The 116950-nt window shown below is 40.4% G+C and overlaps 6 protein-coding genes across 6 annotated transcripts; 1 reads left to right on the forward strand and 5 right to left on the reverse strand.

Annotated features, from left to right (window-relative positions):
• Window positions 1-4722: 4722 nt before the first annotated feature.
• On the reverse strand, window positions 4723-50043 carry pex14 (peroxisomal biogenesis factor 14). Its single transcript, XM_080897945.1, has 9 exons — window positions 49940-50043; window positions 47951-48001; window positions 31142-31226; window positions 24621-24743; window positions 21670-21755; window positions 19801-19903; window positions 15988-16085; window positions 10502-10593; window positions 4723-6900 (listed from the first exon to the last, which is right to left on the reverse strand). The coding sequence occupies exons 1-9, from the start codon at window positions 49973-49975 to the stop codon at window positions 6417-6419; spliced, it is 1158 nt and encodes a 385-aa protein (XP_080754071.1). The 5' UTR covers window positions 49976-50043; the 3' UTR covers window positions 4723-6416.
• A 1813-nt stretch (window positions 50044-51856) lies between these two features.
• dffa (DNA fragmentation factor, alpha polypeptide) lies at window positions 51857-58489 on the forward strand. The gene is made up of 6 exons (XM_080899036.1): window positions 51857-52072; window positions 53326-53484; window positions 53593-53747; window positions 53851-54055; window positions 57170-57297; window positions 57820-58489. Exons 1-6 carry the CDS (start codon window positions 51982-51984, stop codon window positions 58042-58044), a joined length of 963 nt encoding a protein of 320 aa, XP_080755162.1. The 5' UTR covers window positions 51857-51981; the 3' UTR covers window positions 58045-58489.
• Window positions 58490-61094: 2605 nt separating this feature from the next.
• Window positions 61095-64571, reverse strand: masp2 (MBL associated serine protease 2; the record flags this gene model as incomplete). Its single annotated transcript, XM_080897675.1, has 6 exons — window positions 61095-61274; window positions 61507-61703; window positions 62884-63015; window positions 64001-64178; window positions 64271-64493; window positions 64564-64571. The coding sequence occupies 6 exons, from the start codon at window positions 64569-64571 to the stop codon at window positions 61095-61097; spliced, it is 918 nt and encodes a 305-aa protein (XP_080753801.1).
• Window positions 64572-85211: 20640 nt separating this feature from the next.
• On the reverse strand, window positions 85212-88627 carry sst6.1 (somatostatin family member 6.1). The gene is made up of 2 exons (XM_080898431.1): window positions 86306-88627; window positions 85212-85929 (listed from the first exon to the last, which is right to left on the reverse strand). Exons 1-2 carry the CDS (start codon window positions 86408-86410, stop codon window positions 85702-85704), a joined length of 333 nt encoding a protein of 110 aa, XP_080754557.1. The 5' UTR covers window positions 86411-88627; the 3' UTR covers window positions 85212-85701.
• A 347-nt stretch (window positions 88628-88974) lies between these two features.
• Window positions 88975-91945, reverse strand: srm (spermidine synthase). The gene is made up of 8 exons (XM_080898430.1): window positions 91753-91945; window positions 91317-91437; window positions 91148-91240; window positions 90907-91060; window positions 90703-90786; window positions 90357-90502; window positions 90080-90202; window positions 88975-89975 (listed from the first exon to the last, which is right to left on the reverse strand). The coding sequence occupies exons 1-8, from the start codon at window positions 91881-91883 to the stop codon at window positions 89958-89960; spliced, it is 870 nt and encodes a 289-aa protein (XP_080754556.1). The 5' UTR covers window positions 91884-91945; the 3' UTR covers window positions 88975-89957.
• A 9701-nt stretch (window positions 91946-101646) lies between these two features.
• exosc10 (exosome component 10) lies at window positions 101647-113851 on the reverse strand. Its single transcript, XM_080898429.1, has 25 exons — window positions 113665-113851; window positions 112974-113110; window positions 110476-110599; window positions 110284-110388; window positions 109936-110095; window positions 109518-109626; window positions 109349-109424; window positions 109149-109259; window positions 108879-109022; window positions 107313-107503; window positions 107046-107202; window positions 106716-106864; window positions 106500-106550; window positions 106243-106354; window positions 106047-106094; window positions 105894-105969; window positions 105694-105794; window positions 105514-105606; window positions 105353-105421; window positions 105037-105142; window positions 104877-104950; window positions 102314-102494; window positions 102127-102191; window positions 101963-102039; window positions 101647-101870 (listed from the first exon to the last, which is right to left on the reverse strand). The coding sequence occupies exons 1-25, from the start codon at window positions 113788-113790 to the stop codon at window positions 101840-101842; spliced, it is 2673 nt and encodes an 890-aa protein (XP_080754555.1). The 5' UTR covers window positions 113791-113851; the 3' UTR covers window positions 101647-101839.
• Window positions 113852-116950: the final 3099 nt, after the last annotated feature.

Genomic DNA, 116950 nt, shown 5'->3' on the forward strand with positions numbered 1-116950 from the left:
AGTACCCACCTCCCTGTTCTTTTAACAGCTTGCTGCTGTTTTCCCTCATTGCTCCTTACCAGCACCTTCCTTTACCTGTCAGTGAAGTGACTAAAGCTTTCCTTCAGGTTCAAAAGAGGCCCCACAGCCTTATACATGACAGCCCTCCAGTATCCACGTACTCCATTTGGATTTGAAACAGCGCCAGGAGAAAATCAAGTGACACGGGCCACACAAAGTGGGAGGGTGGGAGGCAGGGAATGTGATCCCACTTGATTGTTGAGAGTTTATATAGCGAGTGATGACAAAGTGCTTTATGACTTTGCGGTGTTCGCTGGGCTCTGCGTTTGAAGCCTTATACAGGCAAAGCCCCCTGGTGACCTTGGCTTGTCAAATGTTCTCATTTTCACCAGGAAGGAGCCAGTGTTCAGCGGCCGCTCAGAGCTGGTAGGCTGCTTTTAGAGGGGCAGCCACAGAAAGCTTTTGGAGGTGACCTATGCTTCCTCACATTTATTGCTGAAGCACGTTTGAGGAATTGTATCATTCATAGAAAAACCACTAACCTATAAGCAAATGTATATTATAAAATACAAACAGTACAGCCCAGCAGCTCAGAGAATCTGAACTTACTCCAGAGCTTTGAGGTGAATGCTAACATGCTCACACTGGTAAAGTTTTATCATGTTTCCTTTTTAGTTTAGCACAGTAGCATGTGATCCCTCATGAACAGGCAATAAACATAATGCATGATGATGATGGGAATCTGGAAAAGTTGCCACATGTATTTGTTGAAACAGCAACTACTACGCAAGTAGACTTTTTTAAACCAATGCCGCCTTACAGGAAAAGTCCGAACATCATTGAAGTCCAGTTTGTAATGAGGGGGAACATGAACGTACGTACCACATCTTATGTTAATCCACTGAACAGGTTTTAAGACCAATCCCTATTATAGAATATTATCTAATGTTTATAGAAGCTTGAATCTGACACTTCATTCTGATATAATTTGAAATTTTAAATGTAGAGATACCTACTGTCACTTGAAATTTCAAGTTATGAAGTCCAAGTTTTAGAGATACATAACTAACCCAAGTATTTGACTTACGGATGGCAAACAGTTAAAAAAAAATCATCAGGGTTCATTTGCATGATCAACAGTGCTTCAACATGCAGATCAAAGGAGCCAGGGATCAAACCACCAACCTTCTGATAGGTAGAAAATACAAGTCTAATATACTCCATTTATATTTTGTGTGTATATATGAAGATATCTAAATAATGTTCTCCTTACAAATTGGTATAGAGCTTGAAAGTCCAGTCTGAGCCCATTCCAAATTTGGACTTCAGTCTGGGTCAAAGCACTAGACCAATCAGACAGATCAATTTGATGAACTTTGATGAAAACATCTTGAAATAATTAGGAGAGAAACATGGATTTCCGTGGAGAAAATGGACATTTCCAGGTGATAAGTGATAAGTCAACCAGTTTTGTTTTCAAAGGTCTGATAACGCATCACGTACTGCTGTAGATTGCTCCCAGATACATACAGCGTCCACGCTATCTGACAGGGAAGAGGAACTGTCAGGTTTTCATCCTCTTCGGGAATTGTCCGTGACCTTTCCTATGCAAATCACAGAATGCTTCCCGTTGGAGGCAGATGTTTGGAAACTGGGTGGAGCTTGATGCTTGAAGAACTGGATCTGTGTTGCTAGGATGTAAATTACCCCAAATCACTGTGATGCAAAAACAAAAACTGAGCCAGGATCAACACTCAGGTTGTCAAAGAGTTTTAAATGAGTGGAGATGATGTGCGCACGTGTGTGTGTGCGATGCTGACAGAGCCACGGTAGCCCTCTGCTGCTGCAATGGGCTAACAGCCCTTGCATTGATCCAAGGAGACACTCAGCCCTCTAACCTGCTGAGTGCTCAGTTCCAGTGAACAATGGAGTTCAGAGCACGTCGATACACTATCCTATTGAGTGCTCTCCGTTTAGCAGCAAGATTGATGAGGTTAAGGCTCCCAACCGGGGAGCCAAATGGTGTCAAAACCAAGGTGTTGCTTTGGACAACCAATCCTTCACAGCTCTACCACACCGAGAGGCTCTGGTTAGTGGCTAATATGCTATCCCTAACCAGGGAATACATTTAAACAGTCACAAGGTTTCTGAAAGGGAATGCAAATTGTTTCGGATGTTGTTGAAGCTATTAAAATGCAGATGAGAATATGAGGGTAGGATAGATGGCGCTTTCTTGCCTGGAATGCACTGTAAAATCCCCAAGACACAAAATGATGTACAAGCGGATTTATTACTGTAGGTCCCTATAAATCTAAGGTTGGCCTGAACTCCAGGGAGAGGTTAATGGATTACAAAGGGATGTGGTATCAAGCCTCAGAGAAGTTTATACACCTCATCAATATGTGAAATGCTATTGATCATTTAGACTATGATAAATTAAATTCATACACTCGATAACGTATGGCAATAAGAATGCCTTGTGTAGGTGGAAAAATGCTTTTTTTTTGAGCCCATCCACAGAAAACTACACATTGAGAAAATAAACTGTGGCAGTGATTTGATCTGTGATGTCAGCGCTTAGAAGGCCACATATTCATCAGCAGCCTGAGCTGTACATTTAAAGGAAATGAAGGTTCACTGAATTGTTTCCAAAGATTGCCTAAAAGTTTACTACAGATAGATATGACAATAAGCTAAAATGACTTTAGGAAACACAACAACTCAACTCAACAACTGACATTCATACACAGCTAAAAAAAAAAAAAACAAATGCTGTAAAATCCAGTCCGGCTTCATCCGTTTGAAATATGGCGCCAAGTAGAAGCAGTGAGTCCAATACTTTTCTGCTGTGAAAGTGATAAATATCGGATTGCCTTCAATTAAAGGGGAACTCCACGAAAGTCTGTAAAGGAGTACTTCTGCAAATGTGCAAGAAAGGAAGGAAAGGTTTTATAAAATCTTTGAAGCTCCAGAGGAAGCAGCATGAAATGTGATGATAGCACAGCAAGTCAAGTCTACATTAGCCACTACTTACACACTCTTAATGCCAGCTATGGTGTCTGCTGATGATTTGCAGTGTAGGTAATGTAGGCACCAGGTTTTGACAAGGAATAACAACATATGGAAAACCTCTTGGTTTAATCTGACAGCGTAAAGCTGAGCGCGCAGATCTGCTAAAATAAACCTTTATGGTTTTAGATAACAGAACTCGCCTCCTCCGGTGTTACCTCAGGTCATCCCTGGCATTTTGTGGCCCGTTTTTGCTCTGATCTTGAAATCCTCTCAAGACTTACTGTGTGGTAACAAACTCTGCGGTCATCATGCAGCAACCTCCAGGACTGAAAAAAAGGGCCAAAATCTGCAGTTCCTTGAGTCTGGCTCCAAAAGTGAGTCAAGCCATGTGTTAAAATGCCCAACTTAACAGCGAAAATAAAACTGCTTGCATCCAGATCCAAAAATATTTTCTCTACAGCAAATTTCCTCCATCATGACAACTGTACATGGGGTCATTTTTCATAATAAGTTTTAAAGTTACAGGCGTGGCCACTTTGACTGACACGCGGATGGACTTTCACTGCTGCAGACTAATAAAAAACAAAAACAAAAAAAGGGGGGCTTTAAAAAACAATGAGCATCATCACAGTGGGTTTTTCCATCTTTCACATACAGCCTAGTCTCGGAAAAGGAAATTAGACTTTTTGTAGAACACCCAGACCATTAAGAATAATCAAAATTTACTGTTATCAATATATTGCCAAACTGGTTGCAATATTAGTTTATATTGTTAGAAAGGGGATTCTGAAACCCTTGACCTCCAGGTGGGGGGACATGCCATACCACCCACAATGGAGGGCTGGTTTTGGCCAGTAGTGGTGGTGAACTCAATCGACCCCTCTGAACTGGGCTCTGAACTTTTCTGCACCGTTTGATGTCAACGAGATTGGGCAAGTATCAATATAGGTGGTTGGAGTGCTTTGCTGTTTGTTTTTACAATGTGTATAATAAGTTAAAGGATTTTCTGCTTTTTATATTTATTGGCTGTGTGTTTGGTAAGTAAGTAAATAAAGTTTTTGACTAAAAAATGATAGCAAAATAAAAGTGTCATATTCACTGAATTGAAAACTGAGTAATAAACCAGGGCACACAATACTGAAAACCATAGGAAAGGCACTAATGACTCATCTGTAGAAATAAACAAACCTTCACCTATTTAATGTATAGCCGCGTCCACTCATTTCTGGAGAGAAAGCTGAAAAAAAAAGTCCCTGCTATGTCATGCTTTCTGAAAATTAACTAGAGTAGAGGAATATGTACTTACAGTATACATGCTTGACTGGTGCTGGAGTTACAAACAGATTACAGCTGGTTATGAAAGGAAACCACACCCCAAAAGAAAAAAAAGAAAGTCTAAAAAACTGATATACAGAGATTCTGGTGTGGCTAAAAGTCTCAAAATATTTCAAATCAAACAGAAAAAAAATCATGGATATAAGAAAAACATACAAAAATAATTGCTACCTGATCTGCAACTGAACATATTAATCCATTTAATCTCCCAGACTATTAAAAGCAGCAAAAATTGAAGACCTAAAGGGCAAGTTCTGTGTAACTTGAGCTTGATAACAATTTTGCAATAAGTATAATCTATAATTGTACAGTTGCTTTTTAATACTAAAGTGCAGCGAAGTGTGTTCTGCGTGCACTGATGGTTTTAAAATAAATATAGGAGATTCTTGTTGAGATAAATCAAATTTATTACAGTTAGAACTGCAGTGAAGACAGTGTTTATTCAGTAAGTTACAGGGAAAGGACCCGTCACTGAAACTACAGTGGTTCTGAGGCATACTGAGTACACGTACACACAAAAGGAAACAAAACAAAACAACCTTAACTGCAATGTTTCCTGTTAAGGTTAAGCTTAATGTCAATTCAAATCACTAAACATACAATCTGCAGGCCAGGACAGGATCTCAGAAATGTGCAGTGTCCCCTCCACCTTTTCTGTGTCCCAATGGAGGCCATGTGTTGGAAGTGGAAATGGCACAAGCTGATATCCCTTCTTCTCACTCATGGACTCTTCTTGTTAGCTAGAGACGGAGTGAGTAATTCAATAAGTCAAGTATTCATTTATTACTTTCCTTTTCAATCATGGGGCAATTTTCTTTTACTTCCCCCATCCACCTCCACACTGAGAAAGAAAAAGCGATACGAGTTCTGCAACTTCCATCTGTGGCAGCGCTCGTTGTCTTACTGCAGCTTAATTACAAAATATTGGTGCCGTTTTCTGTAAAGATTACTCACTGTAGGAGGCCCTACATAATTTGGACCGGAGGGTTTGTCACAGAAAATAATACAATGCAACTGGGCTTTCTGTATTAGATTTCCGCTTTTAGCCTCCTTGACATTTCAAGCTGCATGAACTAATACATCTGTTATTTGTTGATCATTTGATTATTAACATACTTCACAAACCAAATCAGCGGCCCTGCTGGAGACACAGATACAGCTCAGCAGACAGCCTTCGGTTTTTCTCCCGCAAACACGGCTCGCAAAGATGCACAATTCAGCCCACAGTGAAAAACGAAAGTGGGGGGAGAGAGAGAGAGAGGGAGAGAGAAAAAAAACATTTATCTTCCCCTCCTTTGAGCGTATGAGCACTCTGACACCGGCATGGAACAAAGCCCGTCATCACATTCTAATCTCGAATTTCAGGGGTTTTATTTCACCCAAATGCCACCCTGCTGGCCTTGTAAATTATTGACAGACTGACACCAATGCGAAAGGACACATAAAAGAGGCTAAAAGCTCCGGCCCTGGAAGAGCTTGTCCTCTCCTATTCCCATCAACAGTGAGACAAACTCTGCTAATGCTCCACTGGAACCTCACGGTAACACCGAGACTCAAGCACCACCTTATGATTCCTGACCCGCAGATGCGCTGTACAGCAGACATATTGTGTGCGGCGCTGCCTCTTTGGTCTGAGTCTTAGTACAATCACAAGGACACCGAGGCAAAGCTGAGGATTATCTGATCAAATCATGGAAATTAAAGGCAGTAAGTCACACATGGTTAGTACTGCACAAAGGCTGATAAAAGTCATTCTGATTTGACTGCTGCTTGTCACTTGTCCTTTCAAAGAAACATCACAACATAGTGCTTGGCTCGGGATACAGTCATTTAGTTTGAAGAAAAGTAAAATGTGGTAACCTGTGTGTCATCACACAGGTCTGGCTCTTCTTATACTTGCACTCCTACTCCTCCTTCTGCTCAACGTTATGATGTGACAAAAGCAAGTGGAAACTCACAAAAAAAAGAAAGAAAGCAAGAAAAACCTGTATGTGAGAGCAGCGAGAAACAAAGCTATCAGCAGGGATGAGAGGTGGTCTTCTGAAGTGTTTTTGTACTCTTATGTTGGTCTAATCGACTTCGCTCTCGTTGCTGGCACCTTCGGGCCGCCTCAGTTTGTCTACCTGTTCATTAATCTGTCCGTCCCCACCTCGCCGGTCCTCTGTCTGCATGCTTAGACCACCCTCCTCCTCCTCCTCTTCTTCTTCTTCTTCTTCTTCTACATGGCTGACATCATCTTCATCTTCATCTTTCCTCTCCTCCTCTCCCTGCACCTCCATGCGAACCTGGTCGAGGGGCAGCGCTGTGCCCAGGCCCACGGTGCAAATATCTCCATTGATACCATGGGCTCCATCGGGCCCTCCCAGTGCATCCTGGGGGCTGTGGAGTCCATTTTTGACGGGGGAGGAGGTGGTGGACTCGTTGCTGAGAGGGGAGATGTCACTGCTGCTGTTGGTGTGGTTAATGGACGGTGTGCTAGATGCTGCAGGTGGCTTCAGGGGGATCTGCCATGAGGGGATCTTAGGAACAGAGGGAGTGGAGGGGAACTGTTTCCTGTAAAGGGTGACAGACAACAGTGTTGAACAGAATTAGGCCTGATTGCAACTTCATCACAAACCTCGCTGTGATCAAAAGACGTGAAAAGAGCTTTCCCACGATGTAAACAACCATATTTGGACATAATATGACCACAAAACCATGTATAACTTTCCAACCAAGCTCACGTCTCAACACTTTTTTGCATTTTAGCATGCAGCCGCACACTAACCACCCTATGTAATTCTCATAATTACAACAGAGAAAATGTTTTTTTCTCTTCCCCCCGAAACAGCCAGATGTTCATCACACCTGGTAAAGATGCTCTAAGATTTTTTAATTACACCCACTGCAGCTTTTAAGATCAAAAAGACAATGTTGAATGGGTTTCAGCACTTCTTGGTGCTTAAAAAAACAGTTTGGAGACGTTTTGGATCATTTGAACAGGAAAGGAACAAGTTTGGAGACAGATGGTGATACGGAGCCTTTATTTTGTAATTCAATCCTTTGCCAGAAAACTCATTGTGACAGTCAGGATGAAGTCAAGAAAGCAAATGACAAAGGGATTATTACTGATTAGAATGTATGAGGGGAAGAAAACAAGCTCAACTACACAGTACTGAGGCAATTTTCGTCCTCGCAGGTTTTCTGATGTACACTCTTACTTCAGGCTTCATTATAGACACTAATACATAATCATGCATGCTAATGGGCCTGACTGAGCTGGGCTGCGGCTGACTAGATTGCGGAACAAAGCTGAAAAGAAAGAGGGGACGTCTATCACCACGCTCACAGAAAAGGCCTTGCACATTTTTTTATTATTAACCATCACACTATAGGTACATCTAGACTTTGCAGTTAAGTAATTTTCAAAGTTTATAGCATTGCACAGTCTGTCCAACAGAGTAGCTCCAAGTCTATTGTTTATAATGCTGTCAGTGCTGAATGCAGCAGAGTGACATCACAGCTGACAAGACTGCGCTGCAGAGTGAAGCAACATCCTCTCAGTACTGGTAGCCGACTAGTTTTCAAATGACCTTGCTAAAGCATTATAATCATCAACTCTTTTCACAAAAAAGCAATATGAGCCATCGTATCGATATTATCAGAATGGTTTTACTCTGTATCAGTATAAATGTTGGCCTAAAAAGTCGGGTTCCATCTGGATTAGGAGATTTTCTCAGTTTTTACAATCTTATTTACTTTGTAAAAAATGAATATGATTTTTTTTATGAAGCTGCATCAGATCAACTGGAGTATATTAATGGTCACCTTTGTTACTAACACCAGTTGATGCCTGATGTATGTTAACTGGCCCACCCAAGTCACGAAATGTTATAATAAAGACTGATGTGATTATCGTGTGTTCTCTTGTTTTCTTATGTATTAGTACACAAACCTTCAGGTAATCTAAAGTAGTTTAGAACAAAGGTGTGAGTTCCAATTTTTTGTCTTAAAGAAAACAAACAAAAAAAATACTGCACAAGCCCATCAGGTTAGAACGCCACCTTGAAGCAGGCTCTCCAGTTTTTCTGTCACTGAACTGTGAAATCATCCCCTAGGGTCAGTCTGTCAGGGGTCTAATACAAGGTCATGAAGTGTCTGGGGGAGCACGCCTGGCGTGTTGTTCTGGCATAGAAACACAGATCTTGCATGTATCCCAAATGTGCAGCAGCGTTTGGGAGCAGTCAACTGCTGCTCAACGTGACAAACTTGTAGTAGATATCAGCTAAATTTACACCAGGCAGGTTTTAAAATTAAAAAGGTGTTAAAATTTTAGTTTTGGTAAGAGCTTTTGATGAGTGTGCAATGATTGCAAAAGAGCTTTATAGTTGCACGCTTTCTGAGAGTGTAAACTCAGACCTCCAGGGACAAAATATGGACTTTGAGTTTCGGTCCACTAACATTAACAACCGTATCTCTCAGCAAACAGGCTTTAGTGATGTGATGACAACAGATCACTGTTCACTGAATGTAAATTTGTCAAGGTATGTTTAATAGTCACCAAATAACTGTCACGCTCAAAGTTAATGTACAACATCTGCAAATATGATACAATTGCTGCTAGGTGTTGCATTAGAAATACACATTTAAAAATATATATTATAATGTGTCAGTAGCTTCTATTAACTCTACACAAACCAAAACAAGTTTCAATGAAATGAAATAACCAGGTACAGGTGTAAACTTAAGGTGTTGGATAGGCAGTTTAAATTTGATTTAATGTGTGGTGTAAAAGACGCCATCTAGGGCTGGGTATCGTCACTGATTTCTAGAATCGATTCGATTCCGATTCACAAGGTCCCGAAACGATTCGATTCAATTCGATTTGTATCTGGGAAATTTTGCCTCAGACAGTCAGAAATATTCTAATTAAGATCAGTACATTTACATATTTTTGTATCTATAAAAAGGAAGCTGACACTCGCAAGACTTTATAAAAGGTGTGAGCATCACAGCAGAAGCCTTTGTGTCAAAGTAGCTGAAGATAAAACACAGAAAAACATGAAGGTGATTTTCCTGGCCTGGGATTTTATAAAAATACTCTGCAGTACATCAAAAACGAAAGAAAACCATTAATCAACATATGAACATTACCTCTGAAGTTACAGCGGTTTTAGTAGAGACACGGCGTTTTGCATTTTGCATAATTTTAAAAAGTTTCAATTTGTTCAGTAGCCCATTGAACAGCAGAAATTAGGTTTTCTTTTTGGAAGTAAGTAAAAGGGAAAAAAAACAGCGGCCGACAGCGCTGCAAATAACGGTAGATTTGAGTGTAACAAGCAAGCGAATAATACAGAAAACAGATTTTTAGACAGGAAACTGTTCTTGAAGTACAGAGAGAGCAAGAGAGAGAGAGCTGTGCATGACGTGTGATTTTATCATGTTGGAAGCAAAACAGCAAAAGTCAGAGGGAATCCATGACGATGTTTATGTGAAGCGTAGTTTGGATCTTCTTTTGCTGCTGGTTCGGTCAATATTGTTTGGAGAGAGATCAAACTAACAGCTTTAGAATCAGCGCAAAAAGGGCGTAAACACAAAGCGCGGACCCGCCGAAACATCAGAATCAGCGAGCTGTCGGCTTTCAGCCCCAACCGTGAGAAAGGCGACATCTCACTGATTCTGATCCGTCGGTGGGTCCGAGCTTTGTGTTTACATTTATGTGCAGAATCCGTGTTCCTGCTCTTATTCACTGTTTTAGCTGTTTGGTGGTTGTTGAAATTTTGTGAGGTTTCACCTGAGATTCTGGCATTTAGGGCAAAATAAATTTATATTAAAAAATCGATTCAGGATTTTAATGAATCGATATCACGTTATCTGAGCCAGAATCGATTTTAATCGATAAATTGATCATCAAAACCCACCCCTAGTGCTGTCAAAAATCACATCTGAATAAGAGCTACCACATGCTAACAAATGAGTTGTTTTATGAATCAAATTGCATATCATGCTGATGGTGCTTTGTCCCAGTTTTACACTGTCACACAGTTCAAATGGACTGCATTAAGGAACTCAAATGTGCAAAAAAACACCAAGTCCTAAGCCTTTCAATGCACACACACACACACGCGCACACCTGGCCTGTTTCATGTGACAGGGGTCGGGATAACTTTGTTACCTGCTGAGCAGTAAGCCCTTCAAAGAGATGATCTCAGCCTTCAGCTCTCCTACTGTTTGGCTGTCCAGGATGCGGCTCGTTGAGGACGAGGCCTGTAGGAAAAATACAAGTGAAACACGCACAACTGTCAAAAACACACACACGAGCACTGTTCAGGGTTTCAGCACAATTGAGCTTTCTGTAGGACTTTCAACAGCTCCTCTATGATTGATTTCAACGATATGAGTTAATAAAAAAGGTTCTTTAAAAAAAAAAAAAAAAAAAAAAAAAAAGGCCGGCTGGTAAACAAACATGGTAGATGCAAATGCTAAAAGCCACATGTTTGTGTGTAGTCAGGTCATCCGTCACCATAACAACCTCACAACTGCCTACTGCCGGCGATGACAAAAAAGGACAAACAATCTCACTGTATCCACCTTTATGGCGTCAGAAAGTCCAGTGAGTGTGAATCATGCTGTTTTTACATAATTTTCCATACTATCTAGAAAAGATTAGGCCAGTGTGTTGTGTTTTGGATAATGACTATCTTGAACAATAGCCACATTCATGGAGGCAGACCAAAGCTTAGCAGTTTGTTTTGTCCTTTTTGTCTTTTATCAAAGGCGTGTGTAGCCATACACGGGCATTGGTGCAGCATGAAATGTTAAAGGGTATAATGGAAAAGTATTTGAATGGCAAATTGCTGCTGAAAATCTGTCTCTGCAGCAATTTTTTTTAAGGAACAAGCTGGACTTTGACTGAGACAGCTGTAAAATAGGGAGTTTTGATAAAGGCCTGGAATGATAAAACTACTAACTGAACAACAAACATGGAAATGAGGAAGAACCTGCAGGCCCTGCCTGCTTGCACCTGAAACCGATGTTTTCAGTGGGTTATGCATGTTAAAAAAAAGAAAAAAGGAAAAAAAGTGAGTCTTCAGAAGGCATCAAATAATGATTTACAAGGCAGGAGCGGGAAAACAAAACAAAAACATTTGTTACACAGAAGTCCATAAATTTTTACACTGCCCTTCAAAACTATTCAAATAAAGCTACCTGAAAAGGAAATGTCATTCTTTGGAAGAACTGCGCACAGATGTACGTAGCCTGCGGCGAGACTCGATTATCTAACCATGAAAATGTTTTGCAAGGTGTTAAGTAGATAACTGCTAACCATTCTTAGTCTAGTCCTGCACACAAAATACAAACATGCGTGAGGATAAACTGGCAAGACCAGAGGGAGTAGAAGGAGCAGACAAGGGAAAAAGTGGGATAAAAGAAAAGTAAAAACTGTAATTAAGACTCTCCTGACTCACCAGAGGAAGCTTGTTAGGAAGCGTGGACCCCCTATCGAGGGGAGAGGGATAACTTGGACTCTTTCGCTTGTAATTAAATCTAAGAGAAATTAATTGAATCACATCTGAAAGGGATCAGACTCATTTACAGTGGATGGAAGGAGGCAGAGGAGGAGAAGTGAAGGGAGACAGAAAAGGAGGCGAGTGGGAAAGAGGGTTTTTTTTTGGGGGGGGGGCTCTTATCGCTCCTAAACCTTGCTGATAAGGAGTCATGTTTTAGAGGTGGTGCATTGGAGGCCTGCTGAAGACACTCTTATTACAGCCGTCACCTCATTAGAACCATCTTAATCCCTCGCCTCCCCAAGGCACCCGTATAATAAGGCTGAATTCTGCTTCTCTCTCATTTTATGATGGGAAAAAAATTAATTGCTGTGTAGGCTGAGCTAAAAGATTTCCAAGGCGCAGAATCAACTGAAGAAAAAGGGCCGATTACTCCGAATAAGTGAATTGTAATGATTTCTATATACTTATGTCACATAACATTAGAAAAGAAGGCTTTAGAGCAGACTTGTTAACCACCAGCTACATACATAATATGCATTATCTACAGAGCAGCGCCATATAATATCTCACATCAAGGCTTGTCACACAACACTAACTCTGACATATGTCTTATTAAGTCTGAAGAAACCTAATTAAATGTTGGGCCAGGGCTGGATTTCAGCTCTGAGATACATTATGTCAGTATATATATATATACACACACACACATTGTGTAAGAATCGTGTGTTAAGTGCACTGGGTGTTTGGATGGAGGCTGAGTGGTGGGGGTATCAGTGACTGCAGAGAATTGAAGTACGCCTCGCTTTAAAAGCCCCACCTGAAGTGCTGACACATGTCCAATAGACCGCACGACTGTGTCAGTTGTGATGTTTTAACAAACTGCTGATCAAAATATTTAACCGCTGCAATTTCTCAGCAGCTTTGATTACAAAAGCATCTTTTAAGAGACACTTCCAGCTCTTTCCAGCCATTACAGCGCAGAATCCGACCTGTGCGCTATTATACACCACGGCAGCCGTGGGTTTTTTTGCCTATGTTATTCATTTTTAAATGTACTTTGATATATGTTGCTTTTGTTGAAATGCTTTTCTTATGCAAATGCATGCGTCCTTGTGTTTTGTTTTGAACTGTATACACTTATATACCATATTTACATATATATTTTGAGATTCGGATACTGACTCCTCTGTCACTATAAAGAGATGCATCCAAAATTAGATTTTGGTTCCTAGTATGGGGACATGGATTGGATACCTCTAGGTAAATAATTCATATTTTTAATTTTTTTTCAGTTCACTTCATCAACACAAATACATGATTTGCTAAACTACTACCATAGCCTTGTATTCAGAGCTCCATTTCTAGAGTTTTGCTTTGTATGCTAAAACAAATCTTCAGAGCTATGCCTGTGCATCCCCTCCCCCCTCATGTTTGACTTTTACTGCACTTCCTGGTGTACAGGTGCAGGGCTCTGTGTGGCCTAAGGACTGGAGAACATAATTCTCCACTTGGCTCTTTAAATCGCAAAGAGCATTATGCATAAAAACAAACAACCAAAAAACAAATAAACCCAGCAACCAAAACCCAAATAACGCAAAGTCAATCTAGCAGGGAGGTGCCACCTATTAAATTATCAACCGCCTCTGTGCTGGATGGATGCGGTTTCTTTTACTGTGTAAATACTGCTCAAAGTAAAGATTTCCTCTAACTGGTTTAAAAGCCGTGTAACTAATGTGTCTCGGGTGGATGCGTGCGTGTGATGGGGTCTGCTGGTTAACTAAGTGCTTCAGGAAAAAGAGGGGGAAAAAAGAAAAATATATATTACAAGCAAAGAAAAAAAAAAGACCAAATCTAGCAGCACCCAAGGATGGCAGCGCATCTGGCTAAATGAAGATAAATGCCTGTGGACCATTAGCAACAAGATAAGATCTTTAACAAGCCTTGTTTAAGAGTGTCTGAAGGCAAATTAATTCACAGTTATTCCGCCGGCAGACAGTGTGTTTTCTTGTAACACATGTATATTTATGATGGAATTAGCTTCAAAAGGAACTCCCCAGAGGAGTGTTTTTGAGTGGAAACACTGGTACAGTGCAATTGATTTCACTCTATTTATGCACTTTCCTACTGGCAGTTCGTCTTACGCAAGCCAAAGAGACGGTTTCTAATCTTCTATGTAGTATCCACTAATAAAGAGAGCCATCAGTGAGTTGAGACAGCAGGGCAAACACAGTTAACAGGCAGATTTGTAATGATAATAGAGCAGAAATAGACTTGGCTGTTTAACATCAGGGATGAATCATCCTGAGGCAAATCTATGCTTAACAGCAGAAGTAGAATAGAACAGCATGTCTTTACAGGATCATTTTAACGGAGAGAAAAGTGAAAAAGAGGGAAACTGTCCCAGGCTTTCAAGCCTGGAAATGTGCAGAATCAGCCTATGTTGTGTGTGTGTGTGTGTGCGAGAGTATTTAAACTCACTTCCATAATGAGGTCCCCAGTTTAGGGACAGTAGACGCGCTCCGCAATTGAGCGGTTTCAGACTACGAGAAATGTTTACTTAGCAGCTGAGGAAACAGAAGTCTCCATGTGTTTTGGGTTAAAGGCACATTTCCGCGTTGAGAGGTATAATTGCTAAGCGTGGCGCGCTTTGAGCAGTGTGGTGAAGCAAACCCTGAAAGCCACAAACGTTGAATGATAAGTAGCTCCCCAGCTCCAACATGTGTTTCTCATCAAAAATGCCGGACCTGAAAACAATTTTCCAATTTCCCCCCGCGGCCTGAGACAACAGAGGGGCCTCGTGCCGACTCGCAGGGAAAATTTAAGATCAACACTATAACTATAAAGCAGAGTTTATGATTTGTTTAATGGGTGTTTTGATGGGAAATATACTTTTTATACACTACTGCTGTCCAACAAGGCACTCATAGCAAATGAAGGGGACACTTTTTAATCCAATCTGTGATTTAGAGATAAATAAAATAAATAACACTGCTTTGTGCCGGAAGAAACTCATTGTTTAAACGGGGCCTCCTGTACGCTATCTTAGATAGTTCTGTTTCAGCTCAGCGTGGGATCAAATCAGATCACAGGTCCCATCATACATGCTGATTTAGTCCATCAATGTGTTCGTTCTACGCTACACAGAGACAATGTGCAGCTCAGATCCTGAAAGAACAAAAAAGAGCTCTGAGTCTTCAGTTTTTGATGAACCCCGTCCAGGGAAGTTATCCATATTTTTCCTCCTTGTTTGTGCCGAAGCAGATGTGTCCACATATGTTTTCCTGCCATATCCAGATGCTTCAGTTACACACCCATGTGCTTAACAAGCTGTGGACATAAAACATTGTCTAAGATTGTCTCTTCCAAGGCAATTTTTAGAGCCCAGAGATCATAAAGCAATTTATGAGCGCCGTTATAAAAAGCAAGCAACATTTCATCCCTGCACATAAGTTTTAGAACAATCACTCAGTCCGATTCTCCTAAACACTTACAATTCTGAGGAGATTATGGACAGCGACTATAAAAATCAAGGCAAAGAGGAACGATATGGTTAAAGATTATGGTCCCATGATGAGCTGCACCTTATTTTTTTGTAGCTTGTGTTCTGATGATATACAGTATAATAAGGCTGTCTGTCTTGGGTAGTTATGACTCAAAGATTTTAGTACACAGAGGCCTCGAGAAAACCTCCTCCCTCTCCTCATCAATCTGGAGATTTTGAGCTGCAACCTCACGTTTACCGAGCTCTTCTGCAATTCCAAAGTTACTGCCCGTCTAGCTTTCCTCAAAAACATCAATCACAAAATAACGGACCTTTAAAAAGGTGTCCAAACTGCAGCGTGGCCTCGCTTACTGTCAGCACCGCAAAGTTGTTTCATTACACCGATGTTAGTCCACAATAAACATGTAATGAATAAAAACTTTCATGCTTTAATGAATGGACAGATTAAGATTTAACTTAGTTTAATTCTAAACTGGCCACAGCTTTATGTAGTACGTGTTCTAAAAGCTGACCAGTAAAACCGGCAAAAGAGGAACACGACGCTATCAGGTACAACGCCAGATTTCTACCTCAGTATTGGTGGTCTTCTAACAAATTGCTGGGGCTGTCAAGTGAAGGATACAGAGTTCCTGATAAACTGCTACCCACCTGTGAAGCAGCTAGTTCCTGGGAGAGGTCCTGGATTTTCTGCTGCTGCTGGACCAGCACCTCCTGGATAGAGAGCAGGGTCTGCTGCAGCTGGCTGACTGTGAAGAACAAGCAGAGTAAGAGATGACAAAGTGATTCAAGTTAGTCTTTTAAAAAAGAAAGAAAGAAAAAAAAAGACGCGCAGCTTTATGTTTTATGATGAAGTTATTTAATTGATACAAAACAACTGTTTTCTTTCCACAATGACAGAACCGATGAGACTCGAGTCACTGATCAAAGCGGCCCTCTGAGAATTGTAATCAAAGCTAATACCGGGTAACTTTAGTCGCAGCTTTTTGGTCCGAGGCGTCGGGGGTAGATAGTGGGAAGGAGGGGGCACATAGGATGGAGGTATTAATCTCTAGTGTCTGAACTTAAATCAAATAACAGTCTCTAACCTTCCATTATCCACCCAGACACTGCCTTCTAATGCATCTTTAAATCCTCAAACGATCAACAAAGGAAAAAAACAAGGCTCTCATTTGGGAGGAGGCTGCCAGACAAAATGTCCCCCCTAATCCTAATAAATATTGTTCTTTTTCCATTGACTTTGAAGATTGAATTAGTTCAAGTGTTGGTGTTGGAGGAAGGTGTATGATTTCAAATAACACCAGGCACAGTTTGTTGCCCCTGCTTCCAGTCACGCGTGTATTACCAAACAATGCATTAAGTTTCCCCGAGCTGATTATATTACAGAAAACCAATAAACATTCATATAAATCATGGGCGTGTAAAGTGTTAAATCAAGCCTAATAGGATTAACATCAACAGATATTGTGGCGGTCCACTGCTGAGGTTGTCAGGCCAATGGTTAAAAGCCTGTGCTGCAGCCGGCTGGACGGGATGTAAAGAACCCCTGCTCTCACATTAACCCAGGCCAGGACAAAAGACAGAGCGCCTAGCTTTGGAGCTGGGCTTCTTTTGAAAAACCAGCACAGACAAAATATTTGATCTTTCAAAGACACTAATATCTTGCAGTGACACCTGTGTTTAAATGGGTGGAGTTGTATCAATATAGGTGGGGTGCTTAAACGTTTGATCTTTTCAAGCTTTCTACAGAATACGAGTTCGAGCAGGACTGCCGGTTGGGGCTGGAGACTTTTGTGCAAACAGTTTCAGTTTTTCAGTGAGTTTTGTAATCCAGAGTGCGACCAACCTTTCTAAAGACGGCAATAAAATTAAATGGTATGGCAACCCGTGCTTAAAAAGGTGTTACTATGACGGGGTGTGCACTTTAAACCGAGAGCTGCCCTATTAGTCTGCGATTCCACCTTACCACAAAACAGCTTATCCAGATGTGTGGGTCACTCTGCCAGCCTGTAATGCTGCGCCTCCCGAATTACCAACGCCACTGCATTTTCAGCCGTCCGCAGCTAAACTCTTTTTAATGTCTCTCCAGAAAGTTGACTCTTTTGTACGGCTTAGACTCGTATTCCCAGTTATCACAGATATGAAGCCAGGAATATTAATAAAGTCAATGACTTTGGCCAGGCATGAATCAGAAGGAGGCTGTAGCTGCGATGTGTGCGTGTGTGCATGCATTTGTGTTAGAGAGAATCAGAGGCAAGATGATGTGTGGTGCTTGCAGCTGCTGTGAGAGGGATGCACATTGTGCATTCAGTAAATTATTCAGTAAATACCTCAATATAATGTACACTACATATGTCCAGGCCTGTCTCTGTCTTTAATGGCCAGCTGGTCACCAATATGGCTCCCACCAACAAAGAGTGCCCAAACAGCCGCACAATTCCATTACAGCCTGGGCGCGCTGAAGTAGTTCCAAGATCCATTCAGTAATTGTCTGTGTGAAGTTGTAGGCAAATCATAATGGGAGTCAAGGCCCTTACTCTTGAGCTGAGGCTGGCGAGAGAGACTAATGTAGTCCCCATTCAAAAGGATACATCACCTCATTGCGCCTGGCACTAGAGAAACACATGAACTTTAACAAAAGGGGGTTCGAGCAATTGGCAGCGGCGAGGCAGTCGGTCGCTATTACTCAGTGCAGAGAGGAGCGAGAGGGAGAGGAAGACAAAGAGAAAGCAGGGGGAGAAAACTCTCAGTGTAATTGCAACCCCTCTCCCCAACTGTTAACTACAACAGTCATTAACTACAATAGCAGTGTGGCTACTGCAGTCATAGCAAATTAGTTCCCTCTATTGACTGAAGAAAAGACCTGTGTTTTTTTTCTCTCCCTTTAGAGTCTCACCTTCACACTGGGAGAGGGGAAAAAAAAAACTTCTACTGAGAAATCCTGTCTTTGGTAGCAAACAAAACAGGGTTTGCAAGTTGGCAAATCTCCAATCAGTGATAAGTAGAGCAAGAATGGGCAGTGAAGTAGCCAGAGGAAATGTGTTTGCATAGTTGGGAGAAAATGACCATAAAAGAACATATATTTGTTAATCAGATTCAGGGCGGCACACCTTGCACGCGATCCTACACAATTGCAGCCCTCCACCTACCTTTGCCAGCCAGAAAACAATAGCATGGGTGTGACTGGATAAAATGATAACAGCCATATTTTCATCTGCACTACGTTGGTCCGTGACAGAAGCCATAAACTCAGATTCTCGATTTGTTTTCATTTGGAGATGACGGGAAAATCAAACAAAGGATGTCTGTATTTAAAATAATCAGATCGTATTTATAATCAAGTTCAGCCCCTCTTTGTCTCTCAGGCTAAAAAAAAAAAAAATCTACATAAACACAGGTCTCTCACTATAGAGCCTGAAAAACAAGTGAGAGACGTAAACAATTTACTAATAGATTAATAATATAAGGTTTACACCTGTTTTACAAATGAAATATGAATTTTAAAAAATTCATTAAGGCCTACCAAATAACATTTGAGACAAAGCTTACCTAAACAGTGCGACTTTCTTTTAAGAAGTGGCATTAATGTTTCATTTAATACCCTATAACCTTGCATGTTTTAGAACTCCGGAACATTTGGTTTAATTTAAAGAATCTGAAAAGGCACCTTGGAAATAAAATGCCTTTTAATTATTATCATTAACACAAAACAAACAATACGGTGTGCCAGAGCCACCTGTCTGAAATGGGGATTGGTAGCTTTCCGGTGAAAAACACACTCTAGTTTAACACTACTGCTAACGAGACCAAAGTTTCTCAGAGTGCCTCTCTCATTTACGCCTCCCTGGATTTTTAATTATACTGACGAAGAGCACGGAAAGCATCTCTCTCCCCGCTTCTTTCTCTCCCTCCACGTCTGACAGCCAGGTTGAGATTCCTCACCTGTCCAACATGGGAGCCGCACCTGTCACCATGCACTTAATCACACCAGGCCCAGCGCTGAGCCCAGACGCCACACAGTGCCACTGCGACTCGTGCACATCATGCACACAAACACAAACAGACACATACACGCGCGCACAAAATTAAAATGAACTTTATGCCCACCTATGGGGAAGAGGGTGGATGATGATGATGGTGGCGATGGAGGTTTGGATGGGGGTGAGGTTGGTGCAGGGCGGAAGGGTGGGGGAGAGATGGATGGAAGGGGGGAGTGAGACGGGATGGGTGGGGTGGAAGAAAAGTTGTCATTTCCCAACTCCTCATTAATATTCCGAGGTTAAGAGCTTTTCAGCGAAACGTAATTAATTGAGCCCGAGCCTGACAGTAAACAAGCAATTTCAAATTAAAGCGAAATGACAGCGGCGTCATTTGTTAAAAACGCGCAGGGCCCCCGATTTTGGCGACAGATAAATGAGGGAAAATGTTAAGGAGGGAGAAAGTGATGAAGATATTAATCTTCACCTGTCTGTGTCAGCGTGCCACTCATTGCCGCAATGTTGCTTTCCATCCTCTGCAGATGCTCCTTGTCCTCTCGGCTTCCCATAATGAGGGGAAGGATGTATTTCTGCAATTAAAAGCATGGCACAATATTACACTTCTCTCTAGTGGATAGGGGGAGAAAGATGAGGAAAAGACAGGGCCACCTAGACGTGGCAGTCCAGGGTCAATGGCATTGTTTTATTGGACTTGTGCGTCACTGTCTAAAGTGCATGATTAGGTGAAAAGATTTCTAGAGCGGATGATAAAATAGGTGTGTACACACGTTCGTATTGAAACCATTAGTGGGTAAGAAAATCAACAACTGTGATAACAGATTAGTCATTTTAAATATAGAGCAGAAAAGTCAAAAACCTGCTGCTTTTCTAAGCAAAAAGCTGCAAACCCAAAAGCATATTTTCAACATTATAAAAAGAATGAAACTGTGAAAAGGACAGTAAAAGCAAGAGACCAGCCTACAGGGAAAAACATGGTGGTGAACACTGAAAATAGTCTTCCAAAACCAAAAACAATGTCACTCTGTTTATCATCTCTGCCACTAAATAAACAAAACTCTACCAAATGATATGTATATCTGACAGCCAAATGAGGATGTTTGCTGCCCAGTGAGAGGGTTACCCAGACGAGCAGTTTGTGAGCATCTCGCTCAGTCCTTTTCATGTATGTTTCATATAAAGCTAATGTCCGCACATACATTTAGGGAACCACTGAACTGCCTTAAAATTATCTGTATATCTGTGTTTGTTTATTTGCTCTTAAGGCTGAGTAACTGCCAGTTTCCAGCTCTCTGCCGGGTTTTCTCTCCAGCTCAGGTGGCAGGCAGCCACACCAGTGCAAGTAATAAACACTTTTTAGAGAAAAAGATTAAATGGGTGTCAACACGAGGTAATTAATAAGTGGGTTGCTGAGAGTGTGGTGTTTACAAGGTGCACCATAACATAAATAAAGTATGGGCACAAGCCTGGACATATGGTGCGACTGGCGCTACACTAGTGACATGACAGCAACCTGTGCCGTCCCACCAGGGAATCCCACCTCCCAGGTGACCGGTGGCTGGCCAACACTGCAGCATGTGGGAAACAGTGGACTGGTACAGTCTGTGAATGTGCATGTGCAGCTTTATGAAAAGCTCTGTAATGAAAAAGGAAATAATAGGACATAACAGCACTAAAGGAAAGCAAGTGCATCTGACATGGTCAGCAGGGCAATATGTACATACATGATACCTGCTCCCCTTCTCTCTCCTCCATACACAAAGGAGAATGGGCTGTCACCTAGTCCAAGAGCTACTGCTAAAGCTCCTGTCCTCCTTTAAAACAAGAGTAATGGCTTCCACATGCCACTCAGACTACTACTAACAACTACTATGGGATTAATGTCAGCAGGGACAAGGGGCCTCCTGAGCTCTTGTTCAAGGGCTGCTAAGCCTGATAAAAAATAAAATAAAATAAAAAGAACGGTGAATACTTTTAGACTGTAGAATGTCAAAAAAATAAATGAAAAAAGTAGTTGTGTGTGGTGTCAGCAGATGTTTTTAAAGCAAAAAAATATCTGTTTGAGGGGAGGAGAAAATGTGCTCAGATGACATCATGCTTTGACGTAAAGCAGGGTAGCTTTAATAACAAGACCAAAGTGCTGTTACATAGTGCAGAGGCGTCTTCTATTCTAGCACCGTAGTTCATCATAAACTAACGCTAACCAATTTTAATGTGATATAAGGGAGAGGCAGTGCAGACAGATGTCAGGATGTGGCATATTAACAGCACAACAATTGGTCACATTAAAACAAATAAATCAGTGATGAAACAGACAAAATGAGGTCGTGTAACTTGCCTTGTAAAGCTGATAAAAACAGAATGTGATACCCCCCATAATGATGGCAAGGGCACCATAGTCCCTCCACCTGCAGCCCGTTGGACCTGGACATAGAAGAAAGATTAAACATTAAGCTTTTGACATTAATATGCATATGCACTACTTTGCATGAGAGTGCTAGTTCAACTTATTTATATAGCCCCAAATCACAGCAACAGTGTCCTCAAGGTGCTTTATACTGTTGTAAGGTAAAGATCCTATAATAATAATAATAATAATAATAATAATAATAATAATACAGAGAAAACCCCAAACGACCCCCTATGAGCAAGCACTCTTGGTGACAGTGGGAAAGAAAAACTCCCTTTTAGCAGGAAGAAACCTCGGGCAAAGCCAGACTCAGGGAGTGGCAGCCACCCGCCGTGACTGGCTGGGAGTGAGGGGAGGAAGTCGGGATACAAGACAAGACTCTTTGTGTAACTCGTGCTGCACTAAAACTTGAAATGCAGCATTAAAAGTATTGCATAATTTCTTTTAAGAATGCTGACTGACCTTTGCACGATTAAACATTTAATATAACTCAACTAGCACTTCTTTCCATTAACAACCCCTGTGGTAAGTCTAGAGCACTTGCCTGTCATTGCAAATAACACATTGTCCTTGGCGTTGTTTTAGCGGGACAGCCACAGCAGCTCTGATTAGTGGTACTACAGCTTATTCTATAGCTCCTGATTACAGCTGAGACTGTAGTGCCACTGATTTTAAAAGGGTCATTGACCTTCCAGTATCCTTTTCTCAGAATCCCATTTTCCAGTTCTTTTCCATGTAGCGCCCTCATGAAGACACGCATATACAGGAGAAACAGCCCAGAAGTGCAAAACTAAGAAAGTCGTGGCATTCACAGGTCATTTTATGACCATGCTAACACAATTAGGTCAAATGAAAAACACTTTTTGTTCAGTAATCAAAGATTACGCAAGTTGTGTATTGGTAATCACAAGTGTGATCACTTTTGTTGCATTTCATTTTTGCTTAAAGCTTTGTATTTTGCAAAATATTTTGGTTTTGGTAAAACAGTTGACATTTAATTGATATTGAACAGGACTGTACTCACCTCTCTTGTGTGTATGACATAATAATGAACCCTGTTTAAGCAGAACATCTGAACCATAAGGGTTAAGCCTACAGAAATAAACATGCACTCTTTATTGTGCTTTTCTATTAAAGGCTACCATTGTCTTCCAATGGTAGCCTTTCAGGTGGGGGTGACAGGGGCAGATACAGTGTTTATATATAAACCTTCAAAACTAAACAGAAAGGTAAGAGAGAGTGTATTTGTGCTTTTAGAAGTCGCTGTCTTGCTGAATGACAGATAATGTGAAAGTGTGTCATTGTGCAAGCTGTCATCTGGGTAGGCCAACTGTCTGTCAAAGTGGAAATTCCCCTCTTAAGAGGAGAAGCATTCAACTGAAAATGTCACTAAACAACAAACAAGTCCTGAGGAAATATATGAGTTTTTCTTTATTTACTCTGGTGGGGCCAAAATGAATAGGAAATTATTAGAGGCTAGGCCACTGAAGCACACCATTGATATTCTATTACAGGTCTGATTTCACCTAATGGGTTATGTGGTACATGTTTACTGGCTTGAAGTAAGTAAACCAGATTGATTTTGTGCCTTAGCACTTGTGTGATTTTTACATGCAAATAAAATGAGAGACCCGCTGTCATACAGGACTACATGGTATATCTCCAAGGTGAATGCTACTTTATTCTCCATCTCAAGGGCACATTTCATTGCTTTTGCAGCACACTGCAATGATCCTGTAACCTTTCCTATCGAAAATTTTGAATCAATCTCCAACATCCATATGGTAACCACATAAATTTAGGTCTTCGTCAACATAGCTGAGATAGACTTGTCACCTATCCCAGAATACGGCGCATCTGAAAGGCCTGGAAGTCCTTGGGATAGGTGTTTGACCCTGAACAAGCCTCACTGCATCACCAGGGGTCTTCACTTTCTCTTTTCTCCTCTTTTAGGACCTTTCATTCTTTCCCCATCTCTCCTTTTTTCTATACCACTTCTACTTGTCCTTTTTTTTTTTTATTTGGTCACTTAAGCTGTGGAACTGTGGTCTCCATCCCCCGTTTTTCCAATCTCCTCTCAAATTTATTGGGTTCAGTGGAGGCCTTCCTGTCCTTCTACCGTGTGGAAATAGAGATCAGAGTATCCATTACTTCGACAGAGATGGATGCGGGTCCCTGTGCACCGTCCCCATAAGAAGGACATCACAGGGAGGTAGCCCCCTCTTTTCGGCATGACCCCCCATACAAGACTCCGCGCTCTCACCTCATTATGCAGTTCCCTTATAGCCGTTTTGATATAAAACCCTCCACTATGGACAGAGAGCTGCGAGTCTTCCTAACTACATGGCCATCCCATCAACATCACATTCATTACAAAACATGAGATGCTGGGGGAGTCAAGGACAGTGTGGTAATAAATGAGGGTGGAATACATCTGGAATCATTGTCATATGGGTTAAGCATTACGCGGACTTCATTCTGCATTGGTAAATCAGTGGACAGCACTCATAACCTCCTGAGGTAATAAAGATACAGGTTGTGGTGTGGGGTCTCGCCAGGAGGAACCCCTTGAAACAGAATGGCAAGAGACTTCATAAGCTTGTGCTCATATTTCCTGTGTCTAAATCCACAGTGCAGGAAATATATGTCGTATGCTACGTATAACCGTAATACTTGTAAAGAGCGAGGTATATGAGGAGCTACAGATAATTTAAACTAAACAGGGTTAACAAAAGCAAGAGGGAAGCTCTCTAACAACACATCTGCAAAGCACAAGGATCTCTGTTCAGTCTCAAATCTTTAAGTCTCAAACTATTTCTGTAGGGCATGCATGCATTTGCAGGTGCTAAAAAAGTTGAAAAAATGATATATGTACTCACTGAGCGGTGCAGGAGGGAGCTGAGCTGCATGGAGTGGATGTGCGGGCCCTGCAGGGACCAGAGGCAGTGCTTCTGTGGAGCCAGAACGCTGGATGGCCAACTCTACCTCTTCATCTGTCAGGCCTGTAATGAAGACACACACTTATAAGGCATTCGCAAAAACGTTCCCTTAATGGGAAAAACCAAATGGCTCTTTGGCTATCATAATGTATGCTTAAATACTTCCCAAGCCCCCCACAAATCTTTCAAGTAGAATTTAGAGAAAGTATGTCAAATCTCATTCAATTTCACAAAGACTCTTTCTCAAAAATGTATTTTCATTTCATAATTCGGAAATTCCAGCGAGAGTTTTTGATTCAGGGACATCCATCAAAGGAAGAGAGTGCGGAAAGGTTCACACAGTGAAATCTGAAACTCTGCTAGCCTATTAACTGCCACCAAAGGCAAAGAAAATAAGAGTCTGTCCACTTCTCCAGTTATATTTCCCATGTGGAGATTTCATACACCCCAGACAGTGAAAATGCATTATTTTAATTTCTTCATTGTAATGTAAATGTATTACATAATTTTGCAAATGCCAATATAATTTAATCTTCAGATCTTTTTAATGATTTTAGTGATGATTAAATTGCAAAGGGCTCCCCGATGGAGAATCAGAGGGGAGGAGGAAAAAAAATCTAATATGAACATCTCCTTTTGTGGCAAGAAAGGATTTTATTTCAGCCACCATATGCTGCCATTGCTGTGGGTCTCATCTTTTAATGAGCATCTTACTCTAAACAAAGAAAATAATTATAACTTTTGATGAAACATGCTGGGGAAAAAACAAAAACAAAAAACCACATTTATAGCAGAACAAGTAAGAGAAAGCTGAAGACAAAAAACCAAAACTGGAACATATTGTAGTTCTTAGATGGAGAAAAGCACCTTATAATGAAGACGCAACACAATTTACATTAGAATATTTTATACTTCTCCAAGATTTTAGCCATTAGTTCCTTCTGTAATTTCACTTACTTAATGATAGATAATCAGATTTGTAAAAGAGTCTTTTACTTAAACTATTCCCTCAGGATTTAGTTTCTCACACGCGCTGCCTAATGCTTCCTCCATCTTTTCAGAGATATTGAGAGAACGGAAAGTGTTCGTATGCAGTATTTCAAGTGACTGCTTCACGTTTTCATTAACAGAACAGTATCTGCACAGAGATATAACAGTTCTTCTACTGACCTCCAGAGTGGCCTATACGAGACAGCATACAATAACCTCCATGTGGATTGAAAGTTTTATGAGAAGTCAAATGTAAAGCAGAAAGTTTCAGTTCTGAAGGTGGACAAGATGTGATTTAAAACAAACAAAAAGGAAAAGAGAAACAAGTCCTCCCATTTGAATACCTGTTTAAGTGTTTAACTGTGAAGCAAATCTGAATTCACACTTGAGCATGTACCCGCAGGCCAAAAGAATAACAAATCCTGTGATAATCTAGCAGAAAGCTTATGCCAAGAGAGGTCCCTCCAGTCACCCATTTAAATGCTCAAAGGAATGGCCATGAAAATTGTTGAATAATTGAAGGCAAATATTGGCCAGCCTGTAGCAGAGCAGGTCCTGAGTGCCAGGAAGTGGTGAGCGCCATGCGCTGAGTTTGTGCAGTCAGACTGCACTGTCAAATAAGCAATAATGTGTCCCTGGACTCCTGTTTCATCTGACCGCAGCAGACTACATGGTGACAGACTATTGAGTGAGACATGCGATGATCTCAGTTTCACCAAATAAGACAAGATATATTAAAACAAAAGAAAAGAGACAAAAAAAAAAGGAAATTTCCCTTCACCTTGAAATTTAAGGTCTTTAAAAAGGAAACAAAAAACTACATTTAGGCTGCTGTTGAGACCAATATATGTACATGTTAATAACTCTTCACATCTTTGATGTTGTTTACGCAGCAAATGAAAGGTTTTTGTTTTTTACCCAACATCAAAATAAAATACCTGGAAATTCCAAAAGCTGATTTCCTGTGAAATTACAGCTTGCTAAGTTGTGTTTGAGGCTCTGATCTGTTTATTGCCGTGGGGGAAGACAACAGCAAACAAAAGAGCCCTCAGATCCCAAAGAAAAAGGAACAAGGTGAAAGTGAGTTTTACATATAAAAGGAAAAGACAAAAAAGGGATTGTGAAATTTATTATGGGTTCCAAAACCTGTGGAATGACCCCTGGACCCCCATTTCAGATCGACCTGTGGGGAGATGAATTTTTTAAGACATAAATTACACCTAATGACGACACCATAAAAAACAACAATAATGGAAAGCTATTCTGTATTTCATTATACTGTATTATTTGGTGCACCTGATACACGCAGTGCCTGTTTATGAGTCACCGTATTAGCAGATGCTCTGCCAAAGCATTTGCTTTGACCTTGCCATTCTCATTGGGGCATGAAATTACGGTGCTGGCACCTCGATATTACAGCTATAAATACTGTAAACTGCATATCTGGGCTACGTTTTCTATTGTCTTTCAACATAAACCTGATCGGTATTTATTTAAAGGAAAACCCATTGCTCGTCAGGTTATTTACAGCTCTATTTTCACTGGCTCATATTCTCTGGGTATTTTTTAAGGGCAAAGAGGCAGCAGGGCGCTAGCATTAAATCTATTTCTCCAATTCTGGCACTTCTGGACTTTATGGGTCAAGACCTAGCCTGGACAGCCAATTATAAGAATTGCTTACTAAAATATTTTGTGTGGTAAAAGGTGAATGCCTTTTTCGCTGTCCTCCAAGGCCTGAACTATGAAGTTGCCCTTGAGTGAAAATTACTTACATTTTGAATATTATGGGGAAAAAAATGCAAGCCAGGGGTCATAAATAGATGGAGGTCAATGGGTTATTAAGGAGAGGTTCAAACTGTTTCCCAAGCTATACTGCCGAGGGAGATTCTACATGTCATTTGGTTCTGTTCAACAGCTTGAACATTGCCCCTAAATAATGACCATTCTCATAGAGTATTCATTTATGTATTAAAAAAGGGGACTCTGCTCTCATTTCCCTGCTTTATCGCCTTGTAGTGATGACAAAGTGGGCAAGGCCTAGGCTAGGTGGCGCCGTGGAGTAATTTATAACCACATCAATCCCTTTACCTTCCATGCAGGCCTTGGTCATTGTCATTTTTGTCCGAGAGGTGAGTCACATAACCCCACTTACAAACAGCATCCTATTAATATCTGGGATGATGAACCTTACTCTTACCTCCATAGCAGGTATGGTAATAGACCAAAAGCCAACCCTAAGAGATTTCCCCTGACCCTCCATCAGTGGCCCACTTCTCAGGATGAAATCTCTTAGGGTTATTTATTCAACTTAATAACAACTGAGACGTTATTAAAAAATAAATAAATAAATAAAAACAGTCACGCCATCATTTATATCTCACCAACTCCGAATGCCCTGTACCCGTTTCACATGCTGAAATTACCTGTACTGCAGCAAGTATGTACACTCCCTGTGTTTACTTTCCAAAACAAATTACCTTCGGTTTGTCAAACTAGGAGCGGCTGGGTGATGTCACCTTAGGTCCCACGGTCAAAGTGACACACTGAGAACTGGAAAATGTTGTTGACTTTGTCCTGAGAATTTGATTTTTTTTGGTAATTATGTGTGTAACTGCTAATTGTCTGGGTTAAATGGTGGTGCCAAAGTGGAGGCCCAATGCTCTTTAGTTGCTGCATCTGTTAATTGAAGAAGACATAGATGGCACAATTCACTAGATGAGAGTCTAGCGCATTATATTTCACTCAAACACAATAAAATTTACTTGATCTTGGCAGTCAACGACTAAGGCAAAATTGCTTCAAGATTGCGGTATGACAGTTTAAAATGCAATTCATTTCCTCACTCCTCTGTAAAAGACAGGGAAAAAAAGCATCTCTGGGTTTAAATCTTGATTTATATTACATCAAAGTGACAAAGTTTCAATATTTCAGCCAGCTTATTCAACTTCAAAGACTCTAGAAGGGCAGCTTGAAATATTGGACTGCATAATTGCCAATTCATACCCTGAAATTGACAGTTGAAGGAAAACAGAAAATTATATTTTTCAATGAATATTGAAATAAACCACACTATTAGGCTCTCTTTGGAAAAAAACAGACATGTAACCAGAGAGGCATCCTTCAGTGCAGATTAGGGCACAAATGCGCTGGGAAATAATATGCACGACTGAGATTATTGTGTAAAGATTCTGCAACATGCAATCAAAGTGGGCCCTATTTTCCCCTTCATCAGCTGTCCAGCGTAAGTACTGGCAGCAAGAGGAAACCAATTTAAATTCCACTCTACCAGGAGATGGTATTGTTTCATTTTATGTGTGCTTTGACATTTCTGGCTGTTAATATAGAGTAAAATCCAGAAGTATTTACATAAATATGACATTAAACTGTATTAGAAATTAAGACTGACACATTTGCTGTGGTGACTGTGGGAGAAGGAGGATGATGATTGAGTTTCTTTGTCAAAAGGTTGAAAGGACAATACATGCTGGGTACAGGAGCATGCAAAAGTCTGAGCACTGGCCTGCTGCCGCCTGTATAAAAGCTTATTGTGGCTCAGCAAGCAGTCACCAATGAACAAGATTACTAATCTGATTCAGTTTACCAACGAGTTTTATGGGAGGAAAATGGAAAGTTTCAAAATCAAATTCTTGTCAGTATTGATGTCGATGCTTCTGAGAAGATGAACAAAGGCTAAAAGATATTTTGTACTGATACTTCATTTTATTTTGTTACTATGAATGTAACCCAGAAGTGCAATTCATACAATAATTTATGAATTAACACAAACACCGGCACGATAAAGTTATTTTGTTTAAATTCCCACAAAGAAATATTTCAATCAGGAAATGTGGTATACTGATGAAAAAGGTCTGACAGGTGATTCATCACTTAAAGTACACTTTACTTTTATTTTTAGCAGTCAGCTAAGATTAGTTCCTTACTAAGCGGCATTGCGGTGCAATATCTGGGTTTGATGCGCAGCTTAAAAAAGCCTTTTCCTGATATAATTTCCTGTAATATGATCAACGTCGATTTCTAAGACAAAAAAAATTACTGTACTTAAATAAAATCACAAAAACACAAAGCAACTGATTTAATAAAGCACGATAGTAACAGTAGAGCTTTTTTCCTGAAACAGGAGAAATCTTAAAGCTTGAGTATTGGATTTAAACAACTTCCAGGTTTACTGCTGTATGACTGTACAAGTCAAGAGTTATCCTAAGAATACTGCAGAGTGCAAACATACTTTGTGCTTAGTGTTTCATTGCCCATATCTCCCATCTCTCTCTGTGTAAGATCGATGTCCTTATGCAAATCCAGAGTTCTTGTTTAGATCTACAGCGGAACCGATTTTCCAAAATAAATCTGCATTAAAGCATCATACATATTTCATGGACTTAAAGTGCAGTAAGAGCAAACCGATTTGGATAGTGGAGCTCCGTGGAGTTTGCATCAAGGCTGAAAGTAAGAAGAAAATAAGGTGCAGCATGGCATCCTTTGACAATAATGAGGCCTTGTTACATTTCAATTAACCAACAGCAGACTGATAACATGCCTTAGTTGTTAATAATGAAAGAAAAAGACAAAAAAAAATACATTTCAAATGATATCAAGAGAGCCATATGAGATGAGTGTAGTAGCAGCCGGCAACCATGGATTTGGTTTCGGGTTACCTTTCCTAGTCACAGAGCTTTTAGGCTCACTTTTCACTGTTTGGCTGAATGCAAAGTCCCTAAGCGCTGTACAAGTACAGTCCCCACACACTGAACTGTCTCACTGCAAATTTAAATAAAAACACTCCCCACAAAGTGTTTATCCAAGGTAAAAGACACACACACACTGTACATACTATTACAGCTCAGCCATAGGCTGACTGTTATAAATACATGGCATAACACTGCAGCTCTACTGCTGCATTATATTGAACTGACTTAAATGAGTTCAGAGTAATAAAGCTTTTTGCAACTTTTATTGCACAAACAATATTCTACTGTGTGTTAGAAATATCTCAATGAATTGCAAAGAAAGTGAAGAGCCAGCAAACATTCCAACCTCCCCTGCTTAGAAAACCTCCTCGTGCCGTGCCTCAAATTTACGATAACTGTTAAATTAAGTAAAAGGGTTAAAATGCTGGAAGGCAATATTGATAATTCCATTGAAAATGCAGAGGGAGTTTGTCAATATTAATTTTCCTGAACCCAAAGGAGCATCCAGACTGGTGTGTCATTTATTCACAGAGCCTGAATCATGCTCTCTGAAGCTAAATCGACCCCTATTAGGCCCCCCTGAAGGCAAAGATCCATGGCCACAACCTTTGACCCCAACAGAATGATCTTACAAAAAATAGCATATGTATCTTTGCCAACCGCATTTTGTGGATTGTAATACCACAGCCATTTTCCCCCAAATTATGTATACTGTTCACAGCTTTCAGCTTTCAGCATAAATCAAGCAAATGAGAAGTCTCTCACCTTTTTTCTTCAAGAAGGTTTTTCTGAGGGCCAAGGGACTCTGATGTACTTTTGGGTTCTGTAGAAATTGTACAGCAGTGGTAATCTGGGGAGAGACAAATGTGATTTAATCCCTCGTAATGATATAACATGAGAGGAAGAAGATAAGCTTTGCAGCAAACTGATGCTTTTCACAGCACAAACAACAGTCTAGACCTTCTTTAAGAAAAAGGTTCATTATCAGTCCAACCCCACAGGAAAAAAAGAAAAACCTTAAATGGATTCCATTTGATAGTTGCTTTTACGCTCCCCCCACACCCAGCAGTGAGGAAAAAGACCACCTGACCACTTTCCAGCTAAATGTGGGGAATGACCAAATCAGCAGTTATAAAATTAGCCCATCAAGAGTGCTGGATAAATGGAGTATGGAGCTTAATTTGCTATTACCCTCTTAAAGACAAACTTCCATTCTTAAGTGCGGAGTGGAAGAAAATCTATACTTAATGCAGAGGTGATCATTTGTATCTAATAACTTGAGAATCCTAGGCTGAAAACTTCTGTAATTCTTCCAGTTAAAAACCTGCCATGATCAAATCACCCAGCCTGAATGTTGTAATGACTTGAAACGTTAATGCACTAGAACGTTAAATAGCATCAGAACACCAGTAGTTTTAAGTGCATTGCGTTCATCGATTCTATTATGTTTTCCTTCGAGATGCACCTTAATTTTCCACCCCAGTATGCATTTCCAAGAATTGGAGGGAGGGGAAAAAAAATCTTCCTCAAATGGCATTAAAACATAAATTTGAAGTGGGCGCCATGAAGTGGCGCCTCCTAAAATAGATAAATATGTAAGAACACAGAGAAAGGGGAAACACACTAGAGAGGAGGTTTCGATGACTTATTATCGCACCTGTGGTCCCCGTGATTCAATTGTAAAAGTCATCCCTCTAATAGGTTGAAAGGTTTTGATTACTCTTCTTTTCTCTTAGTGTTGAAAGATACAAAGTGATTGAGCGCCCTGCCAGTGGTAATTCATTTTGGGTAATGCATTGCATATACTAAGAACCTGTTTCAATCCAAAAGAATTGCAGTTTAAACTTGTCCAAGTGGTAGGAGTGGCAGTGAAGCTGTTTAAAAAGTGAGATTTCTGTCACAAGCACACAGTACAGTAGAGAATTATAGCGCAGGCATCTTTAAGAAACTTAGCAAACGCGGATTACAAACAAACCTAAAATGAACATCTGAATAATAATAACATTTCTTCTTTATACAACCCAGTGAACCTTTCATTAAAATGCACCATTTTGACTTCATGAGATCGCTGCCACAACTGATGTTCACACTAATCTACATTTTCACTGGGACAACACGGTGACCTTGATGTACACAAGGGTTACGCAAGAGGTGCGGAATTTCCTGGATCTCTATATATGCTGAGAGCTTTATTAAAGCCAGTCACCCGGAACCTTCATTGTGACAACCAGATTAAACCATTTGCATGGTGACCCCGTAACTGATGTTCTGGGCCAAAAGATACAGTCAAAACACAGAGAAAATATCCCTTTGATAAAAAAGACAAAAATCACTCTAGTGCTTGCAAGGCACTCACTGTCCAAGTCAGTGAGCCATTACCACAAGTCACAGCATGTGGTAATGGCGGAAACTAGAGATAATAAACACACTAAAATCTAATACTCCAATATTTATTACGGTAAATAACAGAGTTATATACAGGAGGCCCGCTGAGAGGTAATGACCTAACAGGGAAAGAATATGCTGAATGAGCAGTCCTTGTTTACATTCGCTTAAAATTTCAGTAGCACAATATTGACAAGAAAATTGTATCAGCGTTAACAGGCGTAAGTGTGACATCTTAGTAAGGACCGCAGCTAGCTCAGCGGCAAACTAATGAGGCAAATGTCCATTTGGTTAAAACTGTTGTGGTAGATCTTCAGGGAGAGGAAAAATGCACTTCTTAGCAGATGACATAGATGCTTTGCACAAGTTCCATCCAGACATCTCAATCAATTATAACCACATTGCACAGATTTCAGTCTTGTTATTGACTTATGGATCACCCCAGTTATAGTGTTGGGTAGCACACAACTGGGGCTTTTAGGAGGGCGGGGGTAAGATGGATAACAGTACAAGGCGCATTTGAGTAGACAGCATAAATAACTAAAACTGAAATTAGGTGAATTTCCTTCCTTGCAGGAAACTGGTAAATGATTTTTGGTGCGAAGAACAATTAGGCTTCTTTGTAATACCTCTTGTAAAGGTTCGACTCCTAATGCACCAGAGTGCTCCATGTTAAGAGCGATAATCTTTGCAAACCAGATAACCAATAAAGTGTCAGGTAAAGCCGAAAAAGAGGTGAAAACTCAATCACAGAAAGAGATAACATTAACCAACACACTTAAAGAGAGTGAACTTGATGAACGGACAAGATTACAGAAATGTTATTGAGTTTGAATTGGACAAGAATTTGCACTGCACTTGTCTGAAAATTACAACTGCAATACCTTGAATTGTGAGAAATGAGGCTGCAATCCAATTATGTTCGAACTGCATGGATAGACGCCTGAGGGAATCCATGTAACCAGTTGTATATTTTTGCCTCAACTAGTAACGGCACTTAACCATAATATACCGTAAGACCCACCTATGGATATTTTACAGGAATTCAAGAGCAGGTGTGAGCATCTGGGAAATTCAGACTTTCGATCATCAGACACCAGTTTGTGGTATATCTTACAATTGATCATTTGGGCTGGTTTCTGTATTTGTAGCTAGTTTCAGTTTTAAAGTAACCAGAATTTTAACCACGAGAAATTAAAAAGAAATCTGAGAAGAGAGAAAAGATTTGTGTTTTCAGTCTGAATTATTTAGGCCAACGCAAACCATTACTTATCGAGTAATTACTGTGCAATACGGTAAAAATGCAGTTTTAGGGTTGCAAACATTCTTGGAATAAACAAGAACACTTTGATAAAAGATACCATACCAGAGTTTAAAAAAAACCAAAACTCAAGATTTTCCATCCACAGTCTCGTGGTATCACATATTCTTATCTAAAACACTTCAAACAATTCAAAAAAAAAAAAAGAGAAGAAAAAGAAAAGAAAAAGACGAAAAAAAAAAAAAGAGAGTGCAACATCAACTTTTTATATTTTTGAACAGGAAATGACTGGCATGTACTGAGCAACTCTTTGCTCCTTATCTGTTCTGCAAAAATATGTACACAATTTGTCTGCAACATTGAAAAGATTTGCAGGACTTGATGGAACTAGAAGCTGGGTGGGGGTGCAATTGAGGGTCTAAAAGGAAATCATTAGCAAGTATAGAATTCGGGCTCAGTGTGAATCAATTCATTCCAAATTGCCCTGGCCTGTACATTTGTGGAGAAGTGCCCCTGATATAATAACAGACTGATAGACATGAACAAAAATTGTGTTAAGCTAGTCTCAAATTTCCCCCCCAAACACACGTTTGGAGGACCAAAAGCAGGAGAAAGTGAGAGACGGCGAAAAATGAAGCTCTATATTAATTTGGTGCTTTCATGGATGATCTGCTATCAGGGGCAGCTGTCTTAAATGACTTAACCCAATACCTTTCTGATATTAGAGCCCTGCCAGAAAGGAATTAACTTTTAATGCAATTATTGTATTTCCTTTAGTTGCCCGACTGCTTGATGTGGCCAACAGTGCTTTTTAATCTTTTTAAAAGAGCAGCTTTAAATGCCCTTCTAATTGTGACAACCTTCTTGCCTTAATGTGACCTTTAGTGGAGAAAGCAAGGCCACTTGGGAACAGCTATAGGGAATTACTGACCCTGAGAGACATCAGGAAGTGAGGTGCAGAGCTGGCCATTTAGCTAACATCCACAGTTGTTCAGACACTCCAGGAGCTTCAAGGGCCCTGCTGGAGACGAATCTTTCTAACAATGACTGTACAAAAAGAACCCTTCATTTCTCACTCATTGTTGCTTGTCCCTTCATGTGCAGTGCTTTTTCAAAGAAGTTAGAACGTTACAAAATGAAATGAGAAGCAATTACCGAAACTTGTCTTCAGCATAAGCAAAATCTGATAAAGGGTTACTGGTTAAACGTGGGCATTTCTAAACTACTTTGCATCTGTTCACACGTTGCCGGGTTGGCGTTTTGTGTGTTACACTCTGAAATGTGGTCAATCTTTATTGAATTATCCTAACTTTTGAAATTTAAAGGTCAGAGTCAACATTTCAGCAGATGAAAAAGGGTCATGGAAAACTTCATTGACATTTGCGATGCAAAGGTTTAAAAATAACATGCGCTGTATCAGTGTCAGAGCCATGGGCAAGGCTACGATCATGACATCAAAAGCATATTATGCAATTTTTGTAAAAGGGGGGGTTGGTGGACGGAAATTGAGCTTTTTTTTTTTTTTTTTTTTTTTTTCAAGACCACTGCATATAGAGAACAAACTTTCCATTCAGCAGCATTTCCCTATCAAAGTTCTGACATCACAAACATGGAAAAGTTGAGTGGTTTAGTGGTGAGAAAAACCGAGGGCCGTAGTAGACTGTATTCGACAAGGCCACTGACAAAAAGGTAAAAACGCACTTAATATGATATTGTGAATAACGCTACGCTTGTCAAAGAGAAAGAAGGGGGGGGGGGGGGGGGGGGGGGGGGGGAGGAAGCTGCATTGTTATTTTCGAAATACAAGCAATTTTTAGAAAAGTGTAAAACTTTCAAAACTGTGTTTAATTTGCTGGAAATGTTTCGCTTCCTTTAAACTTTAAGTTCAGAATTGTCGTCCCCCCCCCCCAAAAAAAAGAGAGAAAAAATGTTTTATTGGCTTCTTTTTTTACTGACTTGCAAAATAATTGAACTTCTTTCAAGAGCCGGTTGTACAGGGTAAAAAAAATATCCTCATTCTGCAGAACGAGCAGAATAAGAAAGTAGCTGAAGCTGCCACGTGTTTTAACGGAACATGAAGCAACAACAAAGTCATGCGCTTTGTTTATTCTTGCGAGATCTAAACATGAAGACAAACAGGTGGCACTCGGCCAATTCAAAACTAGCCTGACAGATACGCTATAAAGCCGAATCTGACATTTCTTAATGTGCAACTGTCAGTCGTGCTGCCTGGGGTTGCCTTTGCTAAACTAGTGAGACAGATGACTGTTTAGATAAGGACATCCCCAGTGGGGCTCCGAGAGCCCCGAGAGCCCTGATGACTAAAGACGTGCGACTCTGTGAGTGACACCTCACTTTCACTTACTTTGGGCAAAAATACTGCCTAGCCCTATACATTCCTTTTAATTCAGGTAAAAGGCCCAAACCATGAGTTTGAAGCTGCTCTCAGAGATGAGGGTCATCAGAGATTAACCCATGGCACTTTAGCAGTGGGGGTGCAAGAAGCGAGTCGCAGCGAAGCACAACAAACTACTTAGCTACCACAAAACATTCCAGCCCCTTCTCAGCTGCAATCCAGTAATGGATACTTCCTCAGCTCCTCGATTGGTCAAAATGTTTTCATACAATAATTTAATTCAGAAACACATTTACAAAGCAGGAGTAATCAATTTTAATTAGTTGATTTTTTTTTTCATTCGCATAAAATTTAATGTACTGCCATCGATCTCCTTTGTTCTTTAATGCAGTGGCTCTTTCCTGTAATTCGAAGCTTTTTCTTTTTTCTTTCTTACGCAGTCAGTGATGACATTGTGTGACAAGCAGCTCAGTGTGCTTTTCAGTGACCGTTTTCAAAACATGAAAATGCTCACAACGCAACTTTATCTACGCACAGCGTAGCAAAAAGAAAATGTGGTCATAATGTGGTCTGTAAATGCGTCGAGTATGAAAAATGTTCTGTTTAGAAATGACTCCGGTCAAATATACGAGAAAAACGTTTGAAATAGAATAAAAGACACTAAACTGTCAGAAACTTTCTGATCATTTCTTGCCGATTTAAAATGTATCATTAAAATGTTTTTGAAAAATCAAAAAGATAAACAAACAAAATAAACAAAAGCAGCAAGAGTTTCATGTATGGTTTAACAACAATAAACAGTAGAGTTTACAATGAAAACTTAGATGAATGGGAAGCAATAGAAAGTGGTTTGGCTGTTATAAAAACACAAACACTCTGTAGTGTTTTTATGGAACGTTTTAAAATAGCAAATTTCATAACAAAATCTACACTGAGGTTAACACAAAATGGCTAAACATTTATATTATGCCATATTTATATGGCATATATATAAGTTCAGTTCTTCGGTAAAGAGAAATGAGAGACGCAATTTGCTACGGTAACATAAAGAAGCACAGGGTCTTTTCTTAAACCTGCCACTGCTCTGTGTGTTGTCCTTCACATCATCAGGGCCTGCCGGCCTTTCACATTCAATTAGTTGATTGAGGCAAAATGCAAGCGGCACCAGCAGCAAACAACGTGAAGCTTGTGTCCAAGCGACACACCACAGAAGTTGTGTTGTGGTGTCAGGAGAAGAGCTGCTTCCGTCACAAGCAACTTACAGTGACAAGCCTATCCTCCTCTGTTCATCCAAAACTGCTCTGCTCACTGAGGAAGCACCCACCCATGGACACAAACTCATACACACGCATCCTGCAATGCATACAACTGAAGCACTACAATAGGCAAATAAAGCCGAGAGCTGCGGCGAAGATGCAGCGAGTTGGCATCAGTTTTGTGTGCAGTCCTGCTCGCCTGCCAAATTGACTAATAAAACTAAAATAGAGAGACCAGTGACAACAGAGAGAGAGAGGTATCCTTTTATTGATCAAATTATTCCTTCTTGGGTACACTGTGCCACTGGATGAGCCTATGCTCAGAAAGACAACTAGACAGATTGTGACATTCCAGTGACATTGTAATTGTGTGTCAACCCTTTTCCAGTCAATAGGCTGAATGCACTAATCATGTGTCTTGGATCAGCAATTTCATGGTCTTCAAAGGGGACCAGGAATTGGTGGCATGACCCTGCATACAGGGTTAGACCCCTCTTTCCTCAGTGAGTTCCACAGAGAGGAGAGGGGAAGGATGGTGTAAAGGGAGACGCGCCAAGGAAGGCACAGAGCCAGGAAAGATGAACATCGCCATCTACTGGCCAGGGCTGGCAGAAGTGGCATACGAGGGGTGGGGTTGGCAGTTTACCCTTGCGGCCTGTCTTTCACTGAGACCTGTCAGAAACATTTAGACACACTTGCCAAGACAATGGGCCACACATCTACCGTAGCAGACAAGTCAGGCTGAAATAAACATCGAACCAGGGAGGAAACTTAAGCCAGCAGGCCTTCGTTTGGTTTTGGAGAAAGAGAGCAGCGGCAAGAGTCTGCTCCTGATCACACTAAGTGACAAAGAAATGTGTTGGCTAATTCTCTTTTTTTCCAGAGGCATCCAACCACCGCTAAGAGTCTAACCTCGAGAGTAGGAAAACCATAAAGAGTGGGGTGCTGACAGCAAAAAACAGAACAAAACAAACAAACAAACAAACAAAAAGCAGCAATCACCAGGGCCAGAGAAGAGAAGAAGAAGAAGTACCACTTGTATTTCTTTTTTAACTCTGAGGGGAAAAAAAGACAGCTCATAAAAAAAAAAGCAATTTAGTTTAACCTTTGTAAACCAGATAACGATAGACGATGAGCGAGTTATAAAAAGTCACCGTGATAAAGCGATAAAATGTGTAACATCTGGTTTATACATGCCCCGCCTAAACGTTATCCTTCTCTTTTGAGAAGTGCACACAGAATTTTCAGGTTTTGCAACACGGCTGCCTGGTGATCTAAACTTAAGAGACTCTCATACAGCACATAAATTTATACGATTTATGTTCCTCCTTTTGATCTCAAATCAACATCTTAACACTTTATGACTACGTGACAATCAGAGGCAGTGGTCAAAGTTTAGGCGTCGACACCCATCTTAGCTGAACATCAAGTCACGCGGTGACAGGAGAAAATACATGTTTTACCATGCGCCTCCAAAAGAAAGAGAGAGAGGAGACAACCCACAGTGAACCACTATAATGTCACACGAGGTGGCGTGTTACAGCAAAAGGGGCTGAGTTGGCAAGCAGCTCAGCAGCAGACGCACACCTGTTCTGACATTTTCTGTCGACCTTGACACAGAAAACGCACGACAATGCCACTCTCAGTATTTTAAAAGTACAGGCTGTTTGACGAAACCCCTTCACTTCCCCTTTTCTCATCCCCATGATACCCAAAACCACTTTCCACACACTTTTGGAACCATGACGCAGCACGTACAGATGTGAGGGGGAACAGACAGGTAGCAGTGCCATTAAAAGAATGGAGAAAATCTACAAGGAGAGACAGGCGGAAAAAATAAATAAATAAAAAAAATCTGTGAGTGAGTGAAATTTGGAGACAACCGAAGGCCGCTGGGCGACTGTCAGAGTTGGCTGACTCTTTCCACAGGATTGCATGCCGCCAATACCTCGCTTAAAATCCCACAGTCCACAGTAAACACAATCTGGAAAGGACGGAAAGGCCTCAGCCTCGCCTCTATTTATTCCATTTCTAACGTCTCCTTGTCACCCTTTCTTTCGAAATTCATGACAGAGCTACAATGCATCCATCCATCTACTATTTTAATCAAAGAGAAAGCAAAGTGCTGCTGCCAGGAGAGCTGCACAGGAAAACAAATGCGATCTTCCTGTTAATCACTGCATTAACAAGAAGTTGACAGTCTTGAAGCACATGCTGGGGAGGGGAGCCACTCTAGGTGTTGGGTAATTGTCAGTTGTGCCATTGGCTATTTATTTATTTATTTTATTTATTTATTTTTTAACTACTGTGTCAATGTCTGTTTGACTCCTGGTTTCCAGTTGCTCTCTACCTTTAAATACAGACAGAAACAAGAAGACTCTGGATGAAGGCGAAGGAGTCTACCTATTACCAGTGCCTGATGAAGTGCTTAATTTTAAAGGTTAACAAGGGAGGCCTAAAATAAAATAACATGAAAACACACACAAGCTCCTTGACTATTCTAGAAATTAAGAAAATAATAAAATCACATTTGGTGACTTTGAGGCAAGAAAATGTTTTAGAAAAAAAAAAACAACTTACCAACACACAGCAACTTGTCAGATTTATTCACTTGGCCCTTTTATTAAAAGAAAAAAAATCTGTTTAATCTCTTTAACTGCAGGTGCAAGGATCCAGTTTCATTTTCCAACCAGAAACATTACAGTTTTTACTGGCATTACACTTCTTAGCCACACCTCTAAAGTCTAATTGGAGCGTAATATTTTCGTTCAAGTGCTCCATTTTATCTTAGTTTCTATATTCTGTCACTTTCATTTTAGCCTACAGAGTAGCATACTATCTTTTTTTTTCCAGATTTCTCAGATAAAGCCACAATCTCAGGGCGCCACACACAGAGAAACTCTGAAATCCCATTAGCATTTTGCTTTCATTATTTTTAATCAAACCCTGAAAACTGACACATATTAATTAATATCCATTACCAGTTTTTTTGCCCCCTCTCCCAGAGAAGACGTTCGGGGGGGAAAAAAGAAGCAATTAACTTAACAAAATAATCAAAAAAATTGTTACAGAAATCTCTGATAAATGTCATGTGAGGTCCCATCTAAATGTAAGAAGTGTAATACATTCTTGCTGTCATATTCCATTAAACTGCTATTACAGTCTTGATAGAACTATTAGTCACTACATTATTAATAACATTAATGTATTTACATTTTTGGTGTACAAGCCTGCTTTCATGCAATAATTTATGAAGGCGACTTCAGATATGTTATAATGTTCCCCATCGAGCCTCTTTTGTGCTTATTATTGATTGTGAAAACAGTCAAAAACTCCAAATCTAATATCCCTCTGCCCTCCCCCATACCCCTTAATGTATTGGAGTGGTCTGTTTACATTAAGGACTGGAATAAAGTGCATTTACATCTGAAGCATAAGTTCATAATTTACATTCTAACATTTATTAGAGGTGACAAACGAGCATTTGGTCCACTCGTGCTTTTCCACAATGCAGCACTCATTCAATCCATATAAATTACAGCTGGGATAGGGAGTGCAAGAGCAAATTATTTTATTATATGTATGCATGTATGACTCTATAGGGGGTTACTAAGACAAACAGGGAATTACTTGATTAGGCCAACCGTGGTTTACAAAGAAAGAAATATGAGACTGAGGGTTAGGCCAATGAAATTTTAGCATAAATGTTTGGCTCTTATTCAAATACCTAAAACACACAGACTGCTGTATTGCCGTGGTACTACACTGCACTACTGTGCATTTCATACAGGGTAGAAACAGCTCTTTTAAATATTGCCGTTCCAATAGCTTATCCTTAGTTAGCACTAATATTATTCAATTAAAAGAAACTTGCCTAAAAGGCAGTATTATATTACATAATTAGACAGGGCAGCATTTTCAGAAGTGTAGTTACAAATGCACTGAGGGGATCCCAGCATTTGAACAAATATCTAGCGCTGTAGGGGAGCTTGCCGACAAATTAACAGCTAATAACTTACTGGGAAGCAAGATAAAAAGAGAAAAAAAAATGTTCCCCAAAGTGTCAATTACAAATAATTTTTCCTCTGATTTCTACACTTGTGAAAGCACGATATGCTAAAAGGCATTTTTAATAGTGTGCCAAAATTGCAGGATATCCATTTCTTTTTTTTTAAACGCTCTGAATTTATTAAGAAAGATAATTCAGCATCGGCAGCAGGACTGTTTAGGATGGCTCCGAAAGCATACGACTCCCATCTGAGAGCATTTAGTGGACTGATAGGAGAGACAGACAGGTGCAGGGACATGGGAAATGAAGGAGGATTCAATCAAATTCATGTTCATTAAAATCCGAGGACATCACAAAAATGAGAAAGATGCTGACAAATCAAAGGGTCTCAGTACCTGAATTACCATAGTCATTTACTTATTAAAGCCAGGATGCTTCGTGTCAATCAAGAGCCATCACATTCTCCATTTGCAGCGGAAAGCCACTGTAATTGCTTCTCATACTAATCAACACAACTTGTGTAATTATGCCTTGAAAGTGACATTGGAGGCTGAGAGCGATGTGAGCAGTCTTGACAGCAGAGACATCTCAGATTCATCAGGAGATTTCCAGCCTCGCTGCAAGGAGACAAGCCACTCTCAGACCAAGTTACTCACTCGAGCAGTTTACAACCATAAACACAAAGAAAAGATGATAAATCAAGCCGAAGTAATTACAAAGCAGAATAGAGAGTATAAAGGAAGCTCAGCTCAATAAGACCACTTTCCCAAGTATATTGAGGCAAAATGACTACGCTGTAATTAAACTGGTGTCGTATTTCTGTCATTTCTTAAGTAAACATATTGTGACAGTTCACTAAATTGTGGGAGAATAGGAAATTACAGCTCTGTTATCATGCTGTTTACATTAATATACTCGCAGAGACAAAAAACCCTACAAATAAAGTTCTAAGTATTCATTAAAGTTTATTGAATTCAGCTTAATCACAGACTTTACATATGTCTCCAAAATGAACTTTGCGTAAAACTAACTTCAACATTTCTCTGCGCACTGGAAAACTATCCAAACCATATTCCCAGGCTGCATCTGTCACTAGTCACACTGCGGCCCAGCCAGGAAGGTCAGAGCGAGGTCAAATTACAGCAACAAATCAAGAGCCACGGTTATGACATTAAACTCCATCTACAAAAAAAAAGGTGCTTATTTTTGACATACAGTGGCAACAGCTGCTTCTTCATTTACTGGGAACTTTAGAGTGAATTGAAGGCCTTGCGTCGCTTTCGTCAAAAGACTGAAAACGCTATTGTCTGGGGCTGGCAATTGGGATCTAGTCCGGCTCAGCACACAAGGCAGAAGCCACAAAATAAAAATAATTTATAAAATGGGTTGGACTCATCTGTGCTCATCCCTTTCAAAGAGGTGGGTGGAACCATCACCAACATCAAAAAGGAGTCAACTGATAATTCTGGCATTCTGCAGGGGAATAAGCGTAATGATTTCATTTGCGAACAGAAACGAAGATGAGGGATTTATGGCTCATAAAAAGTTCAAACAACAGAAAAACCAAAATCTTTGTCTGTGTCATTCCTCGCTCATGACCTCCAAACTTCAGCACATGTTGAAGGCCAAGTAAGAAAATGCTCTTTTGTGGCCAGATATGAGAAAAACAAGTACATTTACTGACATAGAAAACAGAGGCTTTTACAGGAAAAGCCACCGTGATTCACCCCCTGCGTTCAACTCTAATGAGTCAAAAAGTGTGACCTGCACTTAAACAAGAAGTCACAGCCAGAAGCTGTAAACTCATTTTCCCCCCATCCAAGCCAGCAACGTCGGCAGGACCTGGAAGATGTGCTCCGAGCATGCACGATAAATCTGACGTGAAATCATAATCATAAAAGCAATTAGCTGACCCTGCGCCACTCGTCCTTGGACATGACAGTGAGAATTCATACAGAGTCCTCTAAGGAGGCTGGCTGCCGGGTTGGGCGAGGAGGGGGAAAAAGTGCAACACAGCAACAATAAAATGGAGGGCCCTTCCTGTGTCATTAACCACTGAAACAAACAGCGCATGATGCACAATGAGCGCTGTGAAACAGAGAATTGAGCCTTGATGCTTTTCAAAGGGAAAACTTCCCCGCGACCACTAAACTCGACTGTGCCGTGCAGATGTTCCTTTTGTAAAAGTGCGGGCACAGAGACAGACACAGTGCCGTACCACTTAATCCCCACCCCCACTACGCATTATATTACATCACCTTGCACTACCTTGCAGTGTGAATACAGCTTGCAGATTACATCTTAAACGAACTTATTTAGAATCACCACAAAAACACGAAGGCGGGCGCTTTCGACACCTCTTTGATCTGTGCTTTTTGCAGAGTGTGTCGCATGTTTACAGTAAGCATGACAGGATACAGAGACTATTGACTATGAGATAGCAGTTGATCGGGTTGATCGGACCTTTCTCTTTCAAGGAGTGCACTACTTTTTTAAGAAATCTCTTTTCCCCCACCTTTGGCGCACAAATCCACACAAATCCACGCACACACACCCACAGAATATCTTGCCATCACTTCCCACTCAGTAATTACACCAAGGCCGAACTAGTGGCTGCCACCTAGTGACCGTCTTCCCCAATAATCATGAAATATCTCTATGGCTCGCGCCCCCACTCGGACCATAACTCTCCTTTACTGCAGACAGCTCCAATAAAGGATTACAATTACAATTAAAGTAATGAGCAAAGAGGAAAAAAGGAAAATCTCAAAGAAGGATCCCTTGACTAACTAAATGGTAGCCTAGTTCCTTGACAGAATGGAGTTACTATAGCAGGCTCATTACTGGCTCCCATTTCTTATTCTGCCCCAATAATTAATTTGGAGCATGTTGAAACCTGGAATTGTGGAAAAAAAATTTAAATAATAGCTTTAAGAGTGATGGATGTGAAATGAATTGAAATATGATTGTCAAATTAGAGATTCTCTTCTTGTTATTCTTTGCTTTATGGTGGCTGAAGTGTAAAAAAAAAAAAAAAAATCTACTGTATGTACAGTTTTAGGTTAATTTGTAGAAATCTTCAAAAGATTTCTACACTCACTCACATACATGCATATTTAGGGTAAACTGATATTAAAAGGAGACATCTCCTTTAAACACATGTTCCATGGGAAAAGTCATTGAGGGCAAAAAATAACTGAGTCAAGACCCGAGAGTAACCTCTGACTTCCTGGTATCACCACTGTGTTACATTTGTGCTACACCCACGCACATGCGAGGAAAAAAAACCCTCAAACATATGAGCAACATCTGTCTGCCTGCAACTCACGGGACTCAGCAAAAGACCCATCAGGGAAGGGAGAGGTGAAATGAGGAGAGAACGATCCAGAGAACAACAAAAGGGGACAGCGACAGCAGTGGTTCCTTCATGTCTTTGGCCACACCAATTACTGTTGGCAGGTCCTCTGCCAGCCAGCCAGGTCCCCCACAACTTCTGCACTTAACACACTGTTCCTTTTATTCCCTCTCTGTAGCGAGATGGCTATTGCAGAGGGGCTACGGAAATTTGGAGACTGCTGAGCCAAAACAGATCACTTCAAAGCGGCTTATTTAACGCTTGCTAAATTTTTCATCACAGTCGCTTAATATCCTGGGGAAGGAGAGCTTTTGAAGTTGCTGTGAGACCGGGGATGTTCTTCTTACTGTTCTTTTCCCCCTCCCTCTGCTGTACTAAAATCCCCAAACCTAAACACATAAAACACGCCCAGTTCACACTATCTGTGTCTACATGTGCAAAGGGTACAGAAGCACCTACTGCAAACAAAAAACCACACGCTTTCATACCCACAAACAAATATGCACTTCTTAAACTGAGGTTGGATTTTTTTTTCAGTGCAAAGAGTAAAGAACGGGGTAAACGGTAACCTAAATCTGTAAGAATTGCATTTAGCGATGACACATGACCCTTTAGTTTGTGATCCGAGGTAGTGAGAGTATTTCCAAAGAGTTCCGAGTTAATCGGCTCAAAGGAAATTAAGGAGCAGGAGTTCTAATAAGAAATATACAACTTTAACTTTATTATTCAGGACAATAATTAAAAACTTAAAAAAAGAAATGTACCTTTAAAGTACACAAGTACAAAGCCAAATTCATCCTAACTGTTCTTTCATATCATATAGTTTCTAACAGGAGAAAAGAAATGTAAACATTTTAAAATATAAATGCATAAAAACTATAATGCAGCTTATTTTGGTGAAGTGACTTTTAATTTTATTCCAATAGATCTGGTTAACCTGTCAAAATATCTATATTAAGTCAATATATTTGCCAATTCCTTCCTGTATTTTCATTTGGTCAGTGGAATCTTTGCTCATTAATAGCATCGTCATGTGTGGTAAGCGCAGGGTGTCACTACAGGGAGAGAGAGCACAGAGACTGGGGAAAGACTAGTAATAGACTGGCTGGGGTAATGGTCATGGCAGGGATGAGTGGGAGGGGGTGGGGATTTGAGATGGAGGTAGTCGGGGTAAGAGTGAGCAAACAGCAGTGCCAGAGGCAATAGCAGCGGCTGGCAGCGACTGGTATACCAGTCAACCATGAAACACACACTCACGCGGGCTCTCCCACCCCTTCTTCTCGCTCTAACCTGCAGGTCCAGATATCCCTGTCTGGCCTGGTATAGTGGCAGAGGCTGTGGCACCGACCCCTGAGCTGGACCCTCCTGCCACTGAGGAGGGTCCATGCCGTGCAGTGTGCCAGGGCCGGCTGATCTGGGCGAGGTGAGTCAGAACCTGTTAACATGACTGGTGTCCCCAGTCTGACATGCACATGTGCACATAGATGTTATGCAAATGTGTGTGTGTGTGTGTGTGTGAGTGTGTGTGAGTGAGAGAGAGAGAGACTGCTTTTTCTTCTTTCCTGCCCTTCCAACCCTGCCAGCACTCCCTTTCCTCTCATCCAGATAAAATCCTTTCAGACACAAATTTCAATTATTCACCTCATCCAAATAATGCCATGTGACAAGAATTATCCCTACTGTAATAATCCACTTAACTGGGAAAGAGCAGCTCATCAAAAAGAGAAAGGAGAAAAGGGGTTGGAAGTGAGGGTGGTGGTGGGACTTGTCAACTGGTCTCAAATTCCTCATAACAAGAATTTCTTCCCTTTTTTGAGGAGACAGTCTTGAAGCGCACTGGGATGATGAAATTGAAGTAAATTGAAAGAAAGCCTGGGAGAATGCTCCCACAATCAATAACCCCAGGATTAAATTAGCCTTGGCATGAAGGGATGATGGGGGGAAGATGAAGAGTGAATGGTGGTGAATGACATTGAGACATGTAGGCTGAACAATACAGCACGTCTATAACCTGCATGCTGTGCCTATACAAGGACAGTGAGTGTACCTGGGATGGATTCCATCCCACTTAGCAATTACCAAACATTCCTGGTTATAGTCATCGCTTGGGCCAAGCATGCCTTATAAACACTCTGCACATTACTGAAGAGAAAAACTGACATTTATTCTTGTTAAACACCACCTTATAACACCCTTTTGAGGGAACAACACCTTCAAGTGCCCTTTGTGTTTGCATAGGAGTCTACATGGTGAAGAAACTCCAAATGAGCAACTTTCTCGACCCATTTCTGACACAGACTAAAAGGATAAACAAAGAACAACAAAGATGTGCAGTCAAAGTTTTATGCTATGCATGATTAAAGAAACTGTGGAACCCAGTGCTGCTGTTAAAATAGACCATTTTCCTCTCTAAAGACCAAGAACATAAAGTATACTCTCATTACAGCTTGGGGACATCATTGTGATGTATAAAGTGACTGTCTGCTAATTGGAAGCCTTTAATACTGGATCTCCCTGGGGAATGTGTAATACAGCCAAATAAAAGTCTTTAAATTATCAGATCTTAAGGTGGGGGGGAGAGAAAAACCATCATAATCTTCCTCAACTATGCATCACCAGATCAAGCCAAGAAATTAGAAGATTTTCATTCTTTCAAAATCCCACGAATACTTGAGTTTTTGAAAAATCCACACTTCTGAGCACTAGTATTAAGAATCACAGCGTGTGCCATGTGAGAATATCTGAAATATTATTTCCAGCCATTATGATACCTTATTCATTGCTTTTTGTTTTCTTTACAGGAAATGTAATTTAATATTTGCATCGTTTGATCCAAGATGCTATTTCTTTCCAGCTCTCACTTACATTAGCTTCATTTAATGTTTTTGTGGTTACAGTCAATGTTTCCTTACCAATAATTCATGTAATTGAGATTAAGGAATAAATTCTTACCAGTTCTTCTCTGGGGCTACGTGCTCCCTCTTTTCCAGGCAGAAGGCCAGGCTGAGAACATAATCAAACATTTGTATTAGAGTGCCATCTAGTGGAAAACAGAAGTAATGTCGCTTTGAAGCTTGGTAACTATGGTCGCCCTTTACAAGCACAGGGTATGTAACATTGCTGGCTTTATCTGTTGAAGTGACAGTATTCGGTTATTCAGGTATGGGACACTTTTACAATACTAGGCCTCAAGGCTTCATTCAGGCATATCAACAACATTTATACAAAGTGCTTGAGCACTCTTTCACGCTTGGCACATTTCTGCAAACTGATCAGGCAACTCTTACACTTAAAAATTGCTCAGTTTATTAGGATCCCCATTAGCTAGAGACTGAACCCTGTCAGAGCCTGTGTGAAGTACAGAACACAGTGTTATCTGCTGCTAGATCCTGATCAAAACTGCCTGAATTTTGGGGATAATTTACTGTGACTGAAGTTACTTCTGTGGTGTCAGGTACATAAATGTGAGCAACTCTCGTGCATTTGAAAAGCTTTTGGATGAATTGTGCTGCTGTATGATTCTGCAGGTATGTAATAAACAGAGAAGAAAGAGTTCTAGAAACAGCTGCAAGCAACTACCTACCTACCTAACTTCTTGTTAGCTTTTGTCAAAAGTTAACTACTGTCATAACTCAGAAGTTTTTTTAACCTGTTCTCATCATGGTGAAGAGTTTAGCTTCATGCTGTACTCCATAAACATTTCCCTATGTACAGTAACAGATGGGAAACTGTAGAAATTGTGAACAAGGGAAAATTCCCAACACAAATAAATTGATTGTGGAAACTGAAGGGTATCCATTTCACTGTGATGTTTATGGAGCAGTGCTTGTAGTAGAATGTGGACAGATTTTGTTCTATCGGCAGGAAAATAAATAAATTAAAAAAGGCTATTTTTCATTTCCACAAGATTGGGTAAGAAAACATTAATGACATAAATGGACTGGTTCTTATTTAGTGCTTTTGTAGCTTGCCATCACCAGTGTGTGAGTGTGTTTGTGAATGGCTGGATGACTGAATGTAGTGTAAAGCACTTTGGGGTCCTTAGGGACTAAGTAAAGCGCTATACAAATACAGGCCATTTACCATTTTCTATGTGAGCACTCAAAGCACTTCATTTGCCCATTCATACAAACACTTTTTTTTCTAGGCCTTAGCACTTTCTATGGAACATTCACACACATTCTGATGAACACATTAGAAAGCAACTTGGGTTAGGAAATTGCTTAAGGATACTTGGGCAAGCACAATTGAGCAACAGTCTGTATGCCTACAATTAGTAGATGACCCTCTCTACCTCCTGAGCTACAGTTACTGTTTAGAGAATTTTAAAAACAATAAAAATGTATTTAAGGTGTTTAAGGTGTAACTAAGCATCTCTCACATATGTACATAAAAATATTTTGCATTTCTCTACAGCATATATAAACGTATATGCAAAAAGTAAAGGTGTCACTGGTGACATACATGAATAAAAACGTTCGATGACATTTGTTTTGGGGGGCTGGTGAGTTCAAAGATAACACTGTGACTGCAACCCAACAGAGACCATCAGGTTTATTTGCCTACACTGACCTTTGAGTTGCACCTACAGTTATCTGCACACAGTAAGACGAGGCTACACGCTCAGATGCAATTGTACAGCTGTACCGTTTGATGACAATGGCAAATATAGTAACTATGCCATATTATTTTCGACACAATATGGCAACTCTAAATGACGCCCCTTCCTGCCCACTTGTAAACACACTCATGTCTCAGTGACAACTTTTGCCTCGAAACCTAGCTAGCATGCTAACTAGCAGGCATGCTAATCTCTAACTTGATGAGCATTTCCAGGCACGTGATGCCAACGTTAAGACATCTAAGGCCCCGAAATATCTAAAACAGTTCACTACCGCAAATGGACATTAAAAAGAAACCGCTTTTAATGCATATAGAGACCTGTGTTATTGCCTCAGCTTGGTCGTTGGATGCCATCTTCTTCTTCTGTTCCTTCTGCCACTCTTCTTATTCTGGTATATTTCTACCACGCAACATGCTTTAGGATGCACTACTGCCTCCTGCAGGTGAGTAAGGGACACTGCAGGATAAGTCTAACTCCAAAGTATCACTCACTATTCTTACTGTCTGTTATTAAAACGCTACAATTTAAAAGCACACCAAGTTAGGTTTTAGCTTCCCCATAGCACATTCTCATGCTCACACACCTTCAGTAGATCTTATACTGAGACCTCTCCATGGTCAATGTTGATGACTGTCTTTCTTTCATTGCCAAGAAAACTTCTCTTTTGTAAATTGTTTTTATTTGTCTGTTTGTTTTGTTTTTGTCATATTAGAGCCTGTTCTACTTTTAGACTTAATGTCAGCTTCATCGTTTCCTCAGCTGAACACACCCTTTTGCCTAAAGAACAAGAAAAAAATCTATACAACAAAGCCAACAGCTTAGTCACGAGGTGTGGTAAGTCCCTACTTGTTGAAACGGATTTGCATTCAGCCACCAGATAATAGCTTAATATGTCTTTGCCCAGGGCCCCTTCAGAAACCATAATACTTAATGAATTCACAGCAAGAAGATACTATTTATTTACAGTAGTTCATAAATAATAAAAATAAATAAATAAAACTATAAAGTCATTTGCTACAGCAACCCCCTAAAGGTTAGACCCCTAAATGCTAGACTTACAGTATTAAAATGATTGTTTCAGGTGATGTAAGTGGTGCATTTTTGAACCATATAAAGCAGTCTTCTTTTCTCTCTCAACTACTCTCTTTAGGGGTTGCCACAGCGGATCATCTGCCTCCATTTCATCCCATCCTTAGCATCACTTCTGTCACACAACCCTCTGCATGTCCTCTGTCACTACATCCAAGAACCTCCTCTCTGATTCTTTTCTTTTCCTCTTGCCTGGCAGCTCCATATTCAGCATCCTTTGTCCAGTATATCTACTTCTCCTCCTCTGCACATGTCCAAACCATCTCAGCCTTGCCTCTCTAACTTTGTCTTCAAACTGCTCAACTTGAGCTGTCCCTATGATCTACTCATTTCTAACTTCTAGTTTCTGATTTTTAATTTCTGGTCAATCGTAATGAAAATTTTAACATCTTCATCTTCATCAACATTTTGCTACCTTCAGCTCAGCCTCCTTTGTGTGTGTGTGTGTGTGTGTGTGTGTGTGTGTGTGTGTGTGTGTGTGTGTGTGTGTGTGTGTGTGTGTCAGTGCCACAGTCTCCAAACCATACAGGTCTCAGTACCATCTTATAAACCATTACTTTCACCACTGTTGCTATCCATCTGTCACAAATCACCCCTGATAATCATCTCCACCCGCTCCACTCAGCCTGTACTGTCTGCTTTGGATGGCTGAACCTAGGTATTTAAACTATTTAAACCCACCCACTTTTCAGTATCTGTACTCCTGGTTTCACTGTTACACAAATACGCATTCTTTGATTCTACTGACTTTCATTCCCCTTCTCTCCAGACCATACCTCCACCTCTCCAGGCTCTCTTCCACCTACTCCCTAGCTATTTATTCTCACCACGCAATTAACCAACCAAATGTCTTTAAGAAAGAAAAACAAAAAAGAAAGAACTGAACTCCACTGTCAGGCCAGACTTTCTTTGGTCGCCATCTAGCGGTCATTTGCGGTAGTCCACCTTTGAGCTTTTTAACAGGAGCTACTCGGAAGGACATGTTATTATTCTCATATTTCTTATGTCTAGAGCTTGAAAATAGTTAATAAAAGATGTTTTTAAAATACACTCAAATTACCGCTATAGAGGTTATAGCGTTATATTCAAACTGTAAACACAAAGGCAGTTCTTTCTATGTATGTGCTAAACTACATATCCCAGATGCCATAGCGGCACGGCGGCAGTTCCGTATTCGGGGATAGTGGTAGCAGTTGATAGCTGCTGACGATAACTGTCAGTATTAAGGTATAAGAAAGCACAAAATCTGCTTCTCTAAACGCAGACTACAATGACGGATAAACCGTGTAAGGTGTGCAATTTCACACGACAACAAACGCATGGGCTAGTAGCTCTTTCCATAGATGAGCTTAAGAAAAAAGGTAAGTTGTCATGACTTTACATTCCTGAACTTTATCATGCTAGAGTTTCTTTTTAATAAAAGCGATGTATTCATTAATGTTGAACGGGTGTGTGACAGTTACGTGAAGTACCGTCTCACGCAGTCAAACGTTGTGGGTGCAGTATTTAAATGTTTAGTTTGCACTGGTGCTGAGCGCTAAAAGCGGGGTCTCATATTGCGAAAGTGAAAGAACTTCATATGTTCAGTGATTTGTGAGAGTGTTGGGAGGCACTAACATTACAACTGAGGTGATTATTGCTATTGCTGTCGACAAGCTTACTTATCTAGTCGTGTGTGGCAGCAGAAGCAGCATCACCATTTTTATCCATCGTGTTTAAACTTGCAGAAGCTAAACATGAAAAGTCATTGCTCTTCCTGCTCATTCCTAGAAGGCTAGTCACCAGGCGTTACCCCCAGACTTTTTTTTTCTCCATTTTTCTCTTTTTAATTAAAAAAAAAAAGGTTTTTAATAAAAGTGTTTCTACGTCTTTGATTGTTATGTGTCAGCAGAGTTTGGAGGAGGTCAGGCTGGGTCCTTGATTTTGAAGCCACCTACATGAAGATACTAGAAGTGTATTTCTGATTCTGATAAAGTCTCCTGTAACTGCCAGTGACAAAACTAGGATGCTATCTGAAAACCCCCCTCTTGGTTTTAAAGCTAGCTTAAAGTTATAAATTGCCTTTATTCCTATTCAATATACATAAATAAATACTTGTATATGAAATATTGAGCTGGGGCACTATTAAACTAGAGGTGCTGATTTATAGCTGTACAATTTTAAAAGCGAGTGGAAGTAAGACATGTTTTGTATTGCAAATAGGAGCAGCTTTGATGAAAGGGCTGGTGACTCTTTAAATGGACTGACTTGTTTGACATGTGGAAGTATGCTGAATCACCTGATGAACAGGTGGTGTCTGAGGTATTACTGCTTTGAATATTTGGCTTATGGGATACACTAATACTGATTGTTTTCCTCTGAAATATGGGCGGCACTGTCACCTCACAGAGAGAAGGATCTGTGTTGGATTTGCTGGTTCCCCCCCACAGTCCACAGACACGCATGTGAGGTTAATTTGTTATGCTAAACTGGACTTGCGGCCACCTCTTTCCACAACAGTCAGCTGGGATATTGAATCGGCTGGATGGATACAACCATATGGCTAAACACTTTGAAGTATAAAAATAATCTGGGACACTCTATAATATTTGTAGTTTCTCTGTTCTTTTAACAGGTCGACAGTGTCTTGGGTTCAACTCCAGTGACTCAGTCACAGTGGTCCTAGAGAATGATGGGACAGTAGTAGAAGATCAGGCTTACTTTTTGTGTTTACCCTCAAACACAAAATTCATGCTATTGAATGACAAAGAGAGGTGGTCTCCACCTTGCAGGAGTAAGCAGGTTTACTTTTATCTGACATTTTTCTGCATCCTTTTTTATCATCAATCATTAATATCCCGGGAATGCACCACCTTGTGTTGATTTGATATTTACTTTTTAGTTGATGGTGGCACAGCTTGGATGGCTAGGGATTCTGTGATGCTGGAGACTGATACTGTGGACAGCTCCAGTACTGTAGCACCTTGGTATGAACTGGCTCAGCAGCTGAAGCAGGACCTGACTACCATTATTCTCATGTCTGAGGCGGACCTACAGGTACCAACATTATATGTCAAGTATAAGAAAGTGATAAGTGTGTTAATCAATCTAAAAATAGGAGCCGCAAATTGTATTTTATTGTTTTGCTTTGCTTTTTCAGACCTTAGTGGATGCCCCATGCCCTGAACTAGCCTCTGCTTTGGGCTTCCAAGAGAAAAAGGCCCAAGAGCTCCAGGAGACGCTGCAGAGGGTTTTGGATCGAAGAGAGCAGGAGCGGCAATCCAAGGAATTGCTCCAGCTTTACCTGAAAACTGTGGAGCTGGAGAACAGACAACAGGAAGAAACAAGTCCGCCTTCTCAGGGAGGTACGGCTGTGTCATTTTGAGGTGGTTGCCATGTTTACCGTGTGGAAATAGTTTGTTGAGATAAAGATATGAAAATCAGATTTCCTGATTATTGTAGTGTGACACGGATACACAATATAAACTCTGTAACAAGTTAAGTCTTGCATAGAAAGCTGTTTCTGTGTCATTATTCAAACTGGGATACAGAAACTCCGTGAACTGCAGTACTGTGCAAAAGTCTGGAGCCACCTTTTATTTCTTTATATTTTGCTTCCAATGAGCCTGACTTATTTATAATTCTTCTAGGTTGCCTTGAGCAACAGTTTTTCCAACGCTGAAGCCTTGAGCTTCAGCTTTTCTGAAGCTTTTTTGACATTTTTCTTTGTGCATTGGCTGCTTTTGTTTTTACTCATTTTCAGTCCTTGTACCTGACCTTTTTTAGGGAAGGTTTTCCTCTGAGAGGTTTGTTAAGCCACTTAAAGCTGACCTATGAGACAAGCTTTAAAAGGTGCCTAACTCGAGGGATGAACCAGCGTTTTGTCTACACATAACAGACACCATAGCAAAGTACCAATGTTAAATTGAATCTTTGGGCGCTTTGTTACTAGCAGTGTGAGGCAAAAACACATTTGTTTCAATTTTTTTAGTTGAATCAATGAAAATGCCAAAGGTAAAAATGTGCCAACATGGTGACTGCCAAAAACTTGCCAAAGCTTTGGCTTTTCTTAGCATGGTGTGCAGTATGTCCTTAAAACATTTGAGTAAACTGGACAGTTGGCGGACAAAAAAAGTGGCAAAGTATCTACAGCAGATGAACAGTCTATGTAAGTCATGTCATGAAGAAATAGAAGAACAAATCAGAGAGCTGACACAGGGTGTAAGAGATGCTTCTGTGGTGCATCAGTTGTTCCATCTACTGTTCACAGAAGCCTCATCAGACATGGTCTCAGTGGAAGGGTGGCAGTCAAGAAGCCATTCTTATGGAAGGGAAAGGGGAGAAATGGGTGAGATATTCCAAATTATTCAAGAACTGGACTGAAAATCAACAGGCAGCAGATCCTATGGAGTGAATCTGAATTTGAGATTTTTGGTTCATATTGTCATCAGTGTCCACAGAGGGCATCAGGAGAGGGGTCCAAAACAGAGTGTCTATAAAACACACTGGAGGCTCTGTCGTGGTTTGGTGCTGCATTTTAGCCCGTGGTGTTGGGGATCGTGTCAAAAATGATAGAATTATGAACACACAAAAGTTAGTTTTTGATCCACCATGTAATACTGTCTGGAAAGAATCAGAATCAGAGTACTTTAAAAATTATGTGGGTTACAGTTGCTCGAAGACAGTAACAGTAACGGACTAAACTAATTAAATAATACAATATGTTACAAAGTTTACAAATTTAAGAAATAGTACTAACAAATACAAATCATTCAATTACAAATATCAAGAATATTACACAGGTGAAGTATATATGATTGACATTTAACTGTTGTGTGTAACTATTGCAGTGTTTACAGTGTATTAGGCGGAGGAGTTGAGGGAGATGGGAGATGGCCATGGGCAGGAATGATTTCCTGTGTCGTTCAGTGGTGCTTTTTGGTAATCTCAGTTTCTCACTGAACATGCTTCTGTGGCTAGTCAGGGAGTGGGTGGGAATTATTATCCAGCATTGTCCTTATCTTAGACAACATCCTCCTCTCAGACACCACCCTAAGGGAGTCCAGCTCCATCCCCACAACATTAATGGCCTTGCGGATCACTTTATTGAGTCTGTTAGCATCTGTGACCCTCAACCTGCTGCCCCAATAGCAATAGCATAGAGGATGGCACTGGCCATAACAGACTCATAGAAAATCCTGACCATTATCCAACAGATGTTGAAAGACCTCAGCCGCCTCAGAAAATAGAGATGACTCTGGCCCTTCCTGTAGAGTGCAACAATGTTTTGTTCAGTTTATTGTCCATGTATACTCGAGGTATTTATAGTCCTCCACAATGTCCACATTGACCCCCTGGATTGAAACAGGGGACAAGGTTTTCCTGGTCCTCTTAAAGTCCACAATCAATCCTTGATCTGATTGTATTCATTTTTCAGCATGACAGTGATCCCTGCCTAACAGAGCTCAGGTTGTGTTGAAGAGCAAAGGTGGTCAAAGTCAATTCTTCATATTTCACTATGAACATGGAAAAAGGAACAGCAATTTATTGAAATGTGCAAGCATAAACGGAAATGCAGTGTTTTTGAGACAGGCTGTGGTAACAAAGTGTCCAAAGATACAATTTAAAATTGATGCTCATCTAAGATGTCTGTTATGTGTAGACACAACACGTGTAACTCAAGATTCATCCCTTGAGTGAGGTACCTTTTTATGACTGAATGATTCATAGGTCAGTGTTATGTGGCTTAACAAACAAAAAACCATTAATTTGAAAAGGGTGCTTATACAGTTCCCTCTGCATAACAAACATGTAATCAATAGATGTGATCAATATGCATGAATACACCCAGCAAAATAATCAATATAGTCCCGTGACTATGAAGCCCTCAAGATAGGTAATGGCCCCAGATGTAGTTCTTTAGATGAGAGTCGGGGACATCACTGACATAACTTTAGCCAGCGAGGAGGGGTGGTCAAATCAGAAAATTTGAGAAAACAATAAATGTGAAAATCATACATAAACTTTCTCTATATTTAAGAACAAGAGACATAAATGGACTGGTTCTTATGTAGCACTTTTGTACTCAACCTAAGCACTCAAAGCGCTTTATACAACATGCCTCATTCACCCATTCATACAAGCAGCTTTTTTATTTCGATGCCTGTTTCAATCTAACATTAACACACATTCAAACACAGTTTATTTATTTTGCTGCCCTTCTATCTTAAAATATGTATTTTTATTTCTAAGTGAAGGAGGTTCAAACAACTGCAGATGTTATTAGTTAACATGTATTATTTTTCTTTCTGAATTTGTTATCGGTTCATTCTCTTAATTTCTCATGAGGGAAGAGCTGCACTTCTATCTTTTGGTCACTAGGTGGACCTGTTGTTGTTGTTTAATAACCCCACCTGAAATAATCATTTACTATGTTTAAAATGTTTTGAAATGTATCGAAACCTGTTTCAATATCTCAGGTGCCGGGGATGTGGATGTGCCAGATGGAATGGAGGTGGATTCTGCTTCTGGATTTATGTCCAGGACTTTGATGGTCCTGAAAGGCAAAACATCGCCAGAGACCAGGCTTTCCACTGAGGATCTGCAGGTAGCCTATTCACACAACTCTGATTAAGTCTGCCTCAAAGCATCAGCAAATAAAAACACCCCAAATGTGTACTTTTACATCTGTTGTATTGTAAATGTCGCAGAGAATCCACTCTTTCTGAGAACTACCAAGAAGTTCAAACTGCAAATTTAGACAGGCACCAGCAAATGAGGTGCATTTACATATCGCAGCAATGTGGGGCAACTCCCTTCAATGATCCTACGTCATCATATTCCCACGTCACTCCTTCTGCTGTAAGGCTTTTGTCGTAACACACCCCAGTGAGTCTGCTGCAAAATGATCAAAGCAAGCATGTGAAACTGCCCATCCTGACACACTTAAAACACACCCCTGCGTCATCAGTTCTGATATAATCCCATTTACTTTAGGTACAGTGTAAGCACAAGACTTTGTCAGCCATCTCCATTTGCATTCATAAACTTATGTTAGTAGGGCAAGCCAGTGTATCGCCTCATATGTTCCCATATCCACTATATGGAGCTCCCGTCTGTGTGTCTTTAGATGGTAGTGGCCAGAGGGATGGAAGCTATGGAGCAGGTGCTGGGCTGGGACAGAGCGAGGACGTCCACGCTGCTGCAGGCCTGCGAAGCTGAGCTGACCGCACGTCTCCGGCAGATTCAGGCAGTGCAATCCATCAGGAGCAACACACAGCTGCGCGGCAGCCAGCAGTCCAGCGAGAAGAGGAAGGAGGAGGGCGTCGAAAAGCAAGCCCAAGGCGGCAACTAGGCCGAGACTCTACCTGAGCACAGACTGATAAGAATTCACACTACCAGCCTCGGGGCCAGCAGAGTAGGATTTTTGCCCTGCGTTACTGATAATAACAAAACTGCTGGAATACATGAATCCCAAGTGTTGACACTTTGTAAGATTTCAAAACCACTTGAATGCTTTTGCCTCAAGAGGAAGCTGGATGATTTACACAAGTCATGTTTATCAAAGACATTAACCACTTGGGTCTATTTTTTTTTTTTAGCTGGTTTCTTATTTTGTGTTTCATGCTGTGAGAATAACTACAGATAAACAAATCTAAACTTAAAGCTATAACTCAGTATTTGGGGAGATTCTCTTACTTCTGGCAACCTCGCTAGTTGACAGAAAAGTTGCTGCGCCTCTAGGCCAAAGTCCAAGGTTCACTGTTGTGTATTTAAATAAAATGGGTCTTCTCATCTAACTCACATTTATTTGCTTTATCACAGTGAGAAAGTTTAAAAAGAAAGAAAGAAAATGTTTTCTTTTCTCCAAAAATGAAGAACTGTTGTTTTAAGGCTGCCTGTTACATTTATAGTCATCATTACACTTTTTTCTTTTTTTAAAATTTTGCCTTCTGCTGCCCCTTAACTATTGCTATGATTGATGGGATGCACCGCATTTGAGATTTTAGATCTTCAGTTTACGCAGGTAAAAAGTTACTTTTAATTAGTTAGAGTAAGCTAAACACATAATTTAGCTTCTGCTGTTTTAAAGTGAAAATCTGGTATCCAGGTCATCCTGATATTGCCTTGTTAATGCATTTTTAAGTCATATTTTTTTTTAGCTATTTTTGGAAACTGCATTAAAAGTCAAGGAATTTTTTAATGAGTGTGCTGAAAAATCTTGAAATATTTGTCAAAACTGTGCATCCTAATGCGAAATTTCACTGTGTGATGTTTTATGGAATCTGAAAGAGGAGAAGAAATACCTCATAAATAATGGTAAGTGCAGAAACGGGAATAAATACAAAGGGGGGGGGGGGGCCAAAATTGGCCAGATATGTTTGAATTGGTTACACAGACACGTTCATTGCTTTAATAATAAAAAGTTAGATACATGTTCATTCATATGACCCCTGTGTGTGTGAGACATTGTAGCTTATTATGCACGAGTCTGCTGGCAGTGTGATGTAAGAGGGTGTGGACAGCGTGTGCAGTGTCCATGTGACTCATGGGGATGTATCTTTTCTCATGCCTGTCATCTGTGTCCTGAACAATGAGCACAAATGAAGGATCTGAATTTACAGAAAGACCTCTTCTTTTTCGTGTTGTGGGGAAATTACAATGTCACTGCCAGCTTGTACTTTCATATTAGATGCCCTTTAAGTGCAGCATTTGTAAGCAGCTTATAATTACTCGGTATTGTGTCCATGTATGCCCAAAAAAATAAAAAGTTGTGCCTCAGCTCATCAGCAAGAAAAACTGCAGGTTGTAGGAGGCTGTTTCATATTAATTTTCCACAAGTAGCTAAAGGAAATTGTATATGGTGGTGCATGTTTATACATGTTACATGGTGGAGGAGGGATTTATATATATTTTTTTTTTCATTAAATGTGCCTTCAGACTTTCCATAGTGCTGTTGTCCCACATTATTGTGACAGATATTGAAAGCATTTAGAATCCAATACAATCCAAATGGGAAAAAAAAAGGAAAAAGTTCAGTACTTTTGAGATTTCCTCAAAGGCTTTGCACTGTAAAGTGACACAGCAGTAGCGTTTGGCCTTAAAACCAAGGGATCTCCTTAGTGATATTGAATTTGAAGACTCTAAACACCTATTAGTGAAGGTGAAGGAGTATGCGTGGTCAGGAACATTATTACCAATGACAAAAAAGCAGCAGTCTCTGATATTGAGACTTTATATTTCTCTCTATAGCAACTTAACTGAGTTCGTGCACTAGTGTAATAGTGATGGGCATATTAGCTATAAGCCTGACAGCCTACTGGCAGCGTGCTGCGGCTGGATATTTTTCAACAGCTGGTTAATGGGTTTCATGGTGTGCGTAATTCCTGTGGAATTAGCTCCAACTAGGCTGGACAGTTAGGAGTGAGCGCGCGAGAGCACAGGAGCGGTCAATTGCTCCGTCATGTCTTACACCTTCCATGCGCATTAGATTATGACTTAACGGCGCTCAGGTAAGAACTGCAGGTTTGCTCGGTAAGCACACAGGAGCCCCGAGGGCTGTCTGGTATTTAATGCTGTAAACAAGCCTTAATCCCGCGTGGGCTGACAGTTTACAGCGCACATGTCCACACAGGACCTCGTATTTCTGTTGGGTTGAAAATGACGAGGTGATCTGTGGGTCAGTAGCTACACATCATGCTCGGGGTTGTTGCCTACAAACTACAAAATATGTGCCTGGGAAAAACAGCTCAATCAAAGCTAACAAACTGTGGTTTAAGAAAGTCACACGTTCACTGAAAAATTGCGCTGACCTAATTCTGCGGGAGAAGGAGGAAGGAAATCAAAACACTGGAGCAGAAGAAACAATAAAAATAAATCAGCACAAGTATTTTTCTGTCACTCACTGACACCTTCAGACATGCACTTTTGAACCATCTGAGGGGCACGCGGCTGGAGGAAATGTTGTGTGGATAAGTCATTTCTTTGTACTAAATAACCCTATAATGATTGTTTTGATAGAGGAGCGTAGCCGGGATTGTTTAAGAACAAGCTGCATAATGTATGAAGGTTAAATGACTAGCATACGGCGCTTATTGGACCAGACTTACTGACATCTAGACCCTCTTAAATGATTTTCTTATTTCTTCAATTCCTTGGCTAGATTAGAGGATGACTGAAATCACCCACAGCAATTTGAGGAAACCCAAGTTAATGAAAATGCTCGTCTGACTGCACACTGTTAGGTTAAAAGTTGGACACAGTATTTATTGTAATGAGCAAAGAGGATCTAAATAATACAACAGTTTTATTTTAATCTCTTTTTATTGTCTATGTAACAAAGAATAGCAAGATCTTACACAAAATAAGGACAATTAGAAACAGAGTCCGTGAACTGTAGCGCCATCAGTCTGAAGTCAAAGAAAGGGTCTCTGCCTCGGTACTGGTGTACTTGATCTTCCATCCCTTGTTTTTTCCACTAGAGTCGGACCTGAACTCAACGTGCACGTCATAACTTCCCGTGTGAATCCGATCTGGTGGCGTTGGGCCACAGAAGGGCCCATACTCTTTTCCAGCTGTTGAAATCTTTCATGTCGGGACATTAGATAGAATTAAAAATAAATAAATAAATAAATAAGCAAGCATGATTGAGTCCTAACTGATGTCTGGCTAAATATGCATGAAACCGCAATAGCTATACAGTATATCACCCAAGCAGGACAAGTCAGTGGCAAAACCACCTCCACGAGCATGAGGAGGAATACATTGCTCATTCATTAGCTTGTGTGTGTTCAGACTTTGGAGTCGCACAACTGACCTTCAACATATCATACGGACAGGGGGCTTCTGGATGTCCTTCTATGTCAAAGGGTTCCAGGAAGTTCAGGATTATTCTGGAGCCCTCTGGCAGACGGATGGTGTGGTTGCACCGGCTCATAGGTGGGTAGGGGTTCGGATAACCCGGACTACTCAGAACCCCCGAAGGAGACGTCAGCACCTGGCTCTGGCACGGCACTGCGAAGGAGACTCGTGCACTAAAAGTGATCATTTTGAGGCACTGATTTAACCATTTTGTAAAGCTGTACCGACAGCTGCTGGGTTCTGAAGTGCTGGCTTTAAAGAGTTTTTGATTAGAACAAAATAATTGTTTCACATCAATTGAAACATTTCCTGCCATCATAAATGATGAGATTCATTTAGGTTTTGCCTTTTTGTCCCAGCAAATGTGCAGATGTTGCCTCAGACAAAAACAAATGAGGATTGCAAAGAGGCAGAGTTGCTGTAATTCATATAATTAGTACAATCTGTAGGCAGATAATCATTTTTGCCTATTCATCGCATGATTTGTTTTGTCACCCTTTTTCCTCTGGCAAAGAATAATAATTTAAGGCACATCAGCTCGTAATTGTGATTAATTACCTTGTGTCAGTACATTATTAGTGCTGCACACAGGTATCAATTTTTAATGCCATTTTGAAGTCGCTTTTCCCTCAGGAATCGACAGTAATTAACCTCGCCTTACACCAGCTGGCAGAGATCAACTACTTTGTGCATCAGTATGCTTTTTCAGTCTGAAATAAGTGAGCACAGGCCAGCTATGACAAAATGAAATCCAGTACGGAGCACCGGCAAGTGTGTGCCCTGTGTGAAATATCACCAAATTGTTTTTTTTTTGGGGGGGGGACATGTTTTTTTTCCTGCCGTAGTAGGGAATAATGAGAGCATTTTGAATGACAAATGAGAACAATTAGACTTAAATACAAGTTTACAACACAGCAGTCTGATCCCATTTCTATGCTCGTCTTCAAAAGTCTGATAAGGAACTATTCGTATTTTAATGGCCTTAAAAAAACCCAAAGACACTCTGGGGTGTGCTGCTGTGCCAACTGAAAGATTAGGCCATTTCATGTGTTTACATCGTCAGTGAATGCAGGCAAATTGAATGCGTTGTTGCTAATGTCTCAAAGAGGTCAGACGCCTGCTTTTCTTCACTGTAAATAGTGTTTGCTGTTTCAGATTTGAGAAGATCTGAGCAGTAGCGTGTTTAGCTCCAGAAATGCCCTAATTACAAATCAATATAGTCAGACAATGTATACCAAGTTCTTAACGTTGCACCCTGCTAAATAGCTTTTGACCCACAGTGATTGAGCTCAGATAAACATGCCTCTTGAGCCTCGCTCTGTATCGTTCTTACCTGTGCAGGATCTTCTGTTGTCATGGAGAAGGTATCCTTGTCTGCACGTGCAGTAATAGCCACCGATGTAATTGTGGCAAAAATGATCACACACTCTCTCCCCTTCTACCTTGGACAGGCACTCATTGATGTCTGTGACAGAGTAAATCAATAAATATGCATCCCCTCCCCCATCCATGAACACACCTGAGATTGCGTATAAATCTGCTAAAACCTTTAGCCTTCCAAGCAATCTGATGATTATTTCCTTGATTTACATCGCGCTGAAGTGCATATGCCATCATGGCCTTCAAAACTTGTTAGAGATAGAAATAAAAGACACTTTTCTAACTCAGGTGCATTTACTGCAGTGGTTCTCCAACTGTGGAGTCCCATTGGTGGAGTATAGAGCCAAAACATGTGGAGTGGAGTGTGGAAGCCAAGAGAAAACTGGACTGAAGCTAAGTTAACACACTCTGATGCTCTTCTGATGGTTCTGATTGTGGATGTCTGATTTTTTTTAAAAAAGAAGAAGAAGAAGAAGAAGTGGGGATGTGATCAGTGAGGGGTCTTTTTGGCTTCCGGACTGGGGCACAAGGGTAAAAGTTTGAAAACCACTGATTTACTGTTAAAACTTACACAGAAACTAAATGAATCTGGTTCATGCTAAATCTGACTCCCAATTAGCTGAAACTAAACAATGATCACAAAAACAGTTTTTTCATAGGCTCTGCAAAAGTCTCTCGGGTGTGCCACTGCAACCAATTAAAATAACAGTTTAACTGTGGGAAAACACATTTTTTTGTTAACTTCAGAGTCATTTAAATCCCAAGAGAAGATAAAGAGGAGGGCCTGTAATGAAAGCACCATAAATAAATAACAGTTACATTATATATAAAATTAAGAGCCTTCTAAAATAATTTCTTCATGTGGGGCATTATTCCTGCTGTTTTCTAAATATTACATTGTATTTGTAGTTTGCTGTCTGACTTTATTAATGTGAATTAATTAAAAAATTGCTGCATATACCTGTGAAGACTGCATTTCAGTAGAAACCTCACTACTCTTTGTTCTGTGTAATTACAGCTGAGAGAAATGTGTCTCCCTTCTGGCAACAAATGTCACTATTTTGCATCACCTTCTGAGGTGTAAAATGCTTGGAAGCCGGTGAATCGTCCCTCGTTAGAGTAGTCACTCCTAAAGACCACTGACATGAGGTTTCGGGCTGACAGGATGATTGTATTCCTCGGGGTGCTTTCATGGTTCTTCCCTTCCTCTCCGCAGAACCGCAAGGTTTCATTCCCCTCTGCCAAAACCTGGTTTGACAAGGTCAGAGGCCTTTTAGTGAGCAAGCTACTGATGCCAAGTCAGTGCACATAATGGGATGCTGACTTCCTCCTACATGTATCTGGATGTAGTCATATTCACACTGGTCTGAGAGTTCCATGCTGAAGTGGGTAAAGTAGAGTTTGACCCTGTGGCCATCTGGGACAGTGATGTTCCACACTACGTGCTGGTTGTCAGGGTAAGGCTGGGGGAAGTTGGGAGAGGTGAAGCTGCCGTATAACCCTGTCATTTCCACACTCAGCGAGACATGGAGTAGAGAAAAAAGAACAACAACATAGAGGCCACTGGGAAAAATTAGGTGTGATGGCAACAGTTACAAGGATTGCTTTGTAAAAATGAAAAACTAGCACTCACCCGGTCATGTTGGGTTCTCATTCCCCGGACAGTGCCTGTGTAGAAATGGTTTGCTTTCACTAATCTGGGGGTAAATGAACTCAGCTGTCCTGCCTGGTTGACATTTAGGTAAACAAAGTGAGCGAGACACATGATCACTTTGTTTTCATTCTCCACCTTCTTCAGTTTGGAATAAATCAAACGGATGTATGACAGCAGATTCATTTCTATGAGACATTCTATACCATTGGCCACAATATTTTACTACAAAGATTAGAACATGTCCTATGTATTAAAAGTACTGCACTGCAGTGAATAATATCTCTCTAATAGACTCCAGCTTGTCTTTACACATTAAGAATAATTACGGAGTTCCACAGGGTTCTGTACTGGGACCAGTTCTATTTACATTATACATGCTTCCCTTAGGCTAGGTTATTAGAAGGCACAGCATACATTTGATACCAAGCTTTATTTCTAAATGAAGCCACATGATACACACCAATTAGTTAAATTGCATGGATGTCTTAAAGACATAATGACCTCTAACTTAAAATAGTTAATGCATTTATTACTTCTAGGCTTGACATTATTATCAGGCTGTTCTAGGCAAGGCTACTGGGGGCTTCCCTTATTGCAATGAGTGATTCTTCTTTACTTCTCTCTCCTGATTCCCTCTTCTCTTTTCTTTTTCATTCACCCCCAACTACTTGTGACAGATGGCTCCCTCCTTGAGCCTGGTTCTGCCAGAGGTTTCTTCCTTTTAAAGGGGAGTTTTTCATTTCCACTGTTGCCAAGTGCTTGCTCGATATTAAGTGAAGCAACTGTCGTTTTAATTTGAAACTATATACATAAAATTGAATTAACTGAATATATACCGTGCCGAAGTGTTGTATCACTCTCAATCAAATATCCCTTGTACTACACACAAATGTTTAGACAGTGATGCTGACCAGACTTAGACAACTAATTATTTTAGACGCTGCTCTTATAATGGCTAAGCTGCGAGGTTGTTAAATAAAAGCCACAGAAAAATAAATACACTATACCCACAACATTTACCAGGCTGGCCCTTTTGTTTGCACCTAATTACTTCATCAGGGATGAAAACATTCAGTGGTACATCAACAGCAGTTTCCCGGCGGATGAAACCAGATTGCATCAGTTTTTTTCAGCACTTCGCCAAATGCTTTGGGTCAGACTTCATTGTAAAAGCTATTATAATGAGGGAATAGCAGCGTATTCATGCTGTTTTGATGGAATATGTATATTGATGTTATTCAGAAGGGACTGAGGCCTTTCACCCAGCAACAGTTGTACAATAAACTGCTTATAATAACCAAACCCACATTTTCCCTAACATTAAAGCTCTAATGGCTAGTACTCAAAGTGAATTACAATAATTATCCACATGAAACATCAAAGTTAAGTTCCCTTCGCACCTTTTTGATAGTACTCTTTTTCAACCATTACCTTGTTGTTTTCCTAATTGCAAGCCATAATGCTGGGCAACAGTGGAGTGTGTGCTCATGCCAGATGTTCTCCTGCTGGAAATCATCCTGCTGCCACTCAGGCTTTTAGAATCCAGTGTGATGCATCAACAGCAATGACACCCTCTGACTAACTTCATTATGAAAATAAACAATTAGTAGCTATGCTCGCTGATTCATCCTGACCTGCGGTCTTGTTCTTTTTTTGTCTCTGAGAGTACAATTTAATTTAATTATTAATTTCAAGCTTCTGAGCTTTTATTTCCAGTGAACCCACTAGGATATTGGAGGTGAAAATAGAGAAAAATCCTGGGCTATTTTCACTCGGGTTACTCTCCAAGGAGCTGCATCATCTATCATAACACTATAAACAACCTGATAGTGTTCTTATTTCGTCAGCCCCTGTGAATGTTTCACTGTTGGCTTAAAAGTGTTCTACCTAGTTTTAATCTTTGGTATGGCTTCTTAAATAGATACAGCATACATAAATAGATATATGCTGTTGAAGGCAATGCCAAGTGTTTTTAAGTTTTGATCAGCTTTTAGTTTTGTTAGATTATAGAGTATTTTACTTTAAGAGGTCACTGCCCTTTTAAACCAAACCTGCCCTTTACATTTTATATGTTTCACCTGCTCTTTTCATATGAGCATGCTCTATTAGCATTTATTTGCATATGATGGGTGCTAACAGCATGAAGCCAAAAACACCAAAAACTTAAATGTGCCACATAAACTGAATAATTTGAGTTCAAAACCCTTTCTGTATTTATACGTTTAACTTATTGTGCTCACCTTACTTCCACTGGTTTAATGGAGTAGTTTAGCCTGATATACAGTTTCAAATATCATTATTTATCTGATACTGGGCCTTAGTGGCCTTCCACTGGCAAATAACACCAGAATGCTAGTGCCTCAATTTTAGTGAATGAAGTTCTGGTATTTTACTACTTGGCATTATTTAGCAGTCTCCAAGGCTTTGCATTGCACCCATATAGTTTATGGATGCAGCTCTATATTGGCGCTCGCTAGCTAATAGCTTTGACCTCCACTCTGTGTTTGTTTTATATATATTTAACAGGGGTGCAAATCAGTGCTAGCATAAGTGTTTTCTCTGAAAAAGATGGTACCTGTGGATTCTGATGGCTGTGAAATTCCAGGATAAATAAATCAGGTAAACTTTGAAATTAATCTGTCTTCTACTGGTAAAATATGTAACAGAGTTGTAATGGTTGCACACACAGTCTGGTCAGAAAAGCTTGGGGAAATACAAAGTCCAAATAGGACTGACCAATGGTCTACCATTAGTGTTAGCACAGGACTAAATGTCTCTTTGTCTCTGTCAGGTCAATCACAGTTTTGTCTTTCCCTTTTCCTGGCTAAATAGATTTCAGTAACGGGGTTACATGCATAGTGGTGTGAATAAGTGTTTGCCCACTTCCTGATTTCCTAATGTTTTGCATATTTGTCACACTTACATGTTTCAGATCATCAAACAGATTTTTATATTAGACAAAGATAACCAGAGTAGATGCAGTTTTAAATGAAGATGTCATAGATTAAGGGAGAAAAGTTATCCAAACCTACCTGGTCCTATGAAAAGTAATTGCCCCTTTTGTTAAATTGTGAATGAAATGAAAACTGTTTAACCACATTTTTTGGAAACCTGAGTTCAGTTTCACTAAACACATTGATTACTGGCATACCTGTTGAACATGTCCCAAACCAAAAGCTGACATTGTCCAAAAATATACAACAATGTGTTACAAAAATAAAGAAAACAAAAAGACAATGTAAATCGGTAAGTCAGTCACTTAATGTGGAAAGGATTTTTTTAAGTTACGCCTTTGCTGAGAGTGAGTCCACATTTTAATTGACACTGCAACAACGGGCACTGAAATGCCATAGCAATAATTAAAAGTTGCAAGACAGCTAATCCCTCATAATGTACTGCTTGTTTGTTTTATTGACGGGACTAACACAGATTTTTTTCGGGAGTCTTGGGCGGTTATCTGCTGCCTTTTCTGAAATATGAAAAATTAACCTCACCATACTATTAACATCCTAAGGGTCCGGCCTTTAGGTGTGAAAAAAGTTTCCTTTTGTTCTGATTGGCAGTGGACTGGAGGCAGTAATTATACATAGATTAAAAAAGGATCATCACATTAAAGGTTAAAGTGTAATTTTCATAACATTTCTATTTGTTTGCTTGGCTCATGCTGGTTGTTGTTGTTGACCCCTGTGGTCAGCAAACTACACATCAATACTCATTTTGTGGTTGAGGGATATTTCTCCCTTCTCTTCTTTGCTTTCTTTGCTGTTATAAATGCTACTGCCAATACATCTGCATTTTATTTACAAATAAAAAAATAATAATGACTAAATAAAAATATTATCAGCCAATAGTGCAGTTTGTTTATTTGCGGTTCTATTTATTATTTATTGTTTTAAAACAAGGATTTATGGTTTGCCCAAAGAGCTTACATGTAGCTTTAATTGTGCAACTCTGATTCCCATCCTTAATGCACTCATTATACAAATATTATAAAGGCTTCAGGATACATATTATTACTGTGGCAAGTACTGTACACGTGCGTCATGAAAAACGCACATCGGCGAGACTCAGGTCAGTGTTGCGTTTGTGCATGTACCGTAGATAATTTACTCACACACAAAGCTGAGCATGCACTCAAAACGTGCAGCGACACAAAGCTGAGGCTGTTTTGATTTCAGCATGATCAAATCTTGACTGGCCATGCGCGCAAGACAGACACCGTCCTCACAGCACTGTTCCACCTGCTTGCTGTGCCATGCAGTAATGAAGTGCATCCTTATAGAAAGTCAGTTGAAATGACCAAGAGACAGTGACTGGAGAGTCAACATGTGGCAGTTATGGAGCTTTAGAGAGAGCTCAGTGCTAATACCAGATGGTGGAAAGAGGAAAAGGAGAAAATACTTTACACCAAATATTTACACCCCTCTCTGCTGGCACTTCAGTGATCTCAACATGCTGCTAACACAGTTTTCCCAAGCTATAGTAGCTCTACGAACATCTTGTGTGAACAAATTATACTACTAGACATGCTAGCATACTTGGTGAGTGTATTTACCCTCACTACGACACCCTTGTGCCATCTTCATAAACACTCTGATCCTCTTTTTCCTTTCCACCGGCTGCAATCAGAGCAGTCCCAACCACCCACCGGCTGTAAACTGTAATTAAGGACTTGAATAAGTGGGGATGTGTCAGTTGATTTGAGCACGAAGGAACAATGTAGAGTTAATCCACTGTAATTTGCTCGTCCGCTGTAGTTACATAGAAAGTTTAAGCTTCCACAACTGTAGCAAATAACAGATGATTTAAAGACAAAAAAAAAAAGGATAGGCCATGACGTCTATCGGTGTCAGATACTCATTCACTCATTTGTCCGTCTTACAGCGCAGCGATGTAAAATGTTGCAGGCACTTCAATTTGTAGAACAGAGAGGAAGGTTTCAGATATCATTCCCCACCTCACATTTCCAGAATTTCACTCTGTTGTCACACTCCTCTTGAATCCTCGAGGCCAGATATTCAGGAGCTAAAGAAATAGAATTGATGTACTTGTCGTCAGCATAGAGCACATTAACATTTGTCTTTGTTCTGAGGGGAGCAGAAGAGCAGCAGGTTCAGTTTAATGTTTCCATTAACGTTGCTGTTGTTCATGTTTCATTGTGTGTGGGCGAACAGTAAATGGGATTTTAAAAAAAAGGAAAAAGAAAAAACACCTGGAAATGTCTTACGGTGATTTCTTGTTAAGGACTCACTTCAGTTTTCTCCGTGGGGTGGTTTAAGAGGAAATGGAACAAATACAAAAGTGTGAACACACAAATAACTGCAGGGAGCAAATACTTCACCAATGTTCAGCAACAAATAAGCTGAAAGATGAGACTGATGAGTCAAACTAAATGATGGTAAAGCAATACAATTTTAATGCTGTCACAAAAATGTAAATGTTTTAAAAATATAAAATTTGGCTTAGAGTTTCTTTGTATCACAAGATACAAGTCTGACTCTTTTATAGGGTGAATAAAATTAGGTCAATGAAAGTCATTAGTCATGCTAGCAAAATCTTGTCCTGTGGGTGGTTTTTGTCAGGACTGCTGCACTTGTTAGCTTCGCTCATGTATGAAAACACAGACATTAATTCGAAGTTATCATATTATTCTTTTGACCTTCACTGTACATGGTAAGGTGGCAAAAACGGCTGTTCATGAACACTAAACAAATGAATAACAAAAACACATTTATTGTTCTTCTTCACTGCAAGCTACATTGTAATTGTTTAAGTCAAAGTAATCGATTACAGTGTCACTGTTTGGTGAACACTTACACAGTGTACAGATACTTATAGACTTATACACTTATACTTTTACAGATATACATAACAACCCCAAAGTGCCACTGCACTAAACATTGTTTAGCAAAATGTATTTACAAAAGAATTTCACATAATGTATGCTGCATGTATGCTGCATTATGTGGCGTCTCCATTGCCGAAGCTGCTGCATTGAGCTGCGGCCGCAAGGTGGTTGGTGCCTGCTGTGGTGGTAATCCCCGAACCAAATGGTGGACACCAGAGGTGAAGGGAGCCACCAGGCTGAAGAAGGAGTCCTATCGGGCTTGGTTAGCCTGTGGGACTCCGGAGGCAGCCGACAGGTATCGACAGGCCAAGCGGAATGCGGCTCGGGCAGTGGCTGAAGCAAAAACTCGGGTGCGGGAGGAGTTCGGAGAGGCCATGGAAAAAGACTTTCGGACTGCCTCGAAGAGATTCTGGCAAACCGTCAGACGTCTCAGGAGGGGAAAGCGGTGCTCTACCTGCACTGTGTATAGTGCTGGCGGAGCGCTGCTGACGTCGACTGAGAAAATTGTCAGGCGGTGGAAGGAATACTTCGAGGACCTCCTTAATCCCACTGACACGTCTTCCGAGGAGGAAGCAGAGTCTGGGGATGAGGGGAATGACCCGCCAATTTCCGGGGGCGAGGTCACTGAGGCAGTTAAACAGCTCCTTGGTGGCAGAGCCCCTGGTGTTGATGAGGTCCGCCCCGAGTTCCTGAAGGCTCTGGACGTTGTAGGGCTGTCCTGGTTGACACGCCTCTGCAATGTTGCGTGGAGATCAGGGGCAGTACCTGTGGACTGGCAGACCGGGGTGGTGGTCCCCATCTTTAAGAAGGGGGACCGGAGGGTGTGTTCCAACTACAGGGGGATCACACTCCTCAGCCTCCCTGGGAAAGTCTATGCCAGGGTGCTGGAAAGGAGAGTTCGTCCGTTAGTCGAACCTCGGATACAGGAGGAACAATGCGGTTTTCGTCCTGGTCGCGGAACACTGGACCAGCTCTTTATCCCTGCCCCAAGTGGAGGAGTTCAAGTATCTCGGGGTCTTGTTCGCGAGTGATGGGAGAAGGGAGCCGGAGATCGACAGACGGATTGGGGCTGCAGCTGCAGTAATGCGGACGCTGCACCGGTCCGTCGTGGTGAAGAGGGAGCTGAGTGTAAAAGCGAAGCTCTCAATTTACCGGTCGATCTACGTCCCTACCCTCACCTATGGCCACGAGCTGTGGGTAGTGACCGAAAGAACGAGATCGCGGATACAAGCGGCAGAAATGAGCTTCCTCCGAAGGGTGGCTGGCCTCTCCCTTAGAGATAGGGTGAGAAGTTCGGCCATCCGGGAGGGGCTCAGAGTAGAGCAGCTGCTGCTCCACATCGAAAGGAGCCAGCTGAGGTGGTTCGGGCATCTGACAAGGATGCCCCCTGGGCGCCTCCTGGGTGAGGTGTTCCAGGCATGTCCCACCGGGAGGAGGCCCCGGGGCAGACCCAGGACACGCTGGAGAGATTATATCTCTCGGCTGGCCTGGGAACGCCTTGGTATTCCCCCGGATAAGCTGGAGGAGGTGGCTGGGGAGAGGGAGGTCTGGGCCTCTTTGCTTAGGCTGCTGCCCCCGCGACCCGGCCCCGGATAAAGCGGATGAAGATGGATGGATGGATGGTATGCTGCATTAGATCAAGATACATGTAACATATATATATATATATATATATATATATATATATATATATATATATATATATGTTACATGTATAAGTTGTATAGTTTTAATGTTTTATTTGGGAACAGAATGGTGTGTATGTGTAAGTTTGGTGATGGAGTTTTTATTATGAATGAATGATGAATTTTTATGAATTATTATGTCTATTTTTATGCTTAAGGACAACAGATGGAAATTAGCCCTTGGCTATAATCTGGTACGTTTACATTCATGTAATTTTTTTTTTTACATTTATGTTCATTAACATGCACTGTCCTAAATAAATAAATAAATAAATAAATAAATAAATAAATAAATATAAATATATATTATATATATATATATATATAATCAGTCATAACACACTCACATATATATCAGTGTTTTTCTATGGGCCCAAATTGTGGTCATAAACATTTTCTACTTGTGAATCAAATGTGCATTTGTCTACTGAGTTTTGTAACCTTGTAAACCAAAATATCTGAAAGTTTTATGTTTGTGTATCTACAGATGAAAATTTGTGTGTGTTTAAAAAAGATTTGTGTTTGTAAAAAATATTTACCCGAGTTAAAAAAAATGTTTGTTAAGATCTGGTTACAGATACAAATCAAAAAACTACGTGTAAATGTCTGCGCTCATGCTCCCTGGCTGTTTGTGGATTTCAACTTTCAAGTCCAAATTTTGACCTGATTTATCTTCCTTTCAGCTGATTGGTCAATGTCATGTCAATCACAAATTTACACAAATTCTCATCTGTAGATAAAACTTTCAGATATTTTGGTTTACAAGGTTACAAACCTCAGTACACAAATACACATTTGATTTACAAGTACAAAATATTTATGACCACAATTTGAGCCCATAGTTTTCTGTAAGGACATCGCTGTCAATTGCGATGTGCACCCATCCCTTACACTATTGCCATCTTGTCGCTGCAGTCGACTATTGTCACCGAAAGTGGTGCTTATTTCAATTTCTTAGAAAAGTGTAGTCATGTCTGTGAGGCCAGCAGCCTTTACTGGTGGTTTGCACATTTTCTGGATAAAACTCTGGTCTGTCACTGTAAATTGGTCTGTTTTTGCTGCTCTGAGATCAGTTACTAGCTAGTAGCAGCTAGCATTAGCAAGTAAAACAGCGTCAGTGATTTAGCATCGTAACACATGACTTTCCTCTTGCTAACAAGCGAAGCCAACATGTGTGATGTAGGGAAGTTGGACTTTGAAAAAGTTATTAATGATTGCTTAAGTAAATTGGCAAGGAAAGCTCTGAGGATGATGGGCAGCTCTGACCATGTCTGGTCCAATAAAACAGGCAAGTTAAGCAGGTGCAGGTTCAGCCAGCACTGATTCATATTTCTCCTTAATGTAATTATATAATGTATTTTAATATAAATTAAAAAAAATCAAGATGTAGGCCTGTGTTTCTGAGCAGATGGACAACAGATTTTTTGATAGATAAGTAGTTTTTACAGGACACCCACTATAAACATACGGTATGATTTATAGAATATGATGCTGGACATTAAATAGAATATAATGTATTCTGTAAATACTTTAAAGTAAATTTACATTCAAGTGAATGAGCTTAATCTTAAACATATGCAGCAGTAATGTTAATTCATCTAACATGGATTGGGAACATTTTTCTGCAGAATAATTATTTCTATTTTTATATTTACAGTTTTATGTTTACTGAGGTGTTTTTTTTTTATTTTTATAGTGGTTCATTGTTTCTTTTCCTAAAGGAATGTTTAAAAAAAAAAATCCTCCGCCACTAGTCAATTTCAGTTGATAATAAATAACCTTTGGTAATATAATAGATAGTTATATAACTCTTGTATTAATAATTGTACAATATTAATAATAACTTACAATTTTTCAGCCAGGAGTGCAGAAAGGTGAAGTTGTCCATATAGAGTGCAGACAGGCACCACAAATGGTATGTTTTAAACTGTTTAGAATGATTTAATTATCCAAGTTATGTTTTACAAATAATTCCCAAAAGCTATCTAGATGTTGATAATCCTGCTACCCTAAGAACTTTATACAGTAAGTTTCATCCTGGTTGATGAACACATCTAGGAAGATTTAGGGAACAAACTTGCATGACACTGTTGATGATTATGGCTCTAAGATTTTACTCATTATTGATATGGTTCATATATTAGTTAACAGTGCATATTTTAAAGGTTTTTCATTTAAAAAGTATAAAAAAGTTGTGTCTGGACAATATGTGCACCATCTCAGAATATAAATATAAACACAGAAAGCACATATTTTCGAAGATCCTTAAAATGTAAATAAGAGATGTGTGTGCCTCGCTGGATTTACTGCTAAGTGTCTCAAACGCTAAGCCCACGTCTTCATTGTGTAATTTATTGTTCATCTTGGTTTCTTGCATCCCCAGATGCTAATCACCAAGAATGTCTCCTGATGAATTGATGCTGAGCCTTTTGTGCAGGATTTCATTCCTGACGTCAGGCCCATTACTCTTTCAATTTAGCCCGGTGTGGCTCTTTCCCACAGATAACAAATATGGTCATTTCCTTGCTAATTCAAACAGGCTCCAGCTTTAGCAATTCAGTGGACTGCCACAAGGCAGGAGAGCAGTCAGTGACATTGGTGCGCGAAAGCAATGATGAGAAATGGCATGCAGGTGCCACTGAATCCTTTCCTTAATTATGGTTCCTCACTGCCACCGGTTTGCCCTTCGTTATGTTACAAAAAGACTTTTTTTTCACCTTATAGATCGACTGAATTAAACTACTGAATTTTAACTTAAAAGAAAAAAAATAATTGCCTTCCAAATATAACTTTAAGAAATCAGGAAACTCATAACACTTTTGTTTTTATTAAGCCTCTAAGCGATGCGCAGTAAAATAAATAGAGTCATCATAAGCATATTCAAAATATATACTGCGTGATATAATAGTGCTGACAAGCTACGACTCACATTACTTTAACAGATACATGATTTGGGGGTTATTTCTTGTGTAATTGATTAAACATTTTCAGGTCTGTTAAGCTTGGGAAAAATTATTATCAACCGAAGCATCAAACATAGATTTCCAATAAGAGTAATGGCATGACTCTTTTGCAGCAGCAGCGACAACTTCACCAGCCATCAATAACCGAAAGCTATCACTGTCTCCCTTAATGCTGTGGTGACATTTAGGCTCTTGCGTCGCCCCCTTTTTTTCTTTTCTTTCTTTGCATCATAACCAGTCTGTTTGACACATAGGGGAATTTCATGTTGTTAGAGCGACTGCAATCAGGTGTATTGCCATCCCACAAGGGCCCAATTGTCCTGAAAATAGTCAAAAGCGGCACTACACCCTGGGAGAAAATATCAGTATTACTTGAGAACCTCATCTGCTGCTGTGGCAACGCATCTATTACAGGTGCAAACACTGAGCCAAACAAGGATGCTTCTAGTAGCTAATCACGGCTATGTTGTTATTGTGATTAGAGACCTATATTGTACACAATGCTGTGCTTAAACAGGGCAGCTGATATCATCTCATCATCTTTCTTCCCTCCCTGAAGTCCTAGTCTTAATGACACTATCAGCGTGATTGGCTCCTGGTCATGACACTCAGGATAAAAGGCAAACTAATGAACTGTGATGGAAACTCCCACTATTTCAATATGACAGATCATGCCCATTCTAATGGTGATACAATGGCACTCAGCTGTTATAAGGTATAGCGAGAGACTAATCCATTGTGTATATTACTGGGTATATTACTCAAGAGTATGTTTTTCTTTCTGGAAGCATCTTTGTTTTACATTCTTCATCATGCAATTTATTACTATCCACCACAACCTGAGTGGAAAATGGTCTTGAACCTGAAGGATTGGAAATTTTGTTATTTGCGACCTTGTTGCACATAGACAGCAATATATATTAGATGTAGGAAAAAGAACATAAAATGACGAGCGTATAAAATGATTAGATTAGTTGTGAGTGTAAAGAATCATTCAGTTGGTCAATGAAGCACAAAACAATTAATCCTTACAAGTTTGCAATGTCACTCAATTACGACTCCACCTCCACATCGCAATTCATCCGCTTCACAGCTCAGACTTAACCACTGCTGTGCTGCTTAACTTAAGAAAAATTCAACAGTTTAAAATTGGGGCAAAAAGTTTGCTAAAAGTGAACACCCGAATCACATAATGTGTAGCTGGCTCCTGAATATTTGGCCCATTTATCTCTTTTTGATGAATGCCATCCATCCATCCATCTTCTTCTGCTTATCTGGGGCCGGGTCGCAGAGGCAGCAGCCTAAGCACAGAAGCCCAGACCTCCCTCTTCCCAGCCACCTCCTCCAGCTTGTCCGGGGGAACACCAAGGCGTTCCCAGGCCAGCCGTGAGATATAATCCTGGGTCTCCTCACAGGGGGACATGCCTTACCCAGGAGGTGCCCAGGAGGCATCCTTGTCAGATGCAGTGCAGGTAGTCTCAGACACATTGTTTGATCTGCTCATACATGCTAAAAATGAATCCATGTTATGTTTTGCTGAGTAAGCAAAAGTTAGCTCTGCAATGCAGAGTGAAAATTAAGAAACTAAAATGAGATTAGAGGAAAGGAAGACCACATCTGCTGCTGGTGTGAAGATATGTGCCGACGGAGGCGAACATACGGGCTGGGTCAGTAATACAGCAGCAGGTGGAGAGCACTACATATTGAATTACAAGCCTCTCCTCCCCCTTTGATCTAGCCGCAGTCAGTGGACTTAATGACTTTTCTGTTATCCTCACAACAAAATATACAGCTATGATCACCATATACTCCATCTTGTTCCCGGTTATTACATCTTATTAAGACATTTAGTTGGATGTCCAGAGGTGGAAAAAGAACATTTAGCAGAAGTACAAATACTAGTGTTAAAATAGTCCAGTAAAAGTTGAAGTACTGATTCAACTTCTTAGCTCAAGTGAAAATAAAAAAAATTACAGGCTCTGAAATGTACTCAACGCTCGAATCAGTTATGTAGAACATGAGCAGACAAAATGAAAGGAACATTTAAAAAAGCTCCATTTTCTCTTAAATACACTGGAAAGCGTGACTTTGTCTTTAAACAGAAAATTAGTACAGCCAGGTGGTGATGGAACCCTAAAATCGGTTGTAGCAGCTCAGTGTGGGGAAAAGAATCACAACAGCACAATAACTTTTATTGAGAGCTCCAGGAGATTGTCTTTGAGGACAGGTCGTGATCAGCTAATCTGGGCTCCTGCTGCTCTGAGGTTTACAGTCATAGTATTTGTGATGAGGACCCAAATGCAGACACGGAGGCAGACAGAGGTTTTAAGAGGAAGAAAAACTTTCATTGAGCTGATGGAACAGGTACAAAACAAAGACAAAAGTCCAAAGCATAAACGGGAACTAATGAAAACCTAAACTGGGAAAGACACAAGAGGGGAACCAAAGCATAGGGACAAGGGGACACTGTCACACTGAGAGAAGGAGGCCTCTCTGAGGCTGACGTCAGTGTTGACAAGCCATCAACTGGTCCTTGAGTCTATGGGTGCTGGTTTCTCTGGCTCGAATTCTGGTGGAGCAGGACCCTCATATGCTAGACCAGACGGAGCAGGGCTAGGCAGGGCAGAGACCTCTGGCAGGCCAGGGGTGGACAACAGTTATCTCCACCTGAGGAACTGGTACAGGTGCAGGGAGAAGCTTAGTCTGATCCGCTCTGGGAGCAGGAACAGGAGCAGGGACTGGCTGGGCCCTACCCACCCTTACCCAGGGAATTGGAATGGGTACAGGGGACAGCTAGGTCCGAGCCCCAGGAACTGACGGAGTCGCAGGAGCAGGCAGAAGAGAAGGGTCGTGGGAGGTTAAACACATGAGGACTTACATGTAAGCTTTAAATTTCCAGTTTATTAAACACCACTAAAAAGTTATCACCTTTAAATACAACCCCTCTTCTTCTTCTCCCGTCCTGTCTTTCTGATCTTTCTCCATCTGTGAGTGAAATCTGTTAAACCAAAAGTCAGAGCCAGTTTTTAAAATGTAAGAAGTCGAAAGTACAGGTAGTTGTTTAAAAATGTAGGGAGTAAAAGTAAAGAGTTGTCAGAAAAATAAATACTCAAGTAAAGTACAGATACCTGAAAATTCTACTAAGTACAATAATGAAGTAGTTTTACTTTGTTTCTTCTCACCTGTGGTGGCATAAATGCAAACATTAAGCCACTGAAGGAAGTTCTCAGGGAAGATTTATTCTAAAAAGCACCTGAGAACTACCGTAGTATGATGTTGCTACGTCGTTTGCATGTATTAGCCATGTGATAAGTTATGGGTGGTGCTTTTAGCTATAGTGGTTGAAGTTCAGCCCAAACGATTAAGCTTCTGAATCATCAGATCACAAAGTCTTCTCCAGCTTCTCCCTCGTGTTTTCCCTGAGTCTTTAAATGCCTTTTTCGAAAATGTAACTTGGCGTCTTCTGTCGAGCTGTTTGGTACAGAAACTGTGCCCCTGAGATGGTTGCCCTTTAAGCAGGTTCTCCCATCTATGAGGACATAGTGAATTCTCTGGACATCACGACTTAGTTTATAGCTTTACATGGGTGTAAACTGTGAAATCTCATTTACACAGTGGGCCATTTGAAACTCTTTCCAATTATACCTGCTTGCTAAAGGTGGGCTGCAATAAGAGCCACATCTAGACTCGTCTCCTAAGGAGTATTGACGCAGACAGGATACATCTCCTCCATTTGCAGTGCTACAGTAAAAGAGTCTAAACACTTTTGTAAATGATTCATTTTGGGGTTTGAAAAAAAACAACAACAAAGTGACGGGAAGTTATTTTCATTAAAATGACATGTATAATAAAATAAAGCAAATTAGTCTAAAAACTATCCGAAGCAACTGTAAGACCACCTACCCTGTAAAATAGTTCAAGTCTAACATCACACAAACAGCTTAGTGTTCTGATCCAATACAGATAGAAAGTAACCGTATTAGATTTGCAGGTCTAGCAAGTGTAAAATTACCATCACCTGCAAAATCAGCAAAAAGACCTGCTGAGCAATTTTAGGCTAATTTGCCATCACAGTGGTTATAGCCCTCTTAGCTAAAATTAGAAGTCCATAAAATTGAAGGATGTCCTAAAGTGCATATGATATGGCACACACATATGCAGCATTATGTCTACCATGAGCTAGTGTGCGTGGCTGGTGTTTGAAAATGCTGCACAAGATTTTCAGAGGGGAAAATGCTCAGTTTCCAGATGTGGTGCCCGTATATTCGTTAAATAAACAGATACCAAAATAAAGAATAATAATATTTGACATCACACAGGATTGGCAACATATTAAACTCTGTTTTGAGTTTTCTGTAACCTGTTCGGGTGAATGGACCCATGGCTGGAGTGGTTAGTTTTAAACTAGCACTGCAACACACTAAACCAGCCTAGTTAATGTTGCGAATCACGTATCAAATCCTGTAATAACACCACTCCACACTTTTCATTCTACCTTGTAAAAGGGTTTGAATTTACTGCATCTAAATATCAGTGTCAACTAAAAGCTTTGAGAGTGTGTTTTACTTTCATGCCACAGACCTGCCCAGCTGCCCAGTGTAGTGGCATCCAGAATAAACAGGGTCACTATAGTGACCACCAGCGTGCCGCATCCCTTCTTTAAGCTAGTGACAGCTCATTTTCTGAGCCATGGCTTTAGCACTGAAAGAGCAGAGGGCCCTATAATGATCAGCTTTTAGTGCTGGCACCGGGCAGCTGAATACGCCATCAGGCATCATTAAGCCCTGCTGGGGAAAACAATCTCTTCATTCGCATTGGTGCTCCTAAACAGGGGAACTCTTTGGTAGAAATACACTAGAGATGCTTGATTGTGTGTGGCAAAATGCTTTTTGGGTGTCATTCAGCAGTCAAAGACTCCATATTCCTGATGATGGAAGTTTTAATGACGCATTTAAAAAGTGCAGTTCATTTGAAAGATCTGGTCGTCAGTTGATTTTTTACCTCTTATAAATCTGCACTTTTTTAAAAAAAGGAAGCAGCGACTGGTCACTAAGATGAAGACAGGAAATCACAGAACTTTCCTTTGAAATGAGAACAGCCCCCTTGAAAAAAAAAGAAAAAAACAAAAAGCACTAATGATCTCTCAACAGAAGCAAACCTGCTGCATACACAGAGAGACAGGTCCATTATTCCTGGGCATGTCATGTCCCTGGAACAACAATTTCTTTATATATTTATTTGACTTCAGAAAGCCTCAGCTACTCAACCATACTGCCTTTGTTCACTGCTTCACTGTTCACAACCTAAATCTAAACTGTCACAACTAAACAAATTGAGTCTGGCTGACAGGGATGAATAAGCCTGCTACAGGCATTGAGTCCAGAGCTGCTGGGTTGATAAAGTACAAGTGCTCGTCTATGGACTGCAAAGAGCTTCCATCCTCGTATTTAAAGCAAAACATGTACCAATGAAAATAGTAGTTATATTGTTTTATTCTCTATTTAATTTGGCCTGCTCATTCCAAAATCTTTTCAAATGATTTTCCTTCAGCTTTCTTAAGATCACGAGGTATTGTGGTCAGCATTTGTTGTGCACAGGAGAGGACCCAGACTTCCTTTCAGCAGGGAAACTGCCACACAAGCTCGCCTGTTCACACCTTTTCTCAGAAGCATTCAGCCAAGTGCTGGGTGTTAATTTGGCCTGTCTTCTGACTGATGGGAGGCCCTGTTAGGTAGGTCTTTGACGTTAACCGTTTCTAAATTTCCACAAGAGCAGGATTCAAATCGGTTCTGACACATCTGTGAAAAACAGAAACAAACAGGGTGATCACATAGCTTCAGCTTGGCCAACAAAGTTTACAAGGTCAGCTGGTAGATAAAGGTAAGCTAATCTGTTTGTGAAATAAAATAGATAAATTAGTACATTTATAGAATACTGCAATTTTTTTATCATAGTTTTTCAGGCTTTCTGGAGGTGTTTCACAGTTGTTTTTTGGACACTGGATGCATTTTCATTCATTTTTTTCTTCCAGCTGATCACTTTCAGGGGAATGTTTTCTCAGTTGCCACTTAACAAATGAACACTTTGACCTACGAATCATCAAAGCATAAAAAAGGACCTAACCAAACAGGAACCAGTGTTACGTCTAAGACAATTTAGCAAATAACCTAATTTAAATGGTATCTTTGGGCACTATGTTAGTTGCAACCTGTAACAAAAACACACCATTTGTTCCAATTCTTTTAGTTGAATCCATAAAAACACCAAAAATAACACAATTTTACATAAGATCGCAATTTCACATCAACAAGGTGATTCCCAACGAGCTATTAGCTGCATTGTCAGTGGTGTTGGGGATCTTGTTAGAAGTGATGGAATTACGAACACCATCGTGTTTTGAGCCGCCATGCAGTACCATCTGGAAAGCTTCTGATTAGCAACAACTTCAGCATGTCAGTGCTGCGTGCATATGATCATGTCCGTGATCATATAAACAAGCAATGGAATACATTATGGATTGGCCTCCCCAGAGCCTGGACTCCAACATTACTGGAACATATTTATTTATTTACCTTTATTTAACCAGGAAAAAATAACAGTTTCAGTTTCCTGCCTCGTATTTGTGCTGCAAATGGTTATAATAAGGTTACATCTCAGGGTGACTTCCTGGGAATATTTAAAAGGGACATGTTAGTTCATGTTAGTTCCAGACATTTATTTAAAAGTTGGATCAGCACTCCTGTAATAATAGTCCACACACATCACATACAGGAACAGATTAAAATAAAAATAATCATATTTCTCGAGGGTTTCTGAATGTTTTTGGACCACAGTTGATTCAGTGGTGACAATAAATAGAATCATTTCACAGAGTTTATAATCTTGAGAAAACTATATCCATGGATTCAGATGTGTCTTCTTCCCTGTGAATGTGTGGGATGTGTATGGAAGTTGTAGCAGCACAGTTTCTAGCACACTCTCAGAAAACCCTGGCATTTAACAGCTTTGGTCAGCCTTATGGATGACCTCATAGCCTTTAATGTGTTCAGTTTAAGAACTGCTTCAGGAGAAAAACAAAATTCCCACAAAACTGATGGGAGTTGTTTCAACCACCAGTCCGCTTTGCAGCAGAACAGTGGAGCACTTCACCCTTTGGAAAAACTGTGTATGTTTAGCCCTTTTTAAAGAACACAGTTACAAAGTGCTTCAAAATGTGAATAATCATTCAAGAGATGTAAATATATCAACATATACCACATCCAAACAAATATAGCAACTTAATACAGAAATGTTAAATTTGGATTGATCACCCAATAAGACCTGTTGCCGTAGATTTTCAGTCCAGTTTGTGGGTAATTTGGCACACTTCAGCTTATTCTCCTGAAAAACGCAGCCAATACCCAAAGAAAAACTTCAGAAAACCTGAATAACCATTGGATTATCAGTGACTACATGAATTTCAGCTGAAGTGATTTGAATTAGCAAATCTTTAGTCCAAAAACACAGATTAATGGGCTGAAAGCACAGGAGCTGTCTCCCGCAGCTGCAGGAAAGAGCGATGGTGAAACCATGTAGTAAATGTGTAGACCATAAATCCCAAACAAGGTGCTGAAATCTGCCAAAAGCCGAATGATTATTTTGATGGGGGTGATTCTACAACCTTTCACAATGAAGCTCAACACAAACATTCAAATTAGGATTTTGTCTCTAATGAAGCAATGAAGTGGAAAATGTGTTTCTTCACTAAATGCCCCAGTTGTTTTCATAGCTTATTGTTAATATGTATTTGGAGCTGTGTATATTTATCTCTCTCTATATATATATTATAATATCACATAAGGTCAACAAGGACTCTGTATGTGTCGATAGTGGGTTCACTTTGATGCTCCTGTGAGGTGTACCAACAATACCTAAAGCTTTGTTATTTTTAAAGAGTGGCGCATGGAGTCACATTTAAATTTGAATTACACAGTTTGGCCCGAGCACTCCTTTCACTCCCTCTTCAGATCAAAAGGAAAGCCAATAAAATGTGTTACTTGCAGGCATCAGCTTTGAAGTTGCTCCTCTGCATGCTCATTTGAGCCCACGGGCATAAAGTCAGGAGCGGACAGCGCCTTTACTGACATCAAATTGTACTGTGTCCATAAACCCAACCCTAGATAATGATTGGCATCTGATATATTTGAAGGAGCAGAAATGTTTTTATGTTTGACATTTTTCCTTCATTCTTCAAACCGATTCTATTCTATTGAAAAACAGAGTCTAGTTTTCTTACAGACTGTAAACCTGCATATATTTTTTTCCCCTTTCCTTTTTCAAATACAAGAATGCAAGATGCCAGGTGATGACCTGTAATCAAGACAGCTCCCAGGAGCCTTTGCCTATTCAGCATCGTTAAAAGGAGCGACGGAGCAGAGTTCCCAGCGGTTGTAAGAACCGTGTAATTATACAGCTTTGAAATTCACGGAGCGATAACTCACCGTCACGTGGTCCTTTTCAGCTGATTTTATATTGTCTTGTTCAGTTAAAACCTAGGATAGACCGACGAGTCTTTCCTCTCGCGTAGTCTTAAACGCATGCAATAAATGGAGGAAAAAATATCCTCACAATGGCCTTTAATGTTTCATCAGAAGTGTGAATGTTAACTTCGCAGCAGTAAAACAAGCATGATTATGAGTCATTTGGTGCTATTCTTTCTGTGCAGGATGACGAGGAGACACTAACCCAGTTGAGACAGCACCGGAGCTTTGCCTTTCCTCTGAGTGTTCAGGATTTCTGTGGACGGTGGAGTAATGAAATTTAGGAATTGCCGTTTTTCATTTAAGTCTCTCATTTATGTTAGTGAGTGTAAAACTCTGCTAAGCATTGAGCAATAATTACTGCTGGCAGAGAAGTTCAAACGGCCCATTCTCCGTGGGTTAGTTGGGTAAATGTTGTTTTGATCCTTCATATGTACTTTGTGCTGCTAATGTGCCATTTTCTACCAGCCAAGTCTCAAATTTGAATACAGAACCACAGCAACTAAAGTATTCCTCATGCTTACAGTTTATCATTTATGTAACAGACAGCTCGATGTGATCAGCATCAGAGTTTAACAAGTTGGCAAAACTTAAAGGAAAAGCCAGGGCAGTTAATTTTAAAACCCTTGAACGGAACGTAATAATCATCAAAAGGTTCTCCTGTGATTGTTGCATTATTCAGCAGTGCTCTCTTAAACTGTTTGTTTTTGTTGCTCCGTTTTTATGATTGTTCATTTATTCACGTGTGAAAATAAACGGTTCGCTTGAACGGGCGCGAACAGCAGGACATTTCACCTGCATGTCATTTATCACAGGAAATCCATCAGTTCGCTAATAGGGGCCGTGGGCCCGAGTTGGAAGTCGATATTTGATTGCGGCCAGCACCAACTTCACTTTTTCCCTAAATAAGTGGTTAAGAAAAACTCATTTTACGGTGGTTGAGCGTGCCTGAAGGGCTGGAGGGTGTGGAGCAGTTGTAGCAGGACTGATTGAGAACTGGGCAGGCGTGCAGCTGACTGGGAGTCAGAATCAGAGAGAGTATTAGCAGGTTGATGGAGGTCTCGCTTCATTATCTTAACATGCAACCAAAGCCTTTTCTGGGCTTTTTCTATTAAACGCTGAGGTCAGACTGTCATCAGTGCAACATGATTTTTCTTGCTTATATTGACTTTACGCTCTTTTCATTTATTTCCTTCATTTATTGTTTTTTGTTGATGTGCTTTGACAGCCGTTCTCCTTTTCCCCCCACTTTGCTCATAATATTCTGAAACAGAGTATCATGATTGTGTGAACACGGGAGGAGCTTCTGATTTATATACTTTCCTATTATGCTGACATGTTTAACGATCTGTGATAAGTCACTGAAGCGTCTCCCTCAACCTGTGGTGAGGAATTAATAAGAACTAATACTCAAGCTACTTTGACTTAATTCACTTACGGTATAGTTTTATTTATAGATGAGTAAAAGGCTATTAATTTAAAAATAAAAGGGGGCAGTTTATTCCTTTTTTAATGCTTCATAGTTATAGAAAATCCAGTCTTTGTAGCAGTATTGCTGCCCCTGGTTATTATTGTGTGTATGCCGGTAAAGTAGAAAGACTTAAAAGAAAATAATGTTTGATGTGCTTTTGAAAAAGAAGTTCCGTATCCACAGGGCACAGCTGCGCCTTAATGTTTCTTAGAAAGAAAAATATTCGCACACAGGAAAGCCGTGAAATATTTCGATTATTTTAGTCGCAAAGAAAAATACAGCTACAACACTTTTAAGAAATCTGCCTTTGCATTTGTTTTACAGAAGCAGGAGAAGGAAAATTTGACCTTCAAAAAACAAAAAGTAATTAACTGTTATCACCATTTTAAATATTATATCCATGCTTTATTGTTGACCCTGAAAGAAACTGTTACATACATTGTATACATAAATAGATACATAAATAATTAATATTCAAACAGACACACTGTCTCAGTGAAGTCCATCGATGTTGCATGTGTGACAGGTGTAGATGATATGTACAGCTGAGGTCTACCACAGTTTATGTAGAGCTGGAACAGAAGGAGTACCGGAGGCAGGCGGAGCCGAGTGGGGGTTTTTTTGGGCACTGTTAGCAGGAGGTGAAAGTTTTCCAGAAGAAGTTTTTACAGGGAGCTTTGCGGTCACGCTGGGGAAGCGATAGCCTGTTATACACAGCTCTCTCCTCCAGACGAGACTCCAGCGGCTCCTCAAGCTCCACAGGTGTCGCTTCTCCCGGCAGCATGTTCGTGTCCAGAGCTCCATCCAACAAGCCAGACACCAGCTTTAGGATCAGCTCCTTGCGTTCTTTGCTCAGCTCCTAACCAGGAATCAGAAAGTAGAGATAATATTATCACGGAGGAAAAATCATGGAAGTGTGACTTTAAAACACTTGTCTGTGATGCTCACAGATCATTAATACTTTTCCCATTTTAAATTATATATACTGACAATATTAATCATGTCAGTTAAAAGCAGTTTTAATTCAATTTAAAAAAGCCATTTTTAAATATCTTACTATTTATTTACATAACCACAGATTTTGTTTTATTGTAAGTTACATTTTTGTTTTCAAAATTCGAATCATTCAAACTATTTCCCATGTAGTAACTGGATACATTTATTAATAATTACACCTCAAAGTAAAAAACAAACAAACATCAAACTAATATGAGCAATACGAACAATCTCCTCACCCTGTTCACATGGATGGGGCTCCTATCCTCCACAGGAAGCACGGCAGCTGCTCTAACGCTGAACACAACCCCCATGAGAGCTGCTAACACCACCAGGAGCTGCATGCTGTGACAGGAGTGCAGGTGACCGACCAGAGCTACAGTCACAGGAGCAGGAGGCTCACAAAGACAGTGTGGCTGTGTGTGTCTGTGTGTGTGTGTCTGAGCAGGAGAGTCTGAGCAGCTCAGACTAGCCGGAGATCCAGAGAAGAACGATGGGAGAGAAAAAAGTGGAGTGCAGTTGGTGGCAGCTGCTCAGAAGATTTGATGTTTCTTCAGCTCTACCTCTAAAGCCCCTCACTCTTTTATACGCCTCTACCCCCTTCGTGTTTGCCACTGACGTAGAGGGTGGTGGGTGTATGACGGAGGGTGGAGGGTGTGTGCGCGTGTGTGGATGTCGTTGGGGGTGTGTAGGAGAGCATGAAAGAGGAGGAGAGATGAAGAGGTCAGGACACAACAAATGGAACCGTTTAAAAGTTAACCTTTTTGACAAATTGTGAGATGGCTTGCGTACATGTGATTCATCGGGAGGAAACATCTGCAGCGCACGACGACGTCAATTGCCCGTTACCAGGTTTTGACATCAACTAATGCGTTCGCAGTTACGATAGACAATCTCAGAGAATACCTGTCAGACAGGTGGACGGACAATTCCACAGCTCATCTAAAGTGTGATACCAACGGATATGCCTGAACCATTTTTAGCACTTAAATAAAGTGGCCACATTTCCCTGTAGCAGGAGTCAAAGTAGATCTAAAAGAGATACAAATTGACCATGAGCCAGCTTATCTTCCACTCCCAACACAGGCCGCTGTTTGGCACCCTACCCCGGGCAAAATCCTATTCCTGTCATATTGCTTCTATATGCCTCTTTGACACCTGCAGATTGCAATTGAACGGTCTGACACTCGCACTGACTCGCCGAAATCTCTTCAGGAAATGCACATCACCAATCTCGTGGAGTTAGCATAGCTGTTAAAAAGGAAGCAGCAGTGTTCAGTAGTTTAGTGCTGATCCATAAGGATCTTGTGGTTATCTTTGCATTAACATGGGCCCCGTGATTTGATGCATGTGGCGTCTCTGAATCGAAAACGAATTAATGTCCTTTGCTTCACAATAGATACCAGACGCACTGCACGACAAATGGATTCTAAAACTGCCACTGAGGTTTTCTACACAATACCATTAACATACATTATAAGTAAAAATTAATTCCTCAACTCTTTACACAGGTTTAACTACTAATCAAGTTTGCTTACATAAAAAGTAATATTTTATAGGTCTAATATAGTGACATAACATAAACTTATTTACCAAAGAACACCATAAACTGTATTTTATGGCTTAACAAAAAAAAAAAAAAACATTTAATACTATATATATTTAAAATGTGTACGAGGTAAATGTCTCACTGAAGTTAATTATACTTTCTTGTCTGAGATGACCTTGTTTCAAAGTGTGTGAGAATCTGCTGTCAACCTGTGAGACGTTTCATGAAAAAGCACAGTTAAGTTGAGTTTACAGGATTCACTGTTTTGCTGCTGGCAGGGAACATGCGGCGCTCGTATTCCCGTATGCCTCGTTTGATATGTTCAAATGGATTTCTCATGCTTCCACAACAGTCTCTGGGTTGATTTCTGCAGATCTGAAGGTGGCCCAAAGCAAATCCAAAGATTAGCTGACTGTTAAAAATTGTTGTATTGGCAGTTCAGTGTGTTTGAGGAATATACAGCAACATCAGCTTAAAGGGATCTGCAGATGACACTGCAAGAGACTTCAAACACTTAAGGAACCCCCAGCGACTACTATAGGTGCTCCAAGATTGCATTAATGTGCATTAAAATCTCCATTTTCATTATTACGTGTTGTTGAGTCACCACCTCAACAAGTAACTGAAATAGATGGCTGAGAATTAAGTGACTCACAGATCATATAAGGGTTTTATGCTTTTGTTATCAAACAAACAGGTGAATCTGTACGCGTGGAAACAAGCCACCAATTTAGCTGTAGAAGAAATAAATTTTAATGTCAGTCTATTGTATTCCCAAGTTTTGTTCCTGTGGTATGGAGATTAAAACCCAGTCAAATTAAAAATTCATGGCTGTCGCTTCATTGGTGCGAACACAAGCCCATAGAGATGTGCTTCATTTCCTATATTACAGTATTAACACTCACAAGCACAAATTATCTTTATCATCCAGCTATGGGCACAGCTCCTGTGTAAAAGCAGCGTGACAACATAGCAGTGAACTGCAGGTTGGTCCCATTATAATAAAAAAATGAAAAAAATATTGGTGAAGACTGAGCTTTTGCACAGTAGTTTGAGTTGACGCAACTGAATGGTAAGTTCCACAGTGACACTTCCCATCATGAAACACTAAACAGCTCAGAGGGTCCGACTGCTTTTTTCTCTAATTCAAAGAATTTCAGCAGTATAATTCCAACGCGGAGACTGGCCTAAAACATAAAAGATTCAAGGATGCCACCTGGTGCCTGAATACCAAAGCTGCACGTGTCTCAACACTACACTGCTCCCACAGAACCTGCTCACCATTTGCAGCAAACAGCAGCTTGAAAGCGTGGTTGGAAAATGCAGACCTCGAAAAACAAAACATAACCCAGCCATTGATCCATTAATTTTGCGTTACCAGTTTATTACAGTTCATGATTCTTATAAAAAAGACAAATTCATTCATTCAGGTATAACACCATGTCCCAGTAAAGAGTCAAGGTAGCCATAGCTAACAGTAAATCATGTCTTACATTAGCTCAAATCACTGAACTATTACATTTCCATTTAAAGAAACGATCTCACATCCTGCAGTCAGACTCTTACACAGTACAAACAGTACACCCAGTAATCAAGACCCAATACTGCATGCTATAACTGCATAATGAATTCACATGTTAAGACTATTCGTGGACTGGACAGCTCTGGTAACATTTCTAAGTTTGCATGTAATGTGATCTCTTTACAGTATTCGATAACTGACGCTCAAAGCTGAGCCTTAACTAAACCAATTAGGTGCTTTTTTGTTTTGTTTAAAGGGATCTTTTTCCATTTAGCTTCTGAGTAGGAGACCATAAGACTGGTAGGTTATGCGCAACCAGTTTCAGGCACTATAGGGTTTCTGTGTAGTGGACAGTATTCTGAACCATGATTGTGACAAGATATCAAAATAATAAAAGGTCACAAAATAAATGTGCAGTAGAGGATTACATACACCAATCAGACACAATAAAATTGAAGCCACCTGCCAAAGTATTATTCACTTGACCTGTAAATGGTAGAGCGGTTCCTATACTCCATGTAACAATTACACATGTTGTGCTATGTGTAATTTATTGTTTTACAGAAAACAGAATTAAAAACAAAAACAACATTTCAGAATGAGGTTAGGTTTGCTTCACAAAATGCAGATAAGACAATTACATGAAGAACTGAAAGACAACACAAGAGTGTGCAAGACCGGCTCAAAAAGCAATATTTTCTCTGAACTGAAAATCTTGGGATGACGTTTAACTACGTAGAGTTCAAGAAGCCATCGAAAAAGGTTGTTTATCCATGTTCTAAGGGTTGGCTGAAGGATGCACATGGCCCTTTGCTGCTGGTCATGCTTCTCTGAGCACCTGTCAGACAAGACACCAGGTGAAATGCAGAAAATACCCCTCGGCATTGTGTGGATTGCACCCCCAAGTGTGGGACAGACTATTAAAATTTGAAACCAACTTACCTTTCTTGCAAACTCTGGGAGAACGAACGACGCTTTGTGAATTTCAGGGTTGTAATATTTAAGGCTCATACTTTCCTTCTCTTCTTTTGACAGTGCTTTCACTGGTTCCCTGAAATGTGTTTCCTAAAAAAAACAAACAAGGCACAAGGATGATCAGGGAGAAACTGTTATGCTATGGAACATTTTTGCATTTTCTTTTTTTTTTTTTTTAGGCAATCCAAGAACACTTGGGGAAGTGTGGTGGATGACAAACTGAGAATGACAGTTTAACACCTACAGGATTTTTACTGCAGAGCATGAATCCAATTTGGCCACTGGGATAAGTTGGAATGGTGCTGTAGGCGTAGTCCACCACAGGGAATAGGGTTTTGCAGAAGGTCTGCATCTCCTTTATCAGCTCCAAATGGAGCCACTGACACTCGCCTGTCAGTTACAAAAGCAAGAGGCGGGGAGAGGGGAGAAAAAAAAAAAAAAAAGTGTTACTTTCCCATCTTTTGGCATTACTCAATCTCAACAGAAAATAATCCATTCACTAACTGAATAACAGTAACATCTTCAGCAGACTCAAAATGTTACTTATTAGCCAGCTTTTAATGCACAAGTCCAGTGAAATATAAACTTACCCTGGGAACAAATAATTCCGCCACTTCTCAATGCTGCCTTCATCAGCTGGTAGTAAGACTCCTTGAACAAGCTCTCAGCAGGTCCTGAAATAACAATTAAAGAGATTCTAATTGAGACTGCCTCGTTAAAGCGTGTCCCGTATTTGTGTTGTTTGATTAGTTCTTTGGACACACAAGGATTGTGGGACTTTAAGCAGCACCTACCCACTGGGTCTGATGAATCTGTTATTATTATGTCAAAGGCGTCCTGATTCTGCTTCATGAATTCAAAGCCATCACCAATGTGGAGGGTGAGCTTGGGACTGAAAAACCCTTTGGCCATCCCTGGCAGGAACTTCTTTGACACATTAATCACATCCTAAAGAGAAGACAACATAAAAATGTCATCAAAGGCAGCAGAGAGGACAATCCCTACATCATAAATTAACAGAGTTGTTGCTCCTACCTCATCTATCTCACAAAGAACCGCTGATTCCACCAGCGGATGCTTCACCACTTCCCTTAGCACACCCCCGTCTCCGCCACCAATGATGAGCACCTGTGAAAATGCAAATATAACCGTCACAGCTGGAAATATCCCGAATGTACTGTTGTTTCACATTTACGAGAAATACCTTCTTAGGACAAGGATGGCTACACAGGGGAAGGTTTGCAATCATTTCCTGATAGGCAAACTCGTCCCTCTCTGTGCACTGGATCACTCCATCCAGCACCAGCACATTTCCGTAGGTTTTGCTGGAAAGTAGCATTACAGCACAGCATGAGGCAACAGGATCACTTTTACATAAGAGCTTCCGTAGGATTCAGATGTGTAACCACATGCTTAGTACCATTAAACAAATACATGTACCGCGACTTAAATGAATCTAGCGTTACCCTTAAAGTTTACACTAAAGTTTCAATGACATGCAAATCACGAGCCAAGCTTAAAAAACGTCGTATCTTTCAACCATCTGGGGAAAAAAATCATGCTCTAGGTTGCTCATTCAGTGCGAGCACAGCTAACAGCTAGCAGCGTTAGCTAAGTGAAGTTAGCCTCACTGTTCTCACCTCTTGAAAACCATAACATCTTGAAATTTGGATTTCTTGTGGTAGAGGACCTCCTCTACTTGGAGACTCATTGCTTGCCCTGGCCATAGCGTACAAGACTCTGTAAACCATCCATCTTTAATGTGGTCCATGACAGCTGCCTACCGTGTTTGGAAGCGTGGCAGTGAAGAGTGACGACAAACACATTGACTAACCGCGAGACTTGACGCCCTCTTCTTAAAGCGAATGGGAGGGCGCTGACGTAGCTGGGTCTTCACGACGCTAACCAATTGCGTGGCAGGTTCTCTCGTATAGTTTGTTTGACTTCACAGCGGCCGCACGGCCCACGAGCTGAGCAGCCCACGTGAAGCGCAACCAAGTTGGCGTGTGAACACACCCGTGAGTTTGGACACCAGGGTGCGGGAGACAAGTGTATGCCTGTTTGATAGTTTCAAGGAAATTTAACAGTCAGTTGTTATGTTCTTCCAGGGGCGGATCTTGAAGGGTGGCATGGGGTGGCATGTGCCACCCTAAAATGATCTCTTACACCCAGGGCTGGACTGGGACAAAAAATCGGCCGGGCATTTTGACTAGAGCCCGGCCCACCAGGATAAAGATTGAAAATGTGACGTCATTCAGGGGTAAAACCGCAAAGGATTCTGGGAACTTGTGGCAAGAGGTACTAGCGATAAAAAGAAACCCAAAAAATGCCAAGAAGCTGTTGTATTATTAACTGCAATAGCTGGTCGCATGACAGCCATGGAAAGCCGACGGGTAAAGAGATCGTTTTTTTTTTTATCGGATTACGTAGTTGAAGAGAAATTTTTTAAGCCATGTTTCCGAAGTAAGAGCCGACAGATGGTCTGGATATACCAAATATAACGTCCCAGAACACTCCAGCTCACATGTTAGTCTGCTCCAAGCATTCCCACAAAGATCAGAGTTTTGTAGTAGTTAATACGTCCTTTTTCTTAACATAATTGGTGATATAGGTTACAAGTCTGGCGCTGAACAGAAATGGTCGCGCTATGCTCCTTTATTTATTGTGCATAAATAGTAAATTGTCCTGACACAATATTGCGTTTCGCTTCTGTTATTATGGTACATTGACAAAAACATATACTTTTATTCACAGGATAAAACTGTTGTTTTGTATCACTAATTGTCCAGTGCGATTACAGCATACAATATTATTGTCACTGCTACATTTCTGTAATGCTACCAGAAATTATTTCCACTACTAATTAATTACCGTTGAGCTCAAAGGTCCTATTAATAAACGGTTAACGAATGTGTATTTATGACGACGATTTGTGAGACTGGTAAACTTACCTTTGTTCGTACGATGGTCTTTTAGAGCTGGGCGATAGAACGATAACGATATGTATCGCGATATAACTTTTACTCGATAGAGAAATTAAGCTATCGTGATAGACCTCGCCGCTCTTGTCCTCAAAAAAAAAAAAAAAAAAGGTCAGCCAATCCAAATTGAGTAGCGCAGAGCCGAACAAATCACAGCCGCAGCGTCACGTCGCGTGACTTGTTACGTACAGCACAAGTGCCAAGCCGCACGTGTGTTTGTTTGGGAAGCAGCCAGCGCGTAATGGAGGAAATGAGTGTGCCGACTAGAAAAATCAACCGAGCGTGACCGAAGAGAAAACAGATGATGGTTCCAATGCCGGAGAGATTGTCGAACGGAAGAGCCATAGAAGTTCCGTAGTGTGAAGGTATTTCGGCTATTTCAAGTCTGACAAAAAATAGAGTAGCGTGCACTGTAAATTGTGCCGAAAGCAAGTCTGGAAATACAATAAACTGGTGCATGCGTCACACTGTGCGCCACGTTATTGTTTCGGTGAAATGAATTTCTACAATACTGTTACTGTTAATTCTACTCTCTGCAGTGTTTAAATGCTTACATATACACACAGTTACTGTCCGTCCACACATACGACTCGGTTCTGCTTCTATGCCCCAGCTTTGTTTACTTTTTCCCACCGAGGCTTCTAGACTTCTGATTGGCCAACATTTCTGCACGGTTAGGAATCTAGCGCCACCTGCTGCTTTGGCATGTTCATAGCAGCGTTTTCCTTCATTTCTGCCTTTATTGTGTGGACGAGATTATTTTTTAAAACGAAAACGGAAAATCTCCGTTTTCAAAAATACCCGTGTACGTGTGGACGTAGCCTCAGTCTCTGACTGGAAGCGCTAATTCGTCATTCGGCTTTTGTCAGACTAAAGTAACTGTTAAAACTGTTTGAAAAGCTAAGCTATACAACAAGGAGAGATTGAGAATTTCCTTTTAGTTCTCAGTTTATTTGATATTGACAAAAGTTAGTCAGTTTTGTCTGTTCTTCTGTAAAACAAACTAAGATTTATTTTTAGAATTAATATTTTGTTTCTAAGTGGAATTGACAATTTAGTCTGTTTTGTTTGTTCTATTTTGAAACTTAAACGCTTTAGCGGCTGCCTTTTGTGTAGTTTGCAATATTTGCCTTTATTTATCTGAAAAAGTCTCATGTTCCTTAAGTACATCTACCCTGTTGAACTTATTATGGGAAATAAATATTTAAATAAAAACAAGCTGCTGATTATTTCACATTTTACTTGTGAGCAACGGCACATTTAAATCTTACAAATATAGTTATTTGGCTTATATCGTGATAGATATCGTTATCGCCTGAAATGAAAAAAACATATCGTGATATGAAAAAATCTCATATCGCCCAGCTCTATGGTCTTTCGTTCTACACGGTGCATTTCAAGGTCCTGTACACCCATCCGTCGGTAAACTGTACCTGGGCTTGTTGCAGTGACCTGAAGTTACTAAACTTCATGAGTGTATGCACTCACTCCAAGAACCGTATGATTATAAATATGAGCGTGGTGAAAGTTGGGCAGCACGCTAACGTCTTTTGTCCCTCTGTGTGCTCGTAAGGGTCTGACCCTTTCACTCCTTTGATTTTTCTTCGTATCTTTTCTTTGTCTTTTCGTCGAGTCTGTCTTTGTACGGACCGGCATTGTTCTCCTTTTGTTCTGTACATTCCTTTTTTGTGCGGCAAAGAAAAAACAAGAAGGTATTGGAACCGGAGAATGAACGTTTTGCGGTGCTGCAAACGCTTGCATTTGATGCGGTACTTGGATTGTTTTGCCACGAGTTCCCGGCATGCAATGCGCGAAAATCACGTGATTGCTAAACAGGGGGGAGGGCGCATCCGGCCTCCTCGGCTGTAATTGGTCCAGCCCAGAGTCGATCATGACCAATTGGCCAATCCAACACCTTTCATTATATATACCCTTCCTAAAAAAAAATTAAAAAAAATCCATCGGCCCATAAAAACAAAAAATCGCCAGCGGCCCACCGGGCAAATGCCCGGTATGCCCGATGGCCAGTCCAGCTATGCTTACACCCCTAGTGCCACCCTAGTTTTGTGTATGACAGTGTTGTTTATTAAAATAAGATTAATAAGAACATTTAACAGTGAAGATACATTCTAAAACTCCTTTGAATGAGCGTGCGTGAAAAAAAAAGTAGTACTCCACCCAAAACCTTTTGCGCAAATGCAAAAGTGGTCAAAGGTCTGCGTTTGGTTCATTTCTGCCTGTAAAACGAAACACTGTAAAGTAATAACTGTGCTCTGAAGCTTTTTCCCATCTAACTTTCAGATTGTGTCAGTCAAACATTACAGAGAAAAAACTTGTCTTAGCCAAGATTCAATTCACTCATATTCTAATTGTGACAGAGCTAACTTCACACAAATGACTGCATAAAATAAGAATAAAACAACAATAACAAACAACTCTAAACACTGTTCACTCTCTTGGGAAACTGCCTCTAAACTTTGGCAGTTACATGAACTTAGTTATATAAACAAGACATTGAAGGCTTAACAGCCAACACAACCACATTGGCTGTCTTGTGACAAATAGTGGTTGAAGGAAAGGGGTGCTGACCAAGTTGGTAACCAGCATGAGGAGGAGGTGGCAAGCCATTGCAGCTGTTTATGGTTCTTCCACATGCAACAGAGGCCCCTGTTTGTTCAATCAATAAATTGTTAAATTGTCAGTGTGTCTTGTTTCGACTGTTTCGACTGTAATCATCCAATTCGGCACAGACGAAACAAGGTGTTTGACATTCACAGAGAAAATATGGAATTTTTTCATAGGCGCAACCCACAAATGAAATTTTCCTTACAAAGGTGGCACCGTTTAAGGAAAAATAAAAACCTGGTTTCCAATGGTATAAGATTTATTGTAAAGAAGCATCTTTACAATAGAGTAATAATTGACCAAACATGAATTTTGTTACTTTTTGTGTTAAGTTTAGATCTTCTGTCCTGCTGGGTTGAAGATGCCTGTGTTAAAATCTATGTTTTAGAATTTGTAGCCTCGTTGTAGCAACGCCCACCTTTTAGAGTATGGTTCACTGTCATGCAAAGACATACAAGAAATATTTATTTCCTTTTATTGTTTTTTTTCTTTCAAACTTAGACTTTAGTACAGAAGACATACTGCACAAGAGCACCAAAGCTTAAACAGTAAATTTACATCATGTTTATTTATATATCAACATACCTGCATATGACCGGCTGACTATGGAAACTTGTGTCTGACGCAGAATTTGTATTTTTATTTATTTATTTATTTAATTTGCTGTGACTGAACAAAAACTGGTCAGTTTGGAGGTATTTTTCTTAGTAAGTCTCAGACCAACCCAAACCCTAATCCTAACCCCAATCTAACCCGAAATGATGGTAGTTACTTACTTGGATTAATTTCAAAAGCATTTGAGTTTAAAACAGTAAAACGATTGTCTCAGACTGAAATGTCAATATCTGCAATTCCAGTTTGACATCAGAACGGCCACTCTAAATGGACTGTGAGGACAGATCTCAGCTGTTATACTGCACAAGGCAACAGTGCACTCTTAGTCTGTTTACATTAGGCTCAGTATCTTCACGACAGAGTGTTATACCCAAAGGCAAAAGTTAGCTGAGCACACAATTCAAACTTGTCTAGGTAAGCCAAGAAAATTTACAAAAAAGTTCAAAGCTAAATAAAAAAAGGCACCTCAATGGCTGCTGGCAGAAAAATGGAAATCTAATCCTCATACTCTAATCCTCAAACACAAACCTGAAATTCACACAGGCAGAGGCGCTTTATTTAGTTTCCTGTGAAAGTATGTTTGTATCTGTTTAAACAAGAACCTGTCATTGTCAACAGAAAGTAAAATATGCTAAAGGGGAGCAAACAATTCAAACTTGAAGGGGCAAGCAACGAAAAATGAAAGCTAAGATCACAATCATATTAAAGTTTGTAACCTTAAGTCCATGTGATCCAAAGGTGCAGCGCAAACATATTGCTTGCAGTCTGTTACCAATAAAGCATTTTTAATGGTGCAGGCCAACTAAAACACAGCTAATAGGACAAGACATAGTACTAGATGTCGTATCAAAGCCTGCTGTTAGTGAAACATAAGATTCATTGTGCTGAAAATGAAAAACAGCAGTTATTTTATTATTTATTTTTTCCGTTTGGGCCATGTGGTGAATTTTTACTTGACTCTCAATGTAAAGCTTGGGACCGTCAGTCAGACATTAATGAAAGGCCCCCTTGCGTCAAATTTGACATCTTCTCGCAATCATTTGTAACTAAGTTTTTTGTGACAAGCACAGAATCTGTAAAGGCTCACTGGCCATTTCATTAGGCACACCTTGGTACTATGAAGCTGGATCCTCTTTTGCTTTCAGAGCTGCTTTCTTTGCAGCGCAGATTCAACCATGCTTGGAAATATTACTCTGAGATTAATCTTCCATTCCACATCATCCCACAGGTCCTTTCTTGGACTGAGATCCTGTGATTTGAGTACAATGAACTAAGTGTCATGTTCAAGAAAGTAGTTCGAGCTTTGGAACATAGTGTGTTATCCTGCTGGAAGAAGACATGAGAAGATGGCTATACTGTGGGGTGGACAGCTTCTACTAAGGGCCCAAAGTCTGCCAATAAAATATCCTTCACACCATTACACCACCTCTAACTCACCACTCACCAATTTTTGAAACTCAGAACAACCCATCTGACTCCAACAACCACGCCATGTTCAGAGTTACATATCATCTTTCTTCCTGATGCTCAGTCTGAGCTTCAGCAGGTTCTTTTGACTTTGTCTACATGGCATGTTATTGGTTGATTAGATATATTAGATGGATGTAGATATTATATTCTTTTCCCAGTGTTTCTCTACATAGTGTTGGCCCTAATGTTTGTTATTTCCAGAGGTTAAAATAAGCACTAAGTCAGCAAACAAGTTAAGTGTGCTGACCTTAATTCATGTTATAAACCCAAATTTTCCGTGCCACGCAACAGTAATGGGACTGTTTACTGCAATATTTACATTTTGTAAAACTTGTAAAACAACTTTAATGAAGTCAAATTTATATGTTGAGGAGTCGTGGAACAGTTTATTGAAATAAATGCAAACCTCCATGGAAATACAGAATACAAGGCATAAACAGAGTCTGGGCAATTCTAACAATCTTGAAAGTCAATATTTGTTATGACCACCTTTATTCTTTTAGTAAGTAAGTAAGTAAGTAAAATTTATTTATATAGCACTTTTTAAGACCAAAACGCTGTTACAAAGTGCTTCACACGAAGACATGTCAAACAAACAATATACAGCCTTTTTTACAGCCTGATCTTAGGCAGCTGTCTTGTAATTTGTTTAAGTAGTCTTCAGGAATTGTTCTCCAGGCTTCTTGAAGGACATTCAAAGCTCTTCTTTGGATGTTGGCTGCTTTTGTTGCATTCTTTGTCAAGATGATCCACACTGCTTCAATGACGTTAGGGCCTGGGCTCCGTGGAGGCCAATCCATGACTAATAGTGTTTCACTGTCTATTAGGGCTGCCACGATTAGTCGACTAGTCACGATTACTTTGACTATTAAAATCGTCGACGACTAATTTAATAGTCGACGCGTCGTTTGAGGCTTTGTAAGATCCCAAAAGACGCAGGAATAAGTAGTAGGATTTAAGAGTGTAATAACGGACTGAAACAGAAGATGGCAGCACTGCATGTACAAGGATGCCAGCTGCCGTTAAACCCCGAAGAAGAAGAAGCTGTGTCCCAGAATTCATAGCGCGGCCCAGCTCAGTTATCAACAATGGCGGCAGCTAGTTAGTTTTAATATTACTCTTATTATTCTTTCTGGGTCACAAAATAAACGATTAACATATTTTCAGGCGAGAATGTAGCTGTGTAAACCTCAAATATCGGCTCAGTTTATCAGGACACCACATATATTCAAAAGCGCTCCGACGTTTTCGGAGACGTCTGTTACCCACCAGCTAGCTCGATAGCTAGCCGGGGGCAAGGCTCACTAGAGCCGGTGAGAACACCGGACTCCCAGCAAGTCATTTTCAAACCCACCGCCGTCTTTCGCTACTCAGGTTAAACATTATATATAAGTCACTTAGATAACTTAAAAATGTTATTGTTTGGCTTTTTTTTTAGTATTTTATTGGTTCCTGATTAAATCGGTTTGGCTAAGATTAAAGTTAGAGTTTTTACACAGCTGAATAAACGTCAAGCAGATTAAACTCCATCGAAACAATCTGCAAGTGTCATTAAAATTTAATAAACTCTCATCTTGTCTTTATTTTTAGTTAGCACATACCTTAAACACTTAAAGCTGTAAGCTAATGATAGTTATATAAGAGCAGATGCATGCTGGTGCAATAAGCTGTATGTTTTACATCCAATGGATGCATGATCTGATTAGTCGACTAATCGCAAAAATAATCAGCGACTAGTCGACTATCAAAATAATCATTTGTGGCAGCTCTACTGTCTATCCATGTATGGTTCTGCTGCATTGAGTGTTTGTGATCACTATTATGCTGAAAAACCAAGCCAATCACATTCTTTCCAGGTAGTATTGCTTGGTGGATCAAAATCTGATGCTATTTTTGCACATTTATCCATTTTAAAAAGATCCCAAAACCACAGGCTCAAAATGCTGCTTGAAACCATGATCGCCCATCTGTTAAACAGATGGCTGCAGACATTCATTGTTGTACCCCACTCCTGACCTCCTCTGTACATACTGATGACAATATGGACCAAAAAGCTCAAATATTTATTCATCACTCCATAAAACCTGTCAACTGATCATTTCAGGCCAGTTCTTGCATAATTTGACATAACTCAGCCTTTTTTCACGGTTTCCCTTAAGGACGTCTTCTTGACAGTCACCTTTCTACTGAGACCATTCTCGATGAGGGTTCAGTGAAGAGAAGAGGGATCAGCTGAAGGTCCAGATGCATCTCAGGTCCCGTTTCAGGTCTTTACTGGATTGTTTTCCTATTTCTTAAGGACCTGCCATTCAGATACTCATCATCTGCTGTAGACAGTTCTTTTTTTTAGGCCTGAAATTTCTTTCATGTTTCACTTGTCAGGTTTCTTGTCAGTTGTCTGTTATGTATATACGGGTGACTTTTTAAAGCTTGAATGTGTCATAGGCCAGTGTTAAGTGGATTTACAGCCAGAAATAAAACATATTCCTTTAACCGTCAGGTACAAAGACTGAACTGTAAATGGACAATGACAGCCAATGAAAAACGTAGAAAGTCATTCAGAGATTGAACGATCCATTCACTTAACCTTATCAGCGTCGCAGCGGGGCTACGATAGGGCAAGAGGAGGGTATACCCTGGACAGGTCGCCAGCCTGATGCAGCAGGGCTAACAGAGAGAGACAAACAACCATGTGGACTCCACAACCTGCATGTCTTTGGACTGCCAGATGAAGCCAGAATACCTGGAGAGAACCCCCAAAACACAGGGTGAACAAGCAAACTCCACACAGAAAGGCTTCAGCTGAGTGAAATTAGCTGAACTCAAGGCTTTCTTGCTGTGGTGCAACAGTACTAATCACTGTGCTGCCCTCTTCAGAGACCTTGGGGAACTATTGAACATAAAAACTTAAAAAAAAATCAAACAAACAAACCAAGAAAGTTTGGCTACTTGGAAGCAAAATAGGAAGAAATGAAGTGTGACTCTAGACTTTCGCACACTAGTGTCCACCATTTTTAGTTCATTCTTAACAAATGACTGCACACTTCCATCCATCCATCCATCCATCCATCCATCTTCTTCCGCTTTATCCGGGGCCGGGTCGCGGGGGCAGCAGCCTAAGCAGAGAGGCCCAGACCTCCCTCTCCCCAGCCACCTCCTCCAGCTTATCCGGGGGAACACCAAGGTGTTCCCAGGCCAGCCGAGAGATATAATCTCTCCAGCGTGTCCTGGGACTGCCCCAGGGCCTCCTCCCGGTGGGACATGCCCGGAACACCTCACCCAGGAGGCGCCCAGGAGGCATCCTTGTCAGATGCCCGAACCACCTCAGCTGGCTCCTTTCGATGTGGAGCAGCAGCGGCTCTACTCTGAGCCCCTCCCGGATGGCCGAACTTCTCACCCTATCTCTAAGGGAGAGGCCAGCCACCCTTCGGAGGAAGCTCATTTCTGCCGCTTGTATCCGCGATCTCGTTCTTTCGGTCACTACCCACAGCTCGTGGCCATAGGTGAGGGTAGGGACGTAGATCGACCGGTAAATTGAGAGCTTTGCTTTTACACTCAGCTCCCTCTTCACCATGATGGACTGGTGCAGCGTCCGCATCACTGCAGCAGACTGTACACTTGTAAAATCAAATCTAATAAAGAAGCTAAGCTCGGGAACTTTTGAAGTAAAGCTCTAGATTGATGCTGACACTAGTGCTTCAAAGAACACATGCAGCATAGTTCACACAAGCTAAGAAGGATAATGACCAATTTTATTAACTATTTATTAACTATTATTTTAATATCTGAGTTGGTAGTGATAATTCTACATAATACTGTTGCACAAATAAAAAAATAAGGCAGGGTTTACTTCTAAAACAATCTTTATTTAGGAAGTGTGCGCAGATAGAAAAAGACACTTTTTGATTCAAAATTCATTAAATTCTGAAATCCTGGATTTTACTTGGCTGCACAACAAGGACAAAAAAAGACAAACACTGTTTCTGCAGGGTGAAAAGGTTTTAAAATGGAGACAGAAAATGGCATCAAAGACAGCCTATCTTTTGGGCCAGTTATGCCGGAATCCTCTGTAAGGGGGAAGAAAAGGACAGAGTGGTTAATATTCTGTGAGTTTGAATTAGCAAGGCCAGAAAAACCTCTGTACGCTGAATATATTTACCGATCCGATTTTCCAGGCAGGTACGACATACTTCGGTTGCCAGCACCAGTGTTGTTTTTCTGTCCCTTAGGAGTTTTCTGTTACACAAAATGTAGCAATTCATTATTAAACATGAATATATTTGCATGTAGTTCGGTTAATAAATTATTTTAACAGAGCCATACTTTTCTCTTAAAATCGTGGGCTTGCCGGTTTGGATCAAACTGTGTGTTATCCTTTGATGTGTTACCTGTAGAAGAAAAGAGAGTGCACAGAATTTAAATGGGTTTTTTTTAGATTTTAAAACAACTGCAAATGAATGAAAAATAAGCCGTGGTTTCACCCAGTGTAATAAAAAAATGATATGCGTACCAGCAAAGACTTTGAGGTCTGACTGACTGTAGTCAAAGGGCTTGAAGCTGTCTTGAGGAGTTACTTCTGTCTTCTGGGGTTTCTCTGCAGATTTCATTAACTTCTTGCTTGGTTTGGGAGTCAAGTCTCCAACCTCACTGTCGACTCGCTCTCTTTTCTTTCCGCCGGCGTTTGATGATTCCTAATTAAATAGGTCAGTAACACTGCATTCAGTAAAATACAAAGAATGATCACTTTAATGAGCACCTCTGTAAATGTAGACACTGTCAAACTAGTTAGAGTTTATCCCCAGTCTTGAATGCATGTGACCCCTTATTCTATATCTGATGATTTTTAGTTCAATGTTTTGCTGTTTAAACATTTCACAGAGAACGGTCAAATTATGCAAAAATATCCAATGACCAGACTGCTTTGAGCTGACAGAAAGTCCAAAGAAACAAAAAAAAACCCCACTTGCTACAACCAAAAGAAGAGCATCTCTGAAAGCACAGTATGTTGAATCTTTAGGCAGATGGTCTTCAGTAGCAGAAGACCAGCAAACTGGCTACAATTCACTGAGGCTCACCAAAACTGGACAACAGGAGATTAGAATAAGACTGCCTGGTCTTCATTTCTGCCTCGACATTAAGATGGTAGGGTCAGAATTTGGTGTAAGCAACATGAAAGCACACATCCTTTGTATGAACATTTCAGGCTTCTGATGGAGGAATGGTGTGAGGAACATTTTCTTGGCACACTTGTCTTGATGATCCGCATATTTAATTTGGCCAAGATTTTATTCTGGATGCTTCCTGACACAACCCTCCCCATTTGCCACCATGGATTGGCACTATGGAGTACACTTCTTTGTGTGAAAGAGGAAGATGCTAGGGATAAGGTGATACGGTGCTAGGGATAAGGCTGTGCAGAAGATCCTCTGTGACAACCACTAAAGGGAGGAGCTGAAAGAAAACGAGGAGTACCAGCTGAGCATGGTTGAAATGCCACAGCCTGAGTACTGCTGCTGACTATCTCCACCTCTTTATCACCGTACTGTACTCTCTTCTGCTTACAGCAGGACAACACAGCACGTCACAAAGCTCAGATGTTCAACATGACATCCTTTTGGGATGTGGTGGAACACGAGCTTCACAGTGCAACATGCTCTAAACGCTCTGCTGAGCTGCATTTATGCTGTGCCACCAAAATCTAAGAGGAATATTTCCAGCACCTTGTTGAATAAAAGGTGGATAACAAAAGAGTTGAGGCAGTTCTGAAGGCAAAAGGGGGCTAGGAAGGTGTACATAATGTAGTACCTGGTGAATGTATATATTTATGGTGTATACAAGCCTACATAGAATCTGTCTTCTGACAGTTTGCTTGTTACGAGTCAGCTGTATCAAGATTGGAGAATTACATAATGTTACAACGAAGGTTATACGTTGTTTTCACTCCAAAGAAGCAGGACACCTGGATTTAAAGCTTACAAAGTGAAAACATTATTGTGAATAATTACCTTATAACCTAAAACACACATTTCTGTTTACATTGAAAATGCCACAGCAGTGCTTCCTTAAGCTAAACTGTTAATTTGCATATTTTATTTCCCAAGCAAATTAGTCTATTCAGCTCATTTCATTTTGCTCACTAGCAAGTTGTATTTTTCTCATGCCACTGTTGGTGAACAACCAAATCACTGCACAACCCTTTTGTAATATTATTTATATCAGAGCAGCAGGAGCTTCCAAAAATCACTGAGCTTTCTTTCAAATAATTAGTAATTAGACAAGAAAACTTCATTGCCCAAGTGCCAGCTGAAACTGACAGTTAGCCGAAACTGCCAATGTTCTGCTGAAGTTGGCAAGTTGACGACTGTTACTTTCAAGCGTTGCTGCCAACATCTCCGACTACGATGCACGCCACCAGATGGTGCCAACGTGCTTATATGAGGGTGCCAATTCAGCAGGGAGTGCCTTAAAACCAAGTTTTCACTGAAACAGTCATCACACAGAGGATTAGTCTGGTGCACGCCATTAGTGTTCACTCAAACAAATGATGGCAAAGCCTCAGATGGTGAAAGGTAGAGGGGACAGAGTATTTAAAAAAGAAGAAGGAAGCACTATGGTGGAAAGACTGTGCATGAGTAACCAGGTGGGTGTAAAGCAGTAATCCCAGTAGATGGGCTTTTGGGCAGAAAGGAGCTATTGTCGCTCTCCAGGGGAGAAAAAATAAATAAATATCACGTGATAAGTAAAGGATGAGTCTCTTAATGCTCTAGTCCCCCGCTGCGGATTCTGTTTCCCCAGACACATCATGTGACAGACATAAATATTAAAAGGCCACTTCAATGCCAGTGCTGCAGACTGGTAAAAGTGCTTTACTCGCTTATGAGTCACTTTATTTATGTGCAGAAAAACCAAAGGCATCATCAGAAAATGGGGGGCAGAGCAGAGGGTTAAACTGGCCATTAATGTAGAGGCTTTAACATGTTCTTGAGTGAGTATAACTCTCACGCCACAGGGACACCGAAGCCCATCTAAAGTTGAAAAGAGAAAATGGCAGGAACAGAAAGTGAGTGACTCACTGCTACTTGCTGGCGAACTGTGGCGACGTTCTTGAGAGACTCCTGATAACTCTGTTTAGCCTTTGTCCTTTCCTCTATGGAAGTCAACATTAAAAACAATGAGGAACATGAATTATGGGTGAAAGAAAATGATCAATTTAGAGTAAATTAACCCTGTTACCCGTCTGCTTTTTTGCCATTTCTTTGGCTTCCTGCTTGGCTTTCTTCTTGGCCTCTAATTCAGTCTGTTGCTGTTCAACACTCTGTAGTTTCCACCTTTTACTGATCTGTCAAGGTGAGAAGTTTGTAGCTGTGAATGTTCAAACAGGGACGAGGTTTAAAAAAAAAAAAAAAAAATTAAAAAAAAGATGAAGAAGAAAAAAAAGAAACTAAACAGAAAAAAAAGACGAAGAAGAAAAAAAGAAAAACCAAAAAAAACCAAAAAAAAAACAAAAAAAAAACAGGATATGGATCGGTGAATAGAGCTCTTTGATTACCTCGAATATTTTTGAAGACGGGTCAAACTTGGCATTTTTGTTGACGTGCACATCAGTGGAGGGTAAATACTGAAATCCCAAAAGGAAGACAAATGAATACTGAACCTCAAGTTCGGTGGCACACAACCAGCACTGAGGGTAAATCACTGCCTGCCTCTTACCATTCTAAAGGGGTTTTCAAAGGACTCAATAATACGTCTGGCTTTCATCTGAGCCGCTGAGCTTGACTCCTGGTCATCCTTTATTTCCACCTCCTTTAACAAAGAGCAGAGATCTCACATTTCGCACCACAGTTACACACAAATCATCTCACTCTGAATAAACTAAATGTTAATCTCCACCTCAAACAGTGTGATTTTAGCTGATGCCACGAGACCGCTTTCTTTCTGTACATCTACGTCCTCATCCTCTGAGAACAGCATCCCCTGCTTAACTGGCAGATCTGAAAAAATAAATTAATGGATGCATCAATACAAAGCCTAATGGGCTGAAATCTGCTATCGTTTGAGCGATGCAAAGCACACACGAGCATGAAGCTTACCATCAGCAGAAATTTGAGGGGGGTCGCTCTCGGAAACCCTGGATGTATCATGGGGACCAAACAACGGGACCTCAGGCTGGAAAATGATATAAAACCACATTCATTTCCCCTGCAGTCATTCAACCTCCAAAATCAACTGGAATTTAAGCAAACCTTTTTAATGGGCGTGAGTCCTTTCTTCTTCTGCGCAGCAATCTCAGCCTGTGTGAAATGCAAAAGATATTGCAATATTTGACTGATCCTGGTCCCTCAAATCATCAGTGACATCTCAAACATTGAACTTATAATACCAAGAGGGGAGAAAAAACCCCCAAAACATCCCCCCCTGCTGCCACTCATCTTTCCTCACCTTAAGGAGGGGCATTTCCCTGGCCTGCTGCACTAACAAATGGAGCTCATTGTTGTACTGCCTCACCAGTGGGGGCACGGGGTTACAGCAGGCAATGATGCCCTGAGGCTCCCTGAGTAGGTAAAGACAAAATACTGAGCTGGAGGTTATGAATAAAAACATTAAATTCATCTACTCCACAGTGAAAACAACAAGAACCGGAAAAAAGAAAAAGGAGAAAAAAAAGAGGAAAGAGAAGAGAAATATAGTCAACTTACCTTGGCAACTCCTCAGATATTTTGATCATCATGTGAGTGGGCAGGACGTATCTAAACACACAGGTAACACTGGATTAAAACATGTTACGACTTCCAAACCCTAAATCATTTGGACTGTAATATGTAGCTGGACAGGAAGGATAAGCTAGAGAGAGGGAAAAAAAAGCTCCAGCAAATTTCCAGAACAAGAAGTCCATCCATTTCCAGGCAGCCTACCCGGTGCTTTCATCTTCCTGCCTGGCCAGTTTGTCCCTCCAGGCAAACAGCAGTCTGAAGGCAGTGAGCTGCTGGGTGTTAAAAGACTTTTTCTGCTTCCTCTGCAGCTCCAAATATGACTCTTCTGTGTAGATAGGCTTCACATATTTCTGTTTGGGAAGAGAGGGGGGGCACATGGCGAATCGTGACAAATGTCAGAAAATCTTGAGAGGTCATGGTGTGGAAATGTAAAAATTATGGAAGCATTAAAGACTCCAATGGAACTATTAGAATTGAACAAGACTATTAAGGAAGTGTCACTTTAATCTTCATGGTGTATGAAGTGCACACCTTGAGGGAAATGCTGCTGCTCTTGTTCCAGACACTCTGCAGCAAACCAGGCTGTCCGTGGTTGAAGTCGAGAAGCTGTACCCTCACGCAGTCGTAGATATAAAGAAGGTAGTGGGTGTCTGTCCGGGCATACTGCACCATCTCATCTGGCAAGGGGCTATGTGGACAAATGTGGACTATATTTAATTCCCCCAAAACAACCATACAACGCTTGAAGCTAAGTGAAAAGTATAAAACTATGCATTCAATAACCAGGAGTCACCATACCGAACCCTCCAGTCAGCCAGCTGGTAACGTTTGTCAGAGTCCACGTTGCAGAAGTGTTTTAGCAAGTGGTCGAGGGAATGCCTGGCCAGGTTGAGAGCCCGGCTTGCCTGATGTGTGTCAAAAAGGTTGACAACATACAAGCCAAAGTCCCTCTGGAGCCATTCAATGTCAGAATCTGCACCGTGAAAAACCTACGAACAAAAAACATGAAGTGTTGAAACCTCACCGGTGCAGAACCAGCTTATTTAATAAAGAAAAACAATTAAGACTCATTTTATATCTATATATTTTCTTTTGAAAAAAAGTGGAGACATGCTATGTAACATTTGGATCATTTTCGCAAATCTTTCAGTGGTTTAAAGCCTACGCACCACACTTTTTTCACAGGTGTCCTACAGTGAGTGAGTCATGTCTGCTCCCACACACACCACGGGACGCTTGCCAACTTTATCGGATGTGTTTGAAAATAATAAGGACACCTCAAACAAATTCCGGCTCAGGGGGGTTTTAACTTTACAAACTTATAATCATTACACTGGTGAAGATTCTTTTTTTCCCAAAAGGCCTCCATGTAATATCAAAAAGGAGATGATGAGATATAGCCCCAAGGAAGATATACTCCCTTGGGGCTATTTTAAGTGCATTTTCAGTTCTGAGATGTGGGAAAGTAATGGCTTTAAAAAACAGAAAGACAAGTAGTTAGACCACCAGACTGCTTCTCTTTAAATATGTATTTCACATTACAGGGAAATCATTCACATGTAGGTACAAACACCAAAAACTGGTATGTAAACCCATTTATGATTACTTTATTGATAGAGCTCATAAGCTATTTATAAATCCCAACAGGGTAAATGATTTCTTCCCAAGATACAGTAAACTGGACTTGGCTTTTTGAATGACCTTAGTGTCAAATCATGCACTTTTAACCAGCGCCGAGTCCCTACAGCAGTCACCTCAAGGTGCTTTACAAACAAACTGGTGATCATAAGGTGCCTGCTGGTGTGACAGTACATTATTTTTCTGCCTCTTTGTGTGGGCCTGTTTAAAAAGAAAAAACACTTAAAGACAAAGAAACTGATAACAAGAGCTGAGCAAAGGGTAAGAGAGTCTTCATGAACAGAATGCATGAAATTCACTGAGTTGCACAGGAATAAATTGGCACCAGAAGGATGTTAACTGGCTGAACCTAACTGTATGCATCATAGTGCTACCAAAGCTGTAAAAGGCAACCCTTGACCTGCATGACACGCTGGTGCTGCAATTGTCATTGGACCGCTGGAACGACATAACACAGAGTATGCAGCACAAAAAAAAGTACATTTTCACACTTTAAACAGATTTTTCCCCCAGTTATCTGCTGCACTGATCATGTACCAGAACAACAGGTCATGCCTGTCCACTGCACTGTAACGAATTCAGAACTGAGATTAAAATTTTAAAAACAGCTGCCGACTGTGCACCTGCCCACCTCAAACCAAATCTAACCAGACATGTAATCTCATCTGCTGTTGATAGAGCAGAGCAGGATACAGAGGGAAAATGATTGGGGAGTGTCTCCATTACCTTGACAATGGAGGGGTCAGTGAATGCCTCATTCAGGATGTACATCTCGCTGCGGAGCTCCAAGGTGTCGATGATGAAGTCCTCCTCTCTGGTGGAGATCTGCATCAGACAGGTGAGGCCGAGGAAACTTCTGTAGGAATGATGCTGCGATGAAGAACAAAGAAGAAAGTGAGCAGTGAAATTTGTCTGAAAATGTCCAAATAAATGAATTTGTGATGCAAAATTTTTACATTACATTACATTACAACACTATGAATATGAGCTCTGTACCTCCAGGTCCACTGCAAATTCAGACAATTTGCACAGCTTTTCATTTAGAGCTACCAAATCCTCCAGTGTATCAACAAATGACAACTTTGTCTCAGCTACTGGTTTGTGCATCTGAAAAGAAACCACAGATTAGACAGAGGCCTAACCAACAGTGACAGCATCATATTACAGGAATCACACATTACACATGAGTGTATTACCTGAGGTTCTGGCTTAGACAGAAGATTTTCTGGTATTGTAAGATGGTCCAGTTCATATTGGTATGGGTGTGCAAACCTGCATGGATCAAAATCCCAAGTATAGTTGCACAATAAAAATAAAAAATGGAACAAGATATGATGTGTATATTAAACAAGGTAGAATGCTTACATGTCATCAACATGTTCCTGAGTTCTTTGCTGGTGGATGAAGTCAGCCAGGGCAGCTGGGACATCAAGGTCCTCAGGCCTCTCTTTACGCATTTGTTTGTTGGTAAAATCTATGGATAGAGAACAGGAAAGGTAATAAGTTTGACACGCTAAAGCAGGAGTGTCAAACATAAGGCCTGGGGGTGAGAATCAGCTCACCCACAGGACAGCTTTGGAAAATTAGACTTTTTTTTCCTTTAGGAGCATGCATCAAGACATTACATTTATAGTTAGACTTCTTTTCACTGACAGAAATTAGAGCTTCAGTGGTATAAAATGAGTTTGACATCCCTGCGTCAACGCGTTTATATTGCAATCAAAAGCTAACACGAGAAAACAATAGGATGAGGAAGAATATGAGAGTAAAAAGCATGTCTTACAAGATGGAAGTGGCTTTACTGCATTTGGCTTGATGAAGATCTTGGGTATAAAAGGCGTGTTGCTGTTGTCAACTTTTTCCTTGAATTTCAGCTGAGGTCGTGTGATGTTCTTGGCATGGAGCAGTCGAAATGTCTCGGAACGACTGCTAGGACTGGAACCCTGATCCATAAAAGCATTGTTTAGAAAAAGTGTAGAACAAATGTACTACTTTCAAAAAACTTTTTTTTGTGTGTGTGTGAGATTTAAGAAACGGCTGCCAGGTCTGGCACATATTGTTTCTTCTTGAATTCGGCCCAGAGCAGACACTGGTATCTGCAGTGTAATAGCGGAGAGGTTAATTAGCCAACCTTGCGATTCCAGCTGGAAACGACAACTTTTGGAGGCTGGAACCCTGCAGGCATGACAGGCTGCTGGCTCCTGTTCACCCCATCAGCTTCATCAAGAAGAATCCCCTGGAAATCAGACATGAGAGCTCAGGGTTACTTTGCAAAGACTTTTTCGTGTAGAAACTCATTCGACACCAAAGCTGCGGGTCATACCACTCTTTCGAGGATAACGTCATTTGAGTCCACGACCAAGTCGAACCTCTCCTCCAGCCCTGTCAGCTTGTTCCGGTCTCTCATGTGAGATCTGCATCCATGGTGCTGCATTATCTGACTCATACTAACACAGAGGCACAGTGAAAAGATTACATTTTGATTACTGATGCACAGCTAGTGACAGGTTAGTTATTCAATAAAACAACTCATCTGCATGCGTGTCAAAGGGTACGTCTGCACTAAAGCCTCGTGGGAGACGTCTGGAAACCTTTGCTGACCCCTGTTTAGTTTGAAAACTGCTACCTTGTGTTTTAATCTAGAAGTCCAGCAATTACGAGTTTCTAATAACAAGGCAGCCAGCCACGTATGCATCCTGGATGGGTCTGATCGCTTACTAAGGCTGATAGATCTTTTGTTATGCCACATTATTTATAATTATCACTGTGTTTTCGCTCTACTTGTGTAAGAAGTCCCAGTGCCATATGTCGCACAATTGTTTATCCACTTTTAGGAATCACCAGTCGATACACTTCATCTTTTGGTGTATTTATTAAAGCACTGGATGATTATGGATCTGTTCTGTTCAGAAAACAGTCTGCAAGCAGTTAGCAGCAGCCAATTTCCCAAAAAAAGAGGAGATATCTAGGCATTACACAAAGTCTTATCTGAGAATGTGCATCTGTCTGATTGGTTAAAACAGGTGGGGAGAGTTGCTTGTTTTGCAGGAACTGAGGTGGCCGTGACCGATATCAGGCACCAGTTATCGTGTCTACAGCTGCCCTCGTGCATTCTTTTACACTGAGATGTCAGCAGATTTCTAATTAGTGCGAGCGACTAAGCAATAACTATCAGTCAGTAAAATACTACAGATCCTACTAATCCCAAACACATATCAAACCCAACACATAACAACTTAATACTGGTGTGTTACTTTCAGTTACGTTTATAACCCACCATCAGCCGAAGCAAACGATCACCGATCTTGTTTGCTAGAAGCATCACACGTACATGTAGAGTATGAGCAAAAGTCTTGAGTTCATTTTTTTGTATTTCGTTTCCAAGATGCCAGATCTTCTTGCTATTTTTTTTAAAGTGCTTTTCTCTTGAGCAACAGCTCTCCAGGCTTTCTCGAAGTATTTCAAAGGCTTTTGGACACTGGTTGCTTTTTTTTACTGATTTTTAATCCAGTACTTGTATCTGATCATGTTCAGAGAAATATTTTTTAAGCCACTTAACACTGACCTATGAATCATGCAAGCTGAAACCCAACTGAAACGATGAACCAGTGCTGTGCCTACACATAGCTTGGCAAACAGCCAACTGTATCTTTAGGCATTTTGCTACTAGAAGCCTGCTTAAAAAACATCCTTTTGGTCTCATTTCTTTAGATGAATCTATGAAAAACGCTAGTTTATGCCCGTGAAACGAAATGTCTGACATAAAAATAGCATTTTTGCGCCAACAATGTGATTCCCACTGAGCTATTAGCTGAAAATTTGGCATACATGGTGTGGAGTATGTTGTTTAAAAAAAAATGAAAGTGGAAAAATGGAGGCCCAAGGAAATAGTGGTAGGCATTAAAAACTATGTACAACAGGTAAAGAGTATTAAAGTAATCAGAAACTGTCTCAGTGGAAGGGTGGTTGTCAGGAAGCCATTGTTAAGGAAAACAGGGAGGTAAGGGTGAGATATGACAAATTACACAAGAACTGGATTGAAAATCAGTGGCAACAGGTCTTACACCTTGAGTGTCTACAGCCACCTGAAAAACATGGTGGATCCTCTGTCATGAAACAGAGGGCAGCCAAAGACGAGCCCTGAATGTTTTCCAAGAAGCCTGCAGAACCATTTCCGAAGACTACTTAAAGAAATGATAACAGAGCTTACCTAACAGATTTCAGGCTGTGTTGAAGGATAAAAACGATCATACCAAATGTTGACTTTCAAACTCATTAGAAATGTACCAACTGTCTCTGTCTTCTATACTGTATTTGTATCTACATTTGCATATTTCAGTAAATTTCTGCACTGACATGAAATGACGGGTGGCTTGAGACTTTTGCAAAATACACTTTAAAAATAATGATGGAAATGTAATATACATTTACAGGCAAGTGAGTATAGAAGGAAATTACTTTTTAAAATGAGTTAATATATGTTTGGTATACAGATATGGTTTAAGAGATTCATGTGGTCTGATTATCATTAAGCTCAGTTTTCATTATAAGTGGAGTGTGCTGCTGCAAAACTGTAGTGTTGCCTCAAACCTCAACAACATAGTTTGTCAGGACTACACAATATATACATATGAATATATTGTGCTATGTCTTACTTCTTGTATTGTCTGTTTTTGTTACTGTTTGTACTGGAGCACTGTAATCAACATAATTTCCCCCAGGGATCCATAAAGTATTGTGATTCTGATCAACTCACTGAATGCATTGTTGAATCTGTGAATTTAAAAAATAAAATAATGCAACAACACACTATATTCTCACCAGTGCAGGAGCTTATCTCCTTGACTTTCACAGAACTCCTGGAATCCTGGGAAGCTCCGATAGAAATCATATTCATCCCCAGCTTGAGGCAGGCCGGCAGATGCTTTGGTGGCTGATAATACAGCACCAAACCCATGCTGTAGAGGAAAAGATTGAGCTGTTAGTTACTGTTTAAAGCCATTTTCAATATATTGAAATTGATTATAATTAAAAATAAAGGGCACGGAAACACTGCTGTTCCCTATTAGTTACTGTTATTACATCATATTGAGGGAACAATAAGGTTTATCCACAGGGAAAAGCAGCATGGATATAGTGCTTATTGAATAATTTAAAATGCTCTTACTTTGTCATTGCTGGCTCTGCTGACTTTATATAAACAGAGGCTATTTAACCAAAGACTTTAATAGAGTATGTGGTTGGTCCCAGGAGATACTTTAGGACTAGATTTCTATCACTTTTCGTCCGTTACTTGCAACACTGCATGATAATAACTGTTAACTACAGACTTCCACATTTCTAACGATTTAGCAAAGACACTCCAGACTCGTAACGTCGACCTTTACCTTTACAATCACCTGTATAAAAGTCACCTCGTCTCAACAGCTTGCTGTGGATGTTTTCAACCAGCTATCAGGCATCCACGTTGCTTTCTTGCCTGCTAGCATGAACTCCGGATTTGTTTACTTACTTTAACAAAAGCGTCCACGTCTCTGAAACCGGGGCACAATTCGGTTTTGTCCTCGTCGTTGGTGTCCAAATTACTGTCCTTAGGGCCACTGCTCTTTAAACCTTTCTTCTTTGAAGAAGCCATCATTTAATTTGGTGCTATGTACATGTGTAACGCAGGAAACAACTCGTTTCTTCGATGATTCTTCTGGGCCACTGGGAATGCCGAGGGACAAACAGCACCACCTAACGGTGTGGGGTGGAAGGGCCACTACCAGGCGGATCGTATCACAGACCATCAGCCGAAGCAAACGATCACACATATTTTTACTTTAATTATGCTGCACTAGGCTTAGACTGCTGAGGGCTTCCCACGATGCACTGGGAAGCGTTTCTTTTTCATTCATCTATTTTCACACTCTGTGTTTATACACCACAGCTATTAATAATGTCTGGCTCTCCTCCACAGTGTGTCTTTTCTCCTGACTTCCTCCCATCACCCCAAACAAATCGTGGCAGATGCCTGCCCCTACCCGAGCCTGATTCTGCCAGAGGTTTCGTCTTGTTAAAAGGTGGTTTTTCCTCCCCACCGTTGCCAAGTGCTTGCTCACAAAGGATTGTCTGTTTTGGGGATTTTCGCTCTATTATTGTAGGGTCATCATCTTACAATATAAAGAGCCTTAAAGTGACTGTTATTGTGATTTGGCACTGTATGAATTAAATTAAACTGAACTGTCTTCCTCCCATCACCCCCATGATTGCCTCTCCCTGAGCCTGGTTTTGCTGCTGGCTTCTTTCTGTTGAAAGGGAGTTTTTCCTTCCCACCATCACCAAGTGCTTTAACATAGGGGGTCGTCTGTTATTGTAGACTCTTTACCTTACAATATGAAGCCCCTTGAAGACACTGGTGTTGTGATATAACCTTCACTTTAATTCTTCAATTCTATTTCAATAATACTTTAAATATGTAAAAATTATGTACATATATGTAAAATATGTAAAAATTGTGTGTTTCTGTTCTGTGTCTTGTGTACTGTTTGTTTGTATATGTGTCTTTCTTGGTGCTGTTACACCCAAATTTCCCCTTGTGGGACAATTAAAGGATTATTCTACTGATTTTCTAGGTTAACCTCTACCTCTAAAACTGTGAACCGACTCAACATTGGGTATGAATCAGAATATGACTGCCTGTTCCGTCTCTGGTTCTCAGTGTACCTGTTCGGTGCAGTCATACTGCAGGCACTGCCTCATGTCCAGTTTACTGCCTCACACTGGACAGATGCACTGGGATGGTGGGACCATTAGGGGGCAGTATTGACACTTGCAATCCGTAGCAACCGTGCCACAGCATCTGCTGCATTGGGAGGCAATATACACCAATCATGTCTCAGCCAATATCTCTCTAAGGGATATTTGAATGCGAAGCACTTTGCAGTTTTCGAGCTAAGGTGACCACCATGAGTATACTAATCGGACATAAATACATTCCCCTTAGTCTGGTGTAAAATTCCACTAATTGCAGACAAGTTACAGTGGCCTGATGCTCTTTAGTGGCCAGTGGTATGCGAGGAGCCCCGGCCAAAGTATTGACACACTAGCTCATTACGGATGATCTGTGGTATGTAGGGAGAAACCTATCTTTTCTTCACTTCCCCTTCATATTGATCTCTTCACAGGGTCCTCTCCCTCTTATTATCTTAAAAGCATCTCTGCAACACTGGGCTCAATCAATATTTCACAGCAGCTTTCCCTGTCATTCTGTTGTTTTAGTGGAAGGTATCTGAAGTTCAGCAAATATATGCTCTAATAATCCAGAAGAAATTCGGCAGTACTCTTTGTGAAGGCTACAGTAAAAAAGCCATCTGCTTGATGTGTGCTGTAGACTGTGTATTTTTTTTGATACAGCGTGACGTTAGTATTCAAAGCATTTCATATCTGTGAGGGCAGTCGTTATTACACAGTGTAAGAATACAATTAGTATATGCAGCAAAAAAACCAACAAAAAAACCCTTTAGATGTGTTCTTTAGCCACCGAAAAGGACATTACCGCTGACATTTACTTCCATTTATACGCTTTTTCATAATATTATGCATTTTATAGCTTTGACGGTGCCCCAAGGCACCACTCAAAGTCTTCCTGCAGTAAAACACACTAAAACTGCTGATGCTGTAAATGACAGCAGCACACATATAATTCAGAAAAAAAAATCCAAGACAGGAACCCTCAATGAATTGTTTTTATTAACTCCCTCATTTAGAAAACACAAATGCACCAAACGATATCATACATGCACAGCTTCAGCATATCAAGATCAGCTGATGACTTTTCAATGTGAAAACGCTGCTGCCACGATCTCACGGAGATCACCTCGACATGAACATTTTGAGGAGTCACGACAGAAAGGCCAAGCGTTGTAACCCAGAGCTGTAATCGTAAAGTCTGTCCGCACTTAGAAATCCAATGAAACTACTCGCACTTATTTTAGGATCAAATTAGCCTTTTCTGAAAACCGTAAAGCTGTATTGGTATAAAAAGACAAAAAGTACTCGTGAATAATACCACTCGTATTATCCACTGTGCACTGGCCGGCTACCTTGTAACAGGTAGGTGTTTGTGTCACTGCACCAAAAGGCTGTGTGTGATAGCAGCTGCTAGGAAATGTTACTCTCTGCTCATGTATTTTTCAGATTCAGGGTTTGACTGAGAATTACAATTGGAAGCAGCACTGTTTGGTTTCCCGGTTGGGGGAGGGCGGGGACGTTGCTAAAAAAGCCAAACGAAATACATACACTATGTACAGCATCATTTATGAAGGCAAGGGAGATCTCAGCGCACCAACTTTTGATTTAGAAATCTCTGGCTCTCAATTGTTCTCTTAAAAACAACACTTGACCTTTGTGCAGAATCTTTAGGGGGAAAAAACCCAATCAGTAACCATATCAAACATTAAAAAAAAGAAGAAGAAGATCAAAGTCAAACTCAAAACATCTCCACAGTACTGATACGTTACAAAACAGAGGTTGGCAATGCTTCTATGTACCCAAAGACACAAGTTCTTTTTTTTCCAGTTCATATAATCAATAAATTAGCCAGAATAATGCATTTCCTGTGTAAACATCTGTTAGTCTAACAATGTCATTCTGCGATGAAAGAATGTATACAGATTAACCACACGTAGAGCCACAAAAACAACGAAACACGATTCAAAGACAGCTTCAACACTCATCGGGGAAGTAAACCTTTACATTTAATGTGAGCTTTACCTGCCACATGCACCTGATGTGACCTTGGATTTGGGTCCCTTTCT

Source organism: Rhamphochromis sp. 'chilingali', assembly GCF_963969265.1.
Source record: "Rhamphochromis sp. 'chilingali' genome assembly, chromosome: 12".
NCBI classification, from domain to species: Eukaryota; Metazoa; Chordata; class Actinopteri; order Cichliformes; family Cichlidae; genus Rhamphochromis; species Rhamphochromis sp. 'chilingali'.

Bases quoted from the DNA above. Each gene is read 5' to 3' on its own strand.
- dffa (XM_080899036.1), top strand. From the start codon at position 51,982: ATGACGGATAAACCGTGTAAGGTGTGCAATTTCACACGACAACAAACG. The intron at 53,748-53,850 runs GTACCAACATTA...TTGCTTTTTCAG, and splicing joins TGTCTGAGGCGGACCTACAG to ACCTTAGTGGATGCCCCATG. The intron at 57,298-57,819 runs GTAGCCTATTCA...GTGTGTCTTTAG, and splicing joins TTTCCACTGAGGATCTGCAG to ATGGTAGTGGCCAGAGGGAT.
- sst6.1 (XM_080898431.1), bottom strand. From the start codon at position 86,410: ATGCAGCTCCTGGTGGTGTTAGCAGCTCTCATGGGGGTTGTGTTCAGC. The intron at 85,930-86,305 runs GTGAGGAGATTG...ATTCCTGGTTAG, and splicing joins GCCCCATCCATGTGAACAGG to GAGCTGAGCAAAGAACGCAA.
- srm (XM_080898430.1), bottom strand. From the start codon at position 91,883: ATGGACCACATTAAAGATGGATGGTTTACAGAGTCTTGTACGCTATGG. The intron at 91,438-91,752 runs GTGAGAACAGTG...GCTACTTTCCAG, and splicing joins GATGTTATGGTTTTCAAGAG to CAAAACCTACGGAAATGTGC. The intron at 90,503-90,702 runs GTAAGTTTATAT...TGTAACTGACAG, and splicing joins CGGAATTATTTGTTCCCAGG to GCGAGTGTCAGTGGCTCCAT.
- exosc10 (XM_080898429.1), bottom strand. From the start codon at position 113,790: ATGATGGCTTCTTCAAAGAAGAAAGGTTTAAAGAGCAGTGGCCCTAAG. The intron at 106,551-106,715 runs GTAGGCTGCCTG...CTGTGTGTTTAG, and splicing joins CAGGAAGATGAAAGCACCGG to ATACGTCCTGCCCACTCACA. The intron at 101,871-101,962 runs GTAAATATATTC...TCCCCCTTACAG, and splicing joins CTGCCTGGAAAATCGGATCG to AGGATTCCGGCATAACTGGC.
- pex14 (XM_080897945.1), bottom strand. From the start codon at position 49,975: ATGGCATCCAACGACCAAGCTGAGGCAATAACACAG. The intron at 19,904-21,669 runs GCAAGTTACACG...TTTTAATTGCAG, and splicing joins GTTTTTATCAGCTTTACAAG to AAATACATCCTTCCCCTCAT. The intron at 16,086-19,800 runs GTGAAGATTAAT...TGTTCTTCACAG, and splicing joins TGGCACGCTGACACAGACAG to TCAGCCAGCTGCAGCAGACC.